We start from the raw sequence: 144,179 nt of genomic DNA on the forward strand, positions 1-144,179 counted from the left end.
GACCACTAGATGAACTTGTGAGAGAGGAACTCAACATATTAGACCTTCATAATGTCTATAACATAACAGCTCGACATGATGATTATGTTAGCCCGACCGAAAGTGGTACATTGATCTAACGAAGAATAAATTGATTTTTGTTAGATTTAGATGAGGCATTAGATAATTAGAAGTAGATCCTCCACAAGGTTTCCACAAGAAGATGTGCTCATATAACTATCTCAGTGTGGTGGATTAGCATGGAAATTTGGGAACCTCCCCATTTCGATGAGTTGACAAATGTCTTTACCTATGTTAAATATTTTGAAGTGAAGGTGCTAAACCACATCAAGTTTCCCATGCTAGATATTTCTCTCAAAGCTACTCCCACACACTAGTAGGCGATGAACAAGGGAAACACAAAAAAATGGTAGTAGTGCAGGAACTTGTTGTAGATCAGGTTTGGTTTGGATGCTAGGGAGTATGAAGAAAAATATGTTGTTGAGGAATACCTATTTTCCCGTTTATATAAATGTGTCACAGGATGGAGAGAAAAATACACTCTATAGAGTGAGAGGATGCACCAATTTGTGCATAAAATATACACAACACCCCAAAATTTGTATATGAACCTAGAGTTAGGACGCAATACTACAAATTTGGCAACAATGGTAAAATTTTGTATTTACTTTTCAATTTGAATAAGATGATCCATTTATAGATGAGGCACTATGAAACATCAAGTATAAAATCTTCATACCGGAGCCATGGATTGGCCCAAGAGAATTACCACTCTACATTTTTCACTAGAATTGTCAGAGTGTGAGAAATCTAGAAGAGTGTTATATTATAGTAGAAGAGATTGATGATGATTAATACCCAAGGGATCTACATATCTTAGAGTTCGAAGGGGAACATAAGGTGATTGGACCATAATGGGACTCAACTATGCCAAACTACATTAATCCCAACAAAACAAACAAGGTGACTATTAGTACCAAAGATAGTCCTAAGTTCACAATGATTGGATATTATGGGATTAGGAGACTATTCAAAATATTTTTGACCTATTGTGTGAATACCAAGACTTATTCCCAAAACTTAGTTAGAGATGAAGGGTATAGTGGGTGATCTAGGGGAGATGAAGATCACTTTAAAACTAGGTGCAAAGTTAGTGCGCCAAAGACCCTATTGCCTCAACCCCATTTACAAGTAGAAGGTTACAGGGGAGCTCAATAGGATGCTAAAATCAAGTATAATAGACCCTATCGAGGAGTCAGAGTGGGTTAGTGCCATGGTTATGTAATTTTATATTACAGGACAAAATTTGAATTTGTTTATACTTGAGAAAAATTAATGACGCATGTGTCCATGATCCATTCCCCACCGCTTTCAAAGATGAAGTCTTAGATAATTTCAAAGGGAAGGAAGTTTATTAATTTGTAGACAAATTATCAAGGTACCACCAAATTAAGATTGCCAAGGAGGACCGTCACAAGACAACATTTGCAACAAAGTGGGGATCATTTCAATAGAATGTCATGCTTTTCAATTTGAAGAATGCACCAATGGTGTTTCCATAGGTGGTGGTGACATATTTTATAGATTTTTTAATCAATTCATAGAAGTTTACTTCAAGGAAAATTTTAAGGATGGAAAATTTTCTTGAAGTTTAAAACATTGGCGAAACTCACTAATCCCTAATATGCAAATTATAAATGTTTATTGATATATTTGTAAAATTAATCAAATTTATAATTATTTTATATATAGTCTCTACATAATGTTGGCAATTTTTAAGGTAAAATAATTTTATATTCTAAAATTTGGGCGAATCGTCTTTTATAAAATTGGAAATTGGCGAATCTTTTTTGTGGAAAAATTATGGAAAATTAGCCCACTGGGCGAACATTAGCCCCTAAAATTTTCCATGGTTTACTTACATTATTGGATTGTTTATATCCTCCTACATAAGCAAATTGAAGTACTACAATTAATTTCGAATAGATGCAAGAAGTTGCATATTTCCTTGAACCTGAAGAAGTGTATTTTTCGCTGACCAGTGGAAATTATTTTGGGGAATGTGGCTTTCAGAAAATGAATATTAGTGGATCCAGTAAATATCATTATTATACTTAACCTTTCTCCTTCCACTTTAGTATGACAACTGTGTGTAACACTAGGATATACTAGGTATTATAGAAAATTAATATGAGGATTGTTAGTTTTTGTAGCAACAGATGTGTTATAGCCATGGAACTTGGTGGAGAGGCTAGAATATAGGAGATCTCCAAAACCTAGAAATCATTTCTAGAAATTCCACATAGAGATGACTTAATTAGATTATTAATCGTTTTTTAAATATTTCCTAAGTCTAAACTTAGGGATTATGGCTAATTAATTAAGTCAAGGTGATAATTCTCTAGAAACTCACACGGATCGATCCAGAAATGATCTGATCAATCGATTAAGATTTAATCTTGGTCTTTGGAGTCCCAACATCAAGACATAGGAAGAGATCGATGTGGTGATGGAGAATGCACCAGAGTCACTAGGAGAATTCGATTTTCTAGAGTAATAGCAGTCAGTTGTCAAAGAGTTCAAGCTTTAGTGAGGCATCATAGATAGTGAGGGGTCAATACAATAATATAGAGGAAGTTTTCCATATCTAGAGAAGCAACATCAAGTGATAGAAGTGATCCATGCAGAAGAAACACAAAGACTACTTAGAAACTGACACAAATAAATTCAATTTAGTTTAGGAGGAGGTCGCTTCAGTTTCTAGAGGTCATGAAATTCTTCTAGATAGCTTAAGAGAAACTTTCAATAGAAGAGGTAGGCTAGACAACTTACTTAGAGGCAGAATTGAGCCACCCATGTGAGACACAGTGCAGAGGTAGCGCAGAAGGGCTCACGGTGGGGTTTGGATGACCGGTTTTCTGTGAAAGCTAGTGTCGGGATTGCTTGTGGGGCCAGAAATTTTTTCTCTCTAATTATTTCTCTCAGATACTTGTTGATTGGATTTCCAGTTGGGAATCCATGTATTGTACTCAAATTTCACTATTGCATAACAATAAGAACCCTCACTTCTACACCATTTTCCCAAGTTGGGCTTTTCCATGGACATTTGTCTGAAAATAACGATGTCATTTTTTATGTGTGTGTGCTAGAATTTTCTCAGTTTCAAACACCATTTTCTTCTACACTATTTTTGTGAAAATTGGTGTAGAGAATTATTCCTTATTTCTGTGAGAAAATAAACTATTAATTAATTTATAGTTACAAGAATAATTTCCTATTGCTACAATAGATGAAATTTTCACATGGTATCAAAGTGTAAGTGATCAGTTAGGAAGCTCATAAGCGAACTGGAAATTTTTTTTGCTTAGAGGGAGAAACAAGCTAAAATTTTTAGAGGCAATGCAGTCCATTCATAGACAGGCCGAGCTGCTGGGGCAACAATTCGATTTTTAGTTGTAGCGTGGCAAAAAAATCAAGTTGCCCAAATTAGTGATTCCAACAGTTAGAGGGAGAAGTTGTAACTCATATTTTCATTGAACATATTCCTTAGTTAGATGCAGAGGATTTTGCAGCAATAGCACTAGCGTCGGGTGGAAGAGAAAAACACACACACAAAGGGAAATTTCTCTCAAAGGGTTCTAGTCAAGAGATATGATTTTCCCAATTACAAATTGGCAGTAACATCTAGCAAAACGACACATTCTAGGAGTGAGTGCGAGTAGAAGAGTAACAGTCAAGTAGAGGAAGAGGGAGAGGAAGAGGGAGATTCTAGATCATATCAAATATGGTCACAGTTGGGCTCTGAGACCAATACAAATTAGAGGGTACCAACAACAATGTCAGCTAGAAGGTAAGGATTTTATTCCTTCTGGATGAATATGGTTTAAACCCCTATGCAGAGAGTGTCGTAGCAGTACCCTAGGATGCAGAGTAGCTCAAGGAGTATATAAAGGAGATGGCTAAGGCCAAGAGGATGACTTTGGATGGATTCCAAGATCATCTCGTCTCACATGTGGTAGGACAATAAATAACCAAGGAGATGTGCGATTCATTGCCGGAGTTATTTTAGAGCTATTTCAAGAAAAGGAAGATGGATATCCAAGAGAAGTTGAGGAGCATGAAGATGCAGAGGGGTGAGAGCATAAATGCCTTTCTCTCTCATATTCAGGAACTCCAATATCAGCTAGTAACTATTGGGTCAGCACCTCAACCCAGGGAGTTTGTACAATTGACACTAAATAGTGTCTTAGAGGAGTAGTAGGTATTTGTCCAGATTATCTTGTCTAGAGATACCTTGACAAGATGGGACAAGATGTGGTCTGATCTGCAATAGGAAGATTCGAGGAGGGCTCTGTTGAAGAGAACCATCAGTGGAAATAATAGTAAGGGCATGAAGAGTGAGGAGGAGAATGTGGCTCTTGTATCCAAGGGTTTTAGTTAGGCATAGATGGAGTAGAAGAAGAAGAAGAATAAGAAGAATGACTTGTCAAAGGTTAAGTGCTTTAGGTGTTGTGCGATCGGTCACTACAACATGTAGTCTCCTCTCAGGAAGAAGGAGAAGCAGGAGAAGTAGGATTAGCAAGAAGCATCCGTAGATATTGAAAATTTGTCTTCCACACTGGAAGAAGAGTTTTCGATGATTTCCCACATACCTCTAGGAGTGAGGTGGGGTGACTTGGAGTTGTAGCTGTAGAGAGATATAGAGATGGGAAGGGTCCATTGAAGAGTCCACCTCATGGATCATTAACTCCCTATAGGGCCCCACAATTTTCAATAACATGATGGATAAGTGGCAGTTGATCCAGTTGTTTGTCAACATGGTTGTCTTAAATTGATTACATAAATTATCGATCGGAGTTGGTAAACTTATGAAGTGCAAGTGCACACTATATGCTAGAACCCTATTTATTAAGTTGGATTTATTAATTGATTGAGTTATTGGAAATGTGTTTTTAAGTGTTGTTATTCCTATTTCAAAATATTACTATCCAAGGGAAATAAAATGATTGTGAATTTAAAGCTATATTTCTTACTTGAAAAATGAAACCATAAAGAACTCACACTTGCAAAATGAAAAGTATATTAACTCACTCTTGAAGAATGAAAACTAAATTAATTCACACTTGCAGAATTAAAACTAAATTAACTCACACTTGCTGAATGAAAATTAAATTAACTCTTACTTTCTGAATGGAAACTATTTTAACTCACTCTTGCTTCAAAATTGAAAATTCAAGAAAGTAACTTGCAAACAAACCACTCTTCTTCTCAATTTAAGCTAAAAAGAACTTTTGAATACAAATGCTCTGATCATAAAGCTAAAAGAAATATATATACCCAAATCTATAAAGAAAAACATCCTATGTTATGAAGTTTAAATGCTTTTAATGAAGATCCAAAGACATCACAAGGAATTCGCTGGTATTTTGATGATTTAAATCAGCTTCAAAAACTATAAAATAAAACTCTAAAACTACCATAAGAAGATCAAAATTATAAATGGCTATGATCAATATTTCTAGTTGATGATCCAAAAACAAATAATAGAGAACTTTGATATTTCTTTTTTAATCGAAATAAATATCATTGTTTCTATCCAATATAAAATCAAACTAAGAATTATGAAATAAATATATTCAAAAATACTACAAAAAATAATAACAAAAAGGGAAATTTGTAAGTTAAAATCCCTCAATATTTGCAGGGTCCCTCCACGAACAGGCGGTTTGATGCTCCAATGAACAATTAACTCTATATCAAGTCTTCAAAGGTGCTTCCATTAAATAAAAACACAGAGTTTTAAAATGATTACAGTCACCAAATATTCCTTCACGTTATCCCCTGTTTTGTCCTACCTTACGGTATTTATAAAATCGATTTAATAAATGTTTGAGGCTTTCATGCCTACTTTCGACTAACAAAGTTCTAATTTAACTATGAAACTGAGAAATAGATAACGATTCACTCATGATTTTCCATTTGGCAAAGAAAATCGTGAGGCATTTTCATCTTAGACTCTAGCTCGCTTTCTCCAACTACGTGTTGACTTTTTTCCTTTAACCACATGATTCGGGCTTTGTTCTAACAATTTGGTGTAGATGAATAGGAGGAGATCATTGAGGGGATACACCTCTTTCTTCCCATATCTCTCTTTCCTTGAATGGCACCTCGAACCTTGTTCAACAATGGATTTGGCTGCAGAAATGGATGTTAGCTGCAGAATTGCACGAATCTAGTAGCCAATGGTAAATTTATCTTAATAATAAGGAACATTTAGGAAATATGAAAAATAGGATAATTACTACCTTAACTATGTCAAAAAACTGCAATTTGATGCCTATCAAGTTAAAAGAAATGGTCAAGGAGAAGTAAAATGAGTGAACAAGAGTGTCAAGATGAAGCAATCATGAGGCTCTACATTCCCCCACATGGAGGTCATTGCATGTCCTCATGCAAAATTGTAAAAATGCAAAAAGTTAGTTCCCTTGTTAGCTTCTGCATCTCCTTTGAAACTCGATCTAGCACATCCAAATGTGTCTTTTTCACCTTTTTCCTCGCCACTGCCATCCTTGGATTCTTCATCAAAATTTTTTATTTCATATTTATCACTTTTCTTTTAAGGAATTTATTCTTTTGTTTCAGCTTCTTATTTTTCTTATACCACAGGTTCAAATGTAAGAGAATATTATCATTTTAGGTCCTTTGGATTTCATTATGCATCTTCAAGGCTTCATGTTCCCTTTGTATGTGTTTATTTAACATCTCCAGTTCAAAGATTTCTTGTTTTAAAATATTTATGACTGAAGGTTCTTGTAGGCTTCTAGACTGATCATCTTTTTCATGTAATGTTGAGCCAGATGTCTTTTCTGTAGCTTTCATTTCCAAAGACTTGATATAATTATTTATATCTTGTTTTACTGGATCTGGCCTGGGCTTTGAATGGGTAAAATGACATTATGTGATGGAGTCCTTTGTCTATCTGTCTCTATTCCCTCTTAATCATATTCCATGCCTTTTAGACGTGGTTCCTTTAGTGCTAGATTAAGCCTGGCACTTCTACTCACAATTGATGGAGGAGGGTTTTTTATTCTTTTCTTTTCTTTTCTATTTTGACCTCCTCTATCTCCTTGGATGTGTTTTCTTCTTCTTTGCTAACTTTCTTTCTTCTAATACTTTTCTTTCTAATGTTTCCTAAAACTTTTGCAATAGGAATTTCATCCTCTAGTTGTTCCTGGGATTTGTTTTGAGGTAACTTTTGAATAGGGCTTTCAGATACTCTTTTTCTCCCTCTTTTTCCTTTACTACTACTGGCCAGTTCTTTTTATTCTTCCTTAATTAAGTAATAAGTTTTCCCTGTCATCTCCTAAACCCTTAAGGTGGAATTCAATAAGCATTTTGATGAGGCCATGATGGTACATAGTGGTTTCTATAAAATATTTTGATGTACATTTCCTGAAATTTTTCTTAAGCTATTCAACAAAAAGTACGCGAGATTGATCTCATTCCCTTCCATAAAATGCATCATTAGGTGAATGTGATAAAAGAACATGTAACCAAACCTTCCTTCACAAGAGATAAATTTTTGAATAACTAGTAATATATTTCTCCATTTACTTTTAAGTGCAGTGATTGGTATTCGTTTCTTGAAAATGGATATGTCCGTACCTAGATTCTTTAATAAAATTCTCCATTCTTCACTTTCTATGCCTCTATTTTTAAACCATCATTATCCTCCTCTGGATAGGCTAGTAGCTTCAGTAATAAGGGACTCTGTCACTACAAATTTGATATCTCCAATCTTAACTTCTACTCCATCAAAAGCTTTGGTGAAGGATTTGGTCACCTCATGGTTGAAACCAACAAATTTCTCCATCAAATGTAGCCATTGTGATTTATGCAACATCTCCTTCACTTGTGAGTAAACTTCCATGAACTTTCTTCCATTTGGCTCAAACCTCACAATGATCCCCGTGATTAGAAAGTTTTGCCTCTGACTTGCATCTTGACATAAAATGGATCAGGGGTTTCAGAATGAGGGATTTCAGCAAGGGTATAAAGAAAAAATGAGGGCGAGAGAGGAATGAATGAAATGACCTTTCTGGTGGATTTAATGAATGTAATATGGTGATTTTGGCGATTTCTTTGATTAATTCGAATTTGAGTTGGGAGTGTTGTGAAATTATTGGAGACAATGGCGGTGTTATGGTGATATGACCAAAATATATTTCAACTTTTGGCAATGCTGGTTTTTAACTGACGGTACAATCATCATAAAATTCGTATACTAATTTTTTTTTATCCTTATTACTAAATTAAATGTTTTCATACCTTTGAATACTTTATATTGATATTTCTGACCTTCGTTTTCCCCTTTATTCATTTTCTTCAGGTGCATTGAAGAATGAATTTGATCACTGCTTCAATTTCCCAATTGGTGGTTCCTATCAAACATTAGATGCATATTTCTTGGAATTATATAGGTATTTTATTTTTGAAAAGAAAAGAGTGGGATATAAAGAGAATGAGTTTAGAAAAGGTATGAGGAAAATTTAAAGTGTCAAAAAATGATTTTCACCATAGATTTTCTATATAAACATGCCAACCATTGTTGGTTTTCATGTTTGTACATTTATTATTATTATTTTTTAATTTTAGTTTTTATCTTTATTTTTTATATATATTTTTCTATTTCCTAGAAAGAAAAAAGCTTTTGGAGATCAAGTTGGGGAAGAAGGAAAATCCTTCTTCATCAACTTTAAATTAGTATTATCTTGCAAAATATTTGATAAATTCTTCCTTTGTCAATGGCTTATGATATATTCTCAGTAGATGACCATTCACAAGAAAAGTGGTCATCTCTTCATCAATAATTCTGATCCTAGCTGCACCATTATCAAAGACTGTTTCAATCTCATAAGGCCCAAGCCAATGTGTTTGAAATTTCCCTTGGAAATCTTTGAACTTTGAATCAAATAGTAATTCCCAATCTCCTGGCTGTAACTTTCTATATTTGATATATTTGTCATGCCATATGGATCTTTGTTCTTGAACTAGATTGTTTCTCAGGATTGCATCTTGTCTTATCTCATAAAGTTCATTTAGTTACTCCATTCTTATTTTTGTGCCTCTAAAATATCAAGACCCAATTTGACTATTGTCTTGAAAGTTTTAACTTGAAACTCAGTAGGAAATAGGACATATTTCCCATAATCAAGCTCATAGGGAGTATGCCTTGTAGTATTTCTCCATGTGGTATGGTATGCCCATAAATCTTCTAGAACCTTTTCTGTCCAATATCTTCTATGCAAATGCATAGTTTTCGTGAGTATTGCCTCAATGACTTTATTGGTGGACTCCACCTGTCCATTTGCTTAAGGATGATATGGAGTAGACTTTCAATGTTTGATTTTTTACTCCTCCGTTATCTTCTATACCAACTTGGATGTGAAATGAGTACCTTGACCTATTACAATTTCTCTTGGGACACCAAAACAAGTAAATATATCCTCAAAAAGAAATGAAACTACAACATTTTCAATAGCAAAAGGAAGTGATTTAGCTTCTACCCATTTTGTAACATAATCAGTACAAACAAGAATATACCTTTTTTGTCTCGATGGTGGATTTAATAGACTAACAAAATCTAGTGCTTTTTCAAAAGCCTTAATAAGTACTTGAGGTTGTAGAGGCATCTCATCAGAAGGAATAGGTTTCCCCATCCTTTGACAACTCTCACATCTCTTAACACACTCCTTGGCATCCCTAAAAGAGGAAGGCCAATAATATCCTAAGAGAAGGAATTTATAAGAAGTTCTTTTGTCAGTGAAGTTTCCTCCACATGGCTCATCAAGACAAGATTTCAATATCTTTGGTACTTCATCTTCTCTAAGACACCTTAAGATGATCAAATGTGGCCCTTTTTTATACAATTCTTCATTTATCCATGAATACGATGTACTAATTTTAATTACCCTCCTTTTTTATCGAGGAGACAAATATGATGGTAATTTCCTTGTAGCCAAATAGTCATCAATATCTGTAAACCATGGAGATTTAGTAGATACTACAAAAATATATTCATCAAGAAAATTATCTTCTATAGGCATATCATTTTTATCATTTTGAATACTTGATAAAAAGTAAGCAACTTCATTTTGTTTTCCAGGTCGATCCAAAATGTTGATGTTAAACTCTTGCAACAATGACAACCATCTAGTGATTCTTCCATTAGTGATTGGTTTATTCATTAAGTATCTAATTGTAGAATGATCAGTATGTAAAAAAGTTTCATATCCTATAATATAATGTCTGAATTTATTGATGGCATGAACAACAACTAAAAACTCCTTCTCTATGACAGTATAATTTAACTCTACATGAGTCAAAGTTTTACTGGTGTAATAAATGGCATATGGAGTTAAGTATTTTTGTCCTAGTACAACTCCTAAAGCTATGTCTGAAGCATCAGTTGAAATGTGAAAAGCTAATTTCCAATTTGGTCCTCTAAGAATGGGTTCTTCAAAGATTTTCTCTTTTAATGACTCAAAGGCCTTTTGGCAACCATAATTTCAATTGAATTCATAGTATTTTGTGAGCAGTTTGAAAAGTGGAGATGCAATTTTTGTAAATTTTTCTATGAATCTTCTATAATAACCAGCGAAACCAAGAAAACTTCTAACATCTCCTTGACAGGTTGGAATTGATAATTTAGAAATAAATTCTACTTTAGATGTGTCCACTATAATTCCATTTCTTGAAATATGGTGTCCTAAAACAATTCCCTCAGTAAACATCATGAAACATTTTTCATGGCTTTATGAGAGATTTTCCTCTTTACATCTAATGAGAACTTTTTCCAAATTTCTAAGAGCCTCTTCAAAATAATTTCCATAAATTGTAAAACTGTCCATATACACTCCCACTCAATCATGAATTAGATCAGAAAAATGCCTAATATTGTTCTTTGGAATTTTGCAGGTGCATTACATTGTCCAAAAGGAAGTACTCGATAAGCATAAGTTCCCCATATGCAGGTAAAGGTAGTTTTATATTGGTCTTCTCGGGCTAATTGGATTTGATTATACCCACCAAAATCATCTAAGATTGAAAAATATCTCTTTCCTACCAATGTATCTAAAACCTGATCTATGAAAGGAAGTGGAAAGTGTTATTTTAAGTTGGCTTTGCTCAATTTCCCATAGTCAATACACACTCTCCATTTTCCATTCTTTTTAGGGACAATTACTAAGGGTGAAACCCACTGACCGTCTGATATTGGATAGATGAAATTGTCATTCAACCATTTTTGTAGTTCTTCCTTAACAATTTCCCCTAGATTTGGATTCATTCTTCTTTGAGATTGTCAAATTGGTTTGGCATTTTATTCAATGTAGATATCATGTTTACAAGAATTAGGATCAATTCCCTTTATGTTAGTATATTCCCATGCATAAGCAGAGGAATTTTCTTGTGACATCTTTATTAATTATTTATTTTGAAATTATTCCAAATTATTGTTGATATTCAAAGTTTTTCCTTGAAAGATTTCAATTGTAGAATTGTGAAGTTTTTCCATAGAATGTAAGGATAGTTATCGAGATGATAAATATTCAATATTGTATTATTCTTGAAAACTCTGACTAGATTCACAATAAGTAGCAATTGGTCTGATATCAATGTCATCATCTATCCATTACTCATTTTCAACCACTACTATTGTTTTTGCTGGTATATACAGTGTGAATTTATTTGTTGAGCTCACATAAAAAATGAACATATCACCCGATCTACAACTTATAAAAGCATCAACTGTAGCTAGCCATGGTCTTCTTAGAATTAATGGATTTCCTCCTAAGTTATTCTTGTGATCTGAAAATCACTTGTGAGTGTGTTATGAAACCAACTCAAGAAAAGATAGAAAAGATAGATCAACGCCTTAGAATTCAGCCTCTTCGAGGGGGCAACCTCCTTTACATTACATAAATGAACAATTCTTGGATGATACAAATGACAAAACCTCCTTTCTATATATAGGAGTCTAAGGAGTCACAATATAATCTAGCCGACCTAACAATAATAATATAAAGCCACAAAAATAACAATAGAGGGATTCTATGGGGCACATAAATAACAATATGGGGGTAATAGGGGCAAAACAATATAAATAAGGGGTATAACTACAATAGTAATGGGGTAATCACTAGTATTATAGGGACCCAACATGCCCCTCTCCTTCAAAAAAGTGTTGTCCTCAATGCTTGAGTAGTTATGGATACTTCTGCATAAAATTCTCATCCTCCCATGTGGAATCTTCAGTGGATAAGTTCTTCCACTTGATAAGATACTCTGAAATTGATCGATTTCGTAGCTGTCGAGTTCTTGTTTCTGTGACTGCTTCCGGTTCCAATATAATTTTTCCTTCCTTTTCAAGTTCTGGAAATATTGTTTGAATTGGGAGCTTGTCACCTATAACCTTCTTTAAACATGAAACATGGAAAACTGGGTGCAATCGAGAAGCTGCAGGAAGCTCCAATTTGTATGCCATATTACCAATCTTTTGCAACACCTTGTACGGACCATAATACTTTGGTGATAATTTATTATCCTTCTTAGCTTGCTTTAGGGACATTTTCTTATATGGTTGTAGCCCTAGGAATACCCAATCACCTACATTAAAACTTCTTTCACTGCGATGTTGATCTGCCTGTTGTTTCATTCTATTTTGTGCCAACACGAGGTTATCCTTTAAGAGTTGGAGGACTTGTTGTTGATGTTCGATGTGATGTTCCACTACCTGAACCTTAGAATTTTCTCTTAAATATGATGTGATGGATGGTGGTTGATACCCATAAAGTGCCATAAATGGGGTCATTTTTGTTGCTGTATGGAAGGAAGTGTTATACCACCATTCAGCCAGAGGCAACCATTTGACCCATTGTGTCTATTTATCAGATACAAAGCAACGAAGATATCCTTCCAAACATTTTTTTACTATCTCATTTTGCCCATCAGATTGAGGATGATAAGATGAGCTATGAGCTAACTGAGTACGAAGACAAGAAAATAATTATGTCCAAAAATTTCCAGTGAAAATGGGATCTCTCTCACTTACAATAATCTTTGGGTTTGCATGTAGCTTTTGAACTGTTTCCATAAATGCAGTAGAAACTGTACTAGCTTTAAATGGATGTGATAATGCACAAAAGTGTGCATACTTGGTAAGTCTGTCAACTACCACCATGATGACACTCTTTCCCTCAGACTTGGGTAAACCTGTGATAAAATCCATTGAAACCTCCTCCCAACGTTGGCTTGGAATGGATAAAGGTTGTAATAGACCTGGTGTCTTAATTGTTTCAAATTTATTTTGCTGGCAAACCAAACATTTTGCCACAAACTTTTGAATATTTGATTTAAGGCCATCCCAAAAAAATTCCATCTTAACCTTGTGGTAAGTTTTTAAAAATCCTGAGTGCCCTCCTAAGGGAGAAGTGTGCAATTCCATAAGAATCTTTTTTTTTAGCTGGGAATTCTTACAGAGGTATAAGTGATCTTTGTAGCATAACGAATCATTTTTCCAGCTAAATGTATCAGAAGTACTGGCATCTTGTTGTAGCTTTCGAATAAGTGCCCTTTTGTAGCTTTCCAATTTTTGTGGTGTCAACCTTATAGGTTGTGGAAGACTAGGGGCAACAACACTGCAGTCTTTATAGTTGTGAGTGGTATGCTTCCTGGTTGCCATAATTTTGCTTTCCATTTTTCTTGCTAACCTGAATGCCTTCTCTAATGAATCAGGATCCCAAAGGTGAACATGATGTTGGATATTATCCTTTAAAGACCCTATGAACACATCAATCCTATGCTCTTCTGGAATATCTTTTACCCTTATGTTCAATTTTTGGAACTCCTCAATGTGCTCCATTAATGAACCCTTTTGTTTGAGACTTATCAATTGGCTAAAAAAAGTGTTGCTTTTTGTATCTTCATAATGTGCTATCAATTCTTCCGTAAAAATTGCCCAAGTGATAAATTGTTTACGAGAGCAAAGCCATTGATACCATACAAACTGATTTGGTTCCAAATATACAGTTGCCATACATAACTTTTTTGTGTTTTGCACATTATTGAGATCGAAGAATTGCTCCATCTGTAATATCCATGTGGCAGGATCCTTGCCGTCAAACTTCCTCATATCGATTTTTGGAATATGGTGATTCTTCGATCCAACATTAGCGTCTATGGAATCGTTATTAACATTTCTTTTGTTCTCATCATGAGTTTCTTTTCTACCTTTTCACCATTAGTGACCCTTTCTTGTAGCAACTTCTTCAATTCTTCCATGTCTGTCTTCAAATCTATCTTCAAATCTACCATGTCTCTCTTCAAATCTGTCTTCGAATCATCCATCTTAGCTTCCATGCCCTTTATCTTAGATTCTACGCCATTTATCTTAGATTCCACACCACTTATCTTAGCTTCTGTTAGCTTTTGTGAGCGTGACATTTGTTGCACTTGTTCTTGTAATTTTGATATATCATGTAGCATTTCTTCCTCTTCTTCATGAGTCATGCTAGAGCTTTTAGGTTCCTTACTAGGTGTTTTCATTTTCTTTCCTCGGGGCATCAGTTATCGATAATAATGCCTTACTATGCCCTTTGAATTCCGTTAAACCAAGCTTACACAAAAATTAAAAAAAAAAACTACACCTTTTTTCACTTTATAGAAGCCTGATATTGAATCTGATGTATCCCTATAATTTTGAATCATGCAGTTCTGAAATTGCTACCTGTATTATCCTTCTACGTCCTTTTTCCAATGCCACAAGTCTGAGCCAAATTGGATTCTCCAAGGAAGATTTATGTGAAATCTCCCACAGTGACTTGCTTTTATACTGGTTCAGTAGAGGGAACTTGTACGACGTGCCACGCGTCACTGTTTCAACATTTGAATCTAAAACACACATACGAAAAACTACAGTCCGTCCTATTTCTATAACTTCTTACGAAATTTCAATCCGATCCCCAGAGAGAAAGTTATGACGATTTTCCCCAGGTCACCTGTTTTGAATGTAATTCAGGAGTCTGCAAAAAGACCAACTTCCTCAGATCATATCTCCGCAAATATCGTGCAAAAAGCTCTGAAATTTGGACCCAAGGTTCAACGCGATTTCTTCTCAAATGGGTTTTTCTTGCGACTTCTGAAACGTCACAGAAAAAAAAAGTTATAGCGAAAATGCCACGATGACCTGTTTGGAGCAGCGAAACCCTAGAATCCAAAGCTCTGATACCAAATGTTATGAAACCAGCTCAAGAAAAGATAGAAAAGATAGATCAACGCCTTAGAATTCAGCCTCTTCGAGGGGGCAACCTCCTTTACATTATATAAATGAACAATTCTTGGATGATACAAATGACAAAACCTCCTTTCTATATATAAGAGTCTAAGGAGTCATAATATAATCCAGCCGACCTAACAATAATAATATAAAGCCACAAAAATAACAATAGAGGGATTCTATGGGGCACAGAAATAACAATATGGGGGTAATATGGACACAACAATATAAATAAGGGGTATAACTACAATAGTAATGGGGTAATCACTAGTATTATAGGGACCCAACAGAGTGACCTCAGTTAACTAATTAATGAAGGTATTATAGACTCATGTGATGGTGTGTGTGTCTATGTTATCTTAGGCAACGGATCGATAAGATTACAAAATACACAGACACTGGAAAATAGTAAGAGAAACACAGTAAGAAAATACAAAAACACAACAATTTAATAACGATTTCACCCAATCCTCCTGGGCTACATATCCTGGTCCAGCTTTCAATGGTGGCCCTTTCTTATTGTGTCTTTAAGCAGGGTTTTTAGAATGAGGAGCTCAATTTGAGTCTCCTGAAATAGATGATGCTTAGTAGGGTGGTTCTTGGATTCTCCAAACCACTAGAGTGCATAGACTCCCCCTTACCAAGTCTTGACCTCAACTGGTCTTTAATGGAATGAGTCCAATTCGGTACTCAATTCCTGATAGATATCCTCACAGGGATTGCTTGAACCTCTCAAGCTTGGTTCTATCTGCTCGATGCTTCCTTAGCTCTATAGGTCAGCTCGACTCTCTGTTCTCTGCTTCACTCTTTGCTCTGTCTCCTCTGTCTCACTGTCTCCTTCTATCTGTTTGTGGCTTAAAGCCAATCCATCCCTTGACTGTTCGCTTCCTCTTCTATCCCTTAAGTTCACCCGCCTCTGTCAGCTTGGAATTCCTTGCCTGTGCGTCATCGCCACTGTGTAACGTTCCACAGGTAGGTGGCCACTTGTCCCTTCACAAACTGAGTGCCAGCTCTTCCTCAAACGGTCATTATGTTGGTTACTTTGTGGAATGATTCATCCGCCAGCTCAATGGTCAAATCGAACTTCAAACCTTTATGCGTCGTAGCTTATTTCTTCCTGTTACCGGGAAAAGTGTCTATTTAGAACTGCTCTATCCCACTAAGGTGTGACAGCTGCCTTAGAACCAAATAGAGAAAACTACTTTTGTATTTCGTTTATGAACTATAGATAGAGAGGAATAGAAAGAACCAACCTGTGTCTTGCGCTAATCTGTTGATCCAATCCCTCTCTTCTTTGACAGCTTCCAGCTACCTGCTCCCTTACTTGCCCAGCTTCACCAAGTACCTGTAAGATCACAGAAGAAGAAAACTATACAAAGACATGGATCTATATTCATAAATAACTTAGGATCATATTTAAGTTAACCATACAAATGTAACAAGCATCAATGATACAAAAAGCATGGAGGAGAAACTCAAATAGTTTTTATTGATAAACAAGAAGATCCAGGAGGAGTTACAACCGATGATTCCTGACACAGCATCAACCTCCCAGCAAAGAAGCCCCTCTTCACCTCCAACAAAGCATAGATCACCCAATTCTCTGATGTTTGTCTCAAAACGAACAGCAATTCCTTACAATGTGCAAAATTCCAGCCTCTAGATCTCTGGGATGAGGGATCCATATATAGATGTGTGTAAGGAGGATGAGTCAGCTTGTGATTTGATTAGTTTCTTCTCTCTGTCAGTTCTTGCTTCCACTTGGAGACTGAAGGCCTCTTACTCATCCTTGGTCGAATTCAATGAGGCAAGTGTCATAGGAGAAGATTCTGGAAGCTTCCATTGTCTCTCCACCTCACGGAATGACACTGCCATTTGTCATTTCTCGCCCAACGCACCCTCATAGTGCATTTAGGTGCGTTGCAACGCACCTAGCCAGTGGATTTAGGTGCTATGCAACACACTTAGCTAGTGGAGCAGCTGAAATGATCCTGTTTTGACTTATTCTGAGAAGTTTCTGGTGGAGAACTTCTAGGAGAAGCTGTAATTTGTTGACCTTGTTCCTTGAGGGGTTAGAACAACACTTTTAGGGACTTAGGAGCCCTTGGTTTATGGACATTTCATACTTGGAGCTGCAAGGCACAAAAATGTCTATAACAGTTGCCCCCTAAAGTATGAGGCCGTTAATCGGGTGAAATGCTTTATTATGAGGATCCGAAGTTCTTTCAATGCTGGGAGGAGACCTGTAATAAGATACAATACAATACATTATCTTCATACTGTTTTCATGATCTAGCTGAGGCGGGCATTCCCATGCTCAGCTTTATAAATTCATTTTCATGTACATAGGACAGACAATCGTCTGATGGTAGACTGATGATACTGATAGAGCCATCATCCTTTTGGTAGGATGATTATCTGTGCTGCAATGCTGTACATTTTAATGTCTTTATTTTCCTGACTATATATCGCAGCCCGGATGGATGAAACTAGATCCGGGGTCTTCAATCTCGTCCGATCTTCACTCGAAGTACAAGTCGATCCATGTGAGAAATGTTTTGAAGTCGAACACGGAAAGACATCGCTTGATTACCAGTCAATAATGTAAACTGTTAACAAGCAGGAGAGGAATCACCGATAATGATAATGATCCTCAAGGTACTGCAGTACAATTCACGTGGTGTGAATAACGGACTTGGCGTTGAACACCACGCAAACTCTTTCGGTTGAAGGTCATTGATGTGAACCTGTCGCCGGAAGTGAGAAACTTGCCATTGAGGCATGCAAGCTTCAAAGTACTGAATGGGGTGTTCCTAGATCAACTTCTTGGATAATGAGCTGATGTCGACAAGAAGTGATCTGTCATAGGAGGGCCTTAATGAATCCCACATCAATGACACGGAACAGAGCAAATGATTTTGATGGAGGTGAAAACGATCTGATGATATACGGTTTAGGGTGGTGGTCATGAAAGAATGGAGTATAATGTATGGTAGTGGGTGGGACACAGGTGGCCTTTCTGGATGACTTCTCTTGAACATGTCGGTGACACTTGATGTGATGGATTGGTAGCATTAACCCCAAATGTGGATGGTATGGTGTGACCATGGCGATGTGTCCAGTGAATGAAACAACCCAACCCAACTCGGGCACGGAGTGGAAGTGTCATGTTCAAGAGCGACTTGCTACCAATAAAGATTCTTTGAGTTTTCTTCCCAATTTTTCCCCAATCATTGCTGACCAGTACCTCTTTATTTTTGTCAAGCTTGAGGAGGATAACATATGCTTGTTCTATAATTTGCCATTCGGGCAAACCCATCGCTATGTTTTAATGAGCCTAGCGATAGTGAAACCCGTTCTCGTCTAAAGACAAGTTTGTCGCTATTAATCTTTTTAACGAGTTTAACGACAAAGATAACTCGGTCCTTTTCATTTTTAGAGAGTCTGAAAAGGTACGTAAAGGTAACTCCAAAATTCCTTTTTCGTCATCTAATCCCTTAAGTCCGAAAAAGTATAAAACAATACAGAAGGGATGAATTTTTGATAGTTTTAACGAGCCGAAAAAAACAAGCGCTCGATCTTTTTGTGCAATAATCCCTCAGGTCCGAAAAGATTAAAATCTAGATGAGGGATAGCACTTCCTATCCCTTTAACGAGCTGGAAGGCCAAGAACTCAACAATCTTTTCATATTTTACGAGTCAGTTGAAAAGAGCTTAAAGAAGACTCGTCTTTTGAGGAATGAGTGATAAAATGGGTAGCAGGTGATTCCAGGTAAGGTTTGGAATTTTCCAATCATGGCAGTGTCACAAGGATGGCTAGTGAAATCACTCTTCGCAGCTGTTCCTCAAAAGGGGTAAACAATCAAATGGAGGTGAATGATCGGCCAATGAAAAAGTGGAGGGGACGGTGCAAACACGACCAAGGCTTTAATGGCTGAAGTACTACATTCACGGTGGTTATTTACCAGGGAATAATTCATTTTTTAATGAGCTTAAACGCGGGTGGAAACATTTGCTTGGTGCGGGTTTATTTTTTAACGAACTTGAACCCTTGCGATAACACTGCTCGATTAATCCAGTCATATGATAAGAATGTCTCATATAAAAACGACAATTTTTAGAGTTTTTCCCCACATCCTTTCTTTATGCAAGTTAGGAAACGACCAATCCTATGGGTTTAAAGGGTTAGAGGTCCTAAAAATTTAAAAAATAAATAGTCGCTCTTTGCTTGTGCTCCAGAAGTTTTGCATGCCCCCAGGTATAAAACAGAGTTTCAAGGTTACCTCTACTTCTATCCGCCAAAACATTTGTTTTACAGAGAGAGGCCTACCTCTTATAGGTTACCCAAAGATTGTTCTATTCGCAGCGCAAACAAAACACTTCTTCGGCAATGTCTACCGAAATAAACAAAGGTGAGTGGCGGCGCTCGCCAACTCACATAACTTTGACAAGAGAATCTTGTTCTAGAATAACCCTATTTTCCACTCATGGACGGGGTACAGACTAGTCATATTCGCCCGCAGAAACCTACCCTATATCCGAAGTTTTCCTGCCGAAGCAGACCAGGATGCATGCCCCCTGGGTTTCAGTCATATCCCTCCGAATTACTCGTGCTCATCGGGAGGACGGACTGGAGATTGAAACATTTCTTGCGTGAAAAGGCCATTCAGGGATGGTATATGACTATTTGTTCTGTATGATCCAGGAAATGAAAGCTGGTCCACGAGCTTGACCACTCTTCCTTCGTGCGGAAAAGACATTACTCTAAAGAGTGAGGAGATAATTGCCTCCATGCAATAAATATAGTCTCGTCCAAGGAGTAGATTGTAATCCAGGGGTCCTTGAACTACCATTACGTTCATGCGAACTGTTTTCCTTCTCAATGTTATGGGCACATCGGGAAGGATCCCTAAAGGTCGACTGGTTCCTTTATCAAAGCCCATCAGATTTCTCATCTCAGGAAAAAGTGACGGCGAACCAAGCGCTTTCCAAGCAGTTGAGGAAAGGATACTCACAGAAGCCCCCTCATCTATGATGGTACCAGCCATAACCATTTTATATATTTGAACAATGATTTGGAATGGTACACTTGCTGGTAAACGGGGTCTGCTTAGTTGATTCCAGTCGAAGGAGACAACTAGGTTGCTTGGAGGTGGGACCGAATAGACGGTCGGGTACGGCTCTGACGAACTTCCTTCCTGCGGTAAAGGAACGAGTAAATTTCCCCCATGTTCGTCGGAGTCTGTGTTTATGAAGAGAATTTGGACAGTGTCATCCTTGTTCTCTTCAGTGACTGTATCATCTGAGGATAAAACCTCTGAAGGCAAGACCGGGTCAACTGGCACCTCGACCTTTTGACTTTCGTCTGGTATGGATCCGGATGGTTCATCTTCAATGATAGGTGCTTCGGCCGACCACTTGAGCGGGTCAGCCTGATTTTCAACTAATGACGGACTCGGCAAGAGTTTTTTATATCCAGGAGGAAGTTGTAACAGTGAAACCGGACGATCATCCAAAACTCTTTTAGCTTCGTCTAAGAAGGGACAATGGTGGACGGCATGATCGCCTTCGCACAGTTTACAAGGAAATCTACATTTCCCTTTTTGTCCTAGGGCTTCACTTTCACTAGTTGATGGTGTGCTTTCAACATGATCATCAGAGGTTGACGACACCGAGTTGTGCAAACGAGGAGACCAGTCCCTTAATATCCGAGGGATGCAAGGACAATCTCTGTGAAAGTGGTCTCCTTTGCAAATGACACATGGCGATTTAGGCCTGGTTGGTGCAGTGTGTGGATTTTCGCTAGACGACACTCCTTTTCCCCCATTCGCCTTTGGCTCCTTCTTCTTCTTCTCTTTCTTCTTCTTCTCTTTCTTCTTCTTTTCCTTCTTCTCCTTAGGAACTTGACTTTTGGCTTTACCAACCCCATCAAGCGAAGAGGAAGGAGGAGAGGAAAAATTAGAGGAAGTAGAAGGTTGGTGGGCAACTCTGGATTCGTCTAATTGCTGATTTGATTGTTCAGGAATAGTGGTGTTCTGAACGATAGAGGTTGAGAAGAGCCATACAGGCAAACCAATTGTCAACCCTGGAAGCGACAATGTGGCCATATGGGGTGCACCAACATCTCCCCAAGAGGAGAAGGGACTAGGATTTCCACCAAGGGGAATTCCATGATTGGTAGACTCCATTTTCTCAACTCAAGATCAACGTAGGAAAGGGGTAATGAATATTTCGTTTAAAATAAATTTTTATATGCTTTGACACAACTTGTTTTTTCAGTTTTTAAGAGTCGAGAAAAAACAAAAGATGACTCTAGTCTCCTTCGATTTTTAATGAGCCTGAAGTGACAAGTGCTCAGATGGACCTTTTCCATTAAGGAGTCTGAAAAGGAACGAAAGGGACTGCTCTGGAGTTCTAGGTAGAGGGAGTACCAAACCAATCGCATAACTGCAGAATACTTTTTACGGTACGGCAGTCAATCTTCTCGAATGCTGTGTTCAGTGCATTGTGATCAGTAGGGCGGCCGACACGGCTTCCTATGGATAAAGGATTTAAGCCTATAGGGGTCTCCCAAAATATACTCGACGGTACGTGGGAGCACAAGTCCGTACTGGCACTTATCGTCTCAAAGTGGACAAATCACCCAACCATCAGTGAGGACAACAGTTACCAGGCTTTACGACGCCGGAATACGTCTCTAACCTAGACCTCTAAATGTTGTGCATTAAGTTCCAAAGCGTTGTTAGGTTCATTGAATTTATTTTAAGTTGATCTTGCTTATGAAGTTTGCCTTTTGGGTTCACCACGAGATGTAGATGTAATTCCTAAAATGCAATCTAAAGATGATAAACAAACTTTTATCTCTTTTCTGCAATGAAAATCCTAGCTACTAGGGGAAAAGAAAGACACAATCTTTTCACAAAGAGCAAAGAGCACACTGTAAATGCACTTTCCTAAATCGAGCCAAGCAGACTGTCTATATGCAAATGCACATGCATGTATTTGTTTTTTCACTTTCTTAGTATTGATGCTAAAAAGAAAGTTGATGTACAAATCTGAATTTGCTTTCAAGCGACAAACACAAACAAGCTTCTTTTCGAAATCAAAAGATAGAGATGATTACGACACTCTACGATTTTGAAATGAATACTCGTTTTGACACTAGAAAATCACAAATTCATACCAAAGGCAATAGTAAAAGTATAATCGACCATCAACAACAATTAAACTTTCTCCTATGATCAAAATCGACACTTGCGACAGATCTAAATCAAAGGACGACAGTACGACTATTCTACTTTTGCAATGGAAAACTGTAAACGACTCAACAAACACAAAAAAACATCTACAGTTCTTTTGTACAAAGGAGGCGGAATATCAGTAAGGAAAATGGGTTTTAAACAGACATATACTGATCACAGGCTGCAAAATTCAGAGACAAAACTGGAAAGAATGAAGCACAAGAACCTCAGCTGCACAGGGCTAGGCTGATCAGCGCACCTGTAACACAGAGAAACTGCATTGCAGCGCAGGTTGCCCTTTCAGGAAGTGCGTTGAAATGCAGGATCTCTTCACAGTACCTGCGCTGGGCCAGAAACGAGAATTCTATCTGGGTTCTGGGTCATAGTTTGCAGTTTAGTCTTTGGTTTTTGGCCGAGTAAAAGCAATCAGTAATGCACAATCAGGGGTAGATCTAAGGAGGGTCTAAGAGCTATCACAAGGGCAATCAGATAGTCTGTGAATCAGCTGTTCAAATCATAAATAGATCCAGTGAATGGATTGAAGCAGCAGATGTCTACTTTGCATTTGTTATGGCAAATGCAGTTCGAATGCTACTTATAAGTTTATGAAACAAACAACAAGAGATACACAAACAAACTAATTAGACAATCTCCCCAGCGGAGTCGCCATTTTGTTACCGGGAAAAGTGTCTATTTAGAACTGCTCTATCCCACTAAGGTGTGACAGTTGCCTTAGAAACAAATAGAGAAAACTACTTTTGTATTTCCTTTATGAACTATAGATAGAGAGGAATAGAAAGAACCAACCTGTGTCTTGCGCTAATCCGTTGATCCAATCCCTCTCTCCTTTGATAGCTTTTAGCTACCTGCTCCCTTACTTGCCCAGCTTCACTAAGTACCTGTAAGATCATAGAAGAAGAAAACTATACAAAGACATGGATCTATATTCATAAATAACTTAGGATCAGATTTAAGTTAACCATACAAATGTAACAAGCATCAATGATACAAAAAGCATGGAGGAGAAACTCAAATAGTTTTTATTGATAAACAAGAAGATCCAGGAGGAGTTACAACCGATGATTCTTGACCCAGCATCAACCTCCCAGCAAAGAAGCCCCTCTTCACCTCCAACAAAGCATAGATCACCCAATTCTCTGATGTTTGTCTCAAAACCAACAACAATTCCTTACAATGTGCAAAATTCCAGCCTCTGGATCTCTGGGATGAGGGATCCATATATAGATGTGTGTAAGGAGGATGAGTCAGCTTGTGATTTGATTAGTGTCTTCTCTCTGTCAGTTCTTGCTTCCACTTGGAGACTGAAGGCCTCTTACTCATCCTTGGTCGAATTCAGTGAGGCAAGTGTCATAGGAGAAGATTCTGGAAGCTTCCATTGTCTCTCCACCTCGCGGAATGACACTGCCATTTGTCATTTCTCGCCCAACGCACCCTCATAGTGCATTTAGGTGCATTGCAACGCACCTAGCCAGTGGATTTAGGTGCTATGCAACGCACTTAGCTAGTGGAGCAGCTGAAATGATCTTGTTTTGACTTATTCTGAGCAGTTTCTGGTGGAGAACTTCTGAGAGAAGCTGTAATTTGTTGACCTTGTTCCTTTAGGGGTTAGAAAAACACTTTTACGGACTTAGGAGCCCTTGGTTTATGGACATTTCATACTTGGAGCTGCAAGGCACAAAAATGTCTATAACACTTCCGCCAAATTTGGTCTCCCATCGGGTGAAATCTCCACCGTTAGATCTAGGGCTTCCAGATCCTATGGTCATCGCTCTTATCATGCGGTTGACTTGCTTGAATGTCAGCCTACGATGAGAGCGGTTTTCTCTCTCATTCGCCAGACACGCGTCATTCAACGTATGGAATTGCTGGGTCTTCAACCAAACCCGCCTACCGCTCGAAACCCCCTCGATATTCCGCCAGTTTTGGAGTGCGGGACCCGCCTTCAGTTTTAGCGCTTTTCCCATGCTTTTCGAGTTTTCCTTGTGACCGTGCACTCAGGGCTTTTCCTTCTTGAGGGGTTTTGCCCAACGATGTGCGAACAACCTCTATTTTTTGATCTGCATGTCCTAATTCCTAGTTTACGCCACTGCAAAGTCTCCATGGGCCTCGATCAGCGCGCTTTGACCGAGGTCCTCATTGTTCCATGCTGGCTACAAACTGCCACTGTCTAGAGGTCCTTCCTGATAGGTCATTGTTTTACAAAATTTTGAAGTCTGTCATAATTTGAAACAGTCATAGAACTTTGAGAATTTTCAAAGATCCAATTCGGATCATGGCCTTCCCACTGAAAAATCTTTTGGACCACCAAAAGTTGGTTTTCAAGCATCGACTTAGTGAGGGTACAATTGTCTCACTTATCCAATCTCTATCCACTTTGTGCTACTCGACTTTGAACCCTTGAGCCTAACTCTGAGGTACTCAACATCTCCCCTACATGTCGTTCTGACCTTCCTGTCTAGAATTGTGTCTTCCTTCAATTCATTAAGATATTTAGGTTGCAAGTCATCAATAGAAGGTAATTGACTTTGCTCGTCGAGATTCTCAATTAGTGAAGGTTCAAACAATCTCAAGCTATCTACATTTATGACTGAGTAGATGTGCATGTAAGCTGGTAGATCAAGGCGAAAAGCATTCTCACCAATTTTCTCAAGTATCTTGAAAGGTCCATACTTGATAGGCTTTAGCTTTTTACCTTCACCTTGCATCCTGTTCTTGCTGATATACAGCTAGACTTGGACAACAACTTGGAAACTATGCTCCATCCGATGCTTGTCATGCCTTGCCTTGTATTTGGCCTGTCTCTTTTCTAGCTATTCCTGTACTGCCTGGTGGATGTTTTGGATTTGTTCAACGAACCTAGTTTCCCTATCCACATCACTGTGTCCCTCAACTGTTGTGTCCTTACCAAAGACAAAATCCAATGGCGACCTTGGTGTGAAACCAAAACAGGTCTCTAACAGAGATCTCTGTGTAGAAGAATGTTTGGCTCGGTTGTAAGCATGCTGCACATAACACAAATGTTCATCCAAAAGCTTAGGATGCTTGCTGCAATATCCCCTGAGCAACTGGATCACTGTCTTGTTGACTATTTCTGTCTAGCCATCGGTTTGTGGATGAAAAGTTGTTCTATTCTTCAGTTTGGTATTCATTAGTTCCCACAGACTTGACCAAAACTTTCCCACAAATCAGGCATCTTAATCAGATACAATGGAAGTGGGTAATCCAAAATGAACCCATACATGTTGAAAGACCAGTTTTGTAGTTTGTTTAGCTGTAATCTGTTTATTACAAGGTATCAAAATACACATTTTGCTGAACCTATCCACAACAACATATAGATAATCATGACCTTTCCTAGATTTATGCAATCTTCCAACAAAGTCCATGGAAACACTTTCCCAAGGATGAGAAGGAACTGGTAATGGAGTGTACAAGCCTAGTTTTCTATTGTTGGGCTTGCTTTTAGCACGCATAATACACCCTCTTACATATCTAGAAACTGTCTCATTCATTTTTTCCCAATAACAAAATCTTTTCAACAGTGCAACTATTTTACTTACCCCAAAGTGACCTGATATTAGAGAAGTGTGTGCTTCTCGAATTATATTTACTCTTTCAGTTTGTGGAATGCATAACTTCCCACAATGATATAAGAGTCAGTCCTTCACATGATAATCCAATTCTTCTACTCGTTTGCCTTGACTTAAAGTTGCATATACATCTTTAAAGTCTATATCTTGAGCATATTTTTCAATGTAGCTCTCATGTAACACAAAATTATGCTTAAGTATAGTAGATGCATTTATAATGGGTCTAGATAACAGATCTGCAACTTTATTGTGTATGCCCTTTTTATATCTGATGACTAAATGAAACCGTTGTAGAAAACCCATCCATCTATAGTGTCTTGATTGCTGCAACTTGTTATAGACATTTTTGTTCCCTACAACTCCAAGCATGAAATGTCCATAAACCAAGGGCTCCTAAGTCCCTAAAAGTGTTGTTCTAACCCCTAAAGGAACAAGGTCAATAGATTACAGCTTGTCCCAGAAGTTCTCCACCAGAAACTGCTCAGAATTGGTCAAAACAGGATCATTGCAGCTGCTCCACTGGCTAGGTGCATTGCATCTCACCCAAATGCACTGTGAGGGTGCGTTGCATTTCATAACTCCCTCCTGTGGGGTGCGATGGGCGAGAAATGACAAATGGCAGTGTCATTCCGCGAGGTGGAGAGGCAATGGAAGCTTCCAGAATCTCCTCCCGTGACACTTGTCTCACTGAATTCAACCAAGGATGAGTAAGAGGCCCTCAGTCTCCAAGTGGAAGAAAGAACTGATAGAGAGAAGACACTAATCAAATCACAAGCTGACTCATCCTCCTTATAGATATCTATATATGGATCCCTCATCCCAGAGATCCGGAGGCTGGAATTTTGCATATTGTAAGGAATTGTTGTTGGTTTCTAGAGACAAACATCAGATTGTTGGGTGATTTATGCTTTGTTTGAGGTGAAAAGGGGCTTCTTTGCTGGGAGGTTGATGCTGGGTCGGAACCACTGGTTGTAACTCCTCCAGGATCTTTTCTTGTTTATCAATAAAAACTATTTGAGTTCTCCTCCATGCTTTTGTATCATTGATGCTTATTACATTTGTATGGTTAACTTAAATCTGATCCTAAGTTGTTTATGAATATAGATCCATGTCTTTGTATAGTGCTCTGCTTCCATGATCTTACAGGTACTTTGTGAAGATGGGCATGCAAGGGAGCAGGTAGTTGGAGACTATCAAAGAAGAGAGGGATTGGATCAAAGGATTAGCGCAAGACACAGGTTGGTTCTTTCTATTCCTATCTATCTATAATTCATAAAGGAAATACAAAAGTAGTTTTTCTTTGTTTGTTTCTAAGGTAGCTGTCACACCTTAGTGGGATAGAGTAGTTCTAAATAGACACTTTTCCCTGTAACAAAATGGTGACTCCGCTGGGGACTGTCTAATTAGTTTGTTTGTGTATCATTCTTTTTTGTTTGTTTCATAAACTTATAAGTAGCTTTCGAACTGCATTTGCCATAACAAATTCAAAGTATATAACTACTGCTTCAATCCATTCACTGGATCTGTTTATGATTTAAACAGCTGATTCACAAACTATCTAATTTCCCTTGTGATAGCTCTTAGATACTCCTTAGATCTACCCCTGATTGTTGCATTACTGATTGGTTTTTACTCGGCCAAAAACCAAGGACTGAACTGCAAACTGTGACCCGGAACCCGGACAGAGTCTCATTTCTGGCCCAGCGTAGGTACTGTTCAGAGATCCTGAATTTCAGCGCACTTCCTGAAGGGGCAACCTGCGCTGCATTTCAGATTCTCTGTGTTATAGGTGCGCTGATCAGACTAGCTCTATGCAGCTGTGGTTCCTGTGCTTCATTCTTTCCAGTTCTATCCCTGAATTTTGCTGCTTGTGATCAATATATGTCTGTTTGAAACCTCTTTTCCTTGCTGTTATTCCGCCTCCTTTGTACAAAAGAACTGTAGATGTTTTTGTGTGTTTGTTGAGTCATTTACAGTTTTCCTTTGCAAAAGTAGCATAGTCGTACTGTCGTCCTTTGATTTGAATCTGTCGCAAGTGTCGAATTTGATCATAAGAGAAAGTTTGATTGCTGTTGATGGTCGATTATCCTGTTACTATTGCCTTTGGTCTGAATTTGTAATTTTCTAGTGTCAAGAACGAGTGTTCATTTCAAAATCGTAAGGTGTCGTAATCATCTCTATTTTTGATTTCAAGAGCTTGTTTATATTTGTCGCTTGAAAAGAAATTCAGATTTGTACATCAACTTTCTTTTTAGCATCAATACTAAGAAATTCGAAAACAAATACATGCATGTGCATTTGCATATAGATAGTTTGTTTGGCTTGATTTAGGAAAGTGCATTTACAGTGTGCTCTTTGCTCTTTGTGAAAAGATTCTGTCTTTCTTTTCCCCTAGTAGCTAGGATTTTCATTGCACAAAAGAGATAAAAGTTTATTTATCATCTTTAGATTGCATTTTAGGAATTACATCTACATCTTGTGGTGAAACTGAAAGGCAAACTTCATAAACAAGATCAACTTAAAATAAATTCAATGAATCTAACAACGCTTTGGAACTTAACGCACAACATTTAGAGGTCTAGGCGAGAGACGTATTCCGGCGTCGTAACGCCTGGTAATTGTTGTCCTCATTGATGGTTGGGTGATTCCTCCACTTTGAGACGATAAGTGCCAGTACGGACTTGTGCTCCCACGTACCGTCGAGTATATTTTGGGAGACCCCTATAGGCTTAAATCATTTATCCTTAGGAAGCCGTGTCTGCCGCCCTATTGATCGCAATGCACTGAACACAGCATTCGGGAAGATTGACTGCCGTACCGTAAAAAGTATTCTGCAGTTTTGTGATTGGTTTGGTACTCCCTCTACCTAGATCTCCAGAGTAGTCCCTTTCATTCCTTTTCAGACTCCTTAACAGAAAAGGTCCATCTGAGCACTTGTCACTTCAGGCTCATTAAAAATCGAAGGCGACTAGAGTCATATTTTTTTTTTTTCTCGACTCTTAAAAAATGAAAAAACAAGTTGTGTCAAAGCGTCTAAAATTCATTTAATTCAGAAACATACTTCCCCTTTATTTTAGTTGATCGAGTAATCCACAATCGTGGAAGAAAGTCAATTGAAACCCCGTAGTTCGCGGAGGCTTACGAGTCAACCGTCTTTGTCTCCGGAATCGAAGCCAGTACGGACAAAGCGAACTCGTTTAACCGGTTCCAAATCTCCTATTAAAGTTAGAACAAGTGTTCCAACGACATCAGAGACTCCGGTTACTCCAAACATTTCTGGAATCCCTGCCTCTACAGAAGAAGTTCAGCAGCCACAAAAGGATAGTGATACTGATCCTAGTCTGAGAGTAAACACTTGTGTTACCGAACCAGTTCCATCTACAACCGGTTCGGAGAGTCTTGCTCTTCAAACATCTGTCGCTGCCGATTTCACACCTTCTTCGGCACCAAAAATATTTTACGGACCTGACGGTCTTCCCCTTCCACCTGGTCTGATTTCCATAGAAGAAATTGTAGAAGATCCTCAAACAAGTACTCCAACGCAATTTGGAGTTAGGATTACTCTATATCCTTCTTCGTCAGAAGTTAGTCTACCACCAGCAGAAGCTCCTATAGAATCGCTAGGTAATCTTTTGGATAGAATACAAATGTCTGAACAACTGTCAACATCTAGGACTGTGTCGTCTGACACAGCGACGGCAAAACTCCCTGCTATCACTCTGACAATGTTCGCCGGTATACCATCTGTCCCAACTAGCTCTCAGCCGCTAGAAGGAGCCCATTTAGGGGCTATTTCGACAGTATGGTTCGTTCCTATTTGTTCATCCGGAATAATATCCAGAAACTCTTATGTTGAGTCTCAACAAATTGATCCATTTGGAGGTCAATTTGGGCAGTCCGCCCCCCAAGGGCAAACAATTCCCTTGAGTTCTGGATTACCACCGTATGGGGAGCAGTATACCCTTTCATTATCCCCTCAGGGAGGATATCTATACGGGAGTTCACAACAACATTCAGGTTATACTGAAATTACCTCAAGTGGTTGGGTACCTATACTACCTCAACAACCAAGAGTTGTATATTCGATGCAACAATGCTTACCTATGTCAAACATACTGACTACGCCAGCTATTGTGACGGTGTCGCAAGTTCAAGTGCTGCCTGTCGTATGCCAACCTCAGGTTTCTCAGATTGTAATGCAACAGCCCCTTGACCCTGCAACTCAACCACAATCGCCGACTCGTGGAATGACACAGGTTCAGACGGGTACAATTACCCCTCATCTTGGTCAAACTATTAGTATCGGTCAACAACACATGGCTTCACAACCATGGCTAGTACAATACCAACAACCGTAATTCCAACAAGTATGCCAAGGTTCTGAGCAACAAATCTTTTCTAATAGTGGGCAGCCGTACATTCAAAATGGTCAAAATCAACCATTTTACAATGGTCATGCCCACCAACCTTACCAAACATACCAACATCAAATGCATTATGCCGGTATGCAAAGACCAACTGCTCAGGCAATCCCATCTTACCCTGGGTATGCTTCACCTAACCTAAATCAACAATTACCATTTGTGGCAACTCTGGAGTTACCTGATTTAAACCGGTTAACCAACAATCCAATTGCTTACACCCCTTGGTGGCCAGCAATCCGCATAAACTTCCATCAGATATTCCTAAATTTAATGGAAATCCGGGTGAAGATCCATCGAATCACGTGATGACCTTTCATCTATGGTGTTCGTCAAACACCCTAAATGATGATATTCGATAAGGCTTTGCCTCTTTTAGAGGACGTTAACAGGTTCGGCGACAAAATGGTACATCGAATTGCCTAAAGCTTCATTCGACAACTTCAGTACCTTAGCCACAACCTTTTTAACCCATTTTCAGTTACCAATAAGGTACAAAACGGGAACAGAACTTCTTACCAATTTCAAACAGACAAGGACCACTCACATATCTGATCATATACATGAGTGGTGACGTCATCGTAGAATGGTAAAAACGTATGTCTCCAATCAGCTATTAGCTGAATGGTTTATCAAGTCTTTACTGCCTTCCATAACGGAAGATGTGGCAAATGGGGGAGTCGTAACAGAAGAGCAAGTTATTGCTCGTGCGCAATATCTGGATTTGATTTACACTCAGTCTGGCATGCTCTAATATAAAATACCTGACGCCCCTAGACCGGAATTCTCAATTCCTCCTCCTCCTAAATCAAACAATGAGTCTCATGCCGGCGATGGTGTGATTGGCACAACAGACACGAAATCAACAAAGGCTACATCCAAAAAGGCCCATAAGGTTTCAGGTCAAAATGCAAAAGACGAACTTCTTACTTCGGAAGTAAATGCTATATCGACAGATAAAGGCAAAGAAACCAAACAACTAGGGAGCAAGAAAAAAGGCAAAAGGAAGAAGAAGAAACAGGAGGAATCATCACCTGAAAAATCTTCTTCAAACCCTCCTAGAGATAGGAAACCAAAAAATCCATGCTTTATATGCGATGAGGATCATTGGACCGCGAATTGTCCACACAGGGCTGAGCTTAAGAAATTCTTCAAGAATTCGAAAACCTCCGCAGTGTTAACTGATCCGTTTCCAAATCCAGGAACAAATCTGGTTGAAAGTGGAAATGCTTCCCCATCTCAAGTGCTAATGTTGTCAGTTTCAAAACAGAAAAATGATGCTTTGATATCGACAAGGAACAAGGATTATGGGAATCCACAGCTATCAAATAACAAGGATAAAGATCAACCAAGTAGTTCGACAACAACTTCGACAGAAGTTGTGCCACCTACCATTCCTGAATTGACGATAAAACTGCCAAAGGGAGTAGTACACAAGTCGACATTTAATCCCCGCGCTAGAGCGGCACAACATTATAATATAGTGGAAGATTTGGCCCAATCGCCATCCGCTATGTCGACTCTTGAAGTACTACAAAATTGCCCATCCCAAAGGCAGGCTTTATTATCAGCCATTGGTGGGATAGACCCAAAGGATTCCAATCTAGTATCCTTCGACCATAAAGGATATGATCCTCAATTGCTAGCTCAACTAGCTTTCCTTGTTCAAGTGAAAGCCCTCAACAAAACTGTTCATCGAACGATTATTGATGAGGGGGCATCTACATGCATTATGTCGATGAGTTGCTGGAAAACTTTAGGATCTCCAACCTTGTCGTGATCTTCGACGACATTAAAAGCATTCGACGGAAGGACATATACCCCATATGGTATCCTAAGTAACTTGAAAGTCAAACTAGGAGGGAAAACGGTAGAAGTAGATGTTGAAGTCATCGATGGGAATCTTGATTACAACATCCTACTAGGAAGACTATGGATATATGTCATGGCAGCTGTTGTGTCGACCTATTTTAGAAAGATTGCATTTCCATTTCAAGGACAGATTACAATCGTTGATCAACAAAAATTCCTCCCCAATGGTTCTCAAGTTACTAAAAGCATTCCCATGATCCATGAAAGCCCCCATTTGCTTCAGAATATCGGAGTAGGCCTACTAAAAGATCCTATACTAATGGGAACTTTCGCTCTTCCACCCCCAATCAATCTGGCGGAAGTAGCGTCGATAGGAACCTGCAACATGATATCTTCTAAAAAGATCTCAGAAAACGATATTGACATGGATCATGCAGTGGTTTTTCCCCCAAGCCCAATGGAAATATTGTAGCAATCAATGTTCCTAGCATGGGAGGCAAACCCAAATCAACGCTCATCAAGCATTTGGATAAATAGGTCTAGAGAATATGGTACCCCTTCAGATCCTTGGTCGCGAGTGCATGTCACCGACGAAGGAATTGTCCAATCTATGGTAATTGAAGGGACACCATGGAATGATTCCCATCATCGTTCCCTTCTTCCGGATTGTGGAGAAAATAATCAAGATGACCTGTATCATCCTTTAGTTTTTGAATTCCTATCAAATACTGTAAACACGGTGGATTCCGAGCGAAACTTGTCCAATATTGAAGAGACTATCGCCATAAATATCTCGACCAAAACAGATGTTGTAGAGAATATTCATGTCGGCAAATGTTGTTCTCCTTCAGAACTAAAGATATATAACGCTCTTTTTCATGAATTCAGAGATGTCTTTACTTGGTCATATGATGAAATGCCAGGCATTGACTCAAGTATCGTTGAACACGAAATTAAGATGTATCCAAATTTCAAACCAGTACGACAATGGCTAAGGTAGGTGCACCCCAAGAAAGCCGCTGCCATTAAGGCAGAAGTTGAAAACCTTCTCCATGCTGGTTTCATCTACCCGGTTCCTCTAATCGATTGGGTATCGAATCTTGTCCCTGTTATGAAAAAACAAGGAACAATTAGAGTGTGCGTCGATTATAGGGACGTAAATCAAGCTTGTCCAAAGGACAACTACCCTACACCCTTCATTGACCAGATAATTGATGAATGCGCCGGATGCGAAATATTTTCATTCATGGATGGATTCTCCAGGTATAATCAAATAAATATCCGCCCACGGGACCAGTCAAAGACTGCATTTATTTGTCCGTGGGGCACATTCGCATATCGAAAATTACCCTTTGGTTTAAAGAACGCAAGGGCGAAGTTTCATAGGGCAATGAATTATGCCTTCCATGACATCAAAAACATCGTTCAACCATACCTCGACGACCTTCCGGCTCATTCGTGAAAGCGGACTGATCACCCGCAGCATTTAAGAGCGATATTTCTATGTTGCCAACACTACAAGATACGACTCAATCCACACAAATGTGTATTTTGCATCAGTTATGGTCGTTTACTTGGCTTTGTAGTCTCAAAGGATGGGATTCGTCTCGACCCATGTAAGGTCCAAGCAATCATAAATTTGCCTCCACCTTCGAATTTGCTTCAGATTCAGAAACTCCAAGGGAAAGCGAACTTTCTGAGGAGGTTCATTCCAAATTACGCCGAAATTGCTAAAGGTTATACACGTCTTTCGAAAAAGGAAGTACCCTTTGTCTGGGATCAGGTTGCACAAGCTTCCTTTGATGCTTTAAAAGATTCCCTAATGAAAGCATCATTAATGTATGCCCCTGATTATCAAAAAGATTTTAACCTGTATCTAGCTGCAGCGGATACGACCATCGCAATGGTTTTAGTTCAATAAGTCGATGGAATTGAACATCCTATGTATTATTTAAGTAAAAACTTAAATGATAGAGAAAGAAAATATTCTTACGCTGAAAAGCTAGCACTCGCTGCTGTTCAAGCGATACAGAGATTTCGACACTATGTCCTCTTTCGGAAAACTATCATTCTGTCAGATTGCAACCCCATGACTGATATATTGTCGTGACAGTTACTGGGGGGCAAATATTCAAAACGGATAGCAATCCTATAAGAGTCTGATATGGAATTTGTAAAATCCAAGTCAAAGAAAGCTCTAGTTTTCGCAGAATTATTGTGCGATCTCCCATCGTCGTCCAACGATGACACATCCGAAGAAACAATCGTGGATGAAAGTTTATTTCTGATATCTGTAAGCAATGAGTGGTATGGAGATATAATCATTTATCTCCAAACTCAAAAATATAGGCCGAACACCTCCCACTCCGAACAAAAACGTATTCGATACCAAGCAAAAGACTACATGATCGTCGGTGATACACTTTACCGTCGTGGTATCGATACAGTTCTGAGAAGGTGCCTCACCCATGAGGAGGCCGAAAAAGTCCTGAATGATTGTCATTCAGGCGCGTGTGGGGGGCATCAATCTGGATATGCTACGACACAAAAAATCTTACGAGCAGGATACTTTGGGCCAACAATGTTCAAAGATTGCATAACCACAGTCAGAAGATGCCATGCTTGTCAAATTTTCGATAGCAAAACCAGAAGACCACCCGCACCTCTGCAACCAATAGTTTCTGTTGGGCCATTCGACAAATGGGGCATCGATTTCATGACATGTAACCCCACCTCGACCCGAGGGCATGGGTACATCATAGTCACAGTTGACTATTTTACCAAATGGGCCGAGGTGATGCCTACATTAGATAATACTGGTGAAACAGTTACCCTCTTCTTTTTTAATCATGTAGTCGCCAGATTCGGCGTGCCGCAGGCTATAGTCGCAGACCATGGATCGCATTTTCGCAATTACATGATGGTCGAATTAGCTGCCAAACTAGTGTTGTCTCATGACAGCTCTACTCCATATTATCCACAAGCCAACGGACAAGTTGAAGCAATCAACAAGGTCCTCAAACGCATGCTGCAAAGGATGATTGTAGTTCATAAAAGAAGATGGCACCTAATCCTGTACTCAGCTTTGTGGGCTTACCAAACATCGGTAAGGAATGCAACCGGGTTCACACCTTTCCAACTGGTATATGGCCTGGAAGCAGTCTTACCAATCTAGTGTGAAATCTCGTCTCTCAAACTTGCAATTGATCTCCTCCCCGGAACTTCAGAAGAAGAAGCTAGTTTCTTGGAATTAATCCAATTGGATGAAACCCGTCGTGATGCCACTTTGGCTAACGAAGCCCATAAGAAATGAGTCAAGGTGCAGTTCGACAAAAATTTCAAACCCCGTTTCTTCTCAGAAGGTGACTTAGTCTTGCTTTATGACCAAGAATCTGATAAATTGGGAGCAGGTAAATTTAAGTCTATGGATGGGCCCCTATATTGTTAAACCAGTGTTAGCAAAAGGAGCCTATGAGTTAACGGATTATGATGGAATTCCGCGGAGCGCAACCTCGTAATGGGTTGTACCTCAAGCGTTACTATGCGTAATGGTAACCTGTAAGAGGTAGGCCTCTCTTGGTAAAACAAATGTTTTAACCGACTAAAGAAGGGGTAACCTTGAAACTCTGTTTTATACCTGGGGGCATGCAAACCTTTTGGAATGCAAGCGAAGAGCGACTATTTATTTTTTAAATTTTTAGGACCTCTACCCCTTTAAACTCATAGGATTGGTCGTTTCCTAACTTGCATAAAGAAAGGATGTGGGGCAAATCTCTAAAAAGTTGTGGTTTTTATATGAGATATTCTTATCACAAGACTGGATTAATCGAGCAGTTTTAGCACATAGTTCAAGCTCGTTAAAAAATAAACATAAGACATGAGCAAATGTTTCCACCCACGTTTAAGCTCATTAAAAAATGAACTATTCTCCGGTAAATAACCATCGTGAATGTAGTACTTCAGCTGTTAAAGCCTTGGTCGTGTTTGCACCGTCACCTCCACTTTTCATTGGCCGATCATTCACCTCCATTTGATTATTTACCCATTTTGAGGAACAACTGCGAAGAGTGATTTCACTAGCCATCTTTGTGACACTATCGTGATTGGAAAATTCCAAACCTTACCTGGAATCAGTTGCTACCCGTTTTATCACTCGTTCCTCAAAAGACGAGTCTCCTTTAAGCTCTTTTCAACTGACTCGTAAAATATGAAAAGATTGCCGAGCCATTGGCCTCTCCAGCTCGTTAAACGGACAGGAAGTGCTATCCCTCCTCTAGATTTTAATCTTTTTGGACCTGAGGGATTATTGCACAAAAAGATCGAGCGCTTGTTTTGTTCGGCTCGTTAAAACTATCGAAAATTCATCCCTTCTGTATTGTTTTATACTTTTTCGGACTTAAGGTATTAAATGACGAAAAAGGAATTTTGGAGTTACCTTTACGTTCCTTTTCAGACTCTCTAAAATTGAAAAGGACCGAGTTATCTTTGTCGTTAAACTCGTTAAAAAGATTAATAGCGACAAACTTGTCTTTAGAAGAGAACGAGTTTCACTATCGCTAGGCTCGTTAAAACATAGCGATGGGTTTGCCCGAAGGGCAAATTATAGAACAAGCATATGTTATCCTGCTCAAGCTTGATAAAAATAAAGAGGTACTGGTTAGCAATGACTGGGGAAAAATTGGGAAGAAAACTCAAAGAAACTTTGTTGGTAGCAAGTCGCTCTTGAACATGACACTTCCACTCCGTGTCCGAGTCGGGTTGGGTTGTTTCATTCACCGGTCACATCACCATGGTCACGCCATACCATCCACATTTGGGGTTAATGCTACCAATCCATCACATCAGTGTCTCCGATATGTTCAAGAGAAGTCATCCAGAGAAGTCACCTGTGTCTCGCCCACTACCATACATTATACTCCATTCTTTCATGACCGCCACCCTGAACCTTATATCACCAGATCGTTTTCACCTCCATCAAAACCATTTGCTCCGTTCTGTGTCATTGATGTGGGATTCATTAAGGCCCTCCTATGATGGATCACTTCTTGTCGACATCAGCTCATTATCCAAGAAGTTGATCTAGGAACACCCCATTCAGTACTTTGAAGCTTGCATGCCTCAATGGCAAGTTTCTCACTTCCGACGACAGGTTTACATCAATGGCCTTCGACCGAAAGATTTTGCGTGGTGTTCGACACCAAGTCCTTTATTCACACCACGTGAATTGTACTGCAGTACCTTGAGGATCATTATCATTATCGGTGATTCCTCTCGCGCTGGTTAACAGTTTACATCATTGACTGGTAATCAAGCGATGTCTTTCCATGTTCGACTTCAGAACATTTCTCACATGGATCGACTTGTACTTCGAGTGAAGATCGGACGAAATTGAAGACCTCGGATCTAGTTTCATCCATCTGGGCTGCGATATATATTCAGGGAAATAAAGACATTAAATGTATAGCATTGCAGCACAGATAATCATCCTACCAAAAGGATGATGGCTCTATCAGAATCATCAGTCTACACTCAGACGATTGTCTGTCCTATGTACATGAAAATGAATTTATAACACTGAGCATGGGAATGCCCGCCTCAGCTAGATCATGAAAACAGTATGAAAATAATTTATTGTATTGTATCTTATTACAGGTCTCCTCCTAGCATTGAAAGAACTTCGGATCCTCATAATAAAGCATTTCACCCGACACCAAAAGGTTAACGGCCTCATACTTTAGGGGGCAACTGTTATAGACATTTTTGTGCCCTACAACTCCAAGCATGAAATGTCCATAAACCAAGGGCTCCTAAGTCCCTAAAAGTGTTGTTCTAACCCCTAAAGGAACAAGGTCAACAGATTACAGCTTCTCCAAGAAGTTCTCCACCAGAAACTGCTCAGAATTGGTCAAAACAGGATCATTGCAGCTGCTCCACTGGCTAGGTGCGTTGCATCTCACCCAAATGCACTGTGAGGGTGCGTTGCATTTCAAAACTCCCTTCTGTAGGGTGCGATGGGCGAGAAATGACAAATGGCAGTGTCATTCTGCGAGGTGGAGAGGCAATGGAAGCTTCCAGAATCTCCTCCTGTGACACTTGCCTCACTGAATTCGACCAAGGATGAGTAAGAGGCCCTCAGTCTCCAAGTGGAAGCAAGAACTGACAGAGAGAAGACACTAATCAAATCACAAGCTGACTCATCCTCCTTACAGATATCTATATATGGATCCCTCATCCCAGAGATCCGGAGGCTGGAATTTTGCATATTGTAAGGAATTGTTGTTGGTTTCTAGAGACAAACATCAGATTGTTGGGTGATTTATGCTTTGTTTGAGGTGAAGAGGGGCTTCTTTGCTGGGAGGTTGATGCTGGGTCGGAACCACTGGTTGTAACTCCTCCTGGATTTTTTTTTGTTTATCAATAAAAACTATTTGAGTTCTCCTCCATGCTTTTGTATCATTGATGCTTATTACATTTGTATGGCTAACTTAAATATGATCCTAAGTTGTTTATGAATATAGATCCATGTCTTTATATAGTGCTTTGCTTCTGTGATCTTACAGGTACTTTGTGAAGCTGGGCATGCAAGGGAGCAGGTAGCTGGAGACTATCAAAGAAGAGAGGGATTGGATCAAAGGATTAGCGTAAGACACAGGTTGGTTCTTTCTATTCCTCTCTATCTATAATTCATAAAGGAAATACAAAATTAGTTTTTCTCTGTTTGTTTCTAAGGTAGCTGTCACACCTTAGTGGGATAGAGTAGTTCTAAATAGACACTTTTCCCTGTAACACAACTTAGTTTGGGAGTGTAGATATTGAAGTGGTTGATGATCAATATGTATTACTGTCTCTTTGCCCATTAAGTAATGTTTCCACTTTTTCACACTCTGTAGTAGTGCATACAATTCTTTATCATAGGTAGGATAGTTAACTACTATAGAATTAAATGTATTAGAATGATAACATATGGGTTTACCATGTTGTGTCAACACTGCTCCCATGGCATAGTCACTGGCATCTATTTGGATCTCAAACGGTCTTTGAAGATCAGGCAGTGCTAGTACTGGTGTCGTACTAATCTTTTATTTCAAGGTGTCGAAGGCTTTCTACTGTTTGCCTCCCCACTTAAACACCTTGTTCAATCTTGTTAAAGCATGTAAGGCAGCTGCAATTATGGAAAAGTTAGAAATGAAATTTATGCAATATTGTGCTACTCCTAAGAAGCTCCTAATTTCTGCAGCAGATTTGGGTTTAAGCCAGTTAACAATGACTGCCACCTTAGAGGGATCTATCTTCAATTCACCACCCCCTACTATATGTCCCAAATAATTCAAAGATGTTTTGCCAAATTCACATTTTGAGAGTTTAACATAAAGTTTTTCTCTTTTCAAAACATCTAGTGTCTGCTTAACATGCTTTAAATGTTCTTCCCATGTTTTGCTAAATATCAAAATGTCAGCCAGATACACAATAACAAAATCATCAAGAAAATGTCTGAGTACATCATTCATTATTCTCATGAAAGTAGCAGGAGCATTAGTTAAGCCAAAAGGCATAACCAACCACTCATACAATCCCTGCTTTATTTTGAAAGCAGTCTTCCATGCATCTTGTTCTACAACTCTGACCTGATGGTATCCATTATGCAAGTATAACTTGGAAAAATAAACAACTTCTTTCAATTGATCTAATATATCATCTATGCGAGGAAGGGGATAACAATTTTTTATTGTTATCTTATTCAGTGCTCAGTAATCAATGCACATTCTGTATGAGCCATCTTTCTTTCTCACCAAAACGATTGGAGATCCACATGGTGATGTGCTAGGTCTAATGAACCCCTTCTTGAGCAACTCCTACACCTTCCTCTTGATTTCTGCATTCTCTAAAGTGGGCAACCTGTACATTCCAATGTTAGGCAATGGAGCATCTTGCTGCAAATTAATTTCATGAACTATTTCCTTTTTGGATGGTAGACCTTTAGGTTCTTGAAACAGGATATCATACTCTGAAACAAATTTTTCTAAATCAGCTTGTTGTTTAGCATCATAGCCCTCAAATACATTGGTTTTATCAGGTTTCTTTTCCTTTACAACCATCAATAAAAATTGTTTGCATGAATTTATCATTCGTTTCATCTACCCTAAGTTTATGAGAGTATAATTATTCTTGAGCTTATGAGCTCTCACAAAGTATTCAATTCCATCTTTAACGAGTAGATACTTGTTCTCAGCTCTATAAAAGATAGCTTTTATGTCATACAAGTAAGGACTTCCTAAAACAATTCCACATATATCCAAAGGAATTATGTCTAACTCAACCTCATCTACAAATGCTGACACAAAAGAAAACTTGAGTTTTCATTGTCTAAGCACTTGTAGTTTTGCTTTATCATTTAACCATCCTAATGGGTATGGTTTCTTGTGAGGTGTATTCAGTAATCCCAATTTCTTTACAATTGCTTCAGAAATTAAATTTACTTGTGAGCCACTATCAAACAAAGTATCAATCTTTTGATGTTTGGAAATAACTAGAATATGGAAAAAGCTCATGTCCTTTTCTCTCATTTTCTTCATCAATAGTAGATTGTGCAGAATTACTAGTAGATGCTTCAGAATTCTTACCTTTTATACCTGTGGTTACAATAGCTGTTTCATTTCCTGAGTCCAACTCCAAATCCTTCTGAATAGCTGCAGTAGTCTTCTTCTTCTTGCCCTCAAACTTCTTAGGTCTCAGCTCCAGATGCAGAATCCAACAGTGCTCATCATCATGCCCATCCTTCTTACAGTGAGTGCATGAAGCTTTTCTTTTCTATGCAGTGTTGGCCTTCCTTGCTTTCCAACTTGGTTTTCTTTTCTCATTATTCTTACGTGTAGTGGGTTGGGATGATCCCCCAACTTTTGGGTTTCCATTCTTTCCTCTAGCTTCTAGATGTGTAGCTTGAACAGATGCCTCATCTATACTAGTGGGATTAAACATGAGGATAGTGTGCCTCATGTAGCTATGTAGACCACCGATGTACTTCAACAAGTCTTAGGTGAGTCTAATGAGATTCCTAGAATTAATGCTCTCTTCCTAAATTCTTGGGTGTAACCTTGTACACTTTGCCCTTTCAATTGTCGAAGCATTTGCCAGCTCATCATGGCTTGCTGCATGTAGGCTAGTGGATAGAACTACTTTTTGATTGCAGAAACAAATTCACTCCAGACAGAAATAGTCTTACCATGTCTCTTCATGTCAGCTTGGGTCCTGCCTTCCTACCAAACCAAGGCAATGCCTCCAAGGAGTAGGCTTGCTAGATGAATCTTGCTCTTGTCTGAATCAATACTCTGCACTCTACAATAAACATCAATTTGTCTAATGCAATTGTCCAGCTTTTTTGCATTCAACTCTCCATCATATATTGGTAAATCAAATTTAACATCTAGTTTAATGAAAGATGTCTTCTTTTTATGTTCAGGGCTATTAGGAGGTGTGAGAAAGATTTCTTATTTCCCTTTTCCTTTTGAGTGATCATGGAGGAGAGGCTCTTCTTCTCCTTTATCTTGTTTGGAGCCTGATGAGTCTTCATCTTTATATTTTCTAAAATCCTTATACATTTACTCTACCATGGACCTTATGGGCAGGAAACTATCTACAAATTGAGGGTATGGCCCCACAGAACCTTCCTCTGACATTCTCTTCTGAGGATAGACTCTCCCAATTTCAGGATTAGTTTCGACCAACTCTCCTTTTCCTAATTTGAGCTTTGATCTAGTTAGCATTCAACAGCTAAATCCAACACAAGCTTGCCTAACCTAAAGCAACCTAAGAGTTCTGATACCACTTGATCTGAAAATCACTTGTGAATGACCTCAGTTAATTAAATAATGAAGGTATTACAGACTCATGTGTTGGTGTGTGTGTCTATGTTATCTTAGGCAACAGATCGATAAGATTGAGAAATACACAAACACTAGAAAAAAGTAAGAGAAACACAGTAAGAAAATAGAAAAACACAACAATTTAATAAGGAGTTCACCCAATCCTCCTGGGCTACGTCTCCTGGTCCAGCTTTCAGTGGTGGCCTTTTCTTATTGTGTCTTTAAGGAGAGTTTTTACAATGAGGAGCTCAATTTGAGTCTCCTGAAATAGATGATGCTTAGTAGGGTGGTTCTTGGATTCCCCAAGCCACTAGAGTGCACAGACTCCCCCTTACCAAGTCTCGACCTCAACTGGTCTTTAATGGGATGAGTCCAATTCAGTACTCAGTTCCCGACAGATATCCTCACAGGGATTGCTTGAACCTCTCAAGCCTGGTTCTCTCTGCTCGATGTTGCCTTAGCTTTGTAGGTCAGCTCGACTCTCTATTCTCTGTTTCACTCTTTGCTCTGTCTCCTCTGTCTCACTATCTCCTTCTATCTGTTCGTGGCTTAAAGCCAATCCGTCCCTTGACTATTCGCTTACTCTTCCGTCCCTTTGGTTCGCCTGCCTCTATCTACTTGGAATTCCCTGCCTTTGCATCATCACCACTGTGTAACGTTCCATAGGGAGGTGGCCACTTGTCCCTTCACGAACTGAGCGCCAGCTCTTCCTTGAAGGGTCGTTATTTTGGTTACTTTGTGAAATGATTCATCCGCCAGCTCAGCGGTCAAATCGGACTTCAAACCTTTATGCGCCATAGATTATTTCTTCTGCCAAATTCACTCTCCCATCAGGTGCAATCTCCACCGTTAGATCTGAGGCCTCCAGATCCTATGGTCATCGCTCTTATCACGCGGTTGACTTGCTCGAACGTTAGCTTGCGATGAGAGCAGTTTTCTCTCTCATCCGCCGGACACGCGTCATTCAACGTATGGAATCGCTGGGTCTTCGGCCAAACCTGCTTACTACCTGAAACACCCCGATATTCCTCCGGTTTTGGAGTGCGGGACCCACCTTCAGTTTTAGTGCTTTTCCCACGGTTTTTGAGTTTTCCTTGTGACCATGTGCTCGGGGCTTTTCCTTCTCGAGGGGTTTTTCCCAGCGATGCATAGGAAACAACCTCCATTTTCTGATCTGTATTTCCCAATTGCTAGTTTGTGCCACTGCGTGACCTCCATGGGCCTCAGTCAGTGCACTTTGACCGAGGTCCTCGTTGTTCCGTGCTGGCTACAAACCGCCACTGTCTAGAGGTCCTTCTTGATAACTCATTGTTTTACAAAATTTTGAAGTTTGCCATAATTTGAAACAGTCATAGAACTTTGAGAATTTTCAAGGATCCAATTTGGATCATCTTGGGTGTTCAAATCATAAAATCGACAGGGTATTCCCAAGAATCTAAGGATACATGTATATCTTCTAATACACCATCAGGTTTGATTACAGATCTATTTGCCAGTTGTAACAGTGTAGGTGTATATTGAAGATTAGAAAGTTTTAATTGATTCATAGTTTGTTTGCTCATGATATTTATGGTTGCTCCTAGATCAATCAATGTATTTGGGATCTCTATACCATTGATGTGTGTTTTCATAATGGGACTTCCTAGATCAAGATATTTCTGAATTGTTGTCTTACCCTTCATGATATTTGCAATTTTTCCAACTAGTTGGATTCTTTTGACTTCTTTTCTTTATCTTCTTGGTCATTTTATGCTCAAGTCCCTAATTTTCTTTGCGAAAATTGGTATTTCCTTAATGGCTTGTAGTAAAGGAATATTTATGCAAACATTCCTCAGTTGAACTAAAATGTTGTAATTAGGCAATAAAATGTGTTTTTTTACCCCTTCATCAATCTTTAATCTCTCATAAAAAGGTGGTTTTGAAAGAGATATTGAACATTGTTCCATAATAGGAGTTGAGTTATTTAAATGTGTAAGAGTAACTTCTTTTGAGTTTTTTCTTTTTCATTAAGGGACTTTTCTTCTTCAGAGATCTTTTATTTTTCACTTCCTTGAATAACAACTGATGGGGACTTGTTTTCTAATATTCTACCTTATCTAAGTTTAACTTTGTTTAGATCTAGTGGAGTTATGATGTAAGTTTGAAAATTTTGTCCTTCCATATTGTAAACAAGTTGTGACTTTTTATTGTTGTTGAGATTTGGGAGTGATTCGGTAGGCAATTGGTTTGGTCTTTGAGGAAATGGTAATGAAAGTTGTGGATTCAAATTGTGAGTTTGAGTTTTTTGAAAAGGGTGAGGATAATATTGTGGAGGAAAAGTAGGATATAATTGTTGAAATTGTTGAAATTGAGGATATTAAGGATATTGAGGGTACTTTCCATAAGGATTTTTCCATCCTTGTGATCAAGTTTGTGGCCAACATTTCCAAGGCATTGGGGAACTCTAATTACTTTGTGATGATTGTGCAAATGGTTGAGTGTTAAAACCTTGAGCTGTATTTGGTTGTGGATTTCGCCAAGGTATTTTAGCAATAAAACAAAGAGGATCTACCTGATTTGGTACTCCTTCTTCTTGATAGATAGCTTTAATACCTGGTATTGAGGGACATTCTTTTGTATCATGATTTTCCACACAAATAACACAAGTTTCTACACTCTTTAAATCATCAGGACATTCTTTCAACGCATGTTTCTTTCTGCACTTAGGGCAAAAAATGGACAATGCAACATTTTCAGCTTTTTACTTGTTTTGGATTTTAAGAGTGTCAATTTGTTAACTAAGACTCCATAAAATATCTGTTTTAAAATCATCAAGAAAATTTCCTAATTCTTCTCTACTTATTATCCCATCTGCATATTTATTAATCCTTGATAAAAGAGGATCTCTTGGATTTTTTCCAGTTCTTGCTTTGCCTCTTGAAATGTGTATGCACAACTCACAAATTTCTCCTAGTGACAACTAAGAATTGTCTTCCTTACCCATTAGATTGAGAAGATCAATGCAGTCACATCTAATGGACTTCATTGAAGAGAGCTTTCAAACATTCCTCATCTAGATTATTCATTTTTTCACTTTTAACATTATAAGCAAATATTTCAACGAATCCTTCAATATTTTCATCTTCTTTCTATACCATTTTAAAGAATCCATCCTTAATATTACGAGGCATACAATAGTCCTTATATTTCTCTAATAATGTAGTTTTATTTTTTCCCATTTTCTTATGGATTTTATTCCTAAACTCATAAACCATTTTAATGCTGCATCTTTAAGGGTGGCAGGGAATAATTTCAACTTTTGAGCATCATGTAGATAATCATATACTCTACATAAGACTTCAAATTCAAAGAGAAATGCGTCAGGATCTTCACTCCTTAATCCATGAAAGTTTGGAAGGATAGAGAGAGATATTTTTCATTGTCACGGTTGTAGCTTCATCCAGGATAGGAAATACACAAGGTTCTAGATTTATATCTTATCCTCTTCCTCTTCCCCTTCCTCCACCTCTTCCACCTCCTCTTCCCCCTCCAATCCTATGTTGTTCACCATTCAAATTATGTACCTATCCTTCCCCTTCTCTAGCCATTGTAGATTCTTCAGAACTAATATAGGGTTCTGGTTCTAAGATTGGGTTTTCAGCTTCCCCTAGTTCCTCTGGTTCTTCTATCAATGATTTGAAATAGATTTATTGTTCCTCTTATTTAGTAGGAACTTCCAACTCTTGAGCTAGAAGTTGTTCTGTAGGTGAAGACAGGAAAATTACTCCTATCGTTGGGGATATGGGATCTTCTTCTTCTATTATGGCTTCTATTGATGGAGTTGGTGACTCTTTAGGTTGGATTTTCGATCTTAATACCTCAGGGAGTTTATGTTTGCCTGCTATGGATGGAATTCGAGTTTGTGTGGGTGGTGTGGAAATACGAGGTCATGGTGGGGTAAGTGATGTTTTTGGAATTAATCTCTTTCCTCTACGTACAAATCTACCCCTAGAGTCTCTTTCCCTATACATATCATGTTCTTTTTTTTATTGTTTGTTTGTTTTTTTTATCCAAAATAAATCAAGACTTCTTTTTATACCTCCCCGACAACAATGCCAAAATGTTTTTTAATTTAATTGTCTTAAATTGATTACATATATTATTGACCGGAGTTGGTCAACTTATGAAGTGCAAGTGCACAATATATGCTAGAAGCCTATTTATTAATTTGGATTTATTAATTGGTTGAGTTATTGGAAATGTGTTTTTAAGTTTTGTTATTCCTATTTCAAAATATTGCTATCTAATGAAAATAAAATTATTGTAAATTTAAAGCCATATTTTTTACTTGAAAAATGAAACCATAAAGTACTCACACTTGCAAAATGAAAACTATATTAACTCACACTTGCAGAATGAAAACTAAATTAACTCACACTTGCATAATGAAAACTAAATTAACTCACACTTGTTGAATGAAAACTAAATTATCTCTTACTTGCTGAAAGGAAACTATATTAACTCACTCTTTCTTCAAAATTGAAAGTTCAAGAAAGTAACTTGTAAACAAACCACTCTTCTTCTCAATTTAAGGTATGAAAAACTTTTGAATACAATTTCTCTGATCATAAAGCTTAAAGAAATCTATATACCCAAATCTATAAAGAGAAACATCCTATGCTACGAAGTTGAAATGATTTTAATGAAGTTCTATAGACATCATAAGGAAGTCACTGGTATTTTCATGATTTAAATCACCTTCAGAAAATATAAAAGAGAACTGTAAAACTACCATAAAAAGATCAAAATTATAAATGGCTATGATTAATATTTCTATTTGATGAGCCAAAAACAACTAATAGAGAACTTCGCTACTACTTTTCTAATCATAATAAATATCACTGTTACTGTCCAATCTAAAATCAGACTAAGAATTATGAAATGAATATATACGAAAATACTACAACAAATAATAACAGAAAGGGAAATCTATAAGTTAAAAACCCTCACTATTTGCAGGGGCCCTCCACAAACAGGTGATCTCAACCTCCAATAAACAATTAAATTTGCATCAATTCTTCAAAGGTGCTTCCATTAAATAAAAACACAGAGTTTTAAAATGATTATAGTCACCAAATATTCCTTCACGTCATCCCCTATTTTGTCCTTCCTCATGGTATTTATAAAATCCATTTAATAATTTTTTTATGCTTTCACGCATACTTTCGGCTAATAGAGTTCTATTTAACTATCAAACCGAGAAATAGATAACAATTCACTCACAATTTTCTATTCGTTAAATCAAATCATGAGGCATTTTCATCTCAGACTATCACTCGCTTGCTCCAGCTACATGTTGACTTTTTCCTTTGACCACATGATTTGGGTTTTCTTCTAATGATTTGGTGCAGATGAATAGGAGGAGATTGTTGAGGGGATCAACCTCTTTCTTCCCATATCTCTCTTTCCTTGAATGGCACCTTGGACCCCGTTCAACAATGGAGTTGGCTGCAGTAACAGATGTTAGCTGCAGAGTTGCACAAATCCGGTATGCAATGCAAAATTTAACTTAATAATAAGGAAAATTTAGGAAATATAAAAAATAGGATAATTACTACCTTGTACCTATGTCAAAAATGTACAATTTGATGCCTATAAAGTTAAAATAAATGGTTAAGGAGAAGGAAAAACAGTGAAGAAGAGTGTGAAGATGAAGCATTCATGAGGCTCTACGCCAGTTATTACTAGAGTGATATTGCAGAGACTAGTAGAATTCAGATGTTGGAGAGCACAATGCAGAGTTGGAAATAGTGGAGGTGGCACAATGCGGAGTCAGAAATAGACGTAGAGTCTTTAGTGGACAAATAAATAGCTAGTAGTATTCAGGGACTCCAATGACAGATGCATCATATGGAACATAGTTGATTCAATATTTTGGATATTTTTCAGTTGCAAATGTTGTAGTAGCAGCAACAAAAAGGTTGCAGTGAAAATGCAGTGTTGGAAGTAGTACAGTAGGGTCAACAACAGCATAGACAAAACATATATCAGATTTGTGTAGTGGTTGGTGGGAAGTCATAGGTAGTCACAGTGGCCAGACATCATTAGCATGACAAAAGATGATACATAGGCAGGGTGTTGTGACACAGTGTACAACAATATAACACATTCCTCGCTAATAGGGATTGTTATTTTTTATAGCATCATATGTGTTCTAGCCATAAATCTTGGTGGAGAGACTAGAATACATGAGATATCCAAAACCCAGAAATCGTTTCTAGAAATTCCAGCTAGAGATGACTTAATTAGATTATTAGTCACTTTTAAAATATTTCCAAAGTCTAAACTTAGGGAATATAATTAATTAATCAGATTTGAGGAATGATGATCAAAGGCATGATTCAGTGTGTGATGGCTATTGGGCTCGTAATGCTATCTTTGGATATCAGCTGCAATGATGGATCAAATTATTGACCAACACATGTGTTATTTTTGAATTCTGTTGTATCTCAAGAAACTGCTATGTATTTATAGGCATACAGTTGCCATAAACTTAGGCATTGTCAGTTGATTTATGAAGTGTATAAGTAGTGATTATGAGGCTGCGAAAGCTACCAATAGGAGATATACGCTATTTTTTAGCTGTAACAACAGACCTTGTAATGATATTTTGATTAATACAATTGTTGATATTTTGAGTATTTTACAGATCTTGATCTTGCCACAACCCTAATTAGGGATTTGGGCCCACTCTCCTAACCAAGCGCTCTTGGATTAGATGTGAGTGTAGGTTTATTTTATGCTATTTTATCCATTTTTTGTGTAATTATTTGAGTGTGTTGATGTGAGCGTTAACTTGTTGTTACTCCTATTTGATCTTACAGTTATAAATTGTTGTTACACATTGTTATGCTATGATTAAATTTTCAATGTTGGGTAGGGAAATTATGGCCTTCATATACCTTGCATGATAGCCTTGGAATAACTAGTCAAGCCCCAGGTTGACAATTAATGTGGAACTGGGTGAATTGCATGATTCATATATGAACACCAACATTTTGGCGTCATTGTCTGGGAGACTATTGAAGGCGCGAAAGTATGACTAGTATTGGCCATAGGACCACACTCTCATCCTGCGGAGGGAATTTTTTCATCCTAGTCTAGGCCTTGAGCATTAGATTATTTTTTTCTTTCACAGGAACCATTCTCTCATCTTTGGAAGGGAAGTTTTTTTCACCCTGTTTCAGGTCCTAAGCTTAGAATTTTGTGGTTGGTTTTGTTTCCTTCTTTTGCTTTCTTTCTAGGGGCCACTCTCTCATCTTGGGCAAGGAAGATTTCACCCTGATCTAGGTCCCAAGCTTTCAATTTACTTGAATCGTTTGTTTTCTTTTCTGATTTCATGAACAGAGATACAAATAAAAGGGGCAAAGGAAGACCCCCAAAAAGAGGAAGGAAAGATCTAGGAAGAAATACCTATATCGAAGAAATCATTTCAAGAGCTGAATCAAGAGTATCCTCGTGAGCTGTTGTTTGCATGAGATCTCATATGAGATCTGGAGGGAAGTCAGTTTCACAAGCACAACCTCCCCCGATAAAAGAAGCATAATTCAAGGAAGAAGAAGTGGTAAGCAGAGGATCAAGAGAACTGAACACTATGATTTCAGAAGAAGAAGAAGACTTTAGGGAATTCACTGAACCATTTGATCAAGGGAGTGTTGTTAAAAAAACTCAACCATGCATTATAGAACAACCAGAACCTATTGAGATTCCAAGTGAATATTGGAATATATTCATGGTTCCTGCAACTTCTTCGATTGATTTCCCAATTGGTGATATTAGGAGTGATGCACCTATGAAGCCTATTGCTCTGAAAACATTACCTAACTTTCATGGTCTTTCTTCTGCAGATCTGGACACATTCTTGTTTGAATTCGACGTTGTTTGTTTGGGGTATGACTATATTTCTTATGCACATAAATTGAAGATATTCCCCACCACTTTGAAGGGAACATCTTTGAGATGGTTCATGGGTTTAGGAGGGACATATATTACCACATGGAATGATATGAAGACGATTTCCTTGAAAAGTATTAAGACAACTGCAAATCCTGAGATGCTAAGGAAGAAATACTTAATATTATGAAGAATGAGGATGAGAACATGGAGGAATTTTTGGAACGTTTCCAATATAGTTTGCAGAGTTCAAGACATAGTGATCTAGATAAGGACAACTTGAAAATTATTTTTCTTTGGGCACTAAGGGAGGAATCTTTGGAACTTTTGAATGTAGTAGGAACATGAGACATATCAAAGGAATATTTTGAAACCATATTTGAATTGTGAATTAAGTGTTCATGTTGATATATGAGACAAAGACAGGGGATCTGAACCCTCAAGACATCCAGTGGTGGAGTTATGAAAGAAAAAATCAAAAGCTTACTGGAAAACTTGAAGACTGATATCTTGAGAACACTATCTTCACAGCTGGATGTTTTACAAGTGAAACAGAAGTAGATAGAAGCAAAGAAGGCCATGTCTATTTTTTTCCCTCAATGAAAAAAGAAGCACCCACTAAAGGAATGTCCATTAAATAGTGTCGAGACCTGTGTGATATGTGAACAGAGCCATTCCACTCACTCATGTCCATCTCTTCCTAGGCTGAAGGCAGTTTTTCAGTGAGAAAATGAAGAAGTAGATCAATTGTACTTCATGGGATCAAGGAAACCATGGAAATGACGGTCACAAAACATGAATCATGGTATGCCTCAAGACCATTCTCATTATTTTAATAATTTGAATTTTGGGCCTCTATGTGTACCTTTTCCACCTTCATGGCCGTAGTCTCGTCAATATCCAATGCCCTGGAAACCATGGCTCCCTCAGTCTGGTCCAACTCCTTCATGGTCCCAGAATTGGCGTTGAACTCCTCCTCCTTCAGGACATTTATCCTAACCTATGCCGCAACAACAGTTACAACTACCTTTTAATGCCTTCACGAGTAATCCTCCTCTTCATCCACAACTGCATGTTCAATCCAACCCAAATCCAAACAATAGAGGGGGTCAATAAGTTGAGACACTCAACCTTATGTAATGAATTAAATCTCTAGTTCGCTCGAGTGGTAAATACTTAGACTTCACCAATAATTGTTGAACATACTGATGATGAAGTCTTAGAACCAGAACCTAGGAATTCTGCTGGAATAACTGTGGATGAGTCAAGACAAATTCTTATCGAACAAAAAACCCCTTCTCAAACAATTGTTACTAGAGGATGTCAGACTGGTCCACCTTATCCTAAGAGACTATCCTTGAGAAAACATAGTCCTCGTCCTGAATTTGACCTTTTAGGGGAATTGCAAAATTTATTTGTCAAAATTCCCTTACTTCAGGCTATGAAGGATGTACTGATTTATGCCAAAACAATCAAAGAATATTGGTCTAAGGAACCTGGAAGAAAACCAAAGCATCCACTCATTATTCATGTTATGGGAAAATTATCATATATAATTTTGGGGAAGTCTATACCTATTAAGTACAGAGATTTAGGGATCCCAATTCTTACAATATAGATTAATGGGGTTGACATCGCAAATGTATTGGTAGACTTGGGGGAAGAAATTAATGTTATAACTTCTACAACCATGATTGCCTTGGGTTTGTAAAACCTTAAACCAACTCCCAGCATCATAGAATTGGTAGATCATTCTAGTATAAGACCGGTAGGGAAGTTGGAATATACAACTATTTCAGTAGACTCATGGTAGTACCTTGTTGATCTTTTAATATTACATACCCAATCCCTAATCAGTGGGAATGATTTGATTTTAGGAAGACCTTGGCTTACGACAACAAATTCTTACATTCACTGTCGGTCGAGAAATATGGTGATATCCAATGGGGAATTTACAAAGAATCTTATTCTTTATCCCCTACAGAACCAAGTTCATCAGATAAACCAAGATTTATCTTAACACAAAAGTCTCTACCTGCAAAAGGATTGAACTTGAAAACGAGGCAAATAGAACAATTCTTACTATTGGTGAGGTCCTTTTTTCTAAGGATGAAACGAAAGATGATACCATTAGTGCTTTTATCAGAAGTCCCAATTTATTTTCTGATTCAACCAACCAGTTATTTGAATTCGTTATGAGTTGCAATGTTTAGGAAGCTATTGAACCAGATATTGAAGTTGAAAATGTTCCTATAATTGTACCCCATAATAGTATTCCTGTAGAAATTGAACCAGGGAAGACATTAAACGTTAATCCCGACCTTTCACCTTCCCAGTCTGAATGATTACTAAAATTCCTTCGAGAACAAAAGGAAACCTTCACTTGGGAATATACAAGCATGAAAGGGATCCCTACTGATTTATGTACTTATCACATATACATTAAAGAATAACGTTGTTCTGTTAGGAAACCACATAGAAGAAAGAACATTGTCAAAGATGAATTACAAAAACTATTGGATGTGGGATTTATTTACCCAATCTTAGATAGTCAATGGGTATCCCCACTAGTCATTGTTCTAAAAAAGAATGGAAAGGTTCAGATTTGTGTTCATTATAGGGAATTAAATAAAGAAACTTAGAATGATCATTTTTCCTTACCTTTTATTGACCAGGTCCTTGATACATTAGCTGGAAAGAAGTTTTCTCCTTTTTGGACAGATTTAGTGGATACAACCAGATCCAAATAGCTCTTGAGGATAAAGATAAAAATACCTTCACATGCCCTTGGGGAACCTTTGCATACCGAGTCCTCCCATTTGGTCTCTGTAATGCACCTGCTACCTTTCAACAAGCTATATTGGGGATATTTTCTGATCTAGTCAATGATAGTGTTGAAATCTATGTGGATGACCTCACCCCATATGGGGATTATTTTAAATAAGTTCTAGAAAACCTAGATAAAGTAATTAAAATATGTAAGAAAACACATGTTTCTCTTAGTACAATAAAATTCCATATGATGATGAAGGAAGGAATAGTGTTGGGACATCTTCTTTCAGTTGTAGGAATTTGGGTTGATCCTGCCAAGGTAGAGGTAATAATAATTTTCCTACACCTAAGACACCAACAGAGGTATGTAGTTTCATTGGATATGCTAGCTATTATAGAATTTTTATAGAAAAAAATTCCAATATAGAATTTCCACTTTTCCAATTGTTACCTAAGGATTCAAAGTTTGTGTGGATAGATGAATGTGAAACAACCTTTCTGAAAATCAAAAAACTACTTTGCAAAGCTCTGATATTTATGCTATTAATAAGTTTCGGCATTACATTATAGGGTATCCCACTTTCGTGCACACTGATCATACAACCATCAGGTATTTGATGAATAAACCGATAACTCTTGGATGTATTTCGAGATGGTTATTATTAATTCAAGAATTTGATATTACCATTGTAGATAAGCTAGTGAAAGATAATGTAGTTACAAATTTCCTATCTAGGCTAGATGCTAATGATGAAGGTGCACCTGTAGAGGATATTTTTCCATATGAACATCTTTTTATAGTTTCTACTCACACTCTGTGGTATGTAGATATTGCTAACTATCTTACTACAAGAAAAGTACATAAACACTTACCATACAGAGAGCAACAAAGGATTATCCATCATAATGCCTGCTATTAGTAGATAGAGGGATACCTCTTTTATATAGGACCCAATCAACAAATCTGATGTTGCATGGGTCACAATGACATCTATGATGTCCTAAACACTACTCATGATGGCCCCTATGGAGGGAATTTTGTAGATAAAAGGAAAGGTCATAAGGTGTTACAGATGGGGTACTATTGGCCCTCTATTTTTTGTCATGCAAGGAAATATGTCCCAGGGTGCGATAGCTATCAGCAGATGGGAGAACCTAGTCAGTCAGATGAGATGGCATTACAACCTCAACTAGTTCTTGATCCCTTTGAGAAATGGGATATCGATTTCATTGGGTCATTCAATCCATCCTCAGATCAGAAAGTCGACATTTTGGTCTGCACAAACTATGTGACAAAGTGGGTAGAGGCCAAGGCTATTGTGAAAGAAACATACCTGGTTGTCTCAGACTTCTTGTTCAAAGAAATTTGTGCTCGGTACAGAGCTCCTAAAGTGACAGTTTCATATGGAGGGGCACAATTTACATCACATATGATAGCAGGACTTATATGAAGAAGTATGGAATCAATCATAGGGTGACATATCCATATCATGCTCAGGCGAATGGTCAAGTCAAGAGTACAAATAAAGTGTTGGAGAATATCCCTACGAAGACTATAGGAAGCGATCATCGAAACTAGGATGAAAAGCGTCTTGAGGCACTTTGGGGGTATAGAAAAACATGGTGGAACACAACAAGATTTTCACCATACGAGCTTGTCTATTGGAAATTCCCTTTGTTTCCAGTGGAATTCAAAATTAAAATGCTTGGGAAAACCCTTGAAGTAGGTTTGGATCTTTAAAAATCCTAGAAACACCAATTGGAACAGCTAAATGAGTTGGATGAAATTTGTTTGGTAGTTGTCCAGAACACTGCTACAATTTAGCAACAACAAACTAAATGGCATGATAAATTTATCAAGAAAAAGGTGTATCAAAGAGGAGATTGGGCATTTCTCTATGACTCTTGGCTCAAATATTTTAAAGGAAAACTTTGCTCTAGATGGATGGGACTATATGAAGTTGACACAGTGTTTGATAACAGGACTGATAGACTCGTAAAAATCGATGAGGCACATACTCCCCTGATTGTAAATGGAAATCACCTCATATTGTATCATCATCCAGTATCCAAAGAATCATTTATTAAACATCTCTCTGATAATTTTGGTTTTGAGGTTGTTGGTGCAAATAATTCTTCCTCTGCACCTCTTGAGTATATATATATATATATATATATATATATGTATATATATATAATAAAATGTTGTTACTACTCTATCATTATTTTTCTTGTAGGTAATTTGCTGGTGCTTCTACACCACCGGTGTTGTTACTCCACTAGTGTTGTTACTCCTCTAGTGTAGTTACTCCATTTGTCATGATTTTGTCTAAGTACACTGGTGTTGTTACTCCTCCGGTGTTGTTACTCCATTTGTCATGATTTCATCTAAGTACACTAGTGTTGTTACTCCTTCGGTGATGTTACTCTGTTGGTCGTGATTTTGTTTAAGTACACTGGTGTTGTTACTCCTCCAGTGTTGTTACTCTCTTTGTTGTGATTTTGTCTAAGTACACTGGTGTTGTTACTCCTCCGGTGTTACGACTCTGTTCGTCATGATTTCGTCTAAGTATATTGGTTTTATTACTCCTCCGATGTTGTTACTCCTATGGCATTGTTACTCCTCCAGTGTTTTTACTCCGTCAAGGTAAGTTGTTAGGTACATCCCCAACTGACTTCGTGGATTTGATTGACATTTCACCTATGAAATGACTAGACATGAACGTGGATGGTCATCCCTTAGTTGGGGGGAGGTACTATATTAATGTTAAACATGTTGTATTTAATAGAAATAATGATCCATCATCATTATTGTTGAACCTCTCACTAACTCGTACACTCCACATTAATATTTAGATCCTCACCATACCTTATGCAATTATCCATACACATTGGAACTTGAACTATGTATGATTGTATTGAATTATGGTCCTTTCCAATGCATTGTAATAATTTCCATTATTTACCATAATCCACCATGGATTTTTTCCATAATATTCGCCCAGATTTCCCTTTGACCGCATCCCTTACAACCGCAATCCTTGTCATCCAACTTGACCAACTAATGATCTCCTCAAAAGTTTTGCTGATACTCAGAGTGATGCTATAGAGAAATTTGCAGAATGGGTGGACAAGTTGTTAGGCATGAGTCTGAAGACATAATGTAGGTTTGATGCCATCCAGATGTATGGTAGGTTTTTCTAAATTCGGGATGGCATACCTATTTTGAGAATTTACAAGGATTTGATGAAGTCGTTACAATCTAATTTGAGTTGAAATTGGATGGGAATTATTCCAGAGTTCATGGGCTAGACATTCCTATCATAGAAGAAGTTATTTCGACTGTTAACAAATTACCGCCAAGGTGGGCTGAAATGGTTTTCCCAAAAATCGCCTCTACCAGAATTTCCAGAAGTATTCTACAGGTAGGGGAGACCATGGTTCAAAAGGGAAGGGGATACAATCAAAAGTATTTACCACATCCATGGGTTGACGTCACACATTTTATGGTGAGATACATGACTTGTGAATGGTGGCTTCCTTCCCTATTCAAATACCATTTTAAACTTCTTGCATACTTTTGGTTCTATAATGTGCATTCTATGGATATTCCACATTTCTTATGGAATAAACTGTAGTTAATGGCATGGTCTTCTTATTGATCATGGAAACTGTTGGCAGTCCTCACAAGCCATGAACTTGTTAGGCTACTAGTGGTACATACCTTATCACAAAATTTCGTGCCATGGCCATAATTCACTAAATTGCCATATCAATAACTTGCAGCCATGATGCCAACAAGATAAGAAGAGGGATTACTGGAAAAATAAGAAGCTGTAGAATACATTGTTACATAAGAACTAGCGTCAGCTAGCAAACAAGTGGAAGCATTGGTGATGGAGAAAGCTGTAGCAGAATTTTCAATTGAGAAAGGGGTCATATATGATGTTGTTACACAAGAACCAGCATCAACTGTTGACCTAGGAGAAGAAGAAATGGAGGTAGAAGGAGGTGCAGGCCACACTGCTATATAGGAACTAGCATTGATTTCCGATCTAGAAACAGGAACAATGGAAGTGGAAGGAAGTGTAGTCGATGCTATTACACAAGAACCGACATCGACCACTAAGTTGATGGAAGAATTGTTGGTAGTAGAAGAAATTGCAGGTGGTGTTTTTATGCAAGAACTAGCATCACCTGTGAAAGTGAAGGAGAAACTAGTTGAAGAAGTGGAAGTTGTGGTCGACATTGTTACACAAGAACCAGCATTGACTACCCAGAAAATGGCTGGAATGGAAAAGTAGGTGGCACAAGAAAAGGAGAAGGACAGTGAAGAAAATCCAGGGGAAGGGGAAGGAATTAAAGCAACAGGTGCAGAAAGGATGGAAATTAAGGCGGATATCCCTCGTTCTCTTGTTTCTGCCTCCCTTCCAAGAGGGGCAACAAAATTTTGCAACCCTAAACGTTCAGTGAAAGAAAATAAGTCTCCCCTGATACTGAAATTTGTAGGGATAGCTAGAGGCACCATTGTTGACACTGTCACATAAGAACCAGTGTCGACTGTTGGACAAATTGGACAAATCGAAGGACTGGTGGTCAACACTATTACACAAGAACCAATGTCAACCGAGGGACAAATTGAAGAAACATTGGTTGGTGTTGTTTGTGTTATGCTCTTAACCTGCAAGACGATACCAGAAGACCAAATATGTGAAGAAATATACCCAGAACATAGAACAATGAGAAATAATAGCAAGTATTATTATCCAGAAAGCAATGTTCACTTGCCTCTTCAAGGGGGCAACCTCCAATAGAGCTGAGCTCAATTAAAAAATAAGACACGATGCTCCTTGAGGGGAATCTCTATCCTTTATATATGATTCATAAATGCAATACCATGAGGAGATACCATGGTTCTTATTAATACCATCTATCTAATACCATGGCCCATTTGCAACTAACTGTAGTCCCTTCATTAAATGCGGGTTAACCACTTACAATTATTAATATGGGATTTATTGACTCTACAGCTATGACTCGATCCTATTACATAAATAAGGGGGTTAGGGTTGGACCCTAACAGTTTGCATGGAGCTGTTGGAAGAAAATTTTGTTGTTGGTGTCAACCTGCAAGGGCCAAAACCAAATTTTGAGAAAATAATTGAAGAAATTGTGGTTGGTTTTATTCACACAGAACTGCAGGGAGAAAACGATGTTGTTGCTATCAACCCACAAGGTCCAGAACCAATTTTTGAGTAGATGGAGGAGGATAACCAGACAATGGAGTAGCCAGAGCAGCCATAGGAAAAAGGTGTTGAAAATGTTGGTCTACAAGGGACTGCAGTGGCTCTGGAGTGATTTAGGGAAAATTTAGAGGTTTTAATACCTGTGGAGGAAGATGTTTGGGCCACCCCCCAAGTTGAGGAGTAGAGAGAGGAAATAAGGGTGAAGCATGAACCAGTGGATGAGTTTCCTAAGATCAACCTGTTGAATAACACCGGTCACGAGACCAGTGGAGAAGGTTGTTATCAAGCAAGAATTTATTGGACAATGTGAAAAAATAAGGGACCCCGTCCAAGAAAGGTATTGGTCGCCATTCAAAGAAAATATGCAATTAAAATTGGAGATTATTAAGTTAAGGAAACAAGTGTTACACTTATGGTGACAGGTGAAGAAGCCAAGAATAATGTTACTTGGTCTGCTGCGATTCCTGGAGTCAAAACCACTTCAGCAACAATCTAGACCAAATCATTGTCACATCTGTTTGACTCATGTAATTCTTGTTCACCGCTGAAATTCATAAATGGAACGTTATCGCATCTCATCTTCAATGGGGGTCTATATCTTTGGAACCCACCGGGAAGGAGTGTGACGAATTTTAGAACAAATATGAGAGTAGAGACTGATTACGTGACTCAAATGGATAAAGCCAAGTAGCAACAAGAAAAGTAGAAGAAAATGATTGAGGAACTAGAAGAACAGTTGCAACTACTGAAGGCTAAAAAATATGAAATGTTTCCTCTGGTGCAGTAGGTAATGGCATGCTAACCCCCTGCCCATAGTTATGCTCTGTTCCTCCATGAACAGTTCCTGTTCTTCTGTTTGGAGAGTATCCATCAGGAGATAAGTCACGAAATTGAAGATCTAATACAGTTTCTACAGATCTTGAAGGGACAAAATATTTTGAACCAACACTTCATGTGTGAAATCTACATGCATGATTATTTTCTGGGGACCGATCAATTGTTCAATCCAGTGCCATATGTGGGGGATATTCAGTTGAGATCCTTCACCTCCTTCATGCTTAACTAGGTTAAGTGGAAGAAATCATTCAACATGTTTGAAGAGAACTAAGTCAAGAGGCCACTTGTAGTTCGGGTAGAGCATTGTTAGGCTGTGAATATTTTTAAAAAACATCGTACCTTCTTGGGAATAGACGGACGAAGGGGTCAGATGCTGGAAATGGAGAAGTGGTGTGCTGACATGTGTACAAAGAAAAAATTTACTTGTCAGGAGGAGGCATGGGCCAACTGTTAGAAATGATACGTGTTGTCGTCAACTGCAGCAAGAATACGTGAACCTTTTGTGGCCCCAATTTTTTTCGTGGTTTGGAAAAAGTAACATGATATATCTCATGTATTCAAACTTCTTGGACCCGATGGATGGGTCTGAGATTTTTTTTCCTGTTGTTTGGTTTCTAGCTTAAGATTACACACCATCTTACGTGGTACATAAGGATTGGTGGAAGGAAGTCCTTCATATAGATGGATACAAGGTTCCTAGAATAGAAATGGCTGTGAAGTATGAACTTGCACAGCTCCATGCTGACCACAATGGATCTAACACAGATTTGCATAGGAGATGAGCTGCATGAGGACATGCAAAAATGCTACTTGGGGGGAGATGTTGGTTGCTAATTTTTCCCACTTTTTACCCACCTTTTTATTCTTTTCTATACTCATTTCATGCCCTTGTTCATCGATTTGCATTCTAAACAATGAAGGTACACCTATTGTCATGTCTTTGTGAATTGTTAATCATTGAAGTGTGGTCATAGGGGATTATTGCCTAAAGTGACTTGATAACTTATTTTTTCATGTAGATTTTGAGGTATGATGATAAAAGGAATGATTCAACATATGATGACTATTAGGCTGACAGTGTTATCTTTGTATATCAACTGCAATGGTGGATCAACTTATTGTCCAACACAAGTGTTATCTTTGAACTCTGATGTATCTCAAGAAACCCCTATGTATTTGCAAGTAGACATTTGTTGTAATCTTAGGCACTGTCAGTTGATTTATGAAATGTATAAGTAGTGATTATGGAACTGCGAAAGCTACCACTAGGAGATATACGATATTTTTGAGTTGTAACAATAGACCTTGCAATGATATTTTGATTAATACAATTGTTGATATTTTGAGTATTTTATAGATCTCGATCTTGCCACAACCCTGATCAGGGAGTTGGGCCCACTCTCCTCACCAAGCGTTGTTCGATTAGATGTGTGTGTAGGTTTATTTTCTACTATGTTATCTCTTTGTTGTGTAATGATTTCAATTTGTTGCTATGAGTCTTAACTTGATATTACTCTTATTTGTTGCTATAGTTATAACTTGTTGTTACACATTGTTATGTTATGATTAAATGTTCAATGTTGGGTAGGAAAACTGTGTCCTGCATATACCTTGAATGATAGCCTTGAAATAATCCGTCGAGCCCTTGGTTGACAATTAATGTGGAACTGGATGAATTGCATGATTCATATTTAAACACTAACACTCACATGGATCAATATAGGAATGATTTGAGCCATTGAATAAGATTTAATATTGGCCCTTGGACTCCCAATAGGAAGACATAAGAAGGGATCGATGTGGTGATGGAGAATGCACTGGAGTCACTTGCAAAAATTAATTTTCTAGAGTAACAGCAGGAAATTGCTAGAGATTTTGAGCTTTAGTGAGGGAAAAAAGATAGTGAGGGGCAGGGATAGTGATCCGAAGGAATATTTCCATATCTAAAGAGGCAGCAACAAGTGACAAAAGTGATCCCTAGAGAAGCAGGGAAAAAACTACATAGAAGTTGACACAAAGCAGTTTTATTTAATTGAGGAAGAGGTCAATTCAGTTTCCATAGGCCGGGAAAGTCTTCTAAATGGTCAGAGAGTCACTTCTAGTAGAAACATAAGGCTAGAAAACTTTCTCAAAGGCAAAATCAAGCTACACATATGAGAGACAGTGCAGAGGTAACACATAAGGACTCACGTTGCGGTTTAGATGACCAATTTTCTGTAAAAGCCAGTGTCAGGATTACTTGTGGGGTGAGAGAATTTTTTCTCTCTAATTATTTATGTCAGATACCTTCTGATTGGATTTCAAGTTGGGCATCCATAAATTATGCTAAAATTTCACTGCTGCATAATAATAAAAACCCTCACTACTGCACCAGTTTTCCCAAGTTTGGTTTTTCCAGGGACATTTGTCCAAAAATGACGGTGTCAATTTTTGTGTGTGTGTGTTAGTATTTTCTCAATTTCCAACACTATTTTTTTCCGTGGTATTTTTGTGACAATTTTAGTGGATAATTATTTGTTGCTTGTGTGGGAAAATAAATTGTTAATTAATTTACAATTAGAAGAATAATTTCTAGTTGCTGGAATAGATGAAATTTTCACACTGATGTGCATAGATCACGACACCATTAGAGAGGCAATTGAAGAAGGATGCAGGATTTGAATGGACTACAGAGTGTCAAGAGGTGTTGTATACACTCAAGGAAAATTTAGAATCTATGTTGATCCTAATGTTTCCCGATTAATAGAACGAATTTAATGTGCATGTGGACACATCAACAATAGCACTGTAAAGGTACTAAAAAAAATGGAGAAGATGAAATAGATCTTCCAATCACTTTTTTTGGTAGAAAGTTGTATATGAAAGAGCATAACTAAAAAATGAAATATGAAGGACTAGCAATGGTGTATGCTCTGCATAAATTTAGACATTATTTGTTGGGTTCTCATTTTAAATTACATACTGGTCATTCTATTATCACCAAAATATTATCACCTAGCCATTTCTAACTAGGTGGATCGAAATACACCATGTAGGATTAATTTTACCATAGTAAAATCACTTCCAATGTGGAAAATAATTTAGTAAACAACTTTTATTAAATTATTTTCTGATTTAAATAAAAAAACCCATGAGAATAATTAGATAAATCATTATTTATTTAATTTTCTCTAGGAATAATTATTAAATCATTGTTTAAATAATTATTCCTTGTCACATTTGACTAAATCCCCTCCAAATAATTAAATAAATCATTATTTATTTAGTATTCGTATTCGTTTATTTAATAATTATTTCAATTTCACACCATTCTTAATCCTCATGAAACAATTAAAAAATAATTTTATTTCTTAATTATTTCTAAATAAATATATTTAACCATTTTAATATATTTTCCCTCTCCAATAAATATAATAAAGTATTCCAAGTGCTTAGATCTTGATTTGGTCAATATTATTTTATTATTCTCCATTTTTTAGAGTAGCTCAATACTTTGTTGTAAATAGGAGGGTTTTCCATTCATTCTTCACCATGATCATTATCATTGTCACCATTATCGTCTCTTTTCTTTTGAGGACTCATTTGGGTTCTTCACATTGTTTGTGTTTTTCACATATTGAGATTGAAGATCGATTACTGAAGCATCAAGGGCATCAAAGAACCCATCCCATAGAGGGGTATTTATAGACCCTTTTTGTAGATCTCCTTCACCAAGTGTTATCAATAAATAATTTATTCAATTAAAATTTTTCGATTTGGGTTCTTGCATTGGATATCTTTATTGTTTCTTTCTATTCTGGATCGTATATGTTTTTGTTGTAGGTTTTTCCATTTTTGTTGCAGATCTGAATTGCAAGTAGCCATCAAATTGTTGTTAGGTTCACTTGTCACCTAGTGACTTAAGTGAAGTGTTTTTGGTACACCTTCCAATACATTTCACACTAACAAATGGTGACTCCGCTAAGTCTTTTGTTACACATTTTTCGTCAACAAATGGCAACTCCACTAGTGGAATAACAACATTCTTGGGTGACTAAATTTTTAGTAAATTTTAGGGTTTTCTACAACTATTTTTAGCCTCTCAAATTCTATTTATAGTGTTATTTCATTTTTTGTCAATTTTTCAGATTCTAGTGGTTTTCTGGTTCTTTCTGTAGGTCACAAGTACCAGCCGAGCAGGAGACAAAAAATATATGTAAAATCTTATAACCAATAGTCTCGAGAGAAAAATGCGCTTTTTAGCCTCTGATCTTCATTGCATAGCACATTATTTGGCCCAGACACTACATTTTCCATTGTCCCATGTCATTACCTTCGTTTTGGTACTTTTCCGAAATTTTTTCGGAATTTTCCAAAATTGTCGAGATTGATGTTTGCAGATTGGGTTGGGTACTTCACATCTATTTTTAGTCTCCCCTAGGCATAGATGCCCTTAATTTGTCTCTTTTAGGAAGGAAAAAGCCCCCTACAGTTTAGAGTACAACTCCACATTGTTAGGAAAAGATTTGTTTAGTGAGGAGTCTAGGGTTTCAACATTTTCAGCCACTGATTTTCAGAGTCTGGTCCATTTCTTTTCAACACTTTTGGATAGGTTTCTTTTACCTTTTCTTCCTTTAAAGTTTGGGTTTTCCTTTCCCCCCCCTTAGGATCCCCTTGAACATCCTAGGTTTTAGAGCTTCACTCCTATCCTTTGCATCTTTTTTAACTTTTGATTTTTGTTGTTTTTCTGCACCATTTACATCATATTAGTTTCTTTAGATATCAGTCCCTTGAAATTAGATCATTTAGGCATTTTTATGTGTCTTTGAGTAGCCTTTTTTCCCTATCTTTCTCAGTTTCTTGGTAACCCTTGTGGGTGGGGTTTTGTGTGCTTGATTGGTTGTTTATTTTCTGTCATTTTTAGATTTATTTATAGTATTTCATTAATTTACTTTCAGTAGCTCACGGCATGAAAAAACATGCTCAATTAACTCATGTAATTGACACATTATTTTCACACACTCACACCCTAAGTGAACATGAGCTTGGTTAACACTAACAGGCCAAGACTTAAGACACTACACCTTAACAAATCAACACACATAGATTAAGCCCATTTGGGCACCAAGGCCAAACAATATTTGTAGTGTAGTTGTAGGATCGGTGGGATAGGCTTCTCATAAAACCATTCGATTGCTTTCATTAAGACATATATGTTGTCATATTAGGGAGATTAAAATCCTTCACCATTCCATGGTCCAAAGCTGAAGTGTGTTAGAAACCTAGTTCATAGGGGGTTAGGCTACATCATCATGCGAGCGGTTCTCCTCAGGGCTACCCAACCCATGGCAGGGAATCCCATGCATTAGCTGACTACCAAGAAGATCAAGACTCAACAACCCTCATGGGATGAAGGTAACCGTAGTGACCAATCTTAGGAAAACACCCTATAGGACTGGCTGTGGGAAGCAGTTGGTTCTCTACCCCACCTTTCTCTAGACAACTCTTCTTGTGGGGATCAAATTCTGTCAAGTAAGAAGTTGTTTGGAAGGTCATCTGAAATAATAAATCTAGTATTGTTTGGGGATTTAGATCACCTATAGGCTATATGTATTTTTCTTTGATAAGATGTGTTTTCTTGTATTAGAGTAACATCATTATTATAGTTAGTTTACACTTGGGGACACTCCACAAGGTGTTTTATTGTTGTTTGTTTCTCTTTTATTCCTTTCATCACCCTTTAGTTCCTAGGTCATTATTGTCTTAACAACATTATGCCCCCTAGGCATTTTTCGTAGAGACTTCAAGGTCTTCATCCTCAGTTCCCATTAGGACATATTACTCCTCCCCATTGAGTTAGAGTTCATCCTCCCAGTTGATAAGCCTCAGTATTGCAGCAAGAATGTTGCAACTCCTAGGGCTACCAACTTTAATTTATCAACCCAGGGTTTCATACAAACTTGGACGTGACAATGCTATATAGACAATAGATGCATCATTCTACTCATGTCAATTCTCAACTAGGACACTTGACCATTAGGGTTCCAGACTAGTCTTGTATTGAACTAAAGGGAGTCTAACTACTGATAGTGAACGCAAAGCTAGTTCTAGTGCAAGGAAAGTAAATGCTTGTCTATTTAGGAAATGCAAGTTGTCAAATGGTAAATGCTATGAATTTCATAAATCATCTATATATGAAATGACACAACTTACTTGGGGAAAGGAAACTATGCTAATCTTGCAATCGATCATCTAGCTATTAGAATTGCTTGAAAATAGAGAGTTACTCTATCATCTTAGAATTCAAACATGCATGCATTAACTATCTCATCAACATTTGTAGGAAAATTCTTGATTACTAACTTCATAAATATAAGAGCTAATGCTATATGATCTTGCAGGAGGGAAAGGAATGGGAAGGCTGGTCTAGGTGGCACTTCTAGTAATGGAGTCCAAGTTGAGGGGCTAACCTACTCCTATACTAGGCCACATTATCATTTCAGGTCAAAAGAGGGTCAAAATAGGCTACTATAGGAAACTGCTATAAGATGTTCTGAACTGCTAGAGGAAGTTAGCTAAGAGGTTTTGGAGTGTAAAAATAGTGATATTAGGTGTTGCAAGGGTTCACGATGGTGGCAGAAGGTGTAGGGAAGGTGAACATTTCCCAAGGCCAAGCACAATAGCCCAAGGAGGTCAGATTTTCCTAAGGTATCTTGCTCACGATGGCTAGAAAAAAAAGGTTCAGACTATGTGTTGGTATGCTTCGACGGAAGGTGGAGAAGACCTAGGTGAATCTAGTTGGAGGAGTCCCTTCTTGCAGATCAAAAATACTTGCAATGAAACATGTTTCTCTTTTCATTTATAAATCACTATATGTCCACATGGAAAAGATGAGTTGAATTTGAGAAAGTTGATCTATCTACTCTTAAGGACTAGATCTATGAAATGGACTGCCTCTTAAGCTACAACAACCTTAAGAAAACAAGATAACAACTGGAATGCTTCCAGGAAATCATAAATAGTTATCTAGCTAAGGATGAAACTTACTTTATGAAATAAACAAAAGACATAAAAAAATTGGGGGCTATGAGAGTGGGGTCATCTAATCATCATTCCATGAGGGAGATGAGATATGGGCCACTGTCACAATGTTTTATGGAATAATTTACTTCACTAAAATTATAATTTCCTTCTCTAAACTACAACGCTAATCTACCTCTTTAACCTAATGGAAACAAGGATAAGCAACAATTTAAGTAACTTGCTAAGCTAACAGAAAGACATAAATAAGCTTTAGTATATAATTATCATTATAAGCTAAGAATACAACTACAAAAGAGGAACTTCTATTGCTAGGGTTGGGCCCTAACCCAATATCTTTAGCCCTCTGAGTCAACTTAATGTTGGATCAAAACAAAATTTCTCATTATAATAAAAATGTCAAGTACATCATAATAATAACAGTCAAAATATTTCAACTCAAATGTCCTCTTGGATACAACAAAAAATTGAATCCTAAAGAGTCCCTTGGCTCTCTTATTTATACAAAATTGGAGCTACCAACACCTCCCTATAAAATAGGGATACTTGTCTCCCTAAATCAAGAATATCTCTTTCTAAACTGTCACTGGCTTGGCTGTGAATGAACTCATATTGCTTGGTTGTCATAGACACTGAGCTGATGAGATAGAGTGGAGGAATGTTTGAATGATTTGAGGAGTTAAGGAGGGAGACCAACTCATAAAATCTCTCTTCCTTGTCTACTCCAAATTCCTGCACTTAAGTCAACCCAAAATTGCTCTGATTCCTAGACTTACCACACATTAGGCCACATGACATAGTAACTCACCTTTACTCTTCTCACTAAGAAAAATATAATAAAATATTAAAATAAATGTGAGAAAATTCAATTTAATAAGTTGGAGAGTGGGATAGTGACCCATATAGTTTACCTATTTATGAGCCTCATCATCACCCCCCTACTGAAATTGTTTCTCATCCTCTGAGCAACCTAATCATCTATATCCATATCTTTCATAACCCTAGTGGCCTCTCTCATATCTCGGGCTTTTGTGGATGGTGTTACTTCTTGATGATAGAACCCTTCATTTTTCTCCATCTCTTCCCACTACTTTCTTTCCTATTCTTCCTTCCTACCTTCCGACAAACCCAATAGCAAAGGTGGACTGAGCTTTAGTCCAATCCAATTGATCTTCAGTATTGCATGGCCTTCTTATACATGGGTGACCTTTCCAATGCATTTATCAATCTCTTAGAAGAGTGGTACTCCCTGATCCAGAGACAGTGTGGGAGGTTATTCCATCTTCTTTGGCATGCATGTTGGCTCTCAGTCCCCAATAATCTTAAATTTTTCTCAAAATGGTAGATGGTCTATTCTTGCGTAGCAAGGTATCTTGGTGCAAGTTGAGCATCATTGGAAATGATAATGTGGTTACTAATAACAACCATGGAATGTATTTCTTATGCTTTAATGTAGAGGGGCTCTGTTTCCTCCTTTTCTACTATTCTCTTCACCTCAGCCCTAGAGTTTTCATGACTCATCCATGATGTAAGGGCCATCAGCTGCAAGTCCCCCAACTTCACATTGGGGTCCCACACATTCAAGTCTATCAAGGAAATGTTGTGTAGGTAGAACTCAGATAATTTGACGTTGTCTTTAAGGGTGCTCTTTTCACATAGCTCGATGAAGTTCTTATAATCTTGGAATGGCATGGTCCTCTGTTGTGCTAATGTCTTAATTTGAAACTGCGTCGATTGATATTTGAGGTATAATGCATATGATTTGGATGGAATCCTACATTGAAGTGCGTCAAGGGAGAGGCTTTCCTTGGTGGCTAGTTGGATCTTCTCTTCTTGCAACTTCCTCTTCATCCATGTGTTTTATGCCAGAAATTGTGTTCTGATGGTGTACTCTCTATCTTAATTCACTCAAATCCCTACCCATCTCTAGGAGTTTTTCTTCCATATGGCTGTGAAGTAGGTAAGTTCCCGTGAACATAGGCAACCCCTATAGCCCGAGAGTGGGTCTAGTCACAGCAAGAACAATATCAAAGCAAATTCCCTTAGATAGTTAATGTTATCAAGGCCTACCTTCAAATCCTCATTTGATGAAGTTCCCGTTGTGTTTCTCCATCTCTCATTCTAATCACTTTTGTACCTGAAACAACATACAGAGAACAACAACAAACATAATAGAATACAACAAAAATGATCTAATTAAAGGATCAAGGAGCTTCAAGCTATCAATATGCAATTTGACATAAGATATAGGAAATAAACCATTGATTTGTATTAATATGAGCTGAAGTAATACTTAAAAGCATGCCTTGACGTTGTAGGTCTCCTTGAAGGGTCCTGTTAGCATGTCTCCATAAGAATTCACTCATGAATTGTCTCCCAAGAGGATGAATAACTCTCTTTTCTACACAAAAGGCGAAATTATGATGCTAGAACACTCATACAAACAAGCCAAATCCACACAAAACTATCCTAGGCTAATTTACATGAGAAGCTACTTCCAAACTCTAGCAAAACTCTCTCCAAAACTGACTGAACTAACTCCACAACACTCTCTCTGAACTCTTGAACTAGCTGATCTCAGCTATGAAGGAGGTATTTATAGGAGGAAGAGCCTCTATAAGAGAATGGAGAAAGATATTATCCCTTTGGGAGCTTGCACAATAGGTGGAACAACCATCCAAAAGGAGGCGAGCTCATCTGATCCAACAACCAACCGTAGGACTGCCCATCGACAATTTGCTAAAACAAACTTGCCAAAAGTAGCTCATCATGAGTGAAACATAGGGACAGAGCGACGACGTCACTAGGCTTAGTTCAATCTCGGCCATCTTCATAGGTGGAATAATTGAAGACCGATGACGACCCAAAAACGGAGGTTGAAAATGGTCTGCTCCAGGAGTAATGAACTGAGGTATTCTTCCTAATATGACAAGGAAGATACTGACACATATTTTGCAACAAGACACAAAGAATATGTCAATAACATGGACCGGCAGTGTCTAGGATCATGGAATGTGGGGTCAATGACAAATTACTGTGTAACAGATGCCCCCTAAAGCATGAAGGCTGAGAGAGTGGGAGGGGTGAAATGCTTTACGAATCCATAACTGAAACAAAACACCATCATGGAGAACCTATAAACGCAAGTGCAACTGATATCTCTGATACATAGTGAAAGGAAATATGTGCACATAAGGCATGGGCGCAACCATCCAGAAGATAAACATAAATGATATACGGTATGGATGCAGCCATCCAATCAAAAGGACCATATAAAAGACTCAAGTATGGTCACATCCATCCAATCAAAAGAGTCATGTATACAGTCATGAACCAATTTGCGCAACCTCGACTTGTGTAATCTAAGCCCAGGGTCTTGAATCCCAATCTGATCAAGGTACAAATTCTAATATGTGAATAAATTTACTAAAGTCGAGCATACTAGAAAATCACTTGATTACTGGTCAATGATGTAAACTGTTAACAAGCACGAGAGAGACTACCAGTAATGTCAATGGTTCTCAAGGTACTGCTAGTACAATCCATTAAGTGTGAAGAATGATTTGAGGTTGAACGCCCGTGAAATCACCTGATCGAAGGCCAATAATGAAAGCCTATCATCAAATGCGAAGAACTTGTCATTAAAGCATACAAGCTCCAGGGTACCTGAAAGCAGTCTCTAAATCAACTTCCCAGATAATGAGCTGAAGTCCACAGCAAGTGATCAGTCGAAGGATGGCCATAATGTTTCCCACATCATTGACGCGAGACAAAGGAATAAGATGAATGCAGATGAGACAAAGAATCTGAGGAAGGTGTGTAAGGATACAAACTGCAGAAGGATTAAGCTCTTGAACATATCGATGACATGACTCCAGAGTTTGGTAGCATTTTGGTACCAAGGGATCAAAGATCATGATGATGCAAGGATCAAATGGAATGAGGTAAAATGGATAACCAAAAACTCGGAAGGCCAAATGATAAACTGAGGATATCCCAACCCAACATGAAGCAGAAAGAGTATCGATTTTCAAGAGTGACAAGCTATCGTAGTAACTAATAAAACTGACAAAATACTTCCAAAATTTCCCCCACCATTTCTAGCGAGTACCCCAATTATTTTTATCGCAAGCTTGAAGGGGATAGCATATGCTTGCACTGTGAGTTCATCCTTTGGACGAATCCGACCTAGTAAGTTTAGGAGCCCTAGGAAGGAGAAACTCGTGTTCATCATGGTGATGAATTCGATGTCGTTTAATACTTTAACGAGTCTGACAAAGGTGTAACTCGATATCTTTTTCATGTTTATAGAGTTTGAAAAAGACACGTAAAAGAAAAATCCACATGGTCCCTTTTCATACATTTGTGTCTCTTAAGCCCGAAAAGGTAGAAAACAATACTTGAGAGAACTGCTTGACCATTTCAGCCAAGGAGTACCTTTTCTGTAAATAGTGCCTCCTAGCCCGAAAAGGTAGAAAACATATACTAGGCACATGATGTTTCGCATCCATTAACAACTTCAAAATAACAAGGGCTCAGCCATCTTTTCGTTTTTAAAAGGTCAAAAAAGAGCTGAAAGCAGACCCCCCATTTTTATTCACTTAAACAAGTCAAAAAGGGAAAATCACTCAGCAATATTTTCATCTTTTACGAGTCAGAAAAGAGCTTAAAGGTGAATCATCCTAGAGGAATGAGTGGTATAAAGGGTAGAAACTAGTTCTGACAATGGTGGAACTGCTGAAAACATGTAATGGTCAAGAGGATGGCTAATAAACCACTCATCATTGCGGTCCCTCAGGAAAGGAAAAACAACCAAGTGAAAGCATATGATCGGCTAAAGAGATGGTGGCATTGGAATGAAACAACCAAGCTTGAACCATGGATAATTCTGCTTGAATTTAGTTTCATGTTTACACAAGCTTGAAATGAAAAACCATGCTTGCTATAAGTTCACATGTCCCCAACATAATGGCTCAAATCGAGGTACATGCCCCCCAAGCTTCATTTCATTCAATTAGGTGGATGGAATGAAAAGTTCACTTTCGAGATCTTGGAAAGACTCGACTGGGATTTTATGAGATCTTAATCGAAGACTCGATTTGGAAAAGGGAGTTGCTTCATTTTTTAATGAGGTTGACACAAGACAAAGAACTATGCTTACACCCTTTGTTTCATTTTTTAATGAGGTTGGGACAAGACAAAGAACTATCCTCATCTCTTGTTTCATTTTTTAATGAGGTTGACACAAGACCAAGAACTATCCTCATATCTTGTTTGATTTTTTAATGAGGTTGACACAAGATCAAGAACTATTCTCATCTCTTGTTTCATTTTTTAATGAGGTTGACACAGGAACAGGAACTCTCCTCAGACAAATGTTCATGGACCATACGAGAACGTGGCTACTAAGAGGTCTTCACTAGACGGAAGGACCACGCTCCGGGAGGAATACATGTCATTTGGTACCAAATATAGAGCGGGTTCCAATGCCCCTAATACATAATGTACTATACCATCTATGTGATCATTAGTAGATGCGGAGATGGAATGGGTAGCCACATAATTGACCTATTGTGGGGAAGGTACTGCTTGAAAACAAGAGCCGATAGGGGTTGATGGTTGCAAAGGAGGCACCTGGTGACTAATGAATGACAATTGATCAATGGTCACTATTCTCCCTTCGTGCGGAAAACAAACCACATGGAAAAGTGAAGAAACAAGAGCTCCCGTGACATACACATAGTCACGTCTAAGGAGGAGATTTAAATCTAACGAACCTTTGACTATCATCACATCTATATAGATGGTCTTTCCTCCCAAAGTAATAGGGAACTTCATAAGGATCCCTAAGGGTTGACTGGTTCCTCCATTGAAAGCCAATAGATTTTGGGTGATAGGCACAAGCTGTGGGGAGCCCAAAGCTTGCCAAGTAGTAGAAGACATGATGCTAACAGATGCACCTTCATCTAATATAGTGCCAGGTACTACCATATTATAGGCTTGTACTGTGATCTAGAAAGGAACATAAGACGGGAGGCAGAAAGTAGTCAAGTGACTCCAATCGAAAGAAATGACAGAAGTACTTGGTGGGGGTATCATATGATTTCCTCCATGCTCTGCAGGAATAGAATGACTCTCCTAAATAGTCAGGATGGGAGGGTCACTCTTCGATTCATGAGACTCTAAGGAGATGAGAAAAACATGAGCAGTATGATCACTATGCTCTTCCGGAACAGAGTGAGCAACTGGTGGCAGATCCAAATCGACACTCTTTTTGACCAATGGTTGGTTAGGAATAGACACAAAAGAGTCTCACTCAGGAATAGCAGTACGGGAAAGAGATGAACCCCAGTCAATCTCTTTACCAACCGGGAGAGGGTTAGAAGAAAGCCTCTGATAACCAACAAGGAGTTGGGGTTGAGGAGCTGCAAGGTTTTCCAAAACTTTGAAAGCTTTATTCGTAAGAGGAAAAAGGTGAAGAAGATGCTCTCCTTCACATAACCTACAGGGAAATCTAATCTTTCCTTTCTTCTTACCATTGCTAGCCGAGAGTGTAGCATCAACATGATCTCCAGAGGTCAATGGGGCTGGTCGATCTAAATTTTGAGACCATCACTCTAACACTCTAGGAATGCTAGGATAGTCTCGGAGGAGATGGTCAAACTTACACATCTTGCAAGGGAATCTAACCTTCCGTGGAGGAACAGAATGTTTGCCTATAGGAGATGCATTTGGAGTAACAGTCGTACAGTTGGCCTCTTGCTTAGCTGACTTCTTCTACTTCTTCATAGCCTCCTAGTTACTAGATTTGAAACTTTCACCAAGTGAAGTAGAAGAGGAAGGTGAAGAAATAGGGGAATAAGGAGAGGGGTCAACCTTAGAATCATCATGATGTGATTCGAATGAAGGAGATGGCAGGGTAGGAGTTGGGACACTTGGGATCACTGAGGTAAAAAATAACCAGACATGTAAACCAATGGTTAACCCAGGGAGGGATAATGTTGCCATATAAGGAGCACCAAGGTTTCCAAAAGAAGGAAAAGGACCAAGATTCCCTTCTGAGGAGAACCCTTGATAGGTGGACTCTGAAAATGTTTCCATTGGAATCAAATCTAAATAATTAATAAAGATGATAACTTTTACCAGGGATATTTCATGGGAAGTTAATTTTAGAACACTTGAACAAAACTTTGCCTTTTCATGTTTTAAGAGTTGAGAAAAGGAAGAAATTTGACTCTATCACTTCCAATTGGAAACGAGCTCTAAAGTACAAGTTCTCGAACGATCTTTTAAGTTTAAGGAGTCAAAAAGATCAAATGACTGCTCTAGAACTCTAGGCAAAAGGATTACTAGGCAACTGTGAACTACAAAATACCTCTCGGTGAACCAAGAACTGCGAGCAAACAATCTCCTCGAATGTTGTGTTTAGTGTATCACGTTTACAAGGTGGCCGACTTGGTTTCCTATGGATAACAGGATTACAACCTAGTGGGGTCTCCCATCATATACGCGATGGTATAGGGAGAACAAATCCATACTAGCACTTATCGGATCACAAAAGGAGGAATCACCCAACCTTAGTGAAAACAATAGCCACTAGGTTTAAAGACGTTAGAACATTTCTCGAGCCTAGACCTCTAGATATGAGCATTAAGTTTCAATGCTTCCTTAGGTTAATTCAATAAATTTTAGTGGTTGATCTTGAAATAGGTCTCAGTTTCAAGGCCCTACCAAATGTATCTTCAAAATATCCTAGAATGCAACTATATGAGAAAAGAAACCATTCCTTTGCAATGAAAAACTAACTAAATAAAAGTGAGAGGTTCATTTCAAAGCAATCAAAGCAACAAGCAAGAAAATACAAGAATGGTATTTTCCACTATTTCATAAGCAAACCAATCAAGAGGAAAGAGAAATGCTTATATCTTTCAGTAACTTGCAAGAAATCTAATTAAGAAAATGAAAAATACATCCTTTACTTTTCAACTTCTAAATGTCAAGGATTTACTAATGCAAAATATTGTTCTCATTTCCTAATGCAAAATGAATGTAATATTTTTCTCTTTCGAATAGATGAAAATCAACCAAATGCAAAACTCAAAACAATGCTAGTTTTAAGTCCTTTCCAAATGACATCATTCAATAAGTAAAGAGAAACATTCCACTTAGAAACTAATCAAAGACTTAAAACAAAGAATATGTTTCTTTTTTAAAAAACTTGAAAGCTTTCTAGCTGACTGGGAAGCAATGTGATATATGCCGAAGTGATGGAAGGAAACCAAACAAACAAGACCTGAAATTTTTGATAACCAAACGTCACATACCAATCAAGAATATGAAAGAACAATCAATAAGGAAAAGCCTCAAACAAAGCAAGGGATCGCTTCAAACACAGCTCAAAGGTTTAAACGAACAAGCAACCCAAGAAAAAGCTAATGCGTCAAGAAACCCTAAGGTGAACAGGTCACATAGTTCAAAAGGAGAAATTTCAAGGGAATGAAACCAAGAGTCAAATATTCCAGCAAATAACAATTTGACACATAACAAGTAGGCAGAAGACAAACTTAGAAGGACAGGACACACTGGCCAATCAACAAATAGAAATTCAAAATGAAAACCTACAGGAATCTTTGTGAGCGTCAAACTGACAACCTGCGCTGACAATGAAAAGTCACACCCCCTTAACTAGCAACTTGTGACGTTGTCGCAAAATTACACTAGGAAACAGCGCCAAGCATAACTCAAAGTGTGTCACTACTGTGAGGCGATTTAATCGTGCCAAACAGTAGAAAATGCAACTAATTAAATAGAGAAAACACGACTATGGTCACGACTATCATAAAATAAAAGGAGACAACCCCAAATCAAAGGAAAATTTTAAAAATTCAACTGAGGAAAGGAAAAACCTATCACTTATGATAGAGGCAACACTACCAGGAGTAGTCAAACAACCCAAAATATGGAGAATTCTACCCAAAAAGTAAAGGAGACAATAAACAAGCAAATCAAAATCAAATCAAGAGACAAAAGACACAGTTCCCCAGTATGGTCACCAACTTGTGAAGCAGGTAAGTTCCCTCTACGGAGATAGGGAACCCCTCTAGCACTAGAGTGGGTCTAGTCACAGTAAGAACAATATCAAAGAAAATTCCCTTAGATAGTTAATGTCATGAAGGCCTACCTTCAAATCCTCATTTGATGAAGTTCTCGTTGTGTTGCTCCAGCTCTCATTCTAATCACTTTTGTACCTGAAACAACATACAAAGAATAGCAACAAACATAATAGAATACAACAAAAATGATCTAATTAAAGGATTAAGGAGCTTCAAGCTATCAATATGCAATTTGACATAATATATAGGAGATAGACCATTGATTTGTATTAATATCAACTGAAGTAAGACTTACAACCATGCCTTAACGTTGTAGGTCTCCTTGAAGGGTCTTGCCAGCATGTCTCCACATGCATTCACTCATGAGTTGTCTCCCAAGAGGATGAATAACTTTCTCTTCTACCCAATAGGAAAAATTATGATGCTAGAAAACTCATACAATCAAGCCAAATCCACACAAAACTATCCCAGGCTAAGTTACATTAGAAGCTACTTCTAAACTCTAGAAAAACTCTCTCCAAAATTAACTGAACTAATTCCACTGCACTCTCGCTAAACTCTTGAACTGAACTCTTGAACTAGCGGATCTCAACTATGAAGGAGGTATTTATAGGAGGAGGAGCCTCCATAAGAGATGGGAGAAAAAGTTTATCCCTTTGGGAGGTTGCACAAAAGGTGGAACAACCATCCCAAAGGAGAGAGGTGAGCTCATCTAATCCAACAACCAACCCTAGGACTGCCCATCGATAATTTGTTAAAGCAAACTCGCCAAAAGTAGCTCGTCGCAAGTGAAACATAGGGATAGAGCAACAACATCACTAGGGTTAGTTCAATCTTGACCATCTTCGCCGGTGGAATAACTGATGACCCGCGACGACCCAAAAACAGAGTTAAAAAGGGTCTGCTCCAGGAGTAGTGAAATGACGTATTCTTCCTGATATGACAAGGAAGACACTGAAACATATTTTGCAACATGACACAAAATAGATGTCAATAACACACACCGTAAGTGTCCGTGATTAGGTAATGCTATGATGTAGAGGGGCTCTCTTTCCTCCTTTTCTACTATTCTCTTCACCTCCTTAGCCCTGGCCTCTTCATCACTCATCCATGATGTAAGGGCCATCAGCTACAAGTCCCCCAACTTCACATTGGGGTCCCACACATTCCACTATGTCAAGGAAATTTTGTGTAGGTAGAACTCAAATAATTTGACCTTGTCTTCAAGGGTGCTCTTGTCACATAGCTCGATGAATTTCCTATAATATTGGAATGGCATGGTCCCCTGTTGTGCCAATGTCTTAATTTGAAACTGCATCGATTGATCTTTGAGGTATAATGCATATGATTTTCATGGCATCCTACACTGAAGTGCCTCTAGGGAGAGGCTTTCCATGGTGGCTAATTGGATCTCCTCTTCTTGCAACTTCCTCCTCATCCATGTGTTTTATGCCAACAATTGTGTTCTCATGGTGTAATCTCTATCTCTTAATTCACTCAACTCCCTGCCCATCTCTAGGAGTTTTTCTTCCATATGGCCCACATATTCTACTTTCTTTGACTTAGTAATTTGCATCCATTGATGTTCCTTCCTCTTTCCTTTTCAATTTCAAAGAAGAGAGGGATTGCAAATTTTTTGCGATATCACTCTGCCTCCCTTAATGAACTTGTAGTAGGATCTCAGATTTGGCTATGGGCTAGGCTCTTACAACTTTGGAAAATCTCCCTCAAATGTCCTTGGAGAAGTTGTCACCTCCTGTACCTGTGGTGTTGCTTCCTTGCATTCTTTCTGCCCATGTTTCTCTTCCTATGGCTCTTTATGTATTTCCTGTAGCACTGCCAATGTTTCATGTAGCACTATTTGGGGATCCTGTAGTAGGCCTTTTCCTTCCTGTTGGAGGGTTACAAGTGCCTTGGTTTACTTGTATGATGTTGATCTGGTGACAGGTTTCCTAACATAGGTGATGGTAGCATTTGGGGTTTCTTCCAGTGATGTGACTTTCTCAACCTTCATTCACATTTGCTCTATCTCCTCATGCTTTCTTGGTTATTCTTCAATTATGATGGGGATTTTTGTTGGCGTTTGTGGCTTCCCCTTTTTAATCCTAGTGATCCTTCTTGTTTCGAAATAGAGGGGATTCGTCCTCTACCTTTTCCTCTTGGAATTGACAGATCTACTCAAGGCAGTCAAGGCAGCAGGTGCCTCCTTTTCAGTGGGTTTAGGAGACAATATTTGGGATATCTCCTCTTCTTCAAGTGCAGTATTTTTCTCAGGGCTGGTCTTTGCCTTCTGCTCCTCCTCTCCTTTCTTTTCTTCTTCCTCCTCTTCTTTGTGTTCTTCCTCTGTTCTGTCTACCTCTAAAACTTCTTCTCTTTCTTCCTCCTCTTCTCCTTCCTCTTCTTCTCCTTCCTCTTCCTCCTCTTCCTCTTCAACACTATAGATTGACGTCCCACCATGTTCAAGGGCTTGAATTTCAAGGAAGGTTTCTCTATCCATGTCCCTAAATGTGGACCATAGAACAAGAATTCTCAACTGTCTTAAGGCATTTTCCATTATTAGCTTGATGAAACCATGGTGTTCTAACTGCTGGTGTTTCTCCTCTTTCACCTTTTGGCTCATGTCTATAATGGACTGTAAAAGGAAATAGTGCACACTGAGCCTTTGTTCTATGGGGACTCTAGCTCTGAATCTCAACTCATGGAGGAGTCCAAATTGATAGCCATAGAGTACACTTAGTCTCCCTTCACAAGAAATGTATTTTAGGATGTAGTAGCCCACCTCATCCCAGGGATAGGGAAGGCTCTCACTTCTGACCCCATTTTTGTCTTCAATTGGCTTTTCATCATTTAGGAAGAGTTTTTTCTTACCAAAGGTGTTGTTGGCCTTGTCCTCCATTCTCCATTGACCCCTAGAGGAAGTGTTGTCACTCTGTTGATCACATCAGGGTTGATGGTAATGGAAAACCCTCTCACCATAGTGGTAGCACTTGTTCTTGCTTGAGGTTTTAGTGCCATGGAAAACTCATAGGTTATGTTGTTCCTTAAGAAACCAATTTCCTGGGTATAGGGAAACTGTGCTTAAGACATTAATAAATATTATTTACTGTCACTTATTTTTCACTCAGATATATGTTGTGTCTTTAAATGAAGGACTCGGAAACTTGGTCTTTAATCCTTAGTACATGTATGACCAGAACATATCAGAATGCCATTTTCTGCTAGATATAAATGATGAACGAAGAAAGCTTGAAGGAAAGGTTAAATATAGTATGATGATATTTCACATAAACTACTATCCATCACTTAGAAGAATTATGGAAATGAGAGCTGAATCATAGACAATATGCTGCTTAAGACAGAAACTACTATCTATAACTCTAGGAGAAGTTAAAGATAATATGCTGTCTTTCACAAAAACTATTATCTATAACTTGGAAAAGAAGGGTGGAACTTCAAGTATAGGAGTTCTCTTTTAAGGAATTTTAACTTTATCTACATAAGCAAATAAAGACCTGCAACTTCATTACTATACTTGAAAGAAGAAAACATAACATGACACATAACAGAGAAGGTTACAAAATTATACTGAACAACTCATGGAAACTTCTGATTCTTTCATTAATCAACGATGATATTAGGAATACAGTGGCCTAGTCTCTGGGTTCTCCAAAATTCTGACAACCAACCCTTTACAATTCTGTTTTTGGGCTTTTATCTCTTCTATCAAATCAGTTTTGTAACTGATTTCTTGGAACAACTAATAAACTGCTTTATAACAGTTATAAAACTATTTTCTCTTTGAAATTATTCAACTTAATTACATATACAATATTAAAACTCAAAAAATATGTAAACTGCACCAAAATCTTTGAAAGGGGTCCATATATATATGTCAAGAATGATCTAATTGAAAAAAACATAAATAAGCCCGAACAATCACCCTTTTCCTCTGATTCGGCTTTAATACTGATTCTTCCCTTTACCCAGCGAAACTAACGCAAACCTTTGGTAACTATGGAATTGAAAAAGAGTTAACTCCGCTTCATAAATCCATCGGATCCACCCATCTAATGTTCCATTGACTTTTCATCATAAATCGCAATCGGCACTATCAAACGTTATATCGACCCAATCCTTTATAAACTGCGGCATGACAGATGTAACGGAGTTATAAAACGTAATATATATCACGTCAGGTCCGAAACCCATCACAAATCGTAATCGGCGCTATCAATTGGGATATTAACCCAAAACCTTAACAAACTACGATTAGCAGACCCACCGGAAATATAAAACATGGTATATAAAATATCGGGTCCAGATCGCCGTTGCAAATCGCAATCGGCATAAGTCATAACGTTATGTGATGATCGCAGACCCAACAGGAGATTTAAATAATATATATGAAATATCGGATCTGGCCATTGCATATCGCAATCAGCGGTCCCACATATATATATATATATATATATATATATATATATGTGTGTGTGTGTGTGTGTGTGTGTGTGTGTGTGTGTGTGTGTATATATGTGTATGTGTATATGTATATGTATGTATATGTGTATATATATATGTGTGTATGTGTGCGCTATGTTATTGTAGACCCGCCGACACTTTACAACATAACATATATATGTTTTCGGGTCCGACTGTTCAGTGCTTTGCGATGCATCGGACCCGATGAGACTTTTAAACACAATATATATATATTTCAGGTTCGATGTTAACACTTTAACACTTGTTTCCTTTGTAAACCCGATATATTTCTTTATTTCTTTCTCATTTCAATATGCACATATATATCCATATAACCATTTATATAGTAATTTGTATAGCAACATTGGCTACTTCAGGGCCGATTCTTTTACACTTCCTCCTTTAGTGATGTCGATATATAATAAACAAAATGTTTCATTTCTTTTAGAATTTTCCGGGGGGTAAAGAATATAAAGGGTTTCATTGAGTTTGAACTCCTGATAGTGATATAACTGAATAAACTTCAAACACAATATAAGCTACAACAGTTGGCTCCAACTGGGGATAGTGATTTTTCCACAGAAGCACTAAGAACCGTAGATTAGTGCCTTATTCATTGGGCATGGAGTCATATATTGCTTCGCCAAGCTTAGCTATGTAAAATTTGTACAGTGAACCCACACTGATCTCTGCAGTGACAGGATGCTAGTACCTTGATAACAAAATATTGAGAATTGTAGATCAGTAGTCTTAGTTGGGCATGGAGTTCAAAACTGTGAAAACCCTGAAATTTGAAAAACTAGAACTTAACAATCTTGAAGTCTGAAGCTTCTGCAAACTAGTTTACAAGTTCCTACATATGTACATGATTGATCTTCATTAGGTAAAATCAATCTTCCAATGGTACCAGGTTAGCATTTGGGTGCTTAATCTAGAACCATTCTACCATTGAATCTTGAAAATGCAATTCATCCTGAAAAAAAAAAAATATGTATAAAGGCAGCTCACAAAAAAAGTTAAGAATATATCCACAAAATGATATATGTAGACTGTTGATAAATTCCTCCATGTAATCTGCCACAGGATCTTCAAAAGTATGAGAAAAAATATGTTCTTGATCAGCTCCAAAAAATAAATTTTCTATGTATGAAGGTTCCTACTCAATTAAACCTTCTGCTGGGATAATATGTTCAACAGAACGATCAGCAACATCTTTAGGAAAATGATCTATGTCACTTTCATGTCTCCACTTTTCATCTCTAAGCTTTGATTGAACATAATTTGTAATTATAGCCCTAGGAAGAACAATAAATTTTTTCACATCAATATATGACATACGATCAACTTCAAATAGATTGTTTACCTCTGATCCATGGGCATCATTGTGTTCTTCAATGCAATGGTATACAACCTCTTTATCAGCTTCCTTTTTACATGAGATAGCCTCTTTTTCTATGATAGATGGCTCAATATATTGTTGTCCAACATATCCCACTTGCTAGTTTCTTCTTGTATGTTCAACACCCAACTAATGCACTTGAAGAGCTTCATCCTATTCCCCATTTAAACCATTTCATTATAGATAGGAGGATCATCAAATTTAACAAAATAAGAAATCTGGGGATTTTATTTGCAACTTAATTATTTCTTCGTCTTCTCAACTGCTGAGCAAAAATTCTTGATGCATTCTTGAACTTTCTTTTATCTGAATACTCTCTTGATCTTCTTGGAACAGAGTCAACCCATTCTCTGCTTGGGAGATTATTGCAGAAAATTGTTTTATAACCCTCTTTTAATCATTTTGAGAACATGATAGTTGATCCGAATTGGATCCTAAACACTCTCGAAGTTTTCATGATTGTTTTAAATTATGCCAAAAAGATTCAAGTCTTAGAAATATCACGTTATCCGAAGGAATCCTAGTGACAGTTGCAATTGTGGCTAGAGCGGAGAAACGAGGACCCTCGATTGAGCACACAGATCGTTGGCCCATCGTAACGTGTGATGGCACCAAATTGGAAAAACTGGAGGCTAATTCGAGAAACGGGGGTAGTTTCTGATACATGATTGGCACTAAACTGCTAATCGCGTATCGTAGGGCATCTCCCTTACTGAAGGAAAGCCCTGAAGTGCCCAGACCCAAAATGACTATGAAATGCAGAAAAGTAATGCATTCGGTTCTGTAGCAGGGGATTCCACAAATTGGCAGGATATCGGAAGGCCTCGAGGCGGTAAGTAGTTTTGGATTAGTCCCTCCCGATGCCACACATCGAGCGACACGCATCTGGTGGATGAGAGAGAAAACCACCCGTATCGGACGGGTAAACGTTGGGCAACCTGTCCGCCCGATATGAATGATGACCATAGGATCTAGGGGAACTAGATCAACGGCGGAGATACATCTCGATAAATGACCAGATTTGGCAAGGTTATGAAGCAAGATTAAAGGGGATTTGAAGTCCGATGTGGATGATGAGTTTGCAAAGTAATCGTATTCGTGGGCGATCTTGAAGTAAATGGAAATAATGGTCGTTCAAATATGATTCAAGGAATCTGACATGCTTAGTTTGTTAGGAAACAGGTGGCCACCTCCCTGTGGGGTGTTACACAGTAATGATGACACAAAACAGAGGAATTCCAATAGATGAGAGGCAAGAGAACCAAAACGTTGGGAAGCAGAAACAAGCAGTCAGAAATCAGAATGGCTTTAAATCCATGAACTGACAGAAGCAGAGGAAGTGAGTTAGTAGGTAGCAAGAAAGTCGAGATCAGAGAATAGAGAGAAGAAGCCGAGATGACCTGAAGGTAGCATCGAGCCAGACAGAGCCAAAGAGAGTCTGAGAGTCCGTGAACTCCAGAGAAGGCTTGATACGTTCAAGTGAACTCCTCTGTGTATAGTTTGTCATGTATGAGTCTCAGATTGGGCTCATACCACTATGACCAGTAGAGGTCGAGTTTCAGTAAGGAGATTCTGTGTACTCCAGAGACTTGGGGGATCCAAGTCCAATCTTACGGATGTATATCTATTTAGTGAGACTCAAATTAAGCTCACTATTGTATAAAACTGCTTTGAAAACATAATAGAGAGGCCACCACTGAAGGCTGGACCAGGAGACGTAGCCTAGGAGTGTTGGGTGAACTCCTCATTAAACTTGTTGTGTTTAAATGTTTGCCTGTTATGTTTTCTCTAACTGCTTCAGAGTCTATGTATTTCGCAATCTTATTGATCCATTGCATAATGTAACATAGGCACATCCATGCACGTAAGTCTATAATACCTTTAATTCTTTGTCCTAGATAAATTCCAGATCAAGTGGTATCAGAGCTAAAGGTTTATTAAGGTTAGAAAATTTTGTCCTGGATTTATTTTTGAATGCTAACTAGATCAAAGCTTAAATTAGGAGAAGGAGAGTTGGTTGAAGCTAATCCAGAAATAGGAAGAGTCTATATTAGGAGGAAAATGTCAGAAGAAGAAGTTCCCCTAGAATTAGACCCTCAGTTCCTGGAAAGCTTCATAACCATGAGAGCCATGGTGGAGGAAATGTATAGAGAATTTAAGAAAAATAAAGATGAAGATTCATCAAAATGAGCAGAAGAATCTTTCTTCCATGACCATTTAAAAGGCGAAGGGAAAGAAGAAGAACTGCCCACTCCTCCTGAAAATCCTGAAAATAAAAGAAAAGCATCTTTGATTAAATTAGATGTTAAATTTGATTTGCCTATTTATGATGGAGAGTTGAATGCAGAGAAGCTAGATAATTGGATCAGACAGATTGATGTATATTGTAGAGTACAAAATATTGATTTAGACAGTAGTAAGATTCAGCTGAGCAGCCTACACCTAGGAGGCACTGCCTTGGTATGGTAGGAAGGTAGGACACAAGCTGACTTGAGGAAATATGGTAAGATTCTTTCTGTCTGGGGTGAATTTTTTTCTACAATAAAAAAGAAATTTTATCCACTAACATATATGTAGCAAGCCATGATGAGCTGGAAAAATCTTCGCCAATTGAAAGGGCAAAGTGTATAAGGCTACACTCAAGAATTTAGGAAAATAGATTTGATTCTAGGAATTTCTTTAAACTCACCTGAAACTTTGTTAAAGTATACAGGTGGTCTACATAGCTATTTAAAGCATACCATTCTCATGTTCAATCCCACTAGCATAGATGAGGTATCTATTCAGGCTACACGTCTAGAAGCTAGAGGCAAGAATGTGAACCTAGAGGTTGGGGATCATCCAAACCCACTGCAAGCAAAAATAAGGAAAAGAGAAAACATAAATGGAAAGAGAGGAAGAAAAATACTGTACAAAATACCAAACCTTCGTGCACTCACTACAAGAATGATGGGCGTGATGATGAACACTGCTGGATTCTGCATCTAGAGCTAAAACCCAAGAAATTTGATGGCAAAAGAAGAAGACTGTTGCAGCTATTCAAAAGGATTTTGGATCAGACTCAGGAGATGAAACAACCGTTGCAGCCATGGGTATAAAAGGTAAGAATTTTGAAGCATCTACTAGAAATTCTACACAATCTACTGATAATGAAGAAAATGAGAGGAAAAGACATGAGCTTTTTCATGTTCGAGTTATTTCCAAGCATCAAAAGATTGATACTTTGTTTGATAGTGGCTCAGAAGTAAATTTAGTTTCTGAAGCAATTGTAAAGAAATTGGGATTACTAACCACACCTCACAAGAAACCATATCCATTAGGTTGGTTATGTGATAAAGCAAAGCTACAAGTGACTAGACAATGTAAACTTAAGTTTTCTTTTGGGTCAGCATTTGTAGATGAGGTTGAGTTAGACATAATTCCTTTGGATATATGTGAAATTGTTTTAGGAAGTCCTTACTTGTATGATAGTAAAGCCATTTTCTATAGAGCTGAGAACAAGTATCTACTTGTTAAAGATGGAATCGAATATTTTGTAAGAGCTCATAAACTCAAAAATAATTATACTCTCATAAACTCAGGGTAGATGAAAAGAATTCTAAATTCATGCAAACAATTTTTACTGATGGTTGTAAAGGAAAAGAAACCTGATAAAACCAGTATATTTGAGGGCTGTAATGCTAAACAGCAAGCTGAGTTAGAAAAAGTTGTTTCAGAATATGATATACTATTTCAAGAACCTAAAAGTCTGCCGCCCAAAAAGGAAATAGTACATGATATTAATTTGCAGCAAGATGCTCCATTGCCTAACATCGGAATGTACAAGTTGTCTGCTTTAGAGAATGCAGAAATCAAGAAGCAGGTACAGGAGCTATTCAAGAAAGGGTTCATAAGGCCTAGCACATCACCATGTGGGTCTCCAATTGTCTTGGTGAGAAAGAAAGATGGCTCATGGAGAATGTGCATTGATTACCGAGCACCGAATAAAATAACGATCAAGAATCGTTGTCCTCTTCCTCGCATAGATGATTTATCAGATCAGTTGAAAGAAGCTGTTTATTTTTCCAAATTAGACTTGTATAGTGGCTATCATCAGATTAGGGTTGCAGAGCAGGATGCATGGAAGACTGCTTTCAAAACAAAGCAGGGATTGTATGAGTGGTTAGTGATACCTTTTGGCTTGACTAATGCTCCTGCTAATTTCATGAGAGTAATGAATGATGTACTCAGACCTTTTCTTGATGATTTTGTAATTGTATACTTGGATGATATTCTTGTATTTAGTAAAACATGGGAAGAACATTTAAAGCATGTAAAGCAGACATTAGATGTTTTGAAAAAAGAGAATTTGCATGTTAAGCTCTCAAAATGTGAATTTGGAAAAACATCTTTGAATTATTTGGGTCATATTGTAGGGGGTGGTGAATTGAAGATAGACCCCTCTAAAGTGGCAGTCATTGTTAACTGGCCTAAACCCAAATCTGCTACAGAAGTTACGAGCTTCTAGGAGCAGCACAGTATTGGAGAAAGTTTATTGCTAACTTTTCCTTGATTGCAGCTCCCTTACATGAATTAATAGGATTGAATAAGTTATTTCAGTGGGGAGGCAAATATCAGAAAGCCTTCAAAACCTTGAAAGAAAAGATTAGTACAACACCAGTAATAGCACTACCCGATCTTCAAATACCATTTGAAATTGAAACGGATGCCAGTGACTATGCCATGGGAGCAGTGTTGATGCAGCACGATAAACCCATATGTTATCATTCTGAGACATTTAATTCTGCAGTAGTAAATTATCCCATATATGATAAAGAATTGTATGCATTAGTACAGAGTGTGAAAAAGTGGAAACGTTATTTAATGGGCAAAGAGACAGTTATACATACTAACCATCAACCACTTCAATATTTTCACTCACAAACTAAGTTGCAGTGATCAAGACATTATAGGTGGATGGGTTTTCTACAACAATTTCATCTTGTCATCAGATATAAAAAGGGCATACACAATAAAGTTGTAGATATGTTATCCAAGCCAATAATAAATGCATCTACTATACTTAAACATAATTTAGCACTGCATGAAAGCTACATTGAACAGTATGCTCAAGATATAGATTTTAAAGATGTATATGCAACTTTAAGTCATGGCAAACAAACAGAAGAATTGGATTATCACATAAAGGACCAACTCTTGTATCATTTTGGAAAGTTATGCATTCCACAAACAGAAAGAGTAAAGATAATTAGAGAAGCACACACTTCTCTAATAACATGTCACTTTGGTGTAAGTAAAATAGTTGCATAGCTGCAAAGATTTTGTTATTGGCCAAAAATGAATGAAATCATTTCCAGATATGTAAGAGGGTGTACCATGTGTGCTAAAAGAAATCCTAGCAATAGAGAACTAGGTTTGTACACTCCACTAGCAGTACCCTCTCATCCTTGGGAAAGTGTTTCCATGGATTTCGTTGGGGGACTACCTAAATCTAGGAAAGGTTATGACTATTTATATGTTGTTGTGGATAGGTTTAGCAAAATGTGTATTTTAATACCTTGTGACAAACAGTTTACGACTGAACAAACTACCAAATTGCTCTTTCAACATGTATGGGTTCATTTTGGATTACCCACTTCCATTATATTTGATCGAGACTCCTGATTTGTTGGGAAATTTTGGTCAAGTCTGTGGGAACTAATGGACACCAGACTAAAGAAGAGCACAACTTTTCATCCACAAACGGATGGCCAGACAGAAGTGGTCAGTAGGACAGTGATCCAGTTGCTCAGAGGCTATTGCAGCAAGCATCCCAAGCTTTGGGATGAACATTTGTGTTATGTGTAGCATGCTTGCAACTGAGCTAAACATTCTTCTACACAAAGATCTCCTTTTGAGACCTATTTTGGTTTCACACCAAGCTCTCCCTTAGATTTTGTGTTTGGTAAGGACATAGAAATTGATGGACACAGTGATGTAGACAAGGCAACCAATTTCATTGAAAAAATCCAAGAGATTCACCAGGTAGTACAGGAACAACTGGAAAAGAGCCAAGTGAAGGATAAGGCAAGGCATGATAAGCATCAGATTGAGCATAGTTTCCAAGTTGGTGATCAAGTCTAGTTGTACATCAGTAAGGAAAAAATGCAAGGTGAAGGTAAGAAGCTAAAACCAATCAGGTATGGACCTTTCAAGATACTTGAGAAAATTGGTGAGAATGCTTTTTTCCTTGATTTACCAGCTTATATGCACATCTACTCAGTTGTTAATGCAGACAGCTTGAGACTATTTGAACCTTCATTAATTGAAGATCCCGAAGAGTAGAGTCAATTGCCTTCTGTTGATGATCTGTTACCTGAATATCTTAATGAGTTGTAGGATGATACAGTCCTGGACAGAAAGGTGAGAACTACTCACAGAGGGGATGTTGAGTACCTGAGGATGGGACTCAAAGGTTCGAATCCAAGCAGTGCCCAGTGGGTAGAAATTGAGCAGGTGAGGAAACAATATCCTCATTTGATTGATGCTTAAGAAAACCAACTTTTGGTGGTCCAAAAGATTTTTTCAATGGGAAGGCCGTGATCCAAATTGGATCCTAAACACTCTTGAATTTTTCATGACTGTTTTAAATTATGCCAAAAAGATTCAAGTCTTAGAAAGATCACATTATCAGAAGGAATCCTCATGACAGTTGCAGTTGTGGCCAAAGCAGAGAAATGAGGACCCTCGGTCGAGTGTGTAGAGCATTGGCCCATGGTGACGCACGATGGCACCAAATTGGCAAAACCGGAGGCTAATTCAAGAAATGGGGGTAGTTTTGATACATGATTAGTGCTAAAGCGCTAATCACATATCGCAAGGCGCCCCCCTCAGTGAAGGAAAGCCGTAAAGTGCCTAGACCCGAAATGACTATGAAATGTGGAAAAGTAATGCATTCAGTTCCGTAGCACAGGATTCTAGAAACTGGCAGGATATCGGAAGGCCTCAAGGCGGTAAGTAGTTTTGGCTGAGTCTCGCCCGATGCCACACATCGAGCAACATGCATCTGGCGGATGAGAGAGAAAACCACCCATATCAGATGGGTAAACATCGGGCAACTTGTTTGCCCGATATGAATGATGACCGTAGGATTTGGGGGCCCAGATCAACGACGGAGGTACATCCTAATAAATGACCAGATTTAGCAAGGTTATGAAGAGAGATTAAAGGGGATTTGAAGTCTGACGTGGATGATGAGTTGGCAAAGTAATCATATTCATGGGTTATCTTGAAGCAAATGGAAATAACGGTCGTTCAAATATGATTCAAGGAATATGACATGCTCAGTTCATTAGGAAATAGGTGGCCACCTCCTTGTGAGGCGTTACACAGTAATGATGACGCAAAACAAAGGAATTCCAATGGAAGAGAGGCAGGAGAACCAGAACACCGGGAAGCAGAAACGAACAGTTAGAAATCAAAATGGCTTTAAAGCCATGAACTGAAAGAAGCAGAGCAAGCGAGTTAGTAGGCAGCAAGTGAGAGCAGAGAACAGAGAGAAGAAACTGAGCTGACCTGAAGGCAACATCGAGCCAGATAGAGCCAGAGAGAGTCCGAGAGTCTGTGAACTCCAAAGAAGGCTTGAGAGGTTCAAGCGAGCTCTTCTGTGTATAGTATGTCATGTATGAGTCTCAGATTGGGCTCATACCACTATGACCAGTAGAGGTCGAGTTCTAGTAAGGAGAGTCTGTGTACTCCAGAGACTTGGGGGATCCAAGTCCAATCCTACTGATGTATATCTATTTAGTGAGACTCAAATTGAGCTCACTGTTGTATAACTCTTCTTTGAAAACATAATAGAGAGGCCACCACTGAAGGCTAGACCAGGAGACGTAGCCCAGGAGTGTTGGGTGAACTCCTTATAAAACTTGTTGTGTTTAAATGTTTGCCTATTATGTTTTCTCTAACTGCTTCGGTGTCTATGTATTTCACAATCTTATCGATTCGTTGCATAAAGTAACATAGGCACATCCATGCATGTAAGTTTGTAATACCTTTAATTCTTTGTCTTGGATAAATTCCAGATCAATAGTTCCTCGCTTTCAGAGACTTGCTCATAACTCTAAATGCTTCATATATTATCAACAAAATCATCAGTTTCATAACAAGATTATCTTGAGCCCTTAAAGTTTCTTTAGCATCATAATATTCACAACAACCTTCAAAAAGAAACTTGTGTGGATAATAAGTTCTACAAGAAGAATTGAATACTGAATGGAAATCTTTCAAAGATGAAATTCGTGAAAGAGGCAGATACCTGAACCAAGCCCTAGCTTCTAGGTCTAAAAGAAACAAAAACAACTTCATCTTCACATATTCATGAATGACGCCCTACTGCTCCATGCATTCATGAAACTCTTGGAGATGATGAGCTGGATCTTCATATTCCTTTCTACTGAAATTTGGAAGATACTCACTCCACATAGAAAATTCAGGAATATCATGACGATAGCCAATGATCCCAGTAAAATCAAATGGATCAAATTTATGGACTAAGAATGCAGGGAGAGCCATTAAAACCTAGAAAAGAAAACTTCAAAGTACAGTGGAGTCACCAATCAATGTGGTAAGTGAAAATCATAGATGTGAATGTACAACCAACTACTAAAACTTACCATTCTCAAGAATCAGCTTCAAACTTAATGAATTCCAGAAAAAGTGTTCTTATTCTATTGCTTTGCAGCCTGTGGTCTTTGTTACAATGGAGTCACCTTTTATTGCTTTTATTTGAAACAACCAAGTATTTCCTCCTCACTAAACAACCAGAGGAAAATATTGAAAACCCAAGGAAAAGTATTCTTGTCTTCTCTCCCCGGCAACGGTGCCAATTAATGTTGTTCCTTAAGAAACCAATTTCCTAGCTGTAAGGAAATTGTGCTTAAGACATTAATAAATATTATTTACTGTCACTTATTTGTCACTCAGATATATGTTGTGTCTTTAAATGAAGGACCTGGAAACTTGGTCTTTAACCCTTAGTACATGTATGAACATAACATCTTAGAATGCCATTTGCTGCTAGATATAAATGATGAATGAAGAAATCTTGAAGGAAAAGTTAAAGATAGTATGCTGATCGTTCATAGAAACTACTATCCATCACTTAGAATAATTATGGAAATGAGAACTAAATCATAGACAATATGCTTCTTAACACAGAAACTACTGTCTGTGACTCTGGGAGAAGTTAAATATAATATGTTGGTCTTTCACAGAAACTATTATCTATAACTTATAAAATAAGGTGGGAACTTCAAGTATAGGAGTACATTTTTAAGGAGTTTTAACTTTATCTACATAAGAAAATAAATACTTGTAGCTTCATTACTATACTTGAAAGAAGAAAACATAACATAACACATAACAGAGAAGGTTACAAGATTATACCCAACAACTCATGGAAACTTCTGATTCTTTCATTAATCAACGATGATATCAGGAATACAGTGGCCTAGTCTCCGGGTTCTCCGAAATTCTGACAACCAACCCTTTACAATTACCTTTTCGAGCTTTTATCTCTTCTATCAAATCAGTGTTGGAACTGATTTCTTGGAACAACTAATAAACTGCTTTATAATAGTAATAAAACTATTTTCTCTTTGAAATTATTCAAATTAATTACATATACAATATTAAAACTCAAAAAATATGTAAACTACGCCAAAAGCTTTGAAAGGGATCCATATATATATGTCGGGAATGATCTGATTGACAAAAACATAAATAAACCCGAACAATCACCCTATTCCTTGGATTCGGCTTTAATACTGATTCTTCCCTTTACCTAGCAAAACTAATGCAAACCTTTGGTAACTATAGAATTGAAAAATAATTAACTCCACTTCATAAATCCATCAGATTTGCCCATCCAATGTTCTATTGACTTTTCATCGGAAATCACAATCGGCACTATCAAATGTTATATCGACCCAATCCTTTATAAACTGTGGCGTGACAAATGTAACGAAGTTATAAAACTTAATATATATCATATTCAGTCTGAAACCCATTGCAAATCATAATCGATGTTATCAGTTGGGGTATTAACCCAAAACCTTAACAAATTGCGATTAGCGGACCTACCGGAAATATAAAACATGGTATATAAAATATCGGGTTCGGCCATTGCAAATCGCAATCGATTGTCCCATATATATATATATATATATATATATATATATATATATATATATATATATATATGTTTTTGGGTCTGGCTGTTTCGTGCTTTGTGATGCATCAGACCCGATGAGACTTTTAAACACAATATATATATATATATATATATATATATATATATATATATATATATATATATATATATATATATATATATATATATATATATATATATATATTTCGGGTCCGATGTTAACACTTTAACACTTGTTTCCTTTGTAAACCCAATATATTTCTTTATTTCTTTCTCGTTTTGATATGCACATATATATCCATATAACCATTTATATAGTAATTTGTATAGCAACCTTGGCTACTTCGAGGCTGATTCTTTTATACTTCCTCCTTTAGCGATGTCGATATATAATAAACAAAATGTTTCATTTCTTTTAGAATTTTTGGGGGGGTAAAGAATATAAAGGGCTTCATTGAGTTTGAACTCCCGATAGTGATATAAATAAATAAACTTCAAACACAATATAAGCTACAATAGGTTATATCATCATCGTATCACTTGATCAACTCAAAGAAGCCTAACTAATGATGCCTCTTGAAGATATCTACCATAGGGGGATGAAGGTGAATTCTTGATGTATCTATGGGTTATCTTCTATTGAATCCCCCTCCCATTTTCTTCTTTGGTTATAGCTAAGTGCATGAGGTTTTGTAGGATAGCTTCAGTATGTGTTTCAGGGTGGCTAAGAGCCTAACGTTTTTACTAGATGACAATAATTTATATAATTCCTTATAGCCATGGAATTTTTCTTATATAGCCCCAAACTCTATCTAATTCCCAAGCTGACTGTAATTACTAAAAGAGTGCATAGTTGATCAATTATCAAAGCATGGTCATAGGAGATATGGGCCACTTACATATCACTATAATTCTTGGGATTATGCCAATTAAGAACCAAGTTGACCCTAGGCACTCCCTTGCAGACTTCCTATTGAATTCTAGTGCTTCATGTAGCTTCCTATAGGCTTCTTTATTTCCTATAGTTGTTTCCTATAGTTGTCTCCTGTAGGGTGGCCAGAGCAGGGTTTGACTTTTTGATGGATTTCCAAGCCTATCCCTATCTCTTTATCTCGAAATGAGAAAAAAAGTGCATGAAAGTTTTGGGTTTATATTATTTATGGTTGAGGCTCAGAGCGTTGTGCTAATTCGCAGTGGTAAGATATTTCCTAATTGGGTTCGTTGGTGATCATTCACTTTCTCCTCATAATCATCACCCATTCCCCCTTAACTGTTTTGACCACCTTTTTAACTAATTCCCATTGATGTGACACTCTGACGTGGCATGCTGACTGAGAGTTCACTTTTTGGTCACAAGCTGAGGGTGGCCAAGTTAACTAGCCACCTCCATCTTCTAAAAATACCTTTCTTCGAAATTTATAAATTTTCCATTATATCATACTTAGGAAAGAGTTGGGTAAGCTCCCATAAATATGCCTACCTTTTGTTGATTGATGCATATTGGAGTATTTGCCTTCTCTGATGCTACTCAAGGAAGTGCTCCTTTTCTCTCTTCCTGTGTATTTCCTCCTGCTTTTATAGATGACTACTTGTCTGTTCATATGTGGAGGTGCTTGACATCTCTTTGTCGATGTTTCTTCTATGGAGCCTGGCTAAGAGAAATAAGGTGTTGAGAGATGATGGTACTCCTCCTTGCTCTGGTTGGGAATAAAAATGGAGTCTCGGGCTAGTTGCAGTAATGGAACAGGGTGCTACAGAAGATCTTGTAGATACCTCTTTTCTTCCTTTTACAATGATTTTTTTCTCAAAGGGATGTTGGGTAGTGGTGTAAGGGTTGGAGGATGATGGAAGAGATTTGATGGAGTAGTGAATGGTTGACGAATGGGAGGACATGTCGTCTAGTTTTTTTCATTATATTTTGGACTTTTTCCTATGTTTTTTCTTGAATGAGACAAAGCTAGTTATGGGTATGGTCATTTGAACTAGGGATGCATGGATGATGGGTGATTGTTTTGATGAAGTCCAAGGTCCCTAATCAACCTAGAATAGGAATGCATGATGATTTTCTTATCAGGTCCCCTTTCATGTAGCATTTTAGGACATCCTGTAGTGCTACAAGATCTTCCTGTAGCAGCTATAGGACATCCTGTAGCAGCTATAGGACATCCTATAGCAAGCCAAGAAATGAAAAAAAAGTGATTTATGATGTCTGAAAATGGATATGAGTGGTAGGGACATCGTTGGCATAGTTTTTGTCAATCTAATTTCCTTAAATTGATTACATAAATTATCAACCGGAATTGGTAAACTTATGAAGTGTGTTATCCTCAACAATGTCCCAAGGTTGGGAAAGGAGATCGATAGAGGTAACCTCAAACCAAGCTTTTAGTTTGGCAGCTAGCCCTGCTAAAATAGAGAGGGATCTCTCTATGATCACAACCAAAATGATTGGAGGAATAATAGGTTTTAGGCTAGATAGTTTAGCTCATGTAGGTTTTGAAATTTTGGGTTTGCTGGATCAGAGGTACAAATAAGGGAACTAGGTCAGGTCTTCAAAGGTTTAGTTACATGAGATATAAAGGAGCAAGGTAGGCATGCTTTTTTGATAGCATAGGATTTGTTTGATGTAGTGTAGGGTTGAATAGGTAATAAAATAAATATGAGCATGTGAACCATGAATTCATCTATCAGAAGACTGAGCACATAAAATGAGATTCCTAACGAAACATAGCTTAATTACAAGAATTTTGTTTAATACCTCTTAGGAAAATCACTGAAAAGCATAGATATGGAAAGGAAACTAATTTATCATTCATATAAATGTTTAACGAGAGAAAAAATACCAAAAACTCATACCACAAAAATTCCTCCATAATAGCTGCAACTTGGCCTTTGGTTTCTTGTAAAAATATGATGAAGTACAAGCTACAAGATTTCCACTCTTTGATGTCCAACCTTGAATTTGTCTGAAAACTAGATACATATAGACCAAAAAAAACTTCCTCACTCTCAAGGGTCGAATCCCTCAGTATAGGAACTGATCAGAAGAATATCTCCAACATGACCTAATGACTAGGGAGGTTAACAAACTCTCCTCAATATAGAAAAATTGATGCATTTGACCTAACCACAATTAATGATAATGAATCTACATCAAAACGACTCTAACAACACGTATTTACCATCATTACATTAATTGAACTCACAACATGAGGATATACATCACAAAATCCAATTTTAACTGAAGAAAACTCAAAATTTGGAGTAGTAAGCAAAAGTGCAGTGCCACATGCAAAATCACAGTGCCATCAGGCATAAGCGCAATGCTAACTTTGAGGAGGTTGTTGAAGGCCTTCCACTGCTACAAATTCAACTTTGAATAAACCAATGTAAATCTTGGGATGTATAGTTGTCATTAGAAACCTCAAGGAATCAAAATGGACACTCCAAGACCAAGAAAAACTCATTCTCCCATAACTACTCCAAAAGCGCATCGCCTAGTCTAGAAAGGTGGTAGAAAGTTGTTTTTTGTCCTATTTTTGGTGATTTTCTTCAAAAATGTTTGTTGACAAGGCACAAAACGTAGATATATGGAATGTATAGGTCATTACACATCCATCCATATAAAATTTTTGGAATTTTGAGGTCTGAGGAAAAAGCGGAGTGCCAAGGCACTACACTTATAGCAGTGAGACATTTCAAAAATCCAAAACAATTTCAAATTTTACTCAAAATTTCTGCAAACATAGGGCTCAACGGAAGAGAGATATATCACTAACCATAAGGTTTTTTGCACAAATGAGAATTTTTTTTCGTTTTTGGAATGTTATGAATATATACCTCCTCCAATTTTCAAAACTACTTTCCCATCTGTTTATAATCCAAGTTTTAAGTTGGTCACTAAAAACACATTACCATCCAAGAAAAGCACAATGCCAACTTGAAGGAGACATTTGACTGACTTCCTGTGCTCCAAATTTTTGTCGCAAGGTACCATTGAAAATATTAGGACGTCTAGTACACAATATAGTCATAAATCACTGCAAAGACCTGCTACGAGACTCCTAACAATTCAATCTCCCAAGACTACTCCAGAAGTGCAGCAACTCTCTTGTAGCAACTATATTTTGGTATTTTTCCCAAACCATAATACTGGTGTATAAAAAGAAGGAGGTTTTTCATTCCCTAGTCTATTATTGACAAAAATCACTTTCAATTTTGTTAAATTCTTCTTCCTTACTTCAGAAACCAATTTTGAAGTAAGATTGTCCCTATATGTGGCAAATGATTTGTCTCTTGGAATGATTTCTTGAGAAATGGTGAAGACATGATCTCATGTGCTAAAGTGGGCTCATACCTTCTGATCTAACCTCCCTTATGCCTCTTCTGCTCAGTATTCTCTAACTCCATAGTAAATCCTAGCTCAATGGGAGGGGAAATTAGGGTTTAGTGTAGGGAAAAACAGGGGATTTTGGCAGTTTTAGAAATGAAGGGAGATGAAGGAGTTAAGGGGTTTCTAAATTTTTAGGAAATTTTTGGGACATAGGGATGGATGTTAGGAAGTGAGTGAAAGTTGAATTTCATGGATAGAGTGAGGGGAAGGGGTCCAAAATGTCAAAACACAGTGCTAGCTTAGGAAAGAATAATCTAGGCTAAGATTTGTGGGAAAATGATGATTTTGAGGGATAAGAGTGAGGGAAAATGTCTAAGTATGTGGAAGGTGGGGGAGGGTAATTGAACTCATTTTTGAGGGTTTTTATCAATAAATCCACCAAAGAGACTATGAAACCAGGTAAACCCTAGGAGAGGGAAATATGATCTTTCCAAGCATGAACTGATGGTGGCAAGGAATCACTTGTCTGAGAGTGAAAATAATTTTTCTTGGTGGAAATGTGTCCTATAAATTTGGAATGAGCAAATGAGAAGCTCTTTTTGGTCTTTTATAGCTTGGAAATTGATTTTCTACTTTGGTGATGTAGTGGCCTCACCATGTCCTTTCACATTCTAATTTGATTTTCTAATGAATTGTAGCCTTAGAGCTTTTTTGCATATATTTCATCTTGATGAAGATAAAAACACACTTTAGAAACCTTTATTGAAGATTTTTCACTAATGCTACTCCTTCAAAAGATGGCTTTAATGGTGAAATGACCCATTTTCACGATTTTGACCCTATGACCTAATGATGACACAACATGGAGGAATGAGCTGAATGATGACCATGATAACCATGAAACTCTTCGAAAAAGGAATGACCTGACCATGTTGATGTCCATTTGACCATGAAGCCTGAAAGCGGTAATAATAAACCTAGAGAACTAACCAATGACCAAAGTTTTATTGAAAACTATTTGAAACCATAAAAATTTGACCTAGGACCCTAAAAAAAACTTTAAAAGAGCATAATTTGATCACTGGTGACTAGAAGGACTGACAGACACTAGCAAAGTGCAAGTGCATAATATATGCTAGAAGCCTATTTGTTAAGTTGGATTTATTAATTGATTGAATTATTTCAAATGTGCTTTTTATTTTTTTTATTCCTATCTCAAAATATTTCTATCTAATGAAAATAGAATGATTTTGAATTTAGATCTATGTTTCTTACTTGAAAAATAAAACCATAAAGAGCTCACACTTGTAGAATGAAAACTAAATTAACTCACACTTGCATAATGAAAACTAAATTAACTCACACTTGTAGAATGAAAACTAAATTAACTCACACTTTCATAATGAAAACTAAATTAACTCAAACTTGTTGAATGAAAACTAAATTAACTCTTACTTATTGAATGGAAACTATATTAACTCACTCTTTCTTGAAAATTGAATGTTCAAGAAAGTAACTTGCAAAAAACCACTCTTCTTCTGAATTTAAGCTAAGAATTTTTTTGAACACAAATGCTCTGATCATAAAGTTGAAAGAAATATATATACCCCAAGCTATAAAGAGAAACATCTTATGTTATGAACTTGAAATACTTTTAATGAAGTTCCAAAGACATCACAAAGAAGTCACTAGTATTTTGATGATTAAATCAACTTCAAAAACTATAAAAGAGAACTATAAAACTAGCATAATAAGATCAAAATCATCAATCAATATGATTAATATTTATATTTGATGATCTAAAAACAACTAATAGAGAACTTCACTACTGCTTTTTTAATCAAAATAAATTTCACTGCTACTATCCAATATAAAATCAGACTAAGGATTATGAAATCAATACATGTGAAAATACTACAATAACTAATGACAGAAAGGGAAATATATAAGTTAAAAACCCTATGAAGGGGCCCTCCACAAACAGGTGGTCTCAAGATCCAACAAACAATTAACTGTGCATCATGTCTTGAAAGGTGCTTCCATTAAATAAAAACACATAGTTTTAAAACAATTACAGTCCCCAAATTGTTGGAAATAATACTAAGAGGGGGGGGTGAATCAGTATTAACAAATCAACAATATTTTAATTTTCATACTCAGATTCATATACTCTACTTCAGTTAAGGATACCCGCGTATATACACAACTGCGATTAATGCAACCAACGCACATCCAGTAAACTTGTGATTCGGTTAGTTCATCTTTAGTGATGCATCAGAACATTATTAACCATATGAACAGTAAACAGGTGCAGTGAAATAGAGCAGATAATCACACATAAGAAGCACACATGAACACCATGATATAAGGTGGAAACCCAATGTGGGTGAAAACCACCTGCTACAATTCGTCTCTATCTTCCTTTAATAAGAAACTTTTTTTACAATAGTACTGGTGCAATCTTATACCCGTACGTAGGCTTCTATCTGCAGAAGGCTACAACCTTCTTAGCTCTTGTACTAGCCGATCCATTTACTAGTACGTAGGCACCGGCCTACTGAACTGTACGATCATCCAGGGACCACATTTCATACATTTTCAAACTGGATCCATAAATACAAAATAATCACAACTGCAAGACATCCATCAATTACACCTGCATCACCGATCTCTGAATCACCCAATACTGAAACATTGAAACCCTGTCAACTACACAGTCACCAGAACACATAACAGACATAGAACTCTACAACAATAACCAGATCCAACCGCTACTTCAAATATAATGCATATGCTACTATGATGAACCAAACCCGTGTACATACGTGCTTTTACCAAAGCTAACCCGCGTACAGATCTGCAAATATTTACTCATAACTGTAGAAATTTTGAATAATTTAACACATACTCAATGGATATTATCCTGATCATGTACTATTGCGGAAAACATACATAATACATAAGCTCCTCTACGTTGATCATCAATATAGCAGCATCAATAACAATAAAACATCAAGAGCATTCACACATTAACACAGTATGTATCCCGGGGAAAGCATCTCGCTAAAAACCCCAACTATCTGTATATTAATGATTGAGTCATGTAACATTACATAGCATAATACTTCTCACAAGTATCTCCACCTCTGTTACACACAATACAACTCAGATCTGATCTCCAAATCTCTTCCACTGCTCAATACCTGCTCAAGAACTGATGAGAATGGCTCACCAAACTCGTTTTTCACCTGCAAAATAGTCACTCACACTTTGTTGGACGTGAGCACAAGCTATAATGTGGGCAAATACGTGAGAAAACTCATTGGCATACTCAATCCCTTGATTGTGCAAGATCTGGTGCACAACTATAGTCACAACTGATAGCAATCTGATTCTCTACCACCTGTCCTTGTTGAACTGAACATGCACTGACATGCAACTGAGTTAACTGATGTATTCATTAGTTGTATTATGAGTTAATAACTTGTGAATTAATTAATAACTAATTCACCCAACTCATCTCTAGTCTATTTTCCAGTTAGACTAAATACAACCAGTTTAACAAAGCTAAACTGAACACAACTCCATCAACTCCACAATCAACTCCACCAAACTCAACTGATTGAGTTCTAACTGAAGTCATGCATGCAACAACTCAACTGACTCATAAGAAAAGCGTATTTCCTTCTGACAGCTGCATGTGCCACCTCTTTAGCTCAAACTGAAGTGCTCCAAGAGAATAAGATTAAGTTTATAGTCCAAATATTATTGTGAGATAATAATATTTGACTTTTCTATTTTTGACAGCCAGTCTAAAAATAGACTTTGATCACTCACACTTTCATCAAAAATAGAAGTCCATCTATTTTTTCCCAACTTGATCAATCATCCATAAACATCAACCTGCAATCCATAGACATGATCCATATGTCTAAAAATAGACTTGCGCCAAAAATAACCTGCGGGCCCACTTAGTGAAGGCGACTCTTTTCACTAAGCTCCATCATCTTGTTGCAATATCAACAATAACTTTGCAGTTGTTCCAGACATCAGTCATACCCAAATCATAACATTCATACAATAAACATGCATCAATAGATCTAGTCTATCCATAATCAAACCATATAATGATAATCATTCCAAGCCTTAAGATCCCGTTCCATCGTTCATCATCCTCCACATGAGTGCAACCTTGGTTCAGATCAAGCAAGAGATCACCAACCCATAACCAACATCTGGATCTCACACTTCATCAGATATTCATCAGTTGCTCTCTTCATCTTCTTGGCCTAATGATATTCTCCTTATATAGGTTTAGGCTTCTCTCAATACCATGGTCCAAAACCATGTTGAACAAATACCTTGGACCCACTACCTGGGGTCGACACTTCAGACCAAATACCATGGACTAATACCAAAATACCATGGACCAAATACCACGGACCAAAACCATGGTTTCCAACATGTACGCACCTTTCCTTCTCTAAAAATGCATGTGTACGTATACGCGTCTTTTGTTCCACTAACCCACATGTATACACAGCTTGGTCATGATGAACCTGCATATATCTTTCTCTTGACCTGTTGTACTAAGATCTATCCTCTGATTGAGATACCATCACCTGTATCATACCTCTGAGTGAGTTGCCATCAAGGACAACACTTGTATCATAATGCCAACAATCTGCCCCTCTCGACAAGATATGGATTATCAACAACCCCTATCCTGCCTCGGTGGTACTCGAATTTGCTCCTCGTGAGAGCCTTCGTGAGAATATCAGCATCCTGATCCTCTGTTGGAATGTACGAAAGTAACATGATCCTCCGCTGCACACAATCTCTGATATGATGGTACCTGATGTCAATATGTTTAGATCTATCATGAAATACAGGATTAGCCGAGAGTTTAATGCAACTCTGGTTATCACAGTAAATCACAGTAGGATCCAAATGAGAACCGAACAAACCAACTAGGATCTTCCTCATCCATATAGCCTCGCGTGCACCCAAACTTGCTGCCATATACTCGGCCTCCGCTGAACTGAGTGCCACGAATCTCTGTTTCTTGCTGTACCAAGAAACTGCTGTCGATCCAATACTGAAGACCCCTCCTGATGTGCTCTTTCTATCTGTTGGGCTCCCTGCCCAATCTGCATCCCTGAAGCCACATAGCTTCACCTCATCCTCCTGTCTGTACCACAAACCATATACCGATGTGCCTCTCAAGTAGCGCAATACATGCTTGCCCGCCTTCCAGAAGAGCTTGGTAGGCTTAACCATAGCTTGTGAAAGTTGGTTAACTGCATAGCATATATCAGGTCGTGTATTGACCAAATACATTAGCGACCCCACCAACTGTCGATAAATAGTGGCATCCACTTCTTCTCTCGAAGTGGCATCCTCCTTCCTCCAACCTCCAGGAAGAGGAGTATCAACAGGCTTGCAGCCATGCATGTTGAACTTCTCCAGTATCTCCCGAGCATACTTGCCCTGAGAAACAAACAGTCCACCACTGCGCTGCCATATTTCCAATCCTAGGAAATAGTGAGGGAGGCCCAAATCCTTCATCTCAAACTCTGTAGCAAGATCCTTCTTGCATGACAGTATCAACAGCTCATCACCCGTTAGAATCAAATCATCAACATACAGTACAATGATAAGCAACTTACCCTCCACCACAATCTGGTATAGGTTCGGATCCACCTCGCTCTTGGAGAATCCAAGTCCTGTGAAATAGCTGTCTATCCGTGTGTACCAAGCATGTGGTGCTTGCTTCAACCCATACAGCGCTCTCTTGAGCTTGCACACATGCGACTCATTGCTGAAGACTTCAAAGCCTTCGGGTTGCTCAATGTACACTTCCTCCTCAATGACTCCGTTGAGGAACACAGTCTTCACATCCATCTGATGAATGTGCCATCCCATCTACGCTGAGAGAGAGAATCGTCCGTATGGAAGAATACCTTGCGACAGGTGCAAAGGCCTCCTCATAATCGATCCCCTCAATCTGTGAAAAGCCTCAGGAAACAAATCTTGCCTTGTACTTCTCCACACTCCCGTCAGCTGCCTGCTTAACTTTGTAGATCCATCTCGAACCCACCACTGATTTCCCTTCCGGTCTAGGAACAATCTCCCATGCACTGTTTCTGACAATATAATCATACTCTTCCACCATGGCGTCTACCCATGCGGGATCCTCCACAGCTTCCTCGAAAGAGGATGGCTCAGTCACAACACACTTGCTCATCAGAGCCATGTATCCAGTGTATCGATCAGGTGACTGTCTCTGCCTGCGTTGGGCTGTAGGTGGTCCTACAACTTTCTCTGCATCTTGAGCCAGTCGCTCAGCTTCTGTCAAGCGCTTTCGCCCTCTGATGGTTGGCGCTGCATGAGTGGTCTCTTCCACTCCATGAACCTCATCCTGTGGCTGATCCACATCCTGAAGCTCATCCTTAGGAACTAATAGCTCCTCATCTGCATGAAAGTGTAGCTCCCTCTCAAGCGAACACTTCATGGCTTTCTCCTCCTGAAATTTTATATCCCCTCGCACAACAGTTTTACCACTGTCTGGCAAATACACATGATAGTTGTGGGGCATATCAGTGTACCCCACAAATATCCCAACCTCTGCGGTCGGCTCCAACTTCTTCCTGGAATCCTTCGTCACATGCATGTAAACGTTAGCACCAAAAATCCTCAAATGAGAAAGATCAAGCTTCTTACTAGAATAAGTCTCCTCAGGTGTACTCATGCCAAGTATCCTATGAGGACAACGGTTCTGCACATAAACTGTTGTATTGCATGCTTCTGCCCACAAGTGAAGGGGTAGGCCCTGATCATGCAACATTGCGCGTGCAGCACCCATAATCATTCTGTTTTTCCGCTCAGCTACCCCGTTCTGCTATGGGTTATGGGGAGCTATGAGCTCTCTACGAATCCCTTCTGCCTTGCAGAAATCCTTGAACTCGTCTGAGATGTATTCACCACCATTATCGCTCCTAAGAGCCTTCACCTTCTTCCCCGACTCCTTCTCGACCAGTGCTTTGAATTCATAGAACTTTGAATATGTCTCGCTCTTCTTCTGCATGAAGAAGATCCAACACTTACGAGAGAAATCATCAACAAAAATCACATAATACCTGCGTTTTGCTGTCGAAGCAACTGAGAAAGGTCCACACATGTCTGTGTGAATTCTCTCAAGGATTGTCGTGGCACGACTATCCTTCTCGTGAAAGGTGGCTTTCACAAACTTCCCCAAAGTACACCCCTTGCACTGATCTGACTGCGCAAGTGTGCCTTTACGAAGCCCTATAGTGATCTGCTGCAGTATCTTCAAGGTTCCATGGTGAAGGTGACCCAATCTCTTGTGCCGCAACTCGCCATCATCCCGGCTCACCAATCCTTCTGCCTTGACTGCCATTGTTGTGCATCCATCTACATGCAACTGATAAAGGTTTCTCACTCGAACCCCTATCTTCCGGGTCTCACCAGTTGTCTTGCTGCGCAGGAAGGCCTTTCCCTCGCTGAAACCAACATCATACCCCTTGTCTTCTAACATCGCCACTGAGATGAGATTCTTCTTCAATCCTGGAACATGCATGACTTCCTTCAATACAAAGGGTTTACCAGACTCCCTCTCAAAGGAAATGGTACCGATACCGGTCGCACTGTATCTACCATCATCGCCCATCTCGATGTGCACTCCAAGATCTTTGTCCTCCAGATCAGAGAACAAATCTCTATCTCCCGTCATGTGAAAAAATGCACCACTGTCCAAGAACCACACTGATCCCATCACACTTGAAACCAATCATGCGATCAATGAAAAATCAAGCTCAAATTGAGAAGCTAAGGCCTCTCCCCCTACAGATCCAGCAACTTGCTTGTTCCTCTTCTTCTGCAGACAATTTGTGGCATAGTGTCCGTGCTGGTGACAGTGAAAACACTTCACCTTGGACATATCATGCTTCTTGCCTTTTGCACCAGACTGAGAAGCTTTCTTGCTCTTCCATTTCTTTGCTTTGGCAGCCAAAGCAAAATTCTCTTCATCAGCTCCCTTTGACGAAGATCCGTCCCTGGTACTCCGCCTGATCTCCTCCTGCACAAGATCTGACCATAGTCTTTCCCATCCTGGCAACTTCTCCCGACCATTGACAGAGTCCTGATAGGAATGCCAACTCTTCAGAAGACCAAGGAGAGCCAAGCTCACCAATTCCTCATCATCGACAGTAACCCCCACACTTCCCAGCTCATCTCGACACTGAGTGAACTTCGTGAGATACTTGGGAATACTATCACCCTTCTCGCATTTGATGTTTTTGAGTTTATCTTTGAGCGCCAGCTTCCTCTGATCGCTCTTGCTTTGGAATAATTTTGTTAATGATTTCCACATCAAATATGGAGTAGCCTTTCCATGGAGGCTGGACACAATGTGATCCTTCACGCCCTCCAACAGAATCCTTCGACATTTTGCGGTCTTCTTTTGCCAAACTTCCGCCTCAGCAGCATCAGTAGGCTTTGGGATATCCGTATCTATGAACTCCTTTAGCGCGTTATCATCCAATACTGCCTCCATCCTGTCCTTCCATGCAATATAGTTTGAGCTGCCCTCAAGAGCATACTCTAATCGCAATCCGTTGAAAGACATTGCTGCGTTGTCACCAAGAAAACACTGCTGCAAATTCGAATTCCACCAGCAACCAACTCAACTGCTTCCGATCTAGAATTCGTGAGAACAAAATATTTCTCGTACAGAGATTGACTGTATGGGCTTTTACCAGATATTTCACCTTCCAAAGGGATGATGAATCCAGAGGCTACCTGGCCTGATTACAGGCTCTGCCTATAGAAATAGAATGTAAACACTTCCTGAATAGTAGATCTGATGATCAACAGCTCCGATACCATGTAGAAACTTTTTCTACAATTATCTAGCTCGCTCTGATACCATGTAGAAATTTTGAATAATTTAACACATATTCAATGGAGATTATCCTGATCATGTACTATTGCGGAAAACATACACAATACATAAGCTCCTCTACGTTGATCATCAATATAGCAGCATCAATAACAATAAAACATCAAGAGCATTCACACATTAACACAGTATGTATCCTGGGGAAAGCATCTCGCTAAAAACCCCAACTATCTGTATATTAATGATTGAGTCATGTAACATTACATAGCATAATACTTCTCACAAGTATCTCCACCTCTGTTACACACAATACAGCTCAGATCTGATCTCCAAATCTCTTCCACTGCTTGCCTGCCTCCACTGCTCAATACCTGCTCGAGAACTGATGAAAATGGCTCACCAAACTCGTTTTTCACCTGCAAAATAGTCACTCACACTTTGTTGGACGTGAGAAAAAGCTATAATGTGGGCAAATATGTGAGCAAACTCATTGGCATACTCAATCCCTTGATTGTGCAAGATCTGGTGCACAACTATAGTCACAACTGATAGCAATCTGATTCTCTACCACCTGTCCCTGTTGAACTGAACATGCACTGACATGCAACTGAGTTAACTGATGTATTCATTAGTTGTATTATGAGTTAATAACTTGTGAATTAATTAATAACTAATTCACCCAACTCATCTCTAGTCTATTTGCCAGTTAGACTAAATACAACCAATTTAACAAAGCTAAACTGAACACAACTCCATCAACTCCACAATCAACTCCACCAAACTCAACTGATTGAGTTCTAACTGAAGTCATGCATGCAACAACTCAACTGACCCATAAGAAAAGTGTATTTCCTTCTGACAGTTGCATGTGCCACCTCTGTAGCTCAAACTGAAGTGCTCCAAGAGAATAAGATTAAGTTTATAGTCCAAATATTATTGTGAGATAATAATATTTGACTTTTCTATTTTTGACAGCCAGTCTAAAAATGGACTTTGATCACTCACACTATGATCACTCACACTTTCATCAAAAATAGAAGTCCATCTATTTTTTCCCAACTTGATCAATCATCCATAAACAGCAGCCTGCAATCCATAGACATGATCCATATGTCTAAAAATAGACATAGTCTAAAAATAGACTTGCGCCAAAAATAGCCTGCGGGCCCACTTAGTGAAGGCGACTCTTTTCACTAAGCTCCATCATATTGTTGTAATCTCAACAATAACTTTGCAGCTATTCCAGACATCAGTCATACCCAAATCATAACATTCATACAATAAACATGCGTCAATAGATCTAGTCTATCCATAATCAAACCATATAATGATAATCATTCCAAGCCTTAAGATCCCGTTCCATCGTTCATCATCCTCCACATGAGTGCAACCTTGGTTCAGATCAAGCAACACATCACCAACCCATAACCAACATCTGGATCTCACACTTCATCAGATATTCATCAGTTGCTCTCTTCATCTTCTTGGCCTAATGATATTCTCCTTATATAGGTTTAGGCTTCTCTCAATACCATGGTCCAAAACCATGTTGAACCAATACCTTGGACCCACTACCTGGGGTCGACACTTCGGACCAAATACCATGGACTAATACCAAAATACCATGGACCAAATACCACAGACCAAAACCATGGTTTCCAACATGTACACGCATTTCCTTCTCTAAAACCGCATGTGTATGTATACGCGTCTTTTGTTCCACTAACCCACGTGTATACGCAGCTTGGTCATGATGAACCTGCATATATCTTTCTCTTGACCTGTTGTACTAAGATCTATCCTCTGATTGAGATACCATCACCTGTATCATACCTCTGAGTGAGTTGCCATCAAGGACAACACTTGTATCATAATGCCAACAATCTCCCCCTTTGGACTTGATGGCAACCACCACACCAAGTCACTCTCCCCCTTTGACATCAAGGGCAAAGGGCAGACCAAAATATTCTCTTCCATGATATTCATTTTTCTGTCCATACTCCCCCTGAGTACCTGCTAAAATCTCTGATTGAGCTCCCCCTTTGTACATGCCAAGATGTACCATTCCGTCCATGCTCCCCTTGAGCACATGCAAGGTCTTTAAAACAAATACCAACAATCTATTAAGATCATGATAGTCATCAGCAACTATCATACACTCTAAAGTGTCATTTAAACACATAAGCATAATTACCAAAGACTTCTAACCATAATGCCAACTATGAATTATTTGAAGTATATGCTCCCCCTGAACCTGTGCCATTCCATCATCAAAACAGTGACTGAACCATATCATACTTTTGTACTGCTGCTTTACTTCAGATCATCATATACGCGACTATACAGCATCTAACTCGTGTATATACGCGACTTGTTCTCATGAAACTTGCGCATGAGATTTAGAACACTGATGTTCCACACTTCCAGCTTGCTTTGAATCTATCATGTCTGTGTACTCTGCTATGCCACATCTTTCTGGCTGTACTTCCTTTTTCTTCCATATCTTCAACTGTGATGATGTTTTCTTCTTTTGGTTTGGTGTCTACAATCTTCTCCTACATTCTTTTGCTATATGTCCAGGCTTGTTGCATGCATAACATCTTACATGTTTCATATTCCTCCTAAAATAGTCAATGGCTTTGTGACCAAACATATTGCAAGAAAAACAATATCCCTTAAAGTACCTGGAATACGATGATCTTTCTGTTTGACCGTCTTGAACCATTCTACTTCTGCATCTAGCTGCAACATGTCCAAGATTATGACATACATAACATTCAACATTATTCATTAGAGGAAATAATCATCTATCACTTCCAAAGTTAGGAGCAAAATATTTTCTTTGATGAATTCCTTTCCTTGGCTGTTGATGGGGTTGTCTTCTCATCTCCTTGTTGTTCATTTTTTATTTCTCATTAGAGTTCCTTGCCTCACCTTGTGAGCTAGATTCACCTTTAGCAGATTCATAAAAATCAAGACCAGTTTTGATAGCAAGTGACCTTTGACTACTAAGAATATCATCCAAAACCTTAGTACTATCTTGAAATCGTAATAGTTTATCTTTTTCTTCTAATTTGACTTTCAAGATATTTACCTCACCCTGATGTTTTTCTTCCTTTTCCAGACATTGCTTTGTCAAAGTTTCTTCAGATTTTCTTCCTTCTTCCACTTGTTGCCTTAGTTTGAGAATCTCATTTTCTTGCTCTTCATTCAACACCTGCAGCATTTGTCGTACTCTGGAGGCAAATTCCAACTGAGCTTTTAAGCTGATAATTTATTCTTTGAGGGCACTCTCCCTTTTTCTAGGTAGATCTTGTTGATCTATGAATTTATTTGATGCTTCATTTGCTTGTCCATCTTCAATCTGAGGTGATTCAGGATCTAAATAGTTGCTTCCACTCAATAGCAGGCTGTCATTGTTCCTTTGAGTTGTCTTCTTCTTTTGACGCGCTTTCTTTCCCATTGATCTACGGATCTTCTTCAAGCGTTCAAGCTTCTACTGAAGGACCTGCTCTAATACCAATTGTTGGAAATAATACTGAGAGGGGGGGGTGAATCAATATTAGCAAATCAATAATCTTTTCATTTTCATACTCAGATTCATATATGCTACTTCAGTTAAGGATACCCGCGTATATACGCAACTGTGATTAATGCAACCAGCGTACATCCAGTAAACTTATGATTCGGTTAGTTCATCTTCAGTGAATGCATCAGAACATTAGTAACCATATGACCAGTAAACAGGTGCAGTAAAACAGAATAGATCATCACACATAAGAAGCACACATGAACACCATGATATAAGGTGGAAACCTAATGTGGGTGAAAACCACCTGCTGCAATTCATCTCTATCTTCCTTTAATAAGAAACTTATTTTACAATAGTACTGGCACAGTCTTATACCAGTACGTAGGCTTCTACCTGCAGAAGGCTACGACCTTCCTAGCTCTTGTACTAGCCGATCCATTTACTAGTATGTAGGCGCCGGCCTACTGAACTCTACGATCATCCAGGGACCACATTTCATACATTTTCAGATTGGATCCATAAATACAAAATAATCACCACTGCAAGACATCCATCAATTACACCTGCATCACCGATCTCTGGATCACCCAATACTGAAACACTGAAACCCTGTCAACTACACAGTCACCAGAACACATAACAGAAACAGAACTCTGCAACAATAACCAGATCCAACCGCTACTTCAAATATAATGCATACACTACTATGATGAACCAAACCCGGGTACATACGCGCTTTTACCAAAGCTAACCCGCGTACAGATCTGCAAATATTTACTCATAACTTTGCAGCTGTTCCAGACATCAATCATACCCTGATCATAACATTCATACAATAAACATGCATCAATATATCTAGTCTATCCATAATCAAACCATATAATGATAATCATTCCAAGCCTTAAGATCATGTTCCATCGTTCATCATCCTCCACATGAGTGCAACCTTGGTTCAGATCAAGCAAGGCATCACCAACCCATAACCAACATCTGGATTTCACACTTCATCAGATATTCATCAGTTGCTCTCTTCATCTTCTTGGCCTAATGATCTTCTCCTTATATAGGTTTAGGCTTCTCTCAATACCATGGTCCAAAACCATGTTGAACCAATACCTTGGACCCACTACCTGGGGTGGCCACTTCAGACCAAATACCATGGAACAAAACCATGGTTTCCAACATGTACGTGCCTTTCTTTCTCTGAAACCTCATGTGTACGTATATGCATCTTTTGTTCCGCTAACCCGCGTGTATACGCAGGTTGGTCATGATGAACCTGCGTATATCTCTCTCTTGACCTGTTGTACTAAAGATCTGTCCTCTGATTGAGATACCATCACCTGTATCATACCTCTGAGTGAGTTGCCATCAAGGACAACACTTGTATCATAATGCCAACACAAATATTCCTTCACATTGTCCCCTATTTTGTCCTTAGTTATGGTATTTATAAAATCCATTTCATAAATGTTTGAGGGTTTCATGCCTAATTTCGACTAACAGAGTTCTAATTTAACTATCAAATTGAGAAATAGATAACGATTTGTTCACGATTTTTTATTTGGCAAAGAAAATCATGAGGTGTTTTCATCTCGGACTCTCGCTTGCTTGCTCCAACTAGATGTTGATTGTTTCCTTTGACCACATGATTTGGGATTTCCTCTAAACAATTTGGTGTAGATGAATATGAGGATATCATTGAGTGGATCTACCTCTTTCTGCAAATATTTCTCGTCCTTGGATGGTGCCTCAGACCCTGTTCAACAATGGAGTTGGCTAAAGAAACAGATCTTACCTGCAAAATTGCACGAATTTGGTAGCCAATGAAAAACTGAACTTAATAGTAAGGAACATTTAGGAAATATGAAAAATATGATAATTATTACCTTACCTTTGTCAAAAACCTACAATTTGATGCCTATCAAGTTAAAATAAATGGTCAAGGAGAAGAAAAATGAGTGAAGAAGAGTGTCAAGATGAAGCATTCATGACGCTCTACATTCCCCCACATGGAGGTCATTGCAGGTCCTCATGAAAAAATACAAAAATTACTGCCCTTGTCAGCTATTGCATCTCCTTTGAAACTCAAGCTAGCACATCCAAATTTGTCTTTTTCACCTTTTTCCTTTCCACTACCATCCTTGGCTTCTTCATCATAATTTTGTATTTCAAATTTATCACTTTTATTTTAAGGACCTTATTCTTTTGTTTTAGCTTCTTATTTTTCTTATACCAAAAGCTCAAATGTAAGAGAATATTGTCATTTTGGGTCCTTTGGATTTCATTCTACATCTTCAAGGCTTCATGTCCCCTTTGTATGTGTCTATTTAGCATCTCCAATTGAAATATTTCTTGTTTTAAGATATTTATGACTAGAGGTTCTTGTGGGCTACTAGAATGATCTTCCTTTTCATGCGCAGTTGAGCTCGATGTCTTTTCTACAACTTTCTTTTCCAGAGATTCGGTATAATCGTATATCACTTGTTGTATTGGATCTATCTCTAGTGTTCTTCAGCCTAGGATTTGAATGGGTGAAATGAAAGTAGGTGAGGGAGTCCTTTGTTTGTCTATTTCCTCTGAATCATATTCCATGTCTTTTAGTGATGGTTCCTTCAATGTTGGATTAAGCTCGTCATTTCTTCTCACAATTCATGGAGGAGGGTTTTTAATTTGGTTTTTTTTTTTTTTATGTCCTCTATCTCCTTTTGTGTTTTCTTCCTCTTTGTTTACTTTCTTTCTTCTAACAATTTATTTTTTTATGCTTCCTAAAATTTTTGCAATAGGAATTTCATCCTCTGATTGTTCATGGGATTGTTGTTGAGGTAAATTTTGAATAGGGCTTTCATATACTCTTTTTCTCCCTCTTTTTACTTTACTACTACTAGCCTGTTCTTCTTATTCTTCCATAAAATGGTTTCTGAGTGGAATTCAATAAGCATTTTGATGATGCCATGATGATACATAGTGGTTTCTATAAATTGAACCTATTTCCTGTACATTTCTTGACATTTTTCTTAAGCTATTCAATAAAAAGTATGGGAGATTGATCTCATTCCCTTCCAAAAAATGCATCATTAGGCGAATGTGATAAAAGAACATGCAGCCAAACCTTCCTACACAAGATATCATTTTTTTAATAACCAGTAATATATTTCTCCATTTACTTTTAAGTGCAGTGCTTGGGATTCCTTTCTTGAAAATGGATATGTCCATACCTAGATTCTTTAAGAAAATTCTCCATTCTTCATTTTCCACGCCTCTGTTTTAGACCATCATTCTCATCCTTTGGATAGGCTGGTATCTTTAGCAATAAAGGACTCTATCACTACAAATTTGATATCTCCGATCTCAAATTCTACTACATCAAAATCTCTAGTGAAGGATTTGGTTACCTCTTTGTTGAAACCATCACATTTCTCCATGAAATGTAGCCACTGTGCTTTCTGCAACATCTCCTTCACTTGCAGGTAATCTTCCATGAACTTTCTTCCATTTGGTTGAGACCTCACAATGATCACGATGATCAGAAAGTTTTTCCTTTGACTTTCTTCTTGACAGAAAAAGAATCAGGGTTTCAGAATGAGCGGTTTTAGCAAGGGTATGAATGAAAAATGAGGGCGAGAGAGGAATGAATGAAGTGACCATTCTGGAGTATTTAATGAATGTAATTTGGCGATTTCGTTGATGTCTTCAATGAATTCAAATTTGAGTTGGGATTGTTGTGAAATGATTGGAGACAATGGAGGTGTTATGGTGATATGACCAAAATATATTTCTAACTTAGGCAATGATGGTTTTTAATCGATGGTACGATCATCATAAAATTCATATACTAAATTTTTTCTATCCTTGTTACTAAATTAAATGTTTTCATACCTTTGTATGCCTTTACATTGGTATTTTTGACCTTCGTTTTCTCCTTTCTTCATTGTCTTCAGGTGCTTTCAAGAATGAATTTGATCACTACTTCAATTGCCCAATTGGTAGTTCCTGTCAAACATCAACTACATAATTCTATAAAAGCTGCAGATCTCTTGCTATTCTGTAGATATTTTATTTTTGAAAAGAATATTGGGGGATATAAATAAAATGGGTTTAGAATAGGTATCAGGAAAATTTAAGCTGTCAAAAATTTATGTTCACCTTAAATTTTCTGTATAAACATGCCAACCATTGTTAGTTTTCAAGTTTATACATTTATTATTATTATTATTATTATTATTGTTGTTGTTGTTGTTATTATTATTATTATTATTATTATTATTATTATTATTATTATTTTTATTTCCTAGAAAGAAAAAGACTTTTGGAGATCAAGTTGGGGAAGAAGGAAAATACTTATTCATCAACTTTAAAACAGTATTATCTTGAAAATATTTGATAAATTCTTCGTTTTTCAATGGCTTATGATAGATTCTCAGTTGATGACCATTCACATGAAAAGTGATCCTTTATTAATCAATAGTTTTTATCCTAACTGCACCATTATCGAAGATTGTTTCAATCTCATAAGGCCCAAGCCAATGAGTTTGAAATTTCCCTTGGAAATATTTGAACATTGAATCAAACAGTAATGCCCAATCTCATGGCTGGAACTTGCTCTCTTTGATATATTTGTCATGCCATCTATATCTCTATTGTTTAACTAGATTGTTTCTTTTAATTGCATCTTGTTTTATATAATCAAGTTTAGCTAGCTGCTCCATTCTTTGTTTTTGTGCCTCTAAAGGATCAATACCAAATTTAACTATTGTCTTGAAAGTTTTGACTTGAAACTCAATAGGAAAGAAGACTTGTTTCCCATAAACAATCTCATAGGGAGTACGCTCTGTAGTATTTCTCCATGTGGTGCAGTATGCCCATAAAGCTTCTTGAAGATTTTCTGTCGAATCTCTTCTATGCAGATGCATAGTTTTGGTGAGTATTGCCTCAATGACTTTATTAGTGGATTTGACCTGTCCATTTGCTTAAGGTTGATATGGATTAAAATTTCGATGTTTGATTTTGTAGTCCGACATTATCTTATGTACCAACTTGGATGTTAAATGAGTACCTTGATCTATTACAATTTCTCTTGGGATAGGAAAACGAGTAAAGATATCCTCAAAAGGAAATGAAACTACATCATTTTCAGTAGCAAAAGGAAGTGATTTAGCTTCTACCCATTTTGTAACATAATCAGTGCAAACAAGAATGTACCTTTTTTGTCTTGATGGTGGATTGATTGGACCAACAAAATCCAGGTCCCATTTTTCAAAAGGCTAAATAAGTACTTAAGGTTGTAGAGGCATCTCATCAAAAGGAACAGGTTTCCCCATCCTTTGAAAACTACCACATCTCTTAACATACTCCTTATCATCCCTAAAAAGGGAAGGCTAATAGTATCCTAATAGAACAAATTTATAATAAGTTCTTTTGTCCGCAAAGTTTCCTCCACATGGATCATCATGACAAGCTATCAATATGTCTGGCATAGAAAATTTTAGAGGCTAATGTTCACCCAGTGGGCTAATTTTCCATAATTTTTCCACAAAAAAGATTCACCAATTTCCAATTTTTATAAAACATGATTCACCCAAATTTTAGAATATAAAATTATTTTACCTTAAAAATCACCAACATTATATAGATACTATATATAAAATCATTATAAATTTGAACAATTTTACAAATATATCAATAAACACTTTATAATTTGCATATTAGGGATTAGTGAGATTCACCAATGTTTTTAAACTTCAGGAAAATTTTCCACCCTTAAAATTTTCCTTAATCTCTGGTACTTCATCTTCTCTAACACACCTTTGGATGATCAGATCTGGCCCTATTTTATACAATTCTTCATTTATCCATGAATAAGATGCACTAATTTGAATTACCTTACTTTTTTCTCGAGGAGAAAAATATGATGGTAATTTCTCTATAGCCAAATAGTTAGCAAAACCTCCAAACCATGGAGATTTAGTAGATACTGCAAAAATATATTCATCGGGAAAATTATCTTCTACATGCATGTCATTGTTATCATATTGAATCCTTGATAAAATGTCAGCAACTGTATTTTTTTTCCAGGTCGACCCAAAAGAGTAATGTTAAACTCTTGCAACAAAAACAACCATCTAGTGATTCTGCAATTAGTGATTGGTTTATTCATTAAGTATCTAATTGCAGAATGATCTGTATGTAGAAAAGTTTCATAGACAGTAAATAATGTCTGAATTTATTGATGGCATGAACAAAAGCTAAAAACTCCTTCTTTGTGATAGGATAATTTAACTATGTGGGAGTCAAATTTTTACTGGTGTAATAAATGGCATATCGAGTTAAGTCCTTTTGTCTTGGTACAACTCCTAAAGTTGTGTCTGAAGAATCAGTTGAAAGGTTTGCTGGGACAGGGTCCCCTAGTGACAATTTTGTAATAAATTTTGTTATCTATGTAAAGTCTCCGCATTTTTAGGAAGCAGAGCACAAAGGTCATAGGAGGCAAAGGGGCTTTAAGAAGGTCAAAGCCCCTTAGTTTGTTAGTAACTAAAGATGTTTTGTGACCTATTCATGGTTCATGAACCATGGTATTGTAATGAAAGAAGATATATAAATGAGTCATAGCGAGTCATAGGAATTCAACTAATCATTGAAGATATTTGTATGGCCAAGTAATCTAAGGCAGAGAAGTGTTTTTTCTATACTTAGGCAAAGGGGAAGGCTCTTGAAGGTATGTGCATGGAGACATTGGTAATTCTGCAGCTGAGTGCATGGGCCCCTACAGCTGTGTGTGCAAGGAATAAATAATCTGTAACAGAAGGATTGATCATAATAAGACTATTTTGGAGCCATATTTGTGTATATGTGCCTTTCTATTTACTTATGCATTTTCTGTGTATTCACTCTATTTTTTGTAATTGTCTAAAGAAACATTTATTTGTTGAGTGAAATGAATAGATATGTTAGTTTACTTAATGATATGAATGTTTAAATAAATCGATACAAAGTTAGAAGTTGTTATTTGTAAGTTATCCTAATTTTTGCATTTCAAGGGTTAGGGTTCACGAAGGTTGGGATAAAGCCCTAGAAGTAACAGAAACCCATCACATAGACCTCTAGATGCATAAACCTAGTTCTGTCACCCCCCTATACTACTTCGGGTGAGACTGTAGCTTGTGATACATAGGTTTCTGAAAGGGCCAGCAATGAAGGGTTTTGTTGGTTACCGCAGCTAACTCTGAACCTGGGTCTAGACCCACTCAAGCCAACAAATGGTTTCGTTGTCGAGACTCGAGATCTGTTTGAGGAATGTGTGATGTCAAATAAATGGTTGCCATATAAGAAGGAAATCAAGAAGTGGATAGATCGAAAGTTGTACAAATATGGAGCCCAAGAAAACAAGAATTTGCACTTGTCGAAGGAAAAGTGGTTGAATAGATACATATATACAGATGAGCATGAAACCTTCTTCTACTCTTTACCGTGCAAATTACTCTAGTGGTTATCTAAATTGGTAGATAGTCAAGTTACGTGGAAGTTGGACAACTCTATTGTGTGGACTCCATAGCACATAAGGCATCTAGAAGCTTGAAAAAACAAGATCGTTAGAGTTTTCGATTTATCGAATTGATATAATTTTGGGCGAATTCATCACTAAGTTTGCGATCAATACATCTGTCAGTTATAGTGAAGTTGAACGTCACATTTTCAAAGGACCAAGAGGTGATTATCTAAAATCTCTAAAGACTTGGATTAAAATTCTATTGTGTGATAAAAGGGTTATGCCATTAAATTAATGTTTAAAAGAGATATGATGGGAGCTACACGAAGTGGAAAAATGTTTAGAAGAGACCTAGATTCAGGTGCTGAGTACAGTCCTATGTTGGGAACATATGATAGTGATGACGAAAGTAGTTTCCTGAGGACACCTCTAGGTGCACTACAAATGGTAAGACGGAGTATTGTAGGGATACCACATGCATCCACTCCACCTCCATCATCACCTCCTCCTATACACCTACACCTATGCCTCCACCTCCACCTCCACTTTTCAACATGGCCAATGCGATGAAGATGCCCATATTCATAAGTCTAGGGATAGAAGACCCTAAACAATTTTGGTTTGTAGTGAATGTTGTGTGGAAGTCACAGCAGTTTATAGATGATGACTTGAAGAAAGCACAGTTGGTTACAGCTCTGCAAGATAGAGCACTAAGCTGGTATATTAAGTATTGTTCAGATCATCCAAATGTTACATTGGATGAAACAAAGAAAGCGCTCAATAATGAATTCAAGAAGCCTAAGTCACAAGCCTAATCGGTGACGGATGTTAAAGAGATCCAGTAGAAGGTGAATGAGTCTATATGGGACTTTGATCTGAGGATGAAATGCTTGTTGAAACAGGCTAATATGCATATCATAGATGATCAACACAAGGAATGGTACATTTCTTTGTTATTGCCCCATTTGAGATGGTCACTGTCACAAGAGAAGATTGGGATGTAGGCAGAGGCATTAGATATTGCTATGAAACTAGAAGCCTCTCCCATTCAAGATTCAAATGTGGGAGTGCAGAAGATTCAATCACAGTTGGCTTGCCTGCATATGGCATTACAGAGCCTCAAGATGGGAAAAGAAGTCCAGAATGAGGTCCAAGCAGAAGTATGGTGTTTGATATGTAAGGGTCAAGGTCATGATAAGGACCATTGCCTAGTGTGCCATAATTATCTAGTTGGGGGAGGACCTGCCCACTTGAAACCAGAAAACACTTTTGGACCAAGTACATCAGTGGTATTGTGGTGTGTGATTTGTCAAATTACAAGAAAGAATAGGACTGACAATTGTCATTTATTACAAAAATTTATGCAGTCTTCATATTAGCTTTTCTCTAATTTTTATAAGTATATGGGTCATGATGAGAAGAACTGTTGAAGTTACGAACTAATGATGGACATAACATCAATATATAGAGTAAATATCTAAGCTCATCCTCAGGATCAAGGCATAACTTCAACACGTGAACGATTTTAGGGACGAGGAAGAGGACATGGAGGAGGGGCTGGAAGAGGTCGTGGCTAAATCATCTATTACAATTATGGAGAACTAAGTCACTTTGCGTGTGATTGTTAGAATCCAGCACACCCCTCATGTCAATATTGTCGCCAGTTTGATCATGTCATAGAACACTGCCCTATGCTCATCGCGAAGATGCAAGAAAAGAAGATTCAAACTCAGAAGCCTCCCCAAAATATCTAGATGATGAGATATGAACCACGCGAAGAGGGTCTTAGTGTTAATATTGTCACGAAATGTGGCATAGCTACTTGAGAAGATAAAGGGAAGAAACCAGAGGGAAATGTGTGGGTTCGCAAGGTTGATGATAAGGAAAATGGATTTGATGTAAATAAGGTGAAGGAAAGGTTTATGTAAGAAAAAAGGAGCTTCGCAGATGAAGGAGCTTCTACATCAAGGATTCAACATATGAGAAAGCCTAAAAATACCAATGTTGTGCAAGAGGTAGACCCGTCAGTATTAACATCATTTTTAAAAGCCTGCATTAAACTCTTAAGGGATAAGAAGGTAGTAGAAGGGATGCAATAATTGATAGATATCTGCATTGGCAAGAATAAGCCGCTACTAGAATAGTGTATGGTACATAAGGTGCGAAAAATTAAGAAAAGGACTGGTTACAAAATGAGATTGATTTCGTAGATTGGAGAATACGAAATGGACCAAGTAATTCTTGATTTAGGATCTGATGCAAATTTTTTGCTGAAGCAAACTTGGGGAAGAATGGGAAGACCAATGCTACAATGGTCCTTGATCTAGTTGAGAATGCAAAATCAATAGAATATTATTCCTATGGGGTGCCTACATGGAGTGACTATGGATATTGAAGGGACGTGTGCCATAGGAAATTTTGAAGTGATTGAAATAGTGGAAAATAGTAACCCATATCAACTGCTTCTTGGAATCAATTGGGCATTTTATATGAACAAGGTCATCAATCTGAACAAGAATAGTATGACATTCAAAAAGAAATAATCGAGGGTTATTGTACCATTAGAACCAGTCAAAGGTGCGTGGTATACTGAACCATTCCACGATTATGAGGAGGATGAAAATATTGAGCAGATCTATAAGTTGACTACGTGAGCTGAAGATTGGATCAACCCTATGGTAGATGGGTGAATTACGTGGGAGAAGGATAGCTCCTGTAATTCAGATTCAGATGAGGAGCTCAAATACTAGAAAAACATGCTACACGAGGTATCGTCACTGCGATGCAACATGCTTACAAAGTCACTCTGATGTGTCTCCATTGAAGGTACACAATTTAGCACATTATGATGGTTTAGACGATGTTAATTTATTTCTAGATAAATTTGAAAGGGATGTACCAGAGGAACATCGGTTCTAGGAATTAGACCTCACACTAAGAGCTATGCCTACAAGATGGTGGTGTACACATAAGAACATATTTGTATACTGGAAGGAATATCGAAGGATGATGAAACTATGTTTTGGGTATGCCAATACCCATATTATGGAGAAATATGGACGGAAGGATGATCCGCACAAGCATCTAGCTCGATGGAAGAAATCTTGGGAAGAAGAACTGTAGCTAGAATGGATTCATATATTTTTTCATACCTTGGATATGATTCTGATGAACTGGTATCTAGAAACGAAGCTACAACATGGAACCATAGAATGGGATATTATAAAGGAATTTTTTGTTAACCTTTAGCTTTGAAGATGGATTTGAATGTATTGATGAAGCGTTACAAGAGATCAAAGCTGCAATATTTAGAATGCCTGAAGAACCTGTTGCATGGGTACAACCAGATTGGAGTACACAGTTGCATCATGCACTCAAATGCTACAATGTGACCGTTGAGGAAGGAGAATAAGATACTAGGAATATCAATATTCCTAAGTTGGAAGGACAACATGAAGTCGCAGGGCCTCAAGCAGAAATCCCTGATATCACAACCTTTGAAGACCAAGTAGGTGAATATTGGATCAGAGGTGCACTCAAAGTTTGTGAACATAGGCGATTATTGGGATGAAGATATATTGGACAAAGTTGCGGAGCTACTATGGGAGTATCGGGACTTATTTCCCACCAAGTTCTCTCATTTGTAGGGAATAATAGGGGATATGGGTGTTACGAAGATCACTCTAAAGTCAGATGTGAAGCCATTGAAACAACTCCCTAATGGTTGAACCCTAAATATAAAGAAAAGGTGTGCAAAGAATTAAATAAGATGCTTGCAGCTGGGATTATTGAACTTGTCAAAGAATCGGACTGGGTTAGTCCCATGGTGGTTCCAGAGAAGAAAACATAGGGTGAAATTTAGATATGTGTAGACTTGAGGAAGTTGAATGATGCTTGTTTCCATGATCCCTTTCCTACAACATTCATAGATAGTACTAGAAAATGTTGGAGGTCAAGAGGCTTATTCGTTTATTGATGGGTTCTCAGGGTATCATTAGATCAATATTGCACTAAAGGATAGAAGTGAGACTACCTTCGCTATTGAATGTGGGTGTTTCCAGTATACAGTTATGCCTTTCATACTTAAGAACACCCAAGCAATATTGTCTATGGTGGTAGTCACAGCCTTCAAGGAGTTCATTCACAAGTTTTTGGAGGTCTACTTCGATGATTGGACTATGTGCGGGCTAGTTAAGGGACATATTGCCAGTCTTCGCCTTATGTTAGATACGTGTCGAAGGTATTAGATTTCCCTTAATTTGAAGAAATGTATATTCTGCGTACCATATGGGATATTGTTGGGCCATGTAATATGTAAGCAGGGGTTGATGGTAGACCCTGCCAAACTTGTAGTAATTATTAATCTAGAGCCTTTGAAGAATGTCAAGCAATTGCACGCGAAGTTGGACCACATAGGGTACTATAGGAAATTTATCAAAGGCATATGCATAGATCATTGCGCTCGTGGAAAGATTGTTGAAAAAGGATGCGACATTTTGTTGGGACAATGACTACCAGAAGAGTTTGGATGTTTTGAAGGAGGAAATGGTCACCATGCAAATTTTAGTGTTCCTCGATTAGAATAAGGAGTTCTAGGTACATGTAGATGCATCCTGCATAGCACTAGGACTTGTGCTAACCCAACCATGTGATGGTGATATTGATCATCCGATAGCCTTTGCAAGTAGAAAGTTATCAAAGGCAAAAAACAATTATTCTACCACAGAGAGCGAAGGAGTAGCAATGGTGTGTGTGCTATAGAAATTTAGAGACTACTTGTTAGGTGCGCACTTCAATATGTACATAGACCATTCTGCTTTGAAGTACCTGGACAATAAGCCTGTGTTAGGGGGGTAAATCTATCGATGGTTGTTGTTCTTTTGAGAATATGATTTTGAAGTAATTGTGAAGCCAAAGAGACTCAATGTTGGACCAGATCACCTCTCACGAATTGAGAATGGAGATGAACCTACAAATCTGGAGGAAGGATTGCCTGATGCGCAACTCTTTGGTGTGTATGTTGCTAATGACCATTTTGAAGATATAATCTAGTTCTTGTCTATAGGTACAACTCTTGAGGGGTATTTGACATAGCATAAGACAAAGTTGGTGGTCCAAGATGCCGCTTTCTCTGTTATTGCGGGACACTTGTATAAAATGAGGTTAGGCAAAATATTTCTTAGGTATGTCCCAAAGTATGAATGACAAAGAATCCTTGTTGAAGCACATGGGGGAGTTGTAGGAGGACATTATGTGGGAAGAGCAATGACGTAGAACATTTTACGAGTAGGACTATGGTGGCCGACTATGCATAAGGACTCCAAGGTTTATTACAGAGCATGCGATGTATGTCATAGAACGGGGAGACCATTGTGAAGAGATGAATTCCCTTTAAATCTGCAAGTTTCATTGCAGGAGTTTGATAAGTGGGCAATAGACTTTGTGGGACTAATTCAGCCACTGGGAAAGAAGACTAGAGCCAGATACATCATTACAGTGGCTGAATATTTAACCTTGCAGGATGAGGCACATGTGAAGGATTGTAGCATACTAGCTACAACTGCGAAGTTCATCTTCAAGTATATTTTGTCTCGGTTTGGCTGTTGAAAGGAGTTGATGAGTGATAGGGGTACGCACTTCTTAAATGAGACTAATTCCACTTTTGTTGAAGAATTCTAGGTGTATCACCAGAAGATTACACCTTATCACCCTCAAGCGAATGACACTATAGAAGCATTTAACAAAATTCTAGAGAATGCCTTAACAAAGATTTGCAATGCGAAGTGAAATGACTGAGATGTGTGCATACCCATTGTTCTATGGGCATATAGAACTACCTAAAAGAATTTAACTATACAAACATCGTTTAGATTAATTTATGGACAAGAAGCATAATGTCACTGGAATACATAGTTCCCAGTTTGTGGATTGTTGCGGTTACTGACATGGCCGATTGCGATACCATGGAGGAATGGTTCACGTGATAGAAAAATAGAAGGGGGACCAGAGAGCAGTTACATGCAATACAAATATTGTTGGGTTGTGTTATTCTTTCCACGACTAGCCCACGTAGTGAACTAGGAGGTTAGAGCCCCCCCTTCGTTGCACTGATTGCGTAGCGAGGGGTCACGGGGGGGGCAGTAGCCCCCTGTCCGGGGGTTTTGAGGCGGGTGTGTAGCCCCCTTGTACAAGGTCTGGGGCAACGCCCCAAGAAAACGTTTTTTGGACCCTATATTAGGTTCGGCAGACCTACCTATGGTTTTTTTCATGAATTTCGCACATGGTTTTGTGCATGATTTTTGCACATGGTTTTGTTCATGATTTTCACACATGGTTTTGGATGCGATGGTTTTTGGACGATGGTTTTGGACGCGATGGTTTTCGGTCCATGGTATTGTATGCTTCGGCATGTATAAATATGTATTATAACATTGAAAGTAACATACTAAAAGATCAAGCTGGTAGTCCCGATTTTGGGATCCAGGGAAAAATATTTGTGTATATGTGTTTTATGTGTTATGTTCTTGATGTTTATTTTCTCTGTTTTAGAATTCGTATGCAGGTAATTTTTGTACGAGTTTAAAACCTTTAAATATTGCTTGATACTTTTATTGATCATCATAGGTACAAATATTTAAGACACAAATTACTGACTTCAACACAAACAGTTCACCATTACAACTCACACATTTGAAACAAGACTAACTCATCGTAACTCCTAATGACAAATACACATGACATGGAAACATTACTTCCAACACCCTCCCTTCATGAATACATGGAAAACATATTACAATGATAAATAAATATATGTCTGACTAGTCTTCATTGGCACCCACATCCACTCTGGAATCTAGAAAACACTTCTCTTTTACCACCACATCTTGGAGTTGTCACTTGACCTCCATTTAAAACGTAACTGTCTCTAACCATCGTTGATGAACTTTGTAGGATCAACAATATTTACAACTCGGCTCGTCGAGGCTTTCGTGATAAGAGCCATCAATTAATGAGCCATCCTATGGACCAACCACCATCTATCGGATATTTCACTTTCGGCTATCTGTCAGTTGATAGGATGGAGGTCTGGGTATTGAATGTGCTCAATATTTGATCAAACAACTTGAATTTACAAGAATTGATGTTTTGGACACCAGAGCTTCCAGTTTAAGAACCACCAACCCTTTTTATAACCAAAATTACTAACACATAATAATTGACATTTTGGAGACCGGGGCTTCTAGTTTAAGAACCATCAATACTTTTAATAACCAATAAAACCACACAACACCAAAACAATATAACACCTTTTTTTTTTTAACAAATAGCTACTTGCAACAACTTAAAAACATATTTTTGACTAGAAATCACCAAGAATTGAAGATTTTGCATGGCTCCACAAAACTAGAATAATTTTTGCCTACTTTGCATCAAAATTACAAAACAATTAACTCTGCTCATATGTGTGTTTGCTAAAAGATTGACTCTCCGCAAAGAATAATGCAAAATATACCACCAGTTGATGCACCCTTGCTTGTGTAGAGAAAATTAAATCTCGTGACCTTTGATTGATGCATGACCAGCAACATTGCTTTTAATCGTAATCCAGGGCCTTGTACAAATTCATTGCAAGAGCATAATCCACTAAGTGAGAACTTCAAGCTACAAGTTTTAGAATTCATTTTAGACTATAGGGCCTCGATTTTATTTTCCGTGATACCAAAATTGGATCTCACTTCTGTGATGAATCCAAATAGAGAACTGAGGACACTTCCACTCATTGTATTGATCCCAAGCTTCAAATTACTCTCTACAACCAACAAAATGAGATATGATGGGTTATAATGTCGGAAAGCTCATTGACATAAGAACTTGACAATACTAGCCATGATCTTTCCTTTAACGATGGGATCTAACCATCTTGGCAAGCATAGTGCCAAGGATGAAATATCAGATTGCATTGAATTCTTTAATCAATACCATGATAGAAAAATAGAAGGGAGACCAGAGAGTGATTACACACAATACAAATATTTCTTGATAGTTTTATTTATCATCACAGGTACAAATATATAAGACACAAATTACTGACTTTGACACAAAAAGATAACCATTATAGCTCACATATTACAACTCACACATTGGAAACAAGACTGACTCATCATAGCTCCTAATGACAACAACACATGACATGGAAGCATTACTTCCAACATCGTGCATGTCGTTGAGTTGGAGGAAGACCGTTTCTTCGTAGGTTTTCATCAACAGGTGAATGGAATGATCATAAAAATGAATGGAATGATCACCATATGAAACAACGCCCCTTCAAAAACAAATATTTTGTATTGTTGTATGACAGTGAGTTCATTAAGTTTCTAGTTAAGTTCAAAATTCATTGGTTGGGGCATTATATGATTAAGGAAATTATGGATGGAGGCACATTTCAACTCACGAAGATGAATGGGGAAATATTTATGGGAAAAGTCAATGGGAGTCAATTGAAGTTGTATAAGGGAGATCTCGCCCCTACAGAATGACTATATGGATGTCAGATAGTCTTACTGTTCCTGGAAGTTGCAAGGGAATGCGGGACTATAAATTGCACTGCTAAAAAGGAAGGGTGAATAAAACAAAGGGGTTGTGTGATGAATCAACGAAAGGCACAGAGGAAAGTTGTGACAAAGGTTTTATGCTATGATGGTGGGCCCTGTCTAGCCTGGCCAAAAAGTGACCATTGGAAACACTGTAGCTGATCAGATGGATATTTTCCCATAAAAAGGAGTGGGGGGGAGCCTTTAAGATGAACATCTTTAGAAATTTCCCACCAGACACGCACTAATGACAGGAAAATGGAGACAATAGACAGATTTGAATTCAAATTGAGTTATAAATATGGCATCCCGCCCCACATTCAAACACTTTTCTTCCTGAGAAATTTCCTTAAGCTATTGCAATCGTGTCTAGAACAATGTTGTATGTCTGATAAGGATTGGAAGAGAATTATTTCCGAGTAGGAATTTGAAAACTTACCTGATTGGAACTGCAATATAATCGTCTAGAGAATGATAGCAACACCACCTGAGATAGAGGTGGCATAACCTATACCTATAGGGTTACCTACTACCCCACCTAGGTCACCAAGACCTAACCCATTTGCTTCCACAGTGGGAGATAAGAAGTAGAAGAAGCCCCAGTAAGCACTAGTGTAACAATCACCACAGAAAAACCCAAACGAAATCTGCTAGAAGGGTGAGATGGGTAGGTTCAAACATCTGACGGAGCCCTTGGACCTAGATGAGGAAGAACTGTGCAGGGGAGTAGAGGAGATTGACATAAAGGGGGCTGAGCCAATAACCCAGTTGCTATCATATATACCAACTAGACAATCCACAGTGAAAGTGCCCAAAGACCCGAATTTCACGAAGTTTATAGTCTCCACCCCTTTGCTTTAGAGGAATGCATTGTTTGAGGGCCCGTTGCTAGCTCAGATACCAAACTTGAAAATGGAGGATTGGGACCTAGGGGACCATGAGAGGTTTCCATAGTTGGCACCAAGTAAGTACCTCAAGAAGGTATACTATGAAGAGTTGGACGTCATGCGACTTGAATCGATGAACTAGGTGGCTAGAGTTGGGGACGTGGGGCTCCTAAACATGTTTTGGATGTTGCACTTCAGTCACACAACTATCAACATAGTTTGTGTGTGTCAATTGCTGACATTAGTGCACGATGGGTGCCTCTAGTTGGGAAGGCCCATCCCAATCACCTGCACAACGTTGTTGCCATACCAAGGAGTGGAACCTACGAAGGATTTCTTAGGAAAGTCATAGGAAAAGAAGTTGGCAGACCAAATGAAGAGTGAGTTTGGTCTCGTCAAGAAGTCATGTAGATATCCTATTCAATGCATATCAAATTGCGTGATGCAATTTGCCACACAGGTCTTGGCTAGAAAGATCATGAGGAAGTGGCATGCAGATGAAGTGTCGACGCTAGTCATTTCTTTGGTTGCACAATGTGTCAAAGGAGTCCAGTATAACTGCGCTTAATATTTATGCCATGAATATATGGAGGATTTTAGAGAGGCCCAAGATGAAGGCAAGTAATTCCACTATGTATGGTTGTTATTATTGATCACATTGGTGGCCTGGAGGACACCTAAAGAAAGCTAATTCCCTTAGCAAGACTCAAATCTACCTGAGCTCCAGATGGTGATTAACCAGTGGCCACGGTTATCACTAAGTTTTCATGAGCGGTACACCAATGTCAAAGACTTTAAGGAATATTTCCATAATTTCTACATTCGCGCAAAGAAGGATGCTCAAGGAATATGGTACAAGTTTCCATATTTAGTTGTTAAAGATGATATTATAAGGGTTGACAGTAAGTGGCCAAGTGACTAGCTGACTCCCTCTGATGTCAGCGCGGGAATGAGTAAGGCTGCTAAAGGAGAAGTAGTGCAGACCACAGTAATGACAACAACATAAAAGAAGAAGAAAGCACAAAAGGCTTCCGCTAGAGAGAAGGCCATGGTAAGAAAAAAGGCAACACAACAAAAAGAAGTGGTTGCAAAGGAGAAAGAAGAGGCTGCTACAAAGGAAAAAGAAGAAATGAACAAAAAGACTATTCGCAGGCCACCATTGACCTCGACGAGACAAACACCAAGAGAATGAACGTGGAGTAAGAGATTGAGGGAGAGGAGGAAGGCGGTGTAGGCAGGGTGTCCCCCTTTTTTGTCAAGAAAAGGCAGAAACTAAGTACGACAGGGCAACGCAAGAAGCAAAAATTAAATAAGGAAGCGAGCATGATGCCTTTGGTCCTCATAGAGGGGGACATGGATGAAATTGGGGATGTGGTCCATGATGCAATTATGGATCTTATGAGTCACTTTGAAGCGCAATACCAACAAACATTAGGGAAGGTCTAGCAGGGCCTGTGGGAATTGCATGTCCAAACATGTCTCATTGAAGTGAGCATGGGATAGGTGAGCGGGAAGAAAGCAAGCCTGAATCAAGTGAGCGGGTTAGCCAAGGAAGAAGAACTTACACTTGATCTCCACTTAGTGTCGTTCCTAGGGGGGTCCCTTCACGTCGATTTAGTAGAAGAAAGTTTGCACCTATTACATATGAAGGATCTGAGTCTAAACCTGGCCGCACTTCCTATTCAGACTCTGCACGGTCTATAACATGGGGTGTCAAATGAGCTCCGAATCAAGGAAAAATGCACACTACTGATCATCAGTTGGGAAAAAACAAATAAACACCATATCTTTGAGGAAAAGGCATAGGCCCTCAAGGAAAAGGATGAGGTAACAATGCAAAGTCAGTAGCTGGAGGTTGCTATTAGATAGGCATATAGTGAGCTTCCAGAGCTTCACATTCCAGCTGATGCAGCCTCTTCATAGAAAATTCAAAAGATGCTCACCGTAGTCAAAGGGTCTAAGGAAGAAATTAGCAAAGTTAGGTTTGAGCTACAGTTGCAAATCTCATAGCTCCAATTAAAGTTGCAGCCCACTACCCCTCGAGAACTCAAAGAGTGGCACAAAGCAGTTATTAAGGTAGAAATGGCCACCTTTGAAGCTCTAGTCATGGGCTGCACTCAGTTATTTGAACAAGACATGGAATTATGGACCTCACTACAGGAGGATCCAACTCTGCAGAAGATTGGAATGAACATCAGAGAGAATCAGAGTTAGTTTGATGAAATCAGGTCGATAGTGTGAACCTTAGCTCCCGTGCAAAGGTTTGCTATATTATAGGAAGGAAATCTCATCCTGAGTGAAATTGATGAGTTGCGTCACAAGGAAGCGATCATATTTTCAAGGATGTAGCCTTGGGTAGATGAGGCCAGTTAGTTGACCGTGTCAGTGAAGAAAAAACTAAAGGGGATGTAGCAGACACAAAGGACCACGGGCCTTGTACTTGAAGGCCCAACCACTAAAAACCTAGTCGAGGAACTGCGTCAAGCTGCTTTGCAGGGGACAATCGATCTGCAAGTTTTGATGATTGAATTCAGTGAGTTGTAGGTGAATATCGAGGCTTTACCAGCTAAGTGAATCGAGGATGAGTCATGACTTTGTGTTGGTGCCCTGTTGGGATAGGGTCCCCTGGGAATAGTTTTATAATAATTTTTTTTATCTATGTAAAGTCTCCAACTTTTGAGGAAGCAGAGTGCGAAGGTCGTAGGAGTCAAAGGGGCTTTAGGAAGGTTAAATCCCCTTAGTTTGTTAGTATTTAAAGATGTTTTGTGACCTGCCCATGGTTCACAAACCGTGGTGTTGTCATGAAAGAACCTATATAAAGGAGTCATAGTGAGTCATAGGAAGTCAACTGATCATTGAATATCTATGTATGGGCTAGTAATCTAAGGAATAAAATTATGTTTTCTGTAGTTAGGTGAATGGGAAGGCTCCTATAGCTTTGTGCGTGGAGACCTTGGTAAGTCCTTTGCTGAGTGTGCGGGCCCTTGCAGCTATGTGTGCAAGGAAGAAAGAGTGTAACAGAAGGATTGATCATAGTAAGACTATTTTGGAGCCATATTTGTGTATTTGTGACTTTCTGTTTACTTATACATTTTCTTTTATTTTCTTTGTTTTATGTAATTACCTAAAGAAACACTTAACTAGTGCGTGAAAGTAATAGATCTGTTAGTTTACTTAATGACATGAATTTTTAAAGCAATCAGCACAGAGTTAGAAGTTTTTATCTGTAAGTTATCTTAATTTCTGTATTTCAAGGGTTAGGGTTCGCAAAAATCGAGATAAAGCCCTAGAAGTAACAAAAACCCATCACACAAACCTCTGGATGCAGAAACCTAGTTTTGTCATCCCCCTATATTGATTCGGGTGAGACTACAACCTGTGCTACATAGGTTGTTGCCGAAAGGGCCAATATTGAAGGGTTTTTTTGTTTAGCGCAACTGACTCTAAACCTAGGTCTAGACCCCCTCAAGCTAGCAATGGGAAAGGTAATTTTCAATTTGGTCCTCTAAGAATGGGTGCTTAAGATATTTTCTCTTTTAATGACTCAAAGCCCTTTTCGAAATCACAATTTCAATTGAATTGACAGTCTTTTGTGAGTAGTTTGAAAAGTGGAGATGCAATTTTTGTAAAGTTTTCTATGAATATTCTATAATAACCAATGAAACCAAGAAAAATTCTAACATCTCATTAACAGATTGGAATAGATAATTTAGAAATAAATTCTACTTTAGATGTGTCCACTCTAATTCCATTTCCTTAAATATGGTGTCCTGAAACAATTCACTCAGTAAACATCATAAAACATTTTTCATGGATTTATGAGAGATTTTCCTCTTTACATCTAATGAGAAATTTTTCCAAAATTTTAAGAGCTTCTTCAAAAGAATCTCCATAAACTATAAAATCGTCCATATACACTTCCACACAATCTTGCATTACATCAGAAAAAATTCCTAATACCGCTCTTTGGAATGTTGCAAGGGCATTACATAATCCAAAAGGAAGTACTCAATAAGCATGAGTACCCCATTGGAAGGTAATTATAGTTTTACCTTGGTCTTCTGGGGCTACTTGGATTTGATTATAGCCACTAAAGTAATCTATGATTGAAAAATATTTCTTTCATGCCAATGTATCTAAAACTTGATCTATGAAATGAAGTGGAAAGTAATCTTTTAAAGTGGCTCTATTCAATTCCCATAGTCAATACACATTCTCCATTTTCCATTATTTTTAGGGACAATTACTAAGGGTGAAATGCACTAACTTTTTGATATTGGATAGATGAAATTGACATTAAACAGTTTTTGTAGTTCTTCCTTAACAACTCCCCTTGGATTTGGATTCATTCTTCTTTGAGGTAGTCGAATTGGTTTGGCATTTTCTTCAATGTAGATACGATGTATACAAGTATTAGCATCAATTCCCTTCATGTCAGTATATTCCCATGCATAAGCAGAGGAATGTTCTTGTAACATCTTTATTAATTCTTTCCTTTAAAATTCTTCCAAATTATTGTTCATATTCAAAGATTTTCCTTGAAATATTTCAATTGTAGAATTGCCAAATTTTTCCATAGAATGCAAGGATAGTTGACGAGATGATAAATATTCAATATTTCATTGTTCCTAAAAACTTTGATCACAATATAATGAAGATTTATTATTTCTTATTAAATTCAAAATTTGATCTTCCTCATCTATTTGTGAAGTAGCAAAGATTTGTATTATATTAATTCCATCATCTCTCCATTCTTCATTTTCAACCTCTACTGTTATTTTTGCTGGTGGATACAATGTGAATTTGTTTTTTGAGCTCCTATCAGAAATGAACATATAACCATATCTACAACTTATAAAATCATTGACTGTAGCTAGCCATAGTCTTCCTAGAATCAATGGGTGCCCTCTTAAGTTATTATTGGGTGTTAAAAGCATAAAATTGACAGCATATTCCCAAGAATCTAAGGATACGTATATATCTTCTAATACACCATCAGGTTTGATTACAGATCTATCTGCCAATTGTAACAGTGTAGGTGTATATTGAAGCTTAGAAAGTTTTAATTGCTTCGTAGTTTGTTTACTCATGATATTTATGGCTGCTCCTAGATCAATCAATGTATTTGGGATCTCTATACCATTGATGTGTGTTTTCACAATGGGACTTCCTGGATCAAAATATTTCTGAATTGTTGTCTTACCCATCATGATATCTACAAATTTTCCAACTAGTTGGATTCTTTTGATTTTTTTTCTTTTTCTTCCTGGTCTTTTTATGCTCAAGTCCCTAATTGTGTTTGTGAAAATTGGCATTTCTTTCATGGCTTGTAGTAAAATAATATTTATGGAAACATTCTTCAGTTCATCTAACATGTCGTAATCAGGAAATAAAATTTGTTTTTCTACCCCTTCATCAATTTTTAATCTTTGAGTAAAAGGTGGTTTTGAAACATATTGTTAAGGTTGTTCCATAATAGGAGTTGAGTTACTTTTCAATGTGTAGCAGTAACTTGTTTTTGAGTTTTTTCTTTTTCATGAAGAGACTTTTCTTCTTCAAATATCTTTTCTTTTTCACTTTCTTGAATAACAACTAATGGGGACTTATTTTCTAATATTCTACCAGATCTAAGTTGAACATTGTTTATATCCAGTGGAGTTATCATGTAAGTTTGAAAATTTTGTCCTTCCATATTGTAAACAGGTTGTGAATTTTTATTATTGTTCGGATTTGGGAGTGGTTGGGCAGGTAATTGATTTGGTATTTTTGGAAATGGTAATGAAAGTTGTGGATTCAAATTGTGAGTTTGAGTTTGTTGATCAGGCTAAGGATAATATTGTGGAGGAAACATAGGATATAATTTCTGAAATTGTGGAAATTCAGGAAATTGAGGGTGCTTTCCATAAGGATTCTTCCATCCTTGTGACCAAGTTTGTGGCCAATATTACCAAGGCATTGGGGCAATCCAATTACTTTTTGATTATTGTGTTGGCTACTTGGCACTTGACCCAGGTTCAACAGTGAGTTTAGCCAACCAAATCCCGATACTACCAGCCCTTTCGACAACAGTCCGCAGAGCGCAGAATGAGGTCTCACTCGAGTTAGTATGGGAGGGTGCTGGAACCAGGTTTCTGCACCCTAGGGATTTCTTGATATGGGAGATCGGTGCCTAATCCACTCTTTGTGCTTACTAGATTATGCGTACTTGAGAGCTCCTGGTGTTCTATGGAACCGCACAACCTCTCCCACAGTGCGATCAATGTTAATTACCCAATTCTTCCTCAATTAGGGTTTGTTCATTAATTACTAAGGATATTCTCAATCATAAGCATATATATAAGTGCGGTCAAATAAATAAACATGTATTATCAACACATAACATTCAATTACAGATCTATGAACCAGATGCACAATATATCAAACCAACTGATCTTTATTAATAAGGCCTTCAAAGCTTGATCTAGTACATACTCGACTCCTTCCTTTACACTCAGCTGCAAGGGTCCGCGCACTCAGCTGCAGAGCCTCTACCCTCTACTATGACCCAATACACTTCAAATTCATTGCTATAGTCTAACCATGCCTTCGCATCTATCTATTACTTCTCAAAAGACTCCAGACTAGATTTTACACTTAGAGCCTTGCTCTATTTATACAATCCCTTGGTCCGCGGATCATGGGTAGGCTGACACACTTTACATTAAAATATATTATTTTAGGGTAGAAAACCCTAGACTCTCGTGCTCCACGCCCGCATTTTGCAGGGTCTTTACATTTTATCGACCAAAACTTGAGCTTCAAGCCCCAAAAACTTGCTATGGGGGATCCGCTGCCCAATAGGCCCCCAACACAATCATCGTGACTCATCCTGAGTCACTCGGCTAGTGCAGTGATCTTCACATGAAGTCCATCCAGGAGGTCACGCATAGCCTGGGTATCTGCAACACATTGTTTAGCTGCCTGTTGTATCTGTTGCATCTGAATCTCTGAACTTTTGGAAGCAGGGTCACCTTCTTGTCCAATCGTAGAAAGTGTCTTCATTTGTGCCAGCTACCCTCCAATGGTAGTGGTAATCATGAACGCTTCATCTATCCATGGTTGGATGCATTCCTTGAGCACTGCTTCATCTTGGCACATGGCATCTAGTTGGTCCTTCAGTGCCCTTTCCTGCTGCAGTCGGGCGAGTCGTTGAGTAAGGAAACCATCTATACAGTACCTCAGACACTATCGTACTCCCACTGTAACTCACGCATCTTGGCCGCTAGGTGTTGCAGACTTGGGTCTTCCTGTAGGTGTTTCAGCATGGTGAGTGCTTTCTTCAACAGCCCGGTGCAATCTTGTGTTGCTTGGCCAATCTTTTCCAGCCCCAGTTGGATAGCATGGGCATGTTGCTCTCTGACTTCGGGGGCTGTGGAGGGCTGCGCCTTCAAATGTAGCTCAACGATTTACAGGTTTAGCTCCAACTAAACCTTCGCTGCTGCTTCCTGGGCCTTGGAGGATCCATCCACCATTTGGTGAATCTTTTCTGCTATTGGGAGTTGGACTTTTCTGAAGCTGAGATTCTTAGTGTATTTCAGTGAGCTTTATCTTTTATCTTTGATATGTTTTACTTCCATAGCCTTAATGCTTATTACTCATAATTCATGGAGGAACATGCTCTGGCTTCCTTTAAGTGTTGAACTATGGTGAATTGAGTTCTTGGGTCCTATCTTTGGATGTTTTTCTTCAATGTTTTAATACTTATTACTCAAAATTCATGGTTACTCATGCTCTGACTTCATTTAGGCATTAAACTCTGATCAATCACTTTAAATTCTCTCCTTTTGAATACCTTGATGTATCATTACTCAGAATTCATGCCCACATGCTCTGACACCTATGAACTTCAAGTTATTGAGACTTTCTTGAATGTGTTACTCTTTCATTGAAGTATATACAAGCCTCAATTTTATAAGAAGAGCTATTTTTTATTCTTATCTCTGTCACTGACTCCATAGCCCAATGGTAGAAAGTCTCCACCTTTCAACCTATAAACATATAAAATCCCAAACCATAGAGTTAGCCATCTATCCATAACTTAAATCAATATCATTAACCCTTTGAGAGAGCCCTCTGGGGTTGAGGAGGCTAAGCCTCAACAAAAAGTTGGTTTGAAATAGTTACTCAAGGTCTACCTGATCAACAACTTATCAGGGGTGGGTTTTGTCATAACATTTTGGTGCGTCTACCGGGAGTCTAAAGTTTATTCATTCCTAAAATAAAGAAGTTGAACTTCTGAACGTAGCAGGAGCTCAGACATCTTTTCGAGGCTACAAAACTACCTTGGCGACTCCACACATCAAATAACAAATTGGAAGGTGACGCCACTGCTACAAGATCAGTAGCTTGATGAAGTTTCAAGATGAGTTCTATCGCAAGAATGAATGCCAGGTATGCCCCTATGAATTGGTCTCACATCCCTGGTTTTCCAAATCATATGCCAAAGGTTGATTGGTTAGATGATCTTCCAATATTCAAAGATGAAAAGAAAGACAATGCTGCTCTTCATTTGGTTAGGTTCCATATGCATGTACGGAGTCTTAAGGTTCAGTTCCCTCAAGATTATCTCATGAGGATGTTTATGACCACTTTAGAAGGAAAAGCATGGTCTTGGTATAAAAGCTCGGAAAATGGTTCAATATATTCGCTTGCTAATTTTCATGATGAATTCTATGAGATGTATAAAAAATGTCATCCTTCCTTATTGCTGGTAAAAAATTTCTGTAAACATTCTTTGAGTCTTATTCAATATCTGGAGGATTGTTATGGTGATGATGAACTTATGGATGAAGAATTTTAGAGGCTCTTCATAACAATACATTTCAACACCAAGAATAAAGGATAACATCCCACGAACTGCACCATGAAGATCAGCAGGGGTTTACTTATGAAAATCATATTACATCCTCTGAGATTGATGAAGAGATGCAGCAAACTTGTCAGTCTTCAGATGATAATGAAGATGAAAATAATTGCAAACATCAAGAAGAAATACTGGAAGAAATTTTTTATAACCCTCAGGAAGAGGAAAAGGTTGATCATTTATGTAATTCTTTGCAGCAGATTACTTCAAAGAATGATCATAATAGTGAGGAAAATTACATTGTCTATGGGAATCATGTAGAAAGGCAGTTGGATAGCTTATCAAAGGAATTTTGTGTGGCTGAGAATCAGTTGTCTGAAGATATATAATGTTATGATGATCATCAAAATAATCATGTCCACTTTGACCCTATAAATGAATACATGGCAAAGTTTTGCACATCAGTATTTCATTTTTATTTGCGTTATGAAGGTCATATACATTATAAGTTGATTTGGTCATCTCACTATCATGGTTATTTTGAGGTTGAATGCAGTCAGGAGATTCAAGTGTCAGATCAGACCGATGACTAGCTTCATTGGAAATTTCATGTTCCTTGAGCTACAAGTGGAGATTGCAGCTGATAGGGTAGGTAGGAATGTGCAAATAAGCTCAGGGTAGGTTGACTGAGCATCTATTTCAGCAGGTGCAGTTTGAATTCTTCTTGCAACAAATCATTAAAGGCTTGAGGAGCAGATTAGGTAGAAGTTCAGAGTTTTATTCTAGAGAATGGATAGTGGCACTGGAGCTACAGGTTCTTAGTATACCACAAGGGCACACTATCCCTAGTGGAGCCACTGTTATCACCCTAAAATTTTTGTTTCTAAGCTTTGGAAAGTTTTCCTTGTTTCTATTCATAGTCTTATAGGTTTTGAGTCATCTCATCTCAATAAGTGTCATTCTCTTTTCCAAAAAAGAAAAGTTTCACAGCCTCATTCCACGTCCTAAAAGCCTCACCATGTGTTTTGACATCACTAAGATTCCAAAGGATTGGTGTTAGTCTTGGTTTAGTCATTCCATGGTCGCTTTAGTGTCTAAGATTTAGAAAAGAGTCTTGTTGGTATGGTCAAATAGGGTCAACACTCCGTTCTTGCCCATCACTGGTCCCACATCACCTAAAATTCCATCTGTCAAACTTGTGTCAAGGTTTTTGTAGGGAAAAACTCACTCTAGGTGTTTTCGTAGCGCAAAACCCAGAATTTTCACTGGCTGCGCTACGAAATAGGGGGTTCTGAACTAGGACTTTCCGTAGCGCACTACAAAACCCCTGACGCAGCCTGTTTTAGCATAAAAAACTCTGTTTTCTGCTTTTACTAGTCAATTCCCAGAAGGTCTCCTGAGCAACTGAGAACTCAATTTCAAAAAATGAAAGAATATTTTCTTCATAACATACTAAACTACAAAAACCTCTTTAATTTTCTTCAAATTTGTTCTGAGGTGGGAGGAATTTATGGTTAAACGTGCGCTATGAAACTATTGTAGGTGCAGTTTTTCACAAACTAGAATTTTCCAGTCTACACCTGATATTAAAAGACAGCTAGTGGTCACAGGAAAAGGTATTTTGGAATTTTGAAGGAGGTTTTTCTTCATCAACTCTCTAGCTACAATTAGCTATCTCATTTTCTTGGTAATTTTTTTCCGTTGGGATATACGAAGCTTTCTTTGAAACCCTAATTTCAGAGAACGGATTTTTCCTGTTTTACACGTGTTTTTCAAGGACAGATTCTAGACAGCTAGAGAAGTGTTTAAAAAAACAGGAGAGGTTTTTGTTCTAGAAAACATGGAATACAAAAACCTCCTTCAGTTTTGTAAAATGTGTCATGGATAAGGAGATAAATTTTCTTTCCCACGTGCCAATGTTCAAGTATCCTAAACCTAAAAATAGGGAAACATGTTCCCTAATTTCTAGGGTTTGTCATCAGCAGTCAAGTGATAACATGGGAGGCTTCATCAAATTTGAATTCATGAGGTTACAGTTTTCAAAGAATGTATTTAATGTTTAGTCTAGGTGGCTTATTCATAATAAGGAGTTACACTCCTAGTTGTATTAGGTCACTAGCACTGCTAGTTAACAGCTAGTTGTAATTAATAGTTTGTTTTAAGTGTCAATTGGTGTCAAATTAGGAGGAATTCGAATTCCCATCATGCTAGAGGAGGAATCTAAGTCCTGTAATGAACTCTATATATTGGAGAAAATCTAATGTAACAAGGGTTGGAAAATTTTATAGAACAAGACTACTTTTGTAAATGCTGTGCAGGGGCTGATATATACAAAAGCAGTTGGACTTTTCTGAAGCTGAGATTCTTAGTGTACTTTAGTGAGCTTTATATTTTATCTTTGATATGTTTTACTTCCATAGTCTTAATTCTTATTACTCATAATTCATGGAGGAACATGCTCTGACTTCCTTTAAGTGTTGAACTATGGTGAATTGAGTTCTTGGGTCCTATCTTTGGATGTTTTTCTTCAATGTTTTAATACTTATTACTCAGAATTCATGGTTACTCATGCTCTGACTTCCTTTAGGTATTAAAATATGATCAATCACTTTAAATTCTTTCCTTTTGAATACCTTGATGTATCATTACTCAGAATTCATGCCCACATGCTCTGACTCCTATGAACTTCAAGTTATTAAGACTTTCCTGAATGTGTCACTCTTTCACTGAAGTATATACAAGCCTCAGTTTTATAAGAAGAGATATTTGTTATCCTTATCTCTGTCACTGACTCCATAGCCCAATGGTAGTAGGTCTTCATCTTTCAACCTATAAACATATAAAATCCCAAACCATAGAGTTAGCCATCTATCCATATCTTAAATCAATATCATTAACCCTTTGAGAAAGCCCTCTCGGGTTGAGGAGGCTAAGCCTCAGCCAAACGTTGATTTGAAATAGTTACACAAGGTCTACTTGATCAACAGCCTATCAGGGGTGGGTTTCGTGATAACAGAAGAATCCACTCCCGACTCTAGCTCATCCTTACTACCTGAAGTGGAGGCCTTCGTGAAGCTCTTCTTAGCTTCCATAAATGTCTCCTTTGCACATTCCAAGTTGAACTTAGGTTCCTTTACAGGAGCCTTGCAAACCCATGTATCTTCCTTAGGCTACTTCCCATTGTATTCCCTTGTGGTCATGCAACTTCTGAGCATCATGTTCACATTGGGTCTTCTTCACGTGGTTCAGACCTCATCATCTGGATATTCTGAGTTGGAGGAGGCTAGAGTACCCCTTTCTCACACATCTGTGTGATCAATGTAGGAAAATCCACTCATTCATGATCAAACTAAGCATAGTATGAACAATATATTCTTGTCAGATTGGTGCACTCGTAGGCAGAGTGCCTAGGTCCTCCGTAATTGTAACAAATCAACTGTCTGTGACCCCTTCCTAGTCCCATTCCTCCTCGTCCTTGACCTTGGCCCTAAAATCCATCGCGCGTTATCCCCGCAACTGGGTCTAGGGCTTGCGTTTCTATCTGCATCCTATATGCTGGGGTCTGATCCATCATTAGCTTGTAGCTGCGAAAAGTGCGCTCATCATGGCCTACGAACCTACAGAAATTACAAAACAATTGATGTGGGGCCTGTGTATACTTCTTCAATAGATGACAATTGTCTGTCGTGTGTTTCCCTCCTATCTGACAGATCGTGCACCATAATGCTAGTGTCGCACTAGGCCTTTCCTGCGCTTCTGGTCTCAATGGCATTGGCTGCCCTCCTTCTAAGTAGTTCACGTATACTAGATAGTGATCCTTGTCGTGACCCTGACCTATACATTTTATACACCACACTTTTTCACGCACCTCTGGCCGAGGTGCCCTATCCTGCTTCAAACTCTGCATCTCCAAGCATAGATTCTATAGTTGTGCGTGGATTTGTTGAACTCCCAACCCAGGATCTTGTATCGGAGTTTCATGCAATCTCATCGCCATTTCTAATGCTTCAGCCTAGGTTGAAAGCTTCTGCTATGACAACACCGTGCTCAGATGCGGTGTTAGAGATGCCACAAACCATGTGCGGTGTTGCACATCTGTTAATATCATATTAGCCAGGCGGATCATACTCTTTAGCCGCTGATCCAGATCCCAGGGTGTCTTGCCCAGGAGCATCATGATCTCTTTAAACCCAATGATTTACTGTGTCTTGGACTTTGGTCGGTTAAATTCTTTGTTCAAAGCATTCCAGATCTCTGTTATCCCTTCGTTCAGGTAGTCATTAGAGTGTTTAATATACCACATCAATGCGTGATCCTGCAGCATGCTCACCAATGTAACCTTCTTAATGTTATCATCTATGACCCCTTGTGCTTCCCACACTGCTCTTACCATGAACAAGAATTGTTTTGGGTCCTCATTTCCTACTTCTCTAAATACAGGTAGCTTGATCACGTTCACCATGCTGAATTGTGGGGTTAGTGGACGTGGAGTGGGTGAAGATGGAGGTGAAGTGGGTGGTGGCATGGGTGGAGGTGGTAACTGTGGAATACGTTGCCTTATCAACTGGACCGCACTTCTTGGAGAGAACTGAGCAATCTCTTCCTCGCTTTCTAGTGACGGTGAAATTAATTGATTGTTCTCTAATCTCCCACTACCTTTGTAGATTTTTCCACTCTGCGTCGTTCCAAACATTAATGTATTCACATGACCCACTTTTTTCACAACAACATCTTAATCCAGGTATTCAAATATTTAATATACTGACCTCCCGGTCCTTTGAGAAACCCTCATTCTGCTTTGTTGTAGCTTACGATTGTGTGTATCGCAAACTCAGTGATGAATCCCCCTATTATTCGGTCGAGCCAGTGGTCCAAAGCTCTCGTGATCTTATGTTTGGATGCCTCTAGTCTGTGTACCAACTCCGGGGTCCACACTATCAGTTGTTTGAGCTTATACCTTCCCTGGTTGTCGACTAATCTTGTGATCCAATCATATAGCTCTAATGGAAAGGATTCAAAGAAAATCTCGTGGATTTCTGTATACATGTAGCAATCCAACCACCTATTCTCAAATAGTTGCGGAGTTCTATTTTCCTGTGTAAGGAACTTGTGAATCTTTTGATCTAACCACTCTTCAATTTCCTTCTTCATGGGATTCCTATGTTCCGACATCAGACATCCCTTAGGCAGATCTCAGTCCCAGTAATGGAACCATTTTTTGGCTACTTGGGACCTGACCGAGGTTCAGCAGTGAGTTTAGCCAACCAAATCCCAGTACTACCGGCCCTTTCGGCAATAGTCCACGAAGCGTGAACTAAGGTCTCACCTGAGGTAGTATGGGAGGGTGCTCAAACCAGGTTTCCACACCCTAGGGATGTCTTGATGTGGGAGATTGGTGCCTGATCCACTTTTCACGCTTACTAGATTACACGTACCTGAAAGCTCCTGGTGTTTTTTGAAACCGTGCAGCGTCTGCCGCAATGCGATCAATGTTAACTACCCAGTTCTTCCTCAGTTAGGGTTTTTTCGTTAATTACTAAGAATATTCTCAATGATAATCATATATATAAGTGCGCATAGATAAATAAACAGGTATTATCAGCACATAACATTCAATTACAGATCTACGAACCAGATGCACAATATATCAAACCAACTGATCTTTATTAATAAGGCCTTCAAATATTGATCCTTGACTCCTTGTGCACTCAACTGCAGGGGTCTGCACACTCAACTGCGAACTCTGCTAGGCCTTTGCACACTTCTGCAGAGCCTCTACCCTCTACTATGACCTAATATACTTTAAATTCACTACTATAGTCTAATCATGCCATCGCATCTATCTATTACTTCTTAAAAGACTCCAAACCGGCTTTTACACTTAGAGCCTCACTCTATTTATACAATCCCATGGTCCACGGACCATGGGTAGGTCGACACACTTTACATTAAAATACATTATTTTAGGGTAGACAAACCTATACTCTCGCGCTCCGCACTGACATTTTGTGGGGTATTTACATTTTATCAACCATAACGTGGGCGTCAAGCCCCAAAAACTTGCTATGGTGGATCCACTGGCCAACAGATTGTCTAAATGGTTGAGTGTTAAGACCTTGAGTTGTATTTGGCTATGGATTCTGCCAAGGCCTTTTAGCAATAAAGCAAAGAGTATCTACCTGATTTGGTACTCCTTCTTCTTGATAGACAACTTTAAGACCTTCTATTGAGGGATATTCTTTACTATCATGATTTTCCACACAAATAACACAAGTTTCTACACTCTTTAAATCAAGAGGACATTCTCTCAAGTCACATTTCTTTCTGCACTTCGGGAAAAAAGGGACAATGTAACATTTTCAGTTTTTTGCTTCTTTTCAATTTTAAAGGTGTCAATTTGGTCACTAAGACTCCCTAAAATATCTGTTTTAAAATTATCAAGCAAATTTCCTAATTCTTCTCTACTTACTGTCCCAGCTATAGATTTATTAATCCTTGATAAAAGAGGATCTCCTGGATTTTTTCCAGTTCTTTCTTTGATTCTTGAAATGTGTATGCACAACTCACAAATTTCTCATAGTGACAGCTGAGAAAAGTCTCCCTTACCCATTAGATTGAGAATTTCAATCCACTCATCTCTAATGGATTTCAATAGGAGAGCTTTCAAAGTTTCCTCATATAGATTATTTGTTTTGTCCTTTTAACATTATAAGCAAATATTTCAACTAAGTCTTTAAAGCTTTTCATCTTCTTTCTGTACCATTTTAAAGAATCCATCGTTAATATTATGGGGCATATAGTAGTCCTTATATTTCTCTTAGAATGTATTTTTCATTTGTTCCCATGTTCTTATGGATTTTATTCATAAACTCATAAACCATTTTAATGTTGCATCTTTAGCAGTTGCAAGGAATAATTTCAACTTTTTAGCATCATGCAGATAATCATATGATCTACATAAGACTAAAAATTCAAAGAGAAATGTCTCAAGATATTCAATCCTTAATCCATGAAAGTTTGCAAGGATCAGGGGTGATATATTTTTCATTTTCATAGTTGTATCTTCATCGAGGATAGGAAATCCAAAGTGTTCTGGATTTATATCTTCTCCTCTTGCTCTTCCCCTTCCTCCACCTCTTCCACCTCCTCTTCCACCTCCAATAATAGGTTGTTCACCATTCAAATTATGTACCTCTCCTTCCCCTTCTCCAGCCATTCCAAATTCTTCAAAACTAATATAGGGTTCTAGTTCTAAGATTGGGTTTTCAACTTCCTCTAGTTCCTCTAGTTCTTCTATCAATGGTTTGAAATAGGGTTCTTCTTCCTCTTATTTAGTAGTAACTTCCAAATCTTGAGCTAGTGTTCTCTAATTGAAGATAGGAAAATTACTCCTGTTTTTGGGGATATAGGATCCTCTTCTTCTATTATGGCTTCTGTTGATGAAGTTGGTGAATCTCCAGGTTGGATTTCGGATCTTAATACCTCATGGAGTTTATGTTTTCCTTCTATGGATGGAATTTGAGCTTATGCGTGTGGTGTGGAACTATAAGGTCGTGGTGGGGTAAGTGATGTTGCTGGAATTAAGCTCTTTCCTCTACCTACAAATCTACCCCTGGAGTCTCCTTCCCTATGAATATCATGTTTCTATTTTTATTTTTTCTTTGTTTTCTTTTATCCAAAAGAAATCAAGACTTCTATTTACACCTCCATAGAAACGGTGCCAAAATGTTTGTCAATTTAATTTTCTTAAATTTGATTACATAAATTATCGACCCGGGTTGGTAAATTATGAACTGAAAGTGCACAATATATGCTAGAAGCCTATTTATTAAGTCGGATTTATTAATTGATTGAGTTATTGTAAATGTGTGTTAAATTTTTGTTATTCCTATTTCAAATATTGCTATCTAATGAAAATAAAATGATTTTAAATTCAAAGCTATATTTCTTACTTCAAAAATGAAACCATAAAGAACTCACACTTGTAAAATGAAAAATATATTAACTCACACTTGTAGAATGAAAAATAAATTAACTCTTATTTGCTGAATGGAAACTATATTAACTCACTCTTGCTTCAAAATTTAAAGTTCAAGAAAGTAACTTGCAAACAAACCACTCTTGTTTTGAATTTAAGCTAAGAAAAACTTTTGAGTACAAATGCTCTGATCATAAAGCTGAAAGAAATCTATACACCCAAATCTATAAAGAGAAATATCCTATGCTATGAAGTTGAAATGTTTTAATGAAGTTCCAAAGACATCACAAGGAAGTCGTTGGTATGTTGATGATTTAAATCTGCTTCAGAAACTATAAAAGAGAATTGTAAAACAATCATAATAATATCAAAATTATAAATGGCTATGATTAATATTTCTATTTGATGATCCAAAAAAAAATAATAGATAACTTCGCTACTACCTTTCTAATCAAAATAAATATTTCTATTGCTATCTAATCTAAAATCAGACTAAGAATTATGAAATGAATATATGCAAAAATACTACAACAAATAATAACAAAAGGGGAAATCTATAAGTTAAAAACCCTCACTGTTTGTAGGGGCCCTCCACAAACAAGCCGTCTCAAGCTCCAACGAACAATTAATTGTGCATCAAGTATTCAAAGGTGCTTCCATTAAATAAAAACACAGAGTTTTAAAATGATTGCAGTCCCCAAATATTCCTTCATGTTGTCCCATGTTTTATCCCGCCTTATGGTATTTATAAATGCCATTTAATAAATGTTTGAGTCTTTCATACCTACTTTCAGCTAATAGAGTTCTAATTTAACTATCAAACTAAAAAATAGGTAATGATTCACTAACGATTTGCTATTCAACAAAGAAAATCGTGAGGTGTTTTCATCTCAGACTCTTGCTTGCTTGCTCTAGCTACGTGTTGAATTTTACCTTTGACCACATGATTCAGGATTTCTTATAACAATTTGGTGTAGATGAATAGGAGGAGATCATTGAGGTGACAACCTCTTTCTTACCATATCTCTCTTTCCTTGAATGGTGCCTTAAACCCTGTTCAACAATGGAGTTGGCTGCAGAAACGGATGTTAGCTGCAAAATTGCATGAATCTAGTAGCCAATGCAAAATTTAACTTAATAATAAGGAACATTTAGGAAATATGAAAAGTAGGATCATTACTACCTTACCTGTGTCAAAAACCTACAATTTGATGCCTATCAAGTTAAAATAAATGGTCAACTTGAAGGAAAATGAGTGAAGAAGAGTGTCAAGATGAAGCATTCATGAGGCTCTACACATGGATGAAATGGAGTTTATGGAGGGAGAAATGGAATGAAACTTGGCATGATGTCCTTGTTTCTCTGCATATTTCACTGCTTTCAAAGCGTACAAAGTCACATAATTTATTAGTGGACAGGTTTGAGTTCCCTGCCATGGTATTATTTTTGTTTTTTTTTCTGTTCTTTTATCTTTTTCTTTTGAAAGACACACAGGCTACCTCAAGAGAGGTTTTGAACCTACCTGCCTACCCTGGGCGCCTCAAGGGAGGTTTTCCCCTAGGGATCTCCTTTTTTCTTCTTTTCTTTTTCACTCTTGGGCTACCTAAAGGATGTTTTCAACCCAAGAGTTGGCCTCATATGTCTCATAGAGGTTTCCATGCATGCCTCTTATTTTATTCTTTTTTCACAAATAAAAAACAATTTTCAAGAATGGTGTGACTTGGAAGCTAGTACACTTCCAATCACATTTACCTTCTTACTAATGGTGTTGATGAATTCCTCCCCAGATAATGTTATTTTGTAAGATTTCAATCTATATCCATTGAAAATCAAGGGAATACCTTCCTCATCAATGGTCTTGATTTGGACAGCCCCATTGTCATGGAACTTCTCTATCAGGTATGGGCCTAACCGACTAGTCATAAATTTACCTTTAAAGTCATTGAACCTAGAGTCATATAGCAGAGCCCAATCCTTTTCTTCAAAACATTGTCCTTTATGTTCTTTTCATGCCAAAACATCCTTTGTACTTGGATAACTTCAGTGTGTAGGATGGCCTTCATCCCGAATTCATCCATACCATTCAACTTGAGTAGCCTCCCCTGTTGTGCCTTTGTAACATCCAAATCCAACAACGTTTCTATTCTCAAGGTGTTGTAATCAAACTCAATGGAGAGCAGAGCCTTCTTTCCATATACCAAGTCATAATGGGTGAAACTAGTGGTTGTCTTCGAAGTTGTATTATAGGCCCAAGTGGTCTCCACAAGTCTATCAACCCAATCTTTTCTGCAGTTCTCACAACCTTGGTGATGATTCCTTCCAATGCTTTGTTGGTGATCTC

Source organism: Pinus tabuliformis, chromosome Q (assembly GCF_031772625.1).
Source record: "Pinus tabuliformis cultivar Carrire ecotype Pingquan chromosome Q, CPIR1, whole genome shotgun sequence".
In the NCBI taxonomy this organism is placed as follows: Eukaryota; Viridiplantae; Streptophyta; class Pinopsida; order Pinales; family Pinaceae; genus Pinus; species Pinus tabuliformis.